The 144,179-nt window shown below is 39.9% G+C and overlaps 2 protein-coding genes across 6 annotated transcripts; one reads left to right on the forward strand and one right to left on the reverse strand.

Annotated features, from left to right (window-relative positions):
* The first annotated feature begins 30,703 nt into the window (after positions 1-30,703).
* OCIAD2 (OCIA domain containing 2) lies at positions 30,704-52,282 on the forward strand. 3 transcript variants are annotated; one of them, XM_082653789.1, is made up of 7 exons: positions 30,704-30,784; positions 39,426-39,554; positions 43,585-43,681; positions 45,262-45,315; positions 48,461-48,508; positions 49,657-49,774; positions 51,414-52,282. In XM_082653789.1, exons 2-7 carry the CDS (start codon positions 39,489-39,491, stop codon positions 51,493-51,495), a joined length of 465 nt encoding a protein of 154 aa, XP_082509915.1. In that variant the 5' UTR covers positions 30,704-30,784; positions 39,426-39,488; the 3' UTR covers positions 51,496-52,282. The 3 variants fall into 3 exon arrangements, with proteins under 3 accessions (XP_082509915.1, XP_082509917.1, XP_082509916.1); XM_082653791.1 differs by lacking the exon at positions 49,657-49,774; XM_082653790.1 differs by lacking the exon at positions 48,461-48,508.
* Positions 52,283-59,960: 7,678 nt separating this feature from the next.
* On the reverse strand, positions 59,961-83,597 carry OCIAD1 (OCIA domain containing 1). 3 transcript variants are annotated; one of them, XM_082652802.1, is made up of 9 exons: positions 83,475-83,597; positions 81,892-81,954; positions 81,391-81,471; positions 76,850-76,903; positions 70,286-70,333; positions 68,660-68,795; positions 67,588-67,763; positions 63,172-63,324; positions 59,961-60,473 (listed from the first exon to the last, which is right to left on the reverse strand). In XM_082652802.1, the coding sequence occupies exons 2-9, from the start codon at positions 81,947-81,949 to the stop codon at positions 60,436-60,438; spliced, it is 744 nt and encodes a 247-aa protein (XP_082508928.1). In that variant the 5' UTR covers positions 81,950-81,954; positions 83,475-83,597; the 3' UTR covers positions 59,961-60,435. The 3 variants fall into 3 exon arrangements, with proteins under 3 accessions (XP_082508928.1, XP_082508926.1, XP_082508927.1); XM_082652800.1 differs by lacking the exon at positions 83,475-83,597 and adding an exon at positions 83,300-83,468; XM_082652801.1 differs by lacking the exon at positions 83,475-83,597 and adding an exon at positions 83,138-83,182.
* Positions 83,598-144,179: the final 60,582 nt, after the last annotated feature.

A 144,179-nucleotide genomic window follows, 5' to 3' on the forward strand; every position in this document is an offset into this window, starting at 1 on the left:
ACCCCAGAGAATTATAACCACCCCTGATCCTTTGTTTGCTGTCTATTTCTTCCATTAGAATGTAAGCTTGAGGAGGGCAGGGTCTGTTTTTTTGTGGTTGTAATTGTTCACTACTATATCCCTGCCATAAAGCAGATATCAATAAATGCTTGTAAAATCAATTAATGGACGAAAGCACCGAACTCCCACTGATGCCAGAAGTCAGCACAAGATACCCACGTACGACAAATTAAGATTAGAAAATGGACTTTGTGCTTTTCTTTCCAGAATTAATGATATGAAGTCCACACTGTTGTTGTTTTTTTTTAATTTATTTATTTTTGGCTGCGTTGGGTCTTCCTTGCTGAGTGCGTGCTTTCTCTAGTTGCAGAGAGCGGGGGCTACTCTTTGTTGTGGTGCGCGGGCTTCTCATTGCGGTGGCTTCTCTTGTTGCGGAGCACAGGCTCTAGGCACGCGGGCTTCAGTAGTTGTGGCTCACGGGCTCAGCAGTTGTGGCTCGCGGGCTCTAGAGCACAGGCTCAGTAGTTGTGGCACACGGGTTTAGTTGCTCCGCGGCATGTGGGAACTTCCCGGATTAGGGCTTGAACCCTCGTCCCCTGCATTGGCAGGCGGATTCTTAACCACTGTGCCACCAGGGAAGCCCGACACAGTTGCTTTCATATAAAGATTTTCTTCTGGAAAATTTCTTTAAGCCTATGGGATTTTAGGTTACATTTGGAAAAAGTGAGAGAAAGGAAGAAAAGTTGACCTCTGAGTCACTTTGGATCCTAGAATCCAACTGTCATATCTTTTCCTTTATATAATAGCTGTATTCCAGAAAAATAAGTTATAATATTAATATCAGAAGAGTAAATCTTATTGTCTCAATGACTGACAAAATTCGTGGTATATTTCCTGGGTGCGGGGGGCGGGAATTATTTCTTGATAGATCCAAGAGAAAACTCTTTAGGAAACACACGAGCCTCCTTTGGCATAATTCTATAAGTTTTAACATAGGTACAGTAGTGGCTTTATTTAAAATGGAAGACATCTGTATAATGTAACTTGCCAAGTGAACCTGAGAAATGATAAACTCTCACATCATTTTTACAGATAGCTTCCTTTCTGAAAACATACTAATCTTAACTGCAGTAATTAGAGAAGAACGGGTCACACACTTATCACACACAATTCAGGAAAGGACAGTTTTGTGATACAAGTGCAACTTTGGAATGACTAATATTAAGGAAAAAAATGTCCTGTGGGTAATCAGAATGATTCACATGATTTATAAGTCATCATTTGCCAGCCTTGGCTTCCTCAGTAGGGAAAATTTTTGAGAATTTAAATATGTAAAAACTTATGCCAAAAAGTATAAGACATCACTGTCAACTTAAAAGCAAAATTTTGAGATGATGAAAAAAACAAAAGCCCATTCCTGGACCAGGGCAGACCTATCTCACATACAGAGAATGAAATCCTGCTCTGCAGTAGGAAGCTAAGAACTGCAAGCCCATCAAGAGTGTTACTGAGCAACCATTGTACACAGGCGTTACACCAAGTTACAAAGTCATCAATAACAGAAACACACATCTTGGTGTCACATGGACCTAGTTATTCCTGCCTAGGTGCCAACACTGGATTGAGAGCTCTTAAAATTTATTAGAACCAGTAGCCAAGGAAGAAATATAAAACATTTTCAGAGAACTGCCTATATAAATTGGCTTTAACCCCAAGCAGTCATACTGCCCATATTTTCACACTTCCAAAGAACAATGAATTCCAGGACAATACAGATTGCTCCAGAATATAAAAGAAGAACTACCCAATTTATTTTATGAAGCTAACATAATGGATAGCAAACCCTGACATGACCAGCTCAAAAAAAGGAAAAATATGAAAACAGCGTTTCTCCCTGAGAGCCTTTTGGTATAACTTAGCCAAATTAAGTATGTATGTACCCTCTGGCTCAGAAATTAACTTCTGAGAATATATCCTGGGGACTTTCCCACCCAGGACCATGAGGGGAATGTACTTGGCGGTCACTGCAGTATAGAGATGGCGTTGGAGGGTGGGTGTGCATTGCTGGGAGAGTGAACTGGTAAAACATGCAGATGTACCATGGAGTATTTTGCAGCAGGTAGACGCAATAATATAGAGTTGAACGTACTTATAGCAGCATGGGTTGATCATAAAAACATGGTGCCCGGTGAAAATTGCAGGAAACAGAATAATACAATATCATGGAAATGAAAAATACACTACACAAAGCAACAATATATATTTTCAAAAACATTCAAATAGAAATAAGTGTACACGTTAAAAGCATTGCTTGTTGGGGACAACAGGACTGGGTTATAAGATAAGGAGAATACATAAATACAGGGTCACGTTCTGATTTCCAGAGGCCCTTGGTCCTTTTGCATTCGTGGATCATTTCGAGACAAAATATATTAAAGGGAATTCCCTGGTGGTCACTGGTTAGGACGCAGGCTTTCACTGCCATAGGCCCAGGTTCAATCCCTGGTTGAGGAACTAAAATTCCACAAGCCCCGTGGCACAGCCAAATATATATATATTATAGTTGTGTATATATACACATATAATATATACTATATATAGTATATATTTAAAATCATATTTTACAACTGTTTTACAATAAAGGTGAATATATTAATATTATGTACCAAAAAATCTTCTTTGACCTGAAAGCACATGTTTACTTCTGATTTAAAAGAAATTATTTTGTGACCCCTAAAAGTATGGTGAGCCCTAAAGCACCATGCTTACCCCAATGATCATGGGCTCTGGATAAATGTAAGAGTGAACGAGAGCAGGGCCTGGCATGAACCAGGAACAATCACGTGCTACAGACCGAGTTATGATTCACTCCGTCCTCTGCAACTGAGGTCCAGAAACCCTTCCCCAAAAAGCAGTTCCTTAGGTGTGCTGGAGAACTCTGCTGCCCTGGGATATTAAGGCTTAAAGAGAAAAGGAAGGTTCCCAAAAGAATGCCCCATTTGGGAAATGCTGAGTCAAACAAAGTTCAGCAGATTTTCTTCTCATATGATCCATCAGAATCTTTACTATATACTGTAATGTAAATTGTGACTCTCCAAGGAGGTGGGCAGGAGAGTTGGTTTGTGGAATTTTCCAAAGCAATTTGACAATAGAATCCTTCTGTTCTGTTGCTGGAAGTGCTGAGAGCTGAGAACTTCCCAGTCAGCTGGGCTCACGTCTGTCCCTGTCCCTGGTCAGGCAGGTGGCTTTGCCCACAGCAGTCTGAGCCCAGACCCCAGTCTGCCCTGGCCTGTCTGTCGTGGCCGCACCAGCAGAGCTAGGCTGCCACTAGCAGGCAGGGGAGGGGTGTGGCTTCTTCAGCTTCCAGGTTGCAAGGACAATCCCTGGGGAGTGCTGTGGCCGGGTGTGGCACAAGGGCTAAGCTGTGACATAGCTTGATTTGTGACTTCTGAAGATTTGGACATATGGTACGCAGGCTTTTGTTTGTCTATTGCCTTGAGGCCCTCGAATATTAGAGGCAGTCCTGGCCTGATGGTTCTTTTAAAAGGGTGATGCTGGGCTCCCCTGGTGGCGCAGTGGTTGAGAGTCCGCCTGCCGATGCAGGGGACGCGGGTTCGTGCCCCGGTCCGGGAAGATCCCACATGCCGCGGAGCGGCTGGGCCCGTTGAGCCATGGCCGCTGAGCCTGCGCGTCCGGAGCCTGTGCTCCGCGGCGGGGGAGGCCACAGCAGTGAGAGGCCCGCGTACCGCAAAAAAAAAAAAAAAAGGGTGCTGCTACTATGCCATGTCAAAGCCCCACCTTGCCTAATCAAAATCACAGTCATTCAGATTCCCAAGACCGCTTTCCCGGGTGCCAGTTAGCCCCAAGATGCCTGGACAGGCCAGGGTTGGGTATCCACTGCCTCTCAGACTCAGAATCATCACAGTGTGAGTTCTGGGTCCTCCACCCCAGAAATTCCTTTCTTCTCTGTCCCAGCCCAAGACCCTGCTTTCAGGGAAACACACACACACACACACACACACACACACACACACACACACGACATACACACACAGATACACACAGACACATATAGACATACACACACAGACACAGACAAATACACACAAAGACATACATACACACAGAGAGACACATACACATACACACACAGATTCTGTACACACATACACACACAGGCACACACACAGACATGCACACACAGAGACACAGCCAGGTTAGAGTTTTGAACCCAATCTTCAGGAAAACCCTAGGTCTTGTTGAGTTATGACGTTCTAAAGTCTCCAGCAGGGAATCAGACTCTCCCTGAATACTCTAACCGCAGGCACTGTGCTGATTATTCTCCACGTGCCCCTCAGATCTGTCCTCTGCCCTTTTCTGCTGTGCCCTGTGTCCCAGCAGGCTGACTCCTAGAGCCTCCCCCACTGGGCTTCCCGGTCCAGCCAGTCCTGCAGCTTTAGGAGGGTTGCACACGAGGGACGTGAGGGCGCGCAAATATCAGCCCCGCTATGGAGGGCTCCCTGGGGTGTGGTTTTCACAGTAAGCACATTAATACCCACACTCAGAAAAGTACAGCATTAAGGAAAAAAAAAAGAAAAGTACTGCATTGAGGAATGTTTCTCTAACAACATGACTTCAGGGAAGACTGGACCCCTACACATGCCCATTTAGGAAGCGTTGATGAAGAGATGGAATTATCTAAATGGAGCTTGGAACAGCTCAACCTGGTTGGGTTCTTGATATTTCATACACGGTTTGGGGACTGAATAACCCAGATTCTGGGAAATGTACTAACATCAGGCCATGGTATGACTGTGCTGTTGGGGCATGAGAGCCACGCCGTTCTCTCCTGTATCATGGTTGCCCATGAGGGAAAGAGCATTTCTAATTCTCAATCTTTCGGCAATAGATTCATTGTCTAAGGCAAGTAGACCACAGACAGAAGTGAGGAAGAAACTCCCTTTTCTTTCTAGGGATGGGAGAGAGTTGGCACAAACCCTGAAGCATTTAGAACTTTCCAGTAGGAAGTGAGCTGTCCCAGCCTGGTAAAGGGAGACCTGGGGTTAAGTGGGGGCTTAGACTTTTTAGAGAAGCTGAGTGTTGATCTGGTCTTTCTCTGCAGGTATTGTACCTCCCTTTCATTACTATCAAATCTTCAGGAAACTATCCTTAAAACAGAGGTATAGGGAATGAAGAGACAGAAGTGTAGGCCGTGCCCCTCCAGCCATGCATAGTGGTGGGAAAAGCATCAGTTAGCAGTGGAAGACTGCCTCGGCCAACAGGGAAGAATCCCCTTAAGGTCAGCCACAGACGAGGCCACAGCAGCAGAAACAGATGGGAAGACATGAAGTACACCCTGGGAATGGCTCAGAAATCAGTAAGGCGTAGCCTGAGAGGTACTAATTTCCAGTAATAATAATTTGAGTTACAGGTAGGATAGATCAATTCAGATAACTGAAAGAGATACTAATTACACCTAATTTTGAGTTTCTCATTCACTTTTAGGACTTGAACTTCAAAAACATCACCATAAATCATATATGGTGGTCTTTCATCCAATGTTCGTATCATGCAGTTCTAAAATAGATGGGTGGGCACTTAAAACTTCTGCCCCTAAACTTGAAAAATGGGACCTTATACTCCCCAAAGCCAACTTGTCTTGAAGCTATAAAAAGGAAACAATCCTTTCCAAAGTTATCTACCTAAATCTCTCACGCTCCTGAGACACTAAAATAATCCAATGGGATTATACAGTATTTGATCGATGATGTTTGCTCGTAATGCTCCTCTCAAAGTGCATTCAGGCCTCCTGCTAATAACAGTCATGAATCATATCACCAGGCGGAAGACTGGGCAAGGGGTAATTATATCAGGTAATAAAAGTGAGAAACAGCCAGCCATTAGAACTGGGAAGCTTTTTTTTTGTTTTTTTTTTCAGTACGTGGGCCTCTCATTGTTGTGGCCTCTCCTGTTGCGGAGCACAGGCTCCGGACGCGCAGGCTCAGCGGCCATGGCTCACGGGCCTAGCTGCTCCGCGGCATGTGGGATCTTCCCGGACCTGGGCACGAACCTGCGTCCCCTGCATCGGCAGGCAGACTCTCAACCACTGCGCCACCAGAGAAGCCCTGGGAAGCTATTTTTGTACGAAATATGAAACATAGGATGTGTGTAACGTATTCAGGCTGCAGTCATCTATGTATTAGCAGCACAAGTAGGTAAATTTGATCCTAAAGTCAATGTCTCCACTACATGAAGCCAAGGAGAACTTAATGCTCAAAGTCAGCTCTGGTGTGGGACGGGGCCCAGGGGCAAAACACACCATGCACAGCAATTGTCTGGGTGTCCCCATGGGGCAAGTTACTTAGCCTCTCTGGGATTCAGTTCCAACTGCAATAGAAAGAACTGGAATAAATACTCTCTAAGTTCCTTTCTAGCTCCAAACTTCTCTTTAAAATGGATACAGAATTCATTCAGTTCTTGGGAGCCAAAGAAACAAACCCAGAAGTTGTTGCAGGCTCTGACGTAAGCAAAGCTTATGATTGGTGGTTCTGATAGTTGATGTTCATCAGAGCTTGCTGGACATAGATCTGGAAATTCAGATCCTGTGGTTCCAAAGTGGGCACCAGGGGGTGGAATATTTCACAAGTTTCTGGGATGATCCAAATATGCTCTGCAATTTGAGAACTACTTGTTCTGCTAAATCATCAGGCCTGATGACTAGTTATTGGAAGGAGCTGAAAAGAGAAACATTTATTGAAAACTTGTTCTATGCCAATACTGAGTATATGTTATCTCATTTAATCATCATAAGTCTTTGGTTCAGAAGAAAAAAGGGAAATTTTTCCTTAAGAGGAAAATCAATCCCAGTTGCAAGTAAGGCAATGAAGAATTCCAGATAATTCCTATAAATTAATATCCCTGTTGACTCTTGCCCAGTTAAATAACTAAGCTCATCGTATGCATTTCTTTGTATATTTGCTTTTTCCTTTTGAAGTAGGGCGATAAAAGGAGAAATAAATTTCATAAATTCAACATAATTACATAAATATAGTATATCAACTTTATTATGAAGTTAATTAAAACAGCAAAAAAAAATCAACAATAATTAAGACCCCCCTTGGGTAAATAAACTTGTCAAGCCACAATTTAATTGTACATTTCATTTCCTGTAATTCAGCCAAGACTCCAAAGATTTACTCAGCTGCAAGAGAAAATTAAGAGCTCTTATATCTCACACTTCATACATAAACTCTCTCTTTAATGATGTTTGTGTTTTTCCCCTTTCATGTGCCAACTGCAGGGGAAGACTAATAAAAAGTTTAAAATTCCAGGTTGCTAGGACACAAAATCCATTTATTCTGAAACACAGATCTCTATTCCTGCTCATGCTGGGAGAAATGATCATTATTAAGAAATCTTTAGAAATACAGTCAGTTCTCAAAGTGCTTTTCCCAGAATTTTTATCCAAAGAGCACCGCTCTAGAAAAGCGCCACATTCTTTATTCTTATTAACCTGGGATGGTGGTCCGACAGACAGTCCTACGAGTCAGCATTTGGTAAGGCATGTACAACCTATTGGCAGTTCAACCACTAGAGGAGATACATTTATAGATAATTTGAAACTCCAGAGTGAAAAATAGAATTTGACCCTTGCAGACAGACCTGTGTTTGTTAGTAGCGGAAGTAATTAGAATCACTGTCCTGGGACCACATTACTACGTTTCTTCTTCTAGTCCTGACACTTCTTGACTGTATTAGCTGGTACCCGACTGCTGGAAGGAGCTGGATCGTGAGGGCTTTCATCTCTGGCTGTGCAGGTTACCTTGGAGACACTACCCTGGACCAAACACCTCTACTCTGTGGAAGTGTAACTTCACTCCGATGACAGGGGTGGACCCAAAACACAGACTTGGCCAATCTTAGTATCCATTTCCCTGGACATAACGAGTGATCCAGGAGCGTGGGCAATGACCCAAGTAGGGCCAGAGACCTTTTCTGAGTCTGACATATAGATAACGGGAAAGAGAAGTTTTAAGTTGGGAAGATGTGACATTTAGGTTGCCAGTAGCCATCTTCTCTACCAGGACCCTGTGGAGAAAGCCTGTCTGCAAAATGAGGTCAGAGATGGAGAAATGGATGGAGAGAATCAGATGATTCCAGTGGTGCCCAGTCCTGGGAACAGGCACTGGTGCATGCAGCTCCTCCTCTGGTCCTATGAGATACCCCAGGAACAGTCCAGTTATATGACAGTTTATCCTCTTTTGCCTTTTTTTTCTCTTTTGCTTTTTAAGCCAGCTGGATTGCTTTTACATCCCCTAGAACTGACAGAGCTTCAATAAACACTCTTGGTTACCTTTCCCAAGAACTGAGAACTCCACTGGTTTTCAGCTATGTCTTCTTGCCCTGGTTTAGCTCACAACGTCCGCCAGTGAACTCCTTGAACTTGAACCACATTGTCAGGCATACATCCATCTCCTGTATCGTGCAAAAATAAATCACCTTGAAGAAACAATAGCACTGTATTTAGGGAAACGGATTAAATATACACAGGATAGCAATGCCATGCACACACCACACATAGTGATGATTTATTGTCTCTGGGCAGAGGTGGCTAAATCCCAGATATGGGATGACAAATGAGGGGCCTGTGTGGTGTCAGCTGCTTCTATTTCAGTTTGGAATCTGTCCTCATGGAATTTCAGCGTGATTATCTGGTTTCACTCTTAGGATGGCACATTTTGTATATGCTTTTATGGAATGTGTGCTGACTACTGACTTTCCATATGTATTTATACCAGGGTTTCTCAACGGCGGCTCTATAGACCTTTTGGACTGGATGATTCTCTGGGGGGGATGTTGGGAGCTGTTTGGGAGTTTAAGAGCTTTCCTCTGCAGTGTAGGTGGTTAGCTGGCCTCCACACACTAGATACCAGAAGCACCTGTCTTCATCTGTGGCAATCGAAACTGTGTTCAGGCATTGTCAAGTATTCTCTGGGGGACAAAATTGCCTCCAGCTGAGAACCACTGGTTTCGACAGCTCACCAGCTTTGGATGTTTGGTCTTTGCAAGATACTGTTGTCTTCCATCACTATCCTCAAAAAACACATGTTAGTTTACCATCTATATATCTTTATAGACTCCCAAATAATTGAGAACATTGCACTAGCAACTGCTGAATTTGGGCCATTATTTCAGGTAAGTTTCTGTAATTCATTTACACACACACACACACACACACACACACACACAGGCACTGGCATCTTTCTGAACCTTCACTCTCTTGGGTCCTCTGATTGGATTAATCCATATTTCATGATTGCCTCAGTCACAGCAACTGTTGCCTATAACAAAGACTTCAATCAAGGTCTGATTCCAGTGCCTGATTTTTTTCCAAAACTGATTCTGCCTGCTCCCGTATTTATTCCTGCAAAGCCCAGCACTGAAGCCAGCTCTCCATGTGAGCTCATTCTCTATTAAGGTTGCCAGATTGAGCAAATGAAAATGCAGGACACCTAGTTCAAATTGAATTAATAGAAGTATGTCCCAAATATTGCTACATATCCCACAATGCACAAGACAGCCCTGACCACAAAGAATTATACAGTCTATATATTGCATGCGATGTACCTACTCTGCCTTGAATCCTGTTATTTTCACTAGTTTTTCCTCACCTACTGCTTAGGACCACAAGGATATTCCCTTATCCAGAGTTGCCCGTGTGGGTAGGGTGCTTGTCAGATTCTGGGTTACTCAGTGTTTCAACCAGGGTCCAACCAGGAAACCAGAAACAAACTGGAATTTTAATGTAGGGAATTGGTTACACAGATGATGTAAGAGGCTTGGTTTAAAAAAATGATGTAACTCACAGATTAGCAAAAACATAAAGTTTATACCCATCCCTAGGCTGGAGGGACAAAAGGAGGAGGTAGAGTTACCAGAACCCATGGCTTAGGGTCATTGCAGAAGTTGGAACTTGAAAACGGGCTGATCCAGCAGAAGCAGTTAAGGAGAGATACAGTCCCTGTGTTCACCCAAGGAGAAAAGCAGAGGGAGAAACACCCTGGCTCCTCCCACCAACCAATTTCCTACCAGTGCTTCCCACTGGCCAAACCCAGCCAAAAACCAGCTACCGAGGGACCTGGGAACTCCAACTGGTCTGAAGCAGTTCAAGTCCACTGACACCAATCCTCAGAGACCCATCTTCTCTTGTCAAGGCTGGGCTGTCTCCCTCTCTCTCTTTTTTTTAATAACATTGCTTCCTTCCTTCCTTCCTTCCTTTATTTATTTATTTATTTATATTTTTGTCTTCGTTGCTGTGTGCAGGCTTTCTCTAATTGCGGTGAGCGGGGGCTACTCTGCTCTGCGGTGCACAGGCTTCTCATTGCAGTCGCTTCTCTTGTTGCAGAGCACAGGCTCTAGGGCACCCAGTCTTCCGCAGTTGTGGCACGTGGGCTCAGTAGTTGTGGCTCACAGGCTCTAGAGCACAGGCTCAGTAATTGTGGCGCACGGGCTTAGTTGCTCGGCGGCATGTGGGATCTTCCTGGACCAGGGATTGAACCCATGTCCCGTGCATTGGCAGGCGGATTCTTAACCGCTGTACCACCAGGGAAATCCCTGGGCCGTCTCTTGTAGCTACGTGGAACCCAGGAGAGGTTGAATGTTTCCATTGTTGGGATTCAGGTGAAGTCTTGGTAGCCACTGCCTCACTCACCAGTGCCTACTCCAAATCTATTACTGAGAAATTTTGAACTGTTGGTTTTTTTTTTAATCCTGATTGTGTGCATCAGTTTTCCTGGGATGAGTCACACTTTCACTGTCTTAAGTCCTATTCTCTCCCGTTCTGCTCTTCCTGTTTGTGCACACCCCACCTCCTTGGAGACGGTGTGACCACGTGACTTGAATTAGCCAATGAAATGTCAGCAGAAGCAATACGCGTTGCTTCTAGCTGAAGCTTTACGAGCAGGCACATAATTTACCACTTTTCTGTTTTCTGCTTTAGGGACCATGAAAGCCTTTGTCAAAATTGAATATTGGTCTGGGTATTAGGTTCCTGTTGCTTCTATAACAAATTACCACATATTAAGTGCCTTAAAACAAATTTATCATCTTATAATTATGGAGGTCAGTGTCCAAAATCAGTCTCACTGGGCTAAAGTTAGGGTGTCGACAGGGCTGGTTCGTTCTGGAGGCTTCAGGGGAGAATCGATTTCCTTGCCTTTTAAAAAATGTCTAAGACTGCCTGCACTCTTTGGCTTGTGACCCTCCCTCACATCACTCCAAGCTCCTCCTTCCCTGGTCACATCTCCTACTACTGCCTGCCTCCCTCTTAAAAGGACCCTTGTGATTACATTAGACCCGCCTGGATAATCCAAGATCATCTCCCCAGTCTCAAAATCCTTAACTTAATCACATCAGCAAAGCACCTTTTGCTATGTAAGGTAATATATTTACACAGTCTAGGTTTTAGGGCATGGACATCTTTGGGGGCCCTTGTTCTGTCTACCACAGTCCCTGAGACATTTCAGCGAGCAGAGCCCCACCTGCCAAGCTGCAGTAGACACGCAATAGGAGTGAAAAATAAACTTTTATGGCGTTGAGTCACTAAGATTCAGGGGGGTGTTACTGATGCACAATTTAGTCTGCATTTATACCCTGTTTCTTTTCTGTCACCTGTCTATATTTTGAAAAATTTTAAAATAACTTAAAGTATTAAATATTACTATTTTCTGCATAAAGTACACTTTAAAAATAGTGTACCATAAACAATCTATGAGCAACCGAGGGGGGGGTTTGGTTGTTCCTGAGCAAAAGTAACTTTAGATCCGTAAACCAGACCTAAAAATAAATATTGCATATATTCAACACCCTAACAAGATTCTTTCCTGAATCTGAAAAATCTTCACAGATTCCCTTTGCTCCCAAAAGCTAACAGGGTAGCGATGTTAATTTACTTAGATGTTGAACCAGGTGATAGTTAAGAGAGAAAATGAGCAACTCATTGACAGATTATTAAACCTAGTCCTGTTCTTCCTAGAAGTTAGGGGTGGGAAGGTGGGGTCCTGACAATTAAAATGAAAACATTCGTGTGAATACCTAAAGTATGATCCTTACTTTAACTCCTGTAATTATGTCATAGGTCATAAAAAGTAGAGTGGTAAGCATCTTACCATTCTGAAGAGCAGAATCAAGGCTGCCCCCCACCACGCCTCTTCTTTATAAGTCAGATGGACAGGTGGACATGTCAGTTTCAGTCCAAATCAGTGGTCTGCAGCTTTCCACTGTCACATCCCTCTAATCAGTAAAACATTTTTAGTATATGCTTCCAGTATGTATACCTGCCCAGGTGTTACGAGCATTATAACAAATGTACAAAAAAGAAAATAAAAAGATGATATCAAGATGAAATAACTATTTTTAAATGCCTTGCTAATCATATGGCATTCTACTACATTAGTTAATATTTCAAGACACTACAAGCCCTTACGTAGAGGTTCCTCATTAATGATAGTAGACATGAATCAATAGATTGTAAATTCAAATTTCAAACCATCTTCTTGATAATTTTGAATATTTTTGTTAGAGTTTTCTTCAGATCTGATTTGATCCTCATTTTTACCTTTTCATGTGACTAGGAAGGAGTTCGTTCTAGGAGTAAAAGTGTCTGCTTTGTCATTTTTGTTGTTTGTTTGCTCGTTGTTCATTTGTTCATGTTCTTGTTGACACTTCAGTCCATGGTTCCTTTGCAGGAAATCTTTTTAAGTCATGTGTCTATTTTATGAGAGTTAATTGAACTAAAACTAGTGAATATTATCTAAAAACAGTTGTGATAATACACCTGGGCATACATAAATATGTCATACGGTGCCGAAAGCAAATAAAAGAGTGAGAAAACCTCCACCAACTCCTCTGTGTTCTGGAAAGGCCACTCTTTCCTCAGGGTGGCTCCATGTGTGTGATCCCACCATGACACAAGACCATCTGACCTTGGGATCAAGTGAGGGCACCGTGTCAATTCGTGTAGTTATTATTATACCACTTCTGGGAGGCATGCTCCATACTTTGTGAACTCTAATATAAATAACGAAATGCAGGTTTCTAGAAAGACTTTTACAAGAGCCATGAATTTAGGTATGTAGCAGAAGGTCCATAATCCATTCAATTAGCTATTATAAAACACGTTACAAAGATACTGAAGCCCAGAGAGGCTGGATGCCTTTCCCCTAATTCCACAGAGGGTTCTTGGCAATTAGGACCAGAAACCAGATCCTCTGAGCCTCAGGCCGACTCGCTTCCCATTACACCATGAGATTATGAATGAGTAAATTTAGCAATTTCATGACTGAACTAAGTCGTTCTGGCCTCTCTTCAGCATCTTGCTGTGTGATGAAGGAGAAAGACTCAAGCCAAGAATGAGAAGAAGAAAGCAGGAGGTAACAGCCCTGGAGATGGGAGAAGATTTTCAGTTTTCTGCAAGATACAAGGGCAGATCATTTATTTTTCTGCTGTCTCTCTAGCCCCCAGTTTCTGTTTGTCTCACTGACAAAGATCTCTATATTGTTTAAGATTCTCCTGAAAAGAGTTCTTTCGTGCCTACCCTATCAGATATTTGAGGACATGATATACAGTGTCACATTGATTATACTGATATGCATTCATTATATTCAAGGACAGCCAGCCAGAAAGGTGTCTGGTGCGGCAATTTATAAGGAATGATACAATATCCCTGAAAATGTAATAAGATGAAGTTAATTATGTTTCCCTCCTGTACCAGTAAAGTTCAATCAGAGAAGTAAGATCACAATGAGTATTATGGGGTAGATTATTGATCATGGAGTTAGACCTTACACAATTTTGGGAGGATCTGAGGAAGAACGGGTCCAAAAAGTACCAGAGAAAAGTACCTGGTGCAGGTGGACAAGTTGGATGCTAAGTGGAAATCAATGGCGGGAGAGACTGGTAGAGAGGTCTCTGGAAGGCTGTCGGCCCTTTGTGGCTTCTACCTCTGTTAGGTCACAGCAAAACATTTCCTGGCAGGTCTGGGATCACTGCTGGTCAGTAGGGCCAGCATTTGGGAAGAAGAGCTGGACTTGGAGTGGGAAAACCAAGAGCAAAGCGGAACCCACCAGCACCTCAGTGACTGCCCCTAACCACCTCTACCAACCTTCAGATGGTTGCTGCTTCATTCCTGATTCTTAAATAGCACACTTCTCTTGTGGCTACCTTATGCTGCCTCTGAGGATGTGGGGCTGGCTCCCCACAAGGCTGTTGCTTTGTGTGTGGGACGTGCTGGTTTGGAGCCAGACCTGAATCACTGAGGATGTGGAGGTGAGGCAGCTAGGTGCCCCCTGCAGCTTTTCTTCTCAGCATTTGCCTAGAGCCTCCAGAAAGGAATGCAGCTCTGCTGACACCTTGATTTTAGCCTAGTGCTATGGTCTGAATATTTGTGTCCACCCCCTCCCCCCAAACTTCATATGCTGAGATCCTAACCCACAAGGCAACGGTGGGTCTTTTGAGAAGTGATTAGGTCAAAAGGTTGGAGCCCACATGAATGGGATTAGTGCCCTTATAAAAGAAACCCCACAGAGCTCCCTAGCCCCTTTCACCCCATGACAATACAAGGAGAAATCTACAACCCAGAAGAGGGCCCTCACCCCATCATGCTGGTATTTTCTTTTGTTTTGTTTTGTTTTGCGTTATGCGGGCCTCTTACTGTTGTGGCCTCTCCCGTTGCGGAGCACAGGCTCTGGATGCGCAGGCTCAGCGGCCATGGCTCACGGGCCCAGCTGCTCCGCGGCACGTGGGATCTTCCCGGACCGGGGCACAAACCCGTGTCCCCTGCATCGGCAGGCAGACTCTCAACCACTGTGCCACCAGGGAAGCCCCATACTGGTATTTTGATCTCAGACTTGCAGCCTCCACAACTGTGACAAATAAATTTTTGTTGTTTATAAGCTACACAGTCTGTGGTTCTTGTAATAGCAGCACGAAGGGACTGAGAACTATCTCCCCTGGCAGCCCACTGCCAATGACTCACTGATTTCGGGGTACAAAAGGCCGGCCCTCTGGTCTCAAGTGGGGGACACACTCTGAAGTGCATTTCATGCTCCAGAGCACCCCATGAGCCAGTCTGCACCAGCTGAGACCTCATCCTTGCTTAACTCCTTCATCTGCTCTCTTCTGGTTTTCTCTCTCCCTTTTTCCTGCGAGCACATCCTTGATAAACCATAGGCACCTGAATTCCTGTCTTAGGCTCTTTTTCTAAGGAGTCCCAATCCACGACCCCTCTCTATTGCATTCTCCTCTTCAGTTACATGGCCCTCTTGCAGTTCTTAGAACCCTGGGCATTGGTTCATGATAAACCTTCCAAAGTTTTATTAACCCCATTTTACAGATGAGGAAACTGAGGTACATAGAGGTTAAGGTCATATGGCTTATAAGTGATAGAGCCCTGACCCCAGGCTGTTTGACTCCAGACACTGTACCACTATACTGCATCTATTTACATTATTTAATTATTTCCTTTATTTGCTTGTTTACTTTGGTTATTGTGTCTCCTCCCACTAAAATAAAAGTTCCTTGAGGATATGAATTTTTGTGCATTCAGTCCACTGCTGTATCCCCTAGTACCTAAAGAAGTCCAGGCATTATACCAGGCCCTCAAATATTTATTAAACTACATAGTTTCTGTGACTTCAAGCTGTTCTTCTTTCTGGATTCAGGGGGGAAACAAATTGTAATAAGGGTAGATCAATTACTCAAATTTCAGCCAACAGCCACATCATGTAATAAATGCTTTGTCCTTCCCATCCTGGTTCAGCTCTGTAATAAGTTGGATGCAATATATTTAAGGCACATGGTGATTGTTTAAATATTTGGCTTCCATTTTAGAACCGTGGGTGCCATGCAGCTGTGTAATTGTTGGCTGAGATGATCTCTGGCATACCAAAGGCCAGAATCCGCAGTGATGATGTTGAGACCCTACCAGAGACATTCAAGGCTGGGAGAAGACCTGCATGCATCTAAGTGGAAAGTTCATGGCCAAAGTCATCTGTGATTACAATCTAGTGCTGCTCATTGAGACTTCAGGGAACCCCCAAAATAGCATGTCATCCCAGTTCCGAACTACTTTAGGAATAGACCCCAAAAATAAGACACAAGGAAATCAAAATATCGTGTTTGCTACTAAGAGAGCAGATATTGCAGAATGTGGCTTGGACTTAAGAACCAAATGTTTTCCTAACGCTAGACCCCAGAACTAGACAAATTTACCCACGGTGACTACAGAGCTCCCCAGGTAGGGCCTTGGTCCTATTAACTGATAGCATGAAGGAACAGAGCAGGACACACATTCTCTGCAGGGACACCAGCTCCCAAGGGGATTCCAGGGGAAGGGCTAGCGACCCTGTCCTGATTCTCCTTCTAAACTCACCTGCTGTATCTAGACAAATCACTGTATCTCCCCAAGAAGAGTGAGTGATAGTGCAGAGAGATGCCAGGAGTGTTGCATGATGGATACCCCTTCAATGAAAGGAAACATTAAAAGTGGGGAATAATATTATACTTGCCACGGTACTGCCCCATGAGCAACTGGATGACTCTTGAAGGAATTTCAATTATATTTTTGCTTTATCAATTTGGTGTTACAGAATATGTAATCATTAGCCTCTTACAGCTATCATTTTGCTTCATAGTTACCATAGCTAAAACCAGATTTAAATCATAGAATTTTGCAGCCAAAAGTAAAACTTCAAAGATCATCTGGTCTACTGCACTCCTTTTTACAGATAATGAAACTGAGGTCCAGAATGTGGGATATTTTGTCCTATTACAAAAATGTATGCAGGTCATTCAGAGCCAGAAGTCGGACCCCCTGTTCTCTTTCTTCTCAGTCCAAAGCCTTTATCCAATGGCCTGTGTTTCAGCTTGTCATCAAATTGTCCCTAGTGCCAAGAAGGAGAGGAAAGAGAAAACCTCCACCAATAATAGGACACAAAAACATAATATACAAGTCTATTTCACAGTCAAGATTATGAGGTGGCAGTAAGAAGATGAGCTGTTCAAGGAGAAGACAGCAATCAGTTTCACTAAATGATGTAAGGTGAGGGCCTCATCAGCTCTCACTGTTCCTTTCATGACACCCCACACTGAAATTTCCCATCTATCCCTGTCCATGGTGCTGTGTTTACCTAAGACTGTTCAGGAAGACTTCGCGTTTTACTTCCATAAAATTCAAGAGAACTAGGTAGTTTTTTAATATGAATATAAACTCCTGTATTCTAATGATGTCTGTTTTAAATTATTTATGCACAGCTCAAACCTCCTGGGCATTGTTGTTTAAAAGTCCAACATTACTATGAATCATATAAGCTTTTTCTCAACAAACGGTAAAAGAAATGAGTGCTATCTCAGAGACCTGGAGGAGAGGGAAGTGTTATTTCAAGATTCTTCCTTTAATATAATATGTATATTAATATATATTAAGGCTGTAAACAGGATTCAAATATAAAAATCATAAATCATAGTGTGTGAAAATAGAAATAAAGAATGTATTAATCATTATAAGTATATAGTATAGTAATAATGATGATTTTAAAATTTTATATATTCATGATTACTGCTGAAGGCATCCAATTATTCGTCTATCCCAATGCTTTTCCATATGAAAAGCTTGTGCTGTATTTTAAATTATAGAAAGTTTAGATGGGTACAGAAACTAGCTATGGGGAAATGTCACTGTTTTAAAATTTCTTATTGAGACTACTTGCCAGTGTAACATAACAAGCAGCAACCTTGAACCATGAGCTATGGGTTAGATGTGCATATGGGCCGTGATGTTCAGAGATCCAGGTGCTTCTCTATGCACTTTGGGCTCCGCAAGTAGGTCAGGCTACTGCAGAGGTTGTTATATTTTGCAGCACAGAGGCAATCTGGTTGCTAAGGGGGTAAAAGCCTTACCTGATGGACTACAGTCTCTCCCAGCAAATTCAGGTCACTGTATTATGGAAGTGCACTGTGGTGTCTTTTTTTGTTGGATCACATGAAAATTGTTGCAACCAGATATCTGTAACAGAGAAAAATAGTCCACTGGCCAGGCAATCATGCATTGTAAAGGGTATTTCCCCAGGCTCATAAAGTTTGTCCAGCATGGAGGATGATTTGCAAAGATGATATAGAGGAACTTGTGTGTGCATGTGTGTGTTGGTTAGTTGGTTTATATTTTAAGGAAGTAGCTACTTCAAGGAGACTTTTTTTATTTTGGTTTTTGTTTGTTTGTTTTTCTGGAAGAGTTTAGCTTTATTCCAGACTTCCACTCTTTGTAGACTTAAGGTGAGTTTTGGGACCTTTTTCCATCAGCAAAAACAAATTATCTTATAGGGCTAAACTTATAAAAACCAGGCTAGAATGCTACCTAACCTTGGAAGAAGTAGTTATCAATTCTAACTGCTAGACTCAACTGTGTTCCCAATTCTCACAGCAGGGATTTTGATGTTTTATTCGCCTCAGTATCCCCAGAAATGAAAACTGGGCGTGATGTAAGCACTCAATAAATATTGGTTGGATGAAGAATAAGTCATTGATTCTAAATTTCAATCCTGCCTTTATCACCGCTGCCAATGTGATCTTGGGCCAGTTTTTAACCTGTCAGCATATCAGTTACCTCAAGGGAGACAGAGGCATGAAAGAACCCTGAGTGTTGTGAGAAGTCTCTTTACGTGAGACTTCTCATGTAAAGTACCTTAACAAAGTATTTGTCATTCAATGTGAGGTCATTTAAAAATTATTTATATGTATATTTAAATAAAGTTTTGCTTTTATGAAATTATGATGTGGTAACATCATAACATTGTTCTCACTTCTGAGACTGTCAGTTTGATAGTGCAGACCTTACAAGATGAATGATTTCCCTAATTTTTCGTAACTGTAAACTTTAACCTAGCCATTTAGAATTTTCTCTGATACATGCTCATTTAATCTTGAGATTTCAGTTTACTCCAGAATCTAAGACAAATGTGCTGTTGTGACACATCGCAGTGTCTAAAGTTCAAAAGCTCTCTGTGTTTATATTAGAAGAAAGATACAGAAAAGAAGTTATTAAGCTATACTAAAGATCAAAATTGACATGAAACACTGAAAACTAAAGCCATTTAGAGTGTTTATTGAGGGACAGCATTTACCTAAACTGAAAACCTGAAACTATAGTTACCAAATTATAGTTACTGTCTTTCTATTCTGTTAATGACAAGGATCAACAGATCCTAGGATCCTAAATCATCATGTGTCAGATTTGCTTAAAGGGATATATTTATAAAGGCATCTTATATTGTGTGATAGTCAGGTATAGATACATATAGATAGATACACTGATAGATGATAGATAGATTAGATATGGTTGGTAGATAGATAGATAATCTCCTACTGGTTCTATTTCTCTGGAGAAATCTATGTATCTACCTTCCTATCTATCTATCTATCTATCTATCTATCTATCTATCTATCTATGTATCTAAAGAGATTATGAGGAATTGGCTCATGTGATTATCAAAGTAGAGAAGACCCAGGATCTGCCACATGCAGGCTGGAGACACAGGAAAGCTGGATCAAGGGCCTGAGAAGCAGAGGAGCTAATGGTGTAAATTTCAAGCCAAGGGCCAGAGAGAAAGATGAGTCCCAGCTCAGTCAGTGAGTCAGGGAAAAACAAAGCAAATTACTCCCTCCTCCCCCTTTTTGTTCTGTTCAGGCCCTCAACAGATTGGATGATGCCCACCCACACTGGGGAGGACAGTTTACTGAGTCCACTGATTCAAATGCTAATCTCATCCAGAAATGTCGTGGATCACACTCAGAAATGTTTAGTTTGGGCATCCAGGGCTAGTCAAGTTGACACATAAAATTAATCATCACATTTTGTTTTCACTAATTTCTTTTATGGAAAAGATGAATTCTAGTTCTAACATTCCTAATAAAGAAGTTAAATATTCCTATTAGAAGACTCCAGGTCTAGTAGTAGCTTCACTTACCTATTATTTAATTACACTTAAAACTTTGGATTTTTTTAATTAAAGAATCAGAACAATTTTTTTTATTGGAGTATATTTGCTTTACAATATTGTGTTAGCTTATACTGTACCGCAAAGTGAATCAGCTATATGTATACATATATCCCCTCTTTTTTGGATTTCCTTCTCTTTTAGGTCACCACGGAGCATGGAGTAGAGTTCCCTGTGCTATACAGTAGGTTCTCATTAGTTATCTATTTTACACATAGTAACAGTAGTGTATATATGTCAATCCTAATCTCCCAATTCATCCCACCCCACCCTTTCCCCCCTTGGTATCCATACGTTTGTTCTCTACATCTTTGTCTCTATTTCTGCTTTGTAAATAAGATCATCTATACCAATTTTTTCAGATTCCACATATATGTGTTAGCATACGGTATTTGTCTCTTTCTGACTTACTTCACTCTGTATGACAGTCTCCAGGTCCATCCATGTCTCTACAAATGACCCAATTTCATTCCTTTTTATGGCTGAGTAATATTCCATTGTATATATGTACCACATCTTCTTTATCCATTCCTCTGTTTATGGGCATTTAGGTTGCTTCCATGTCCTGGCTACTGTAAATAGGGCTGCAATGAACGTTGGGGTGAATGTGTCTTTTTGAATTATGGTTTTCTCTAGGTATATGCCCAGTAGTGAGATTGCGGGGTCATATGGTAATTCTATTTTTAGTTTTTTAAGGAACCTCCATACTGTTCTCCATAGTGGCTGTATCAATTTACCTTCCCACCAACAGTGTATGAGGGTTCCCTTTTCTCCACACCCTCTCCAGCCTTTATTGTTTGTAGATTTTTTGATGATGGCCATTCTGACTGGTGTGAGGTGATACCTCATTGTAGCTTTGATTTGCATTTCTCTAATGATTCGTGATGTTGAGCATTCTTTCATGTGTTTGCTGGCAATCTGTTTATCTTCTTTGGAGAAAAGTCTATTTAGGTCTTCTGCCCATTTTTGGATTGGGTTGTTTGTTTTTTTTGATATTGAGCTGCATGAGCTGTTTGTGTATTTTGGAGATTAATCCTTTGTCAGTTAATTCACTTGCAAATATTTTCTCCCATTCTGAGGGTTGTCTTTTTGTCTTGTTTATGGTTTCCTTTGCTGTGCAAAAAACCTTTGGAGTTTTAATAGGATACTAACCCGGAAGCCCCATTATAACCAACGAGAAAAAATGTTTTTAGGCCTCACCACTGTTCCCCAGCCCCTAAAACACTGGTTGGAACATTTCAATGTACTGTAAGGAAGAACTCAAAGATGGGTCCCTAGGAATATGGGACTCCCACGGCTACTAATAACATACCAGAAAATCCAAGAAGCTGTGCTGATTATATCAGTTTTTGCCAACCCAGCATCTTCTAGGATGATGCTCCTTAAAACTCCTTAAAACAAAAACAATAACAAGAATAATAAGGGCTAACACTTATTTAGCAATTACTTTGTGCCAGGAACTGTTTTAATGAGCTTATGTATATTAACTCATTTAACCTCATAATTACCCTATACAGTAGGTTCACTAATACTATACCTATATTACAGCTGGGGAAACAGGCACAGAGCGAAGCACCCAAGATTACACAGTTACTAAATGGCAAAACATACCCCAGATTCCATGCACTTTCCCTACCTAGGTACACATGTACCGTATCTGTACTCATGTAGTAAAGCAGACTTTCAAGTTAATTGGGTCAAGTAAGGAGGATCTAATGTGAGATATAATTCAGTTCTTCCAGATTTTATTCTTTTATACTCACATTATTCCTTTTTATGCTGGACTTCATGACATTTCACCCCTAAATTCTTCAGTATACAACTCACAAATATAAGGACATCCTATGTAACTAAAATAAATATTTATTATGCCCAACAAGCCACAATATTAATCATCTTAATGAGTTTTAATATCATTTATGACCCAAGCCATATTCCAATTTCCATAATTGTTCCCTCAATTGATTCCGTAGCTGTTCAAAACTGTTCAAACTAAAACAAACAAACAAACAAAAACTGTTCAAACTAAGACCTATTCTAGGACTACATGTTGCACTGGTGGTTGTGTCCTTTAAATTTCTTTTCCTCTATAACATCCTCTAGTTTTTTTTTTTTTTTTTAGTTGTGGCATGCCGGATCCAGTTTCCTGACCAGGGATCAAACCCAGGTCCCCTGCACTGGGAACGCAGAGTCTTAACCACTGGACCACCAGGGAAGTCCCCAGCCTCTGTTTTTATGGTGTTGATTTGCTGAGAGCCCAAGACAGTTGTCCACTGGAATGTCTCACCTTTCAAGATTTGCCTGAATGCTTTTTCGTAGTGTTTAGCCTGTTCCTACTTTTCCATTTATTTTCTGTCTTTTAGATACTCTTCTGATACTTAGAAGGGCAAGAAAATAAATCAAGTCTGTAGGCTGTTAGAGGAACCTAGAAAGGAAGTCTCTGAAGACTGAAGAGGGGAATGAGAAGGCACTAAGGACTGAAGGAACATGTTTTGGATTATCTCTAGACTTAATCCATTTGAGTAATTCCTGGATGAATGACTACAAGTAACCGAGAGTACAAGAGCCTAAACAACTTTCATTCTGAACAAAGACTAGAAATTGTAGGTACAAGGCAGCTTTGTGAAATGGAGGCCAATATACAAAATAGGATTTTTGTTTTTTGCCTAACAAGCTTTATCATATTAGGTGGGGCTTTGTGATACAAATTCTGACTCCAATCTTTCCTGGGTCAAAATGTAAAGCAGCCAGGTTAGTTTCCTGGGCAACCAACAATGTAAGACTGGTGAGTTGTAAACTCAACTTGTTGCTAACTTGCAGTCACGAAAGTCTTTTGAATCTTTGTTCAAAGACAACTCATTTGAATGTGCTTTAAATGCTCAGGAAATTGCCCTGGAAAACCTTTATTCAAGGTAGGTAAACAAAAAGGGCTGTTTCCATAGTATTATTAAAATAGACTGGATCCATTTCAAGATGCTTCCTGCATTGATCCACTCACCAAATATTCTCAGGCCTACTTTGGCCAGAACCATAGACACATTACAGGACACATTCATTCATTATAGTGAATTTTAGCTCATTTCACCAGGGTTCAAAAAGAGACATGTTCTTGTGTCTCCAAATAGATGCATTTGTTCAGAGTCTATCCACTCAGGAAAATTCAATCTCGTGAATTTGATGGGGGCAGAGTGGGGAGGTAACCGTTCTCCTAGAGTCAAGAGAGAGGTTCTGGGGCTCCGGCACAGTCCAGAGCATTTTAGAAGGCCCTCTGATCCCCTCTGGCCACTGTCGAGATGTTCAATGTCAAAATCCACATGGTCCCTTGAAAGTGGTGGTCCCAACCCAACACCAGAACTTTTGAAGGCAGGTAAACTAAATGTTTAGTGAACCTCATTTCTCAGGGCACATTGGAGCTCTTTTGAGGTCCTTCCACAGACCAGAGCTACGGGAGGGAGAGAAGTGCTGGTCTCTGCCACTCCAGGTCCTGCACACCCCTGTTCCCTCTCCAGTCTCTCAAAAAGCTCAAGATCTTCCCTCTAGGATCAGTCTACTTCTTCCTCCCCCAGCTGGGGCTTTTTTCCTGCAACAAAATTCTATGGAGGAGTGATGTTCCGGATCCCTGTTTCATGCTTTATTTATTTATTTATTTTTATTTTTATTGCGGTACGCAGGCCTCTCACTGTTGTGGCCTCTCCCGTTGCGGAGCACAGGCTCCGGACGCGCAGGCTCAGCGGCCATGGCTTACGGGCCCAGCCGCTCCGCGGCATGTGGGATCTTCTCGGACCGACCGGGGCACGAACCCGTGTCCCCTGCATCGGCAGGCGGACTCTCAACCACTGCACCACCAGGGAAGCCCTCGTGCTTTATTTATGATCTCCCCCTTTATACCTCTGATTCAAAAGACATCAACGATCCTGGAGGTAAGGCCACCCTCGAGGAGTTTCTCACAATGGGGCAGTCCTGCTATTTGTTCAGGCTGCTGAATGAGTATGAAACAGAAATTAATCTCTCGAGGTGGTTTTTTAGCCACAGACATGAAGGTGAGAAAGACAGTCCCTGCCTCCAGGTATCTCAAATAAAGAGGTCATTAAAATATAGCACACAGGAGAGATCCCTGTACCAGAGGCTAAGGAGGGTTTTTCTGGAGGATATCAACACTTAAACTGCATGCCCCACTTATGTACCAGGCACTGTTCCAAGCCATTATTTATATAACTATAGACTATAGACGTACAGTGGGGCTATCACTGGAACTCAGACAATCTGGCTCCGGAGTCCATGCCCTAAATTCCTAGGCTCTACAACACCAAGAGTGAACTGTAATGAACTCTGGGATGATAATGATGTGTCAACATGGGTTCATCAGTTATAGCCAATGCACCATTCTGCTGGGAGAGGTTGAGAACAGGGAAGCTGTGCATGAGCAGGGGCGGGGCGATATGGGAAATCTCTGTACCTTCCTCTCCATTTTGCTGTGAACCTAAAACTGCTCTAAAAAGGAAAGTCTATTTTTTTTTTTAAACAGAATTATGCCCTGCAAGGAGCAAAATCTATTCTTGTATTTACACCCTGTTGTGAGTATTTTTTCACCATAAAATCAAATTGCTTTTCTCCTACCCCGACTCTAGCCAGGTGGGGAGGCTCTTCTAGGGAGAGGCTTGGATCAGACACCAGTTCACAAAGATGACAACGCACCCTTGGAGTGAGGTCAAAATACTTGCCCCGAGATATTACTGGCCACTGCCTGCTCACATATTCTCTCTGCTACACCAGGAGCCTTCTGGGTTTTGCCTTCAAAGGGCTTTGCATGTTACAGGCTATGGGAAGCAGCTCCGGAATATGAAAGTACTAAATTAACTTTCAGGATGTCTCTCATGGGCATTCATGAGAGAAATAAAGGAGAGGCCTGTCTCAGGAACACTGGAGACACAACCAAATTGATGTACACTCATCTTCATATTTCAGATTTTCCCTATTTGGGCCAAAATTATGATCCTTGGGGCTGACTTTGCCTCTTGCTGAGTCTGGCAGTCTCAGCATCAAATCTAGACGCAGCCAAAGCAGCCAGGGCTCTTGGTCGATGGCCCAAAAGCTCAAGCTGAGAGCCTGGCAACACGCTTCTCCTGACAGCGGCGCCAGTTCCCAGAGGAAAGCAGGACCCAGGCTCAGTCTTTGCGTGACGCCTCCTGTAAACCCGACTGCTCGGCTTTTGCGAGACTTGACATTATTTATTCCTCAGAGAGGGAATGAGTGACTCACGAGATCTTGTGATTCATAGAACTAGGCGGCTGGCAAGTGGAGAGCTGGAGGGTGAGGGCTGCTCTGGCCACCCCGAGGTCACCCAAGATGCCCACACACACACCAGGTCAGAGCCCCTTTCACCCAGCAGGGAACAGGTGGCTGCGAGGGAGCCCAGAGCCCCTGTGGTGCTGATTGAGATTCCCACAGCGTTTTGTTTTTAATGCATCCCCTGCCCTGCTCTCCCTACTACGGCCTGCTCTTCAGCCAGCCACACTGCCGGCTGCTCCAAACTGTTTGTCTGGGTCCCTCTCCCTCCCTTGCTGCCTAAGCTTCTCTACCTGTCTCTTCTTTTGCATCCGTTTATGTGTCTTTTCCGCCCACTGAAGCTACTGGAGACATACATATTATAGAAGTTAAGAGCATGAGTCTGGAGCCAGGCCACTAAGGTCTGAATCCTGACTGTGCCTGTTCCCAGCTACGACCTTGGCCATGATACTTAACTTCTCTGGGCCTCATTTTTCTTACTTGTAAAGTTGGAATAATAATACCTATTTCCCAGGTTGTTTAAAAGGTCCTGCAATCATTTGGGGAAGGAAGGAGGGAAAAAAGGAGAAAAAGAGACTGTGAGTCTTGGACTTCCCTGGTGGCACAGTGGCTAAGCATCTGCCTGCCAATGCAGGGGGCATGGGTTTGAGCCCTGATCCAGGAAGATCCCACATGCTGCAGAGCAACTAAGCCGGTGCACCACAACTACTGAGCCTGCGCTCTAGAGCCCACGAGCCACAACTACTGAGCCCGTGTGCTACATCTACTGAAGCCTATGCGCCTAAAGCCTGTGCTCCGCAACAAAGATAAGCCACTGCAATGAGAAGCCCGCACATTACAACGAAGAGTAGCCCCCGCTCGCCGCGACTAGAGAAAGCCCACGTGCAGCAATGAAGACCCAACACAGCCAAAAATAAATAAACTTATAAAAAAAAAGAGAGTGACTGTGAGTCCCTTGAAATAAAGCACCAGGTATAATTCATTTTTTATTCTGTGCCTCGTTACATTCAATTATTCACTCTTGAGGTCATACAATGTTCTAGTTACTGGGCAAGATCAGTCCCTGTCCTCAAGGAGCTCACAGTCAAGACGGGTGACCATGAATGACATCAGTGCTTGTAACACAGCATGATGGCAGCTCAGGGACAGTTCTGAAACGCATGGCTCTAGAGCCTGGGTTCAAATTCTGGTCCTGTCACTTCCTAAGTTACTAGCATCTCCCTCATGGGACTGCTGTGGGGATGAAGTTAAAAGGTGAAGAGAGACCAGAAGAGTACCTGGCACATAGTGTTTAATACATGTTCGTTATAAATGTTAAGCTTTTATACATATATATGCATAACAGATACATACATACGCACACATACATATGCATAATAGGTATCCACTGCAAAGTGCCATGGGAGCCCAGGAGGTGGGAAAGCAAACTTGAGTCTGGCCAAGCTGCCGAGAGGAGGTGATCCCTAGGCCCAGTCTTTAAGAATGAGTAACACCCTCAACAAAGCAAAAAGACAACCTACTGAATGGGAGAAAATATTTGCAAATGATATGACTGATAAGGGGTTAATATGCAACATATATAAACAGGTCATACAACTCAACGTCAGAAAAACAAATAACCTGATTTAAAAATGGGCAGAAGGGCTTTCCTGGTGGTGCAGTGGTTGAGAGTCCGCCTGCCGATGCAGGGTACACGGGTTCATGCCCCGGTCCGGGAAGATCCCACATGCCGCGGAGCGGCTGGGCCCGTGAGCCATGGCCGCTGAGCCTGCGCGTCCGGAGCCTGTGCTCCGCAACGGGAGAGGCCACAACCGTGAGAGGCCCGCGTACCGCAAAAAAAAAAAAAAAAATGGGCAGAAGACCCGAATAGACATTTTTCCAAACAAGACATGCAGATGGGCAACAGGCACTTGAAAAGGTGCTCAGCATCGTTAATCATCAGAGAAATGCAAATTAAAAACCACAATGAGATATCACCTCACACCTGTCAGAATGGCTGTCATCAAAAAGAACACAAATAGCAAATGTTGGCGAGGATGTGGAGAAAAGGAAACCCTCATACACTGTTGGTGGGAATGTAAAGTGGTGCAGCCACTGTAAGAAACAGTATGGAGGTTTCTCAAAAAACTAAAAATAGAACTACCATAGGACCCAGCAATTCCACTCCTGGGGTTATATCCAAAAAAACCCAAAACACTAATTTGAAAAGATACACGTACCCCAATGTTCATAGCAGCACTGTTTACAATTGCCAAGATACGGAAGCAACTTAAGCAACCATCAATATGAATGGGTAAAGAAGATGTAGTACATATACAATGGAATACTACTCAGCCATAAAAAAGAATAAAATTCTGCCATTTGCAACATGGATGGACTTGGAGGACATTATGCTAAGTGAAATAAGTCAGACAGAGAGAGACAAATACTGTATGATATCACTTATTTGTGGAATCTAAAAAATACGACACACTAGTGAATGTAACCAAAAAAGAAACAGATTCACAGATATAGAGAACAAACTAGTTGCTACCAGTGGGGAGAGGGAAGGGGGGAGGGGATTAAGAGGTACAAACTATTATGTATAAAATAAGCTACAAGTATACATTGTACAACACAGGGAATATAGCCAATATTTTATAATAACTATCAATGGAGTATAAACTTTAAAAATTGTGAATCACTATTTTGTACACCTGTAAGATATAATATTGTACCTCAACTATACTTCCATCAAAAAAAAAAAAAAAGAATGAGTGAGAGAGGGGTGGAGAAGCTGAAGCTCTAGCACATGCAAAAGCATGAGAAGGGAAAACTTCAGTCACTCTGTAGGGCTAGAGGGCCAAAGATCGATGTGCTGAAGAGACAGGCAGGAGCTGAACCCTGCGGGGCCCTGCTGATGAATTGGGATCTTTCCTGAGGATAGTGTGGGGCTATGGAAATTTTTCAAGCTGCAGCCAGCCACGAACGTTTTGGCACTTTCTAAATCAGCCACATTTTTCATAGCATTAGCCAGCGACCATCAACTTTGTGATCACGATCCTGAGGCAGCTGAAGCACTGCCTAAGAAAGGCTCTGCTCGCGACATTGTAAATGAACTGTATTTCAATAAAAAATTTTTTAAAAAAATAAAATTAAACAATAAGAAAGGCTCTGTTCAGTGTTATCTACTTCTAGGGCCAAGGATATTTTATTTTATCCTCATTCTTTGGGAAGTGATCAATCCTTTGTTGGAGGGACCCCTGTCTTTTCTCTTTTGTCTCTGAAAGTGCCTAGAACAATACATGGGCACCTCAGATTTGTCCAACCAGTAGCAAGTGATGAACTCACATAATACACATTGCATATTGGTAACTTCTAGTTATTTAAGACCATTAACAAAAACATTCTGGTGGAAAGTAGAAATGACGGTAGGGACATAGACTTTATTGTATCAAGATGTTAAAAGGACAATCGCCCGTAGCATGTTTGTCAGAAGATAAACTTCGGTGTAACGGAGAGCTGTTCATTTTTATAACAAAACCAATCATAAAGCTCTTCTTTTTAGACCATGAAGTGGCAGAGGGTTATTTCTGACTTCCGGTAATACAAAGTAAAATTAGCAATGGAACTGTATCCCCTTTCATTTGGAGGGGCAAGTGGGAGTGAAAAGAAAGCGGTGAATCACATGGAGGAACGTGGTCTGGGGGATGTACTGGGGGGAACACAGATTCTGCCCAAAACAACAGTATCTCGACAGGCAGCCTTTGGACCCAGGCTCACTGATTCATTCGTTCTTTCAGCAGCTCTTTACTGGGCCCCTCCAAATATGAGATGCTAAGTATACAATGGTGGGCAAAACAGACACCGTCTTTTTCTGTACTTCATGAAAATGACATTGAGGCAGGCGGAACAGGTTTTAAAGGAATAAGCACACTAAGAGGTATATAACAACAACTCATGATAAGAGCTATGAACGAGGAGAAGGAAGACCCACTTTAGGCTGGGTTGGGGCTGGGGAAGGTCCTCCTGAGGAAGAGTCAGAGAAGGATAAGTAGGAAAAAGCCAGGACAAGACTGATGGGGAAAGGAGTCCAGACAGGGGGAGGCTCCATGCCAGGCCTCAGGTGGGAAGAGCTGGGTGAACTCAAGGAACAGAAGGAAGGCAAGGTGGATGGCAGAGGGGCCAGCAAGGGGGCTGAGGCCGGAGGAGTAGAGACCAAAATTAGGCCAGGAAGAAAAGATGAGAAATGATGAGGGCCTTCCAGTGATCCACACTTCTCTCTTCCAACTCAGCACACTCCAGGAGTCCCAGTGGCATGTCAGGGAGCAATCGCAGCTGAGGTTGGGGTGAGTGATACAGGTAGTAAAAGCACCCAGCAGCTCCCCCTATGTGTAGAGGTTGGGAGTGGCAGGAACGGGGAGGACATGGACAAGGAACAACGGAAAGAGAACGCTTGGGAGCCATGTTGACCACGCTTTGACTCCAAGCTCCCAGTGTGGTCTTGCACAACCCAGTTGCCTAGTCCATAAAATGCAGGTAACAGCACTCACCCTGAAGAGCTGTAGGAAGGATTGCATAAGGATGGGCAAAATGGGTGAAGGGGGTCAAAGGGCAAAATTCCAATTATAAAATAAGTTAAGTCACAGGGATGTAATGCACAGCACGGCAACTATAGTTACTAATACTATATTTCATATTTGAAAGTTGCTAAGAAAGTAGATTTTAAAAGTGCTCACCCTGGGCTTCCCTGATGGCACAGTGGTTGAGAGTCTGCCTGCCGATGCAGGGGACACGGGTTCGTGCCCCGGTCCGGGAAGATCCCACATGCCGCGGAGCGGCTGGGCCTGTGAGCCATGGCCGCTGAGCCTGCGCGTCCGGGGCCTGTGCTCCGCAACGGGAGAAGCCGCCAACAGTGAGAGGCCTGCATACCGGAAAAAAAAACTAGAAAGTCCTCATCCCAAGGCTGGGGGGCTGACTTTTTTTGATAACTACATATAGTGAAAGATGTGAACTAGACATATTGTGTGATCATTTTGCAATGTATACAAATAGCGAATTGTTATGTATACAAATATCGAATATAATGTTGTATGTCAATTACACCTCAAAAAAAGAAAAGACAGGCTGCAGGATGTAGCCTCCTGGCCCAGGGAGGGTGTTCAATAAATAGCTGGCGCTGTTTTTGTTGGGAAGAAAGGAGTTATTTGAAAGGCAAAAGAATCTACCAGGTGTCAGGACAAGACCTGGAGGTGAGGTGGGAGATTCTAGCAACAGCCGGGTTTCAGCTTGGGCACTTGGGCATAGGTGTGAGGCCACCATCAGAGACAGCAGGATGGGGGATGGGGTGCACTTGCTGAGTGACTCACGTGAGGAAGCGAGGGGCGGTGCGCCGCTGGGGCCGGAGCAAAAGGAAGAAAGAGGCAGAGGGAAGCTCACCGAGCACAGGCGAGGTCCTGGGAGCGAGCGCGGTAAGGGGACCACGGGCCCCGGCGTGGTCGCCAGGGACGGGCGCGGGCGCGGGCGCCGGGGAGGCGGGAGCATCCGGGCTACAGCGGCGGCCGCGCGGGGAGGCGAGCTCTGCTGGGCGGGCGCCTGAGACGCGGCCTCCGAGGCGATCCTCAGCCCCGCGTATGAGCCCGGCGGGGGGGGTGGGTGGCGGGGCGGTGACAGCGGAAGGGATGGCGAGAGGGGATGGCCTCCTCTGTCCGCATTACTTCTGGGGTCCTCAGGACGGAGGTACTTGGCCTAGCATCGCCCCTTCCAACCGCTCCTCGCTGGCCCGGGCTCCAGCCGCGACCCTGGGATGGCGGCGGATTCCTGCAGGCTGATCCCGGCCCCCCCCAACAAAAAAAACCCCGCCGGCGCTCCCCTACCAGAAAGTGCAGTGACCCCCCTGTGCCTGTGGGTCCGATCACACGCCCCCACCCCCATCCTGCTGAGCGCCTCCCTCCCATTGCCCACCTGTCAGCACTCCTGCCACCGCCAACAACGGAGGAAGCAGAGGGACCCCAAACCAGACCTGGGCATAGGGTGAGGGCTGCACCGGAAGGCGAGACCCTGAGAAGGCCTGCTTAGATGTGGACCAGTGACTAATTGGGTGTGAGGGGACTTGACCACCAAAGCTGTGTTGTGGTATCTTTGCTTCCAGATTTGAGGCAATGGCCTAACTAAGCAAAGATAATCTAATTTGGCCTTAGGTCAGCAAACACTTCCTGGAGGTCCTCAAAAAAATAGAGCGCCCAGGGCTCTGACAGCTGCCCTTTACTGCTCACACACTCACTGTGTGCTTGTGCTGAGCTAATGCTTATGGACCTCATCCCTCTTCTTTGCAACAGCCCATCAAGGTCCATCACCTGCACTTAGCAGGTGAGAAAGCTGAGGCACAGGCACTTTAAGTCACTTGCCCCAAAGCAAGGGCTAGCAAAGAGTAGAGTCAGGATCTGAAAGCAGGTCTTTCTACCCTAGGGCATCACGCTGCCTCTACAGTAACACTAGGTGCTGAAAGTGAAACTTGGTACAAGTACGGGTCCCCTTGGCTTGTATTTCTGGCAGCTTAGTAGGAAACAGAACCGTGTATGATGAGAGGTTCATTTTGCATGGAAATCAGTGGTTGTCATGGAGTGTGGATCTGCAGAGTGCATTGGCCATTGGCGGGGCAGGTGGTGCGGTAGCGCGTGGTCCACCTGGACTATGCCCATTGTTGCGAAATCACTTTTCTCAGCCATGTGACACCAATGATTCACAATCCTCCTTCAGAAACTCCCTCTCCTTTGTATCAGCTATTCTTTCTCAGTCATCTCCTTGGCTTGTTTTTTTTTTTTTTTTCCTCTTGTTGGTATTCCCTTGGCCTCAGTGTTCACATTCTCCAGTACTCGTTTTAGACAATTATACTGATGTTTCCTACTTTACCTATCATCTCAATGATGGCAACTCCCAAATTCATCTTTCTAGCCTACCCCTAATCTGTTAACTCCAGACCCAAATCCTCAAATATTCTAATCCCTACTGCCTAATTGCAGTGCATGCCCACAAGGCACCCAAATCCAATATTTCCAGATACAAATTTATCATCTCTAGCCTTCCCACAAGGGTCTTGGTTCAGGTCTCTTCACATCCTTGCCTGGGATACTATAGCACCTTCCAAATTGGTCTTCCTGCCCTCTTTTTTTTTTTTTTTTTTTTAGCATCTTTATTGGAGTATAATTGCTTTACAATGGTGTGTTAGTTTCCACGTTATAGCAAAGTGAATCAGCTATACATATACATATATCCCCATATCTCTTCCCTCCTGCATCTCCCTCCCTCCCACCCTCCCTATCCCACCCTTCTACCTGGTCACAAAGCACTGAGCTGACCTCCCTGTGCTATGTGGCTGCTTCCCACTAGCTATCTATTTTACATTTGGTAGTGTATATATGTCCATGCCACTCTCTCACTTCATCCCAGTTTACCCTTCCCCCTCCCTGTGTCCTCAAGTCCATTCTCTACCTCTGCATCTTTATTCCTGTCCTGACCCTAGGTTCTTCAGAACCTTTTTTTTTTTTAGAGTCCATATACATGTGTTAGCATACGGTATTTGTTTTTCTCTTTCTGACTTACTTCACTCTGTATGACAAACTATATCCATCCACCTCACTACAAATAACTCAATTTTGTTTCTTTTTATGGCTGAGTAATATTCCATTGTATATATGTGCCACATCTTCTTTATCCATTCATCTGTCGATGGACACTTAGGTTGCTTCCATGTCCTGGCTATCGTGAAGAGAGCTGCAATGAATATTGTGGTACGTGACTCTTTTTGAATTATGGTTTTCTCAGGGTATATGCCCAGTAGTGGGATTGCTGGGTCGTATGGTAGTTCTATTTTTAGTTTTTTAAGGAACCTTCTTACTGTTCTCCATAGTGGCTGTATCAATTTACATTCCCACCAACAGTGCAAGAGGGTTCACTTTTCTCCACATCCTCTCCACCATTTATTGTTTGTAGATGTTTTCATGATGGCCATTCTGACTGGTGTGAGGTGATACCTCATTGTACTTTTGATTTGCATTTCTCTAGTGATTAGTGATGTTGAGCATTCTTTCATGTGTTTGTTGGCAATCTGTATATCTTCTTTGGAGAAATGTCTATTTAGGTCTTCTGCCCATTTTTGGATTGGGTTGTTTTTTTTGATACCCAGCTGCATGAGCTGTTTGTATATTTTGAAGTTTAATCCTTTGTCAGTTGCTTCGCTTGCAAATATTTTCTCCCATTCTGTGGGTTGTCTTTTCGTCTTGTTTATGGTTTCCTTTGCTGTGAAAAAGCTTTTAAGTTCCATTAGGTCCCATTTGTTTATTTTTGTTTTTATTTCCATTTCTCTAGGAGGTGGGTCAAAAAGGATCTTGCTGTGACTTATGTCATGGAGTGTTCTGCCTATGTTTTCCTCTAAGTTTTATAGTGTCTGGCCTTACATTTAGGTCTTTAATCCATTCTGAGTTCACTTTTGTGTATGGTGTTAGGGAGTGTTCTAATTTCATTCTTTTGCATGTAGCTGTCCAGTTATCCCAGCACCACTTATTGAAGAGGCTGTCTTTTCTCCATTGTATACTCTTGCCTCCTTTATCAAAGATAAGGTGACCATATGTGCGTGGGTTTATCTCTGGGCTTTCTATCCTGTTCCATTGATCTATATTTCTGTTTTTGTGCTAGTACCATACTGTCTTGATTACTGTAGCTTTGTAGTATAGTCTGAAGTCCAGGAGGCTGATTCCTCCAGCTCCGTTTTTCTTTCTCAAGATTGCTTTGGCTATTCGGGGGTCTTTTGTGTTTCCGTACAAATTGTGAAATTTTTTGTTCTAGTTCTGTGAAAAATGCCAGTGGTAGTTTGATAGGGATTGCATTGAATCTGTAGATTGCTTTAGGTAGTATAGTCATTTTCACAATGTTGATTCTTCCAATCCAAGAACATGGTATATCTCTTCATCTGTTCATATCATATTTAATTTCTTTCATCAGTGTCTTATAGTTTTCTGCATACAGGTCTTTTGTCTCCTTAGGTAGGTTTATTCCTAGGTATTTTATTCTTTTTGTTGCAGTGGTAAATGGGAGTGTTTCCTTAATTTCTCTTTCAGATTTTTCATCATTAGCGTATAGGAATGCAAGAGATTTCTGTGCATTAATTTTGTATCCTGTACTTTACCAGATTCATTGATTAGCTCTAGAAGTTTTCTGGTAGCATCTTTAGGATTCTCTATGTATACTATCATGTCATTGGCAAACAGTGACAGCTTTACTTCTTCTTTTCCGATTAGGATTCCTTTTATTTCTTTTTCTTCTCTGATTGCTGTGGCTAAAACTTCCAAAACTGTGTTAAATAATAGTGGTGAGAGTGGGCAAACTTGTCTTGTTCCTGATCTTAGTGGAAATGATTTCAGTTTTTCACATTGAGAATGATGTTGGCTGTGGGTTTGTCATATATGGCCTTTATTATGTTGAGGTAATTTCCCTCCATGCCTGTTTTCTGGTTTGTTTTTTTTTAAATCATAAATGGGTGTTGAATTTTGTCAAAAGCTTTTTCTGCATCTGTTGAGATGATCATATGGTTTTTCTCCTTCAATTTGTTAATATGGTTTATCACGTTGATAGATTTGCGTATATTGAAGAATCCTTGCATTCCTGGAATCAACCCCACTTGATCATGGTGTATGATCCTTTTAATGTGCTGTTGGATTCTGTTTGCTAGTATTTTGTTGAGGATTTTCGCATCTACGTTCATCAGTGATATTGGCCTGTAGTTTTCTTTCTTTGTGACCTCTTTGTCTGGTTTTGGTATCAGGGTGATGGTGACCTCATAGAATGAGTTTAGGAGTGTTCCTCTCTCTGCTGTATTTTGGAAGAGTTTGAGAAGGATCAGTGTTAGCTCTTCTCTAAATGTTTGATAGAATTCACCTGTGAAGCCATCCGGTCCTGGGCTTTTGTTTGTTGGAAGATTTTTAATCAAAATCTCAATTTCAGTGCTTGTGATTGGTCTGTTTATATTTTCTATTTCTTCCTGGTTCAGTCTCGGAAGGTTGTGCTTTTCTAAGACTGTGTCCATTTCTTCTGGGTTGTCTATTTTATTGGCATAGAGTTGCTTGTAGTAATCTCTCATGATCCTTTGTATTTCTGCAGTGTCAGTTGTTACTTCTTTTTCATTTCTATATCTATTGATTTGAGTCTTCTCCCTTTTTTTCTTGATGAGTCTGGCTAATGGTTTATCAACTTTGTTTATCTTCTCAAAGAACCATCTTGTAGTTTTATTGATCTTTGCTCTTGTTTCCTTCATTTCTTTTTCATTTATTTCTGATCTGATCTTTATGATTTCTTTCCTTCTGTTAACTTTGGGGTTTTTTTGTTCTTCTTTCTCTAATTGCTTTAGGTGTAATGTTAGGTTGTTTATTTGAGATGTTTCTTGTTTCTTGAGGTAGGATTGTATTGCTATAAACTTCCCTCTTAGAACTGCTCTTGCTGCATCCCGTAGGTTTTGGATCATCATGTTTTCATTGTCATTTGTTTCTAGGTATTTTTTTATTTCCTTTTTGATTTCTTCAGTGATCTCTTGTTTATTAAGTAGTGTATTGTTCAGCCTCCATGTGTTTGTATTTTTTACAGATTTTTTCCTGTAATTGATATCTAGTCTCATAGCCTTGTGGTCGGAAAAGGTACTTCATATGATTTCAGTTTTCTTATATTTACCAAGGCTTGATTTGTGACCCAAGATATACTCTGTCCTGGAGAATGTTGCATGAGCACTTGAGAAGAAAGTGTATTCTGTTGTGTTTGAATGGAATGTCCTATAAATATCAATTAAGTCCATCTTGTTTAATGTATCATTTAAAGCTTGTGTTTCCTTATTTATTTTCATTTTGGATGATCTGTCCATTGGTGAGAGTGGGGTGTTAAAGTCCCCAACTATGATTGTGTTACTCTCAATTTCCCCTTTTATGGCTGTTAGCATTTGCCTTATATATTGAGGTGCTCCTATGTGGGGTGCATAAATATTTACAATTGTTATATCTTCTTCTTGGATTAATCCCTTGATCATTATGTAGTGTCCTTCTTTGTCTCTTGTAATAGTTTTTATTTTAAAGTCTATTTTGTCTGATATGAGGATTGCTACTCAGCTTTCTTTTGGTTTCCATTTGCATGGAATATCTTTTTCCATCCCCTCACTTTCAGTCTGTATGTGTCCCTAGGTCTGAAGTGGGTCTCTCGTAGACACCATAAACATGGCTCTTGTTTTTGTATCCATTCAACCAGTCTATGTCTTTTGGTTGGAGCATTTAATCCATTTACATTTAAGGTAGTTATCAATATGTATGTTCCTATTAGCATTTTCTTAATTGTTTTGGGTTTGTTACTGTAGGTCTTTTACTTGTCTTGTGTTTCCTGCCTAGAGAAGTTCCTTTAGCATTTGTTGTAGAGCTGGTTTGGTGGTGCTGAATTCTCTTAGCTTTTGCTTGTCTGTAAAGGTTTTAATTTCTCCATTGAATCTGAATGAGATCTTTGCTGGGTAGAGTAATCTTGGCTGTAGGTTTTTCCCTTTCATCACTTTAAATATGTCCTGCCACTCCCTTCTGGCTTGTAGAGTTTCTGCTGAAACACCAGCTGTTAACTTTATGGGGATTCCCTTGTATGTTATTTGTTGTTTTTCCCTTGCTGCTTTTAATATTTTTTCTTTGTATTTAATTTTTGATAGTTTGATTAATCTGTGTCTTGGTGTGTTTCTCCTTGGATGTATCCTGTATGGGACTCTCTGTGCTTCCTGGACTTGATTGACTATTTTGGGAAGTTTTCAACTATAACCTCTTCAAGAATTTCTCAGTCCCTTTCTTTTTCTCTTCTTTTTCTGGGACCCCTATAATGCGAATGTTGTTGCATTTAATGGTATCCCAGAGGTCTCTGAGACTGTCCTCAATTCATTTCATTCTTTTTTCGTTATTCTGCTCTGCAGTAGTTATTTCCACTATTTCATCTTCCAGCTCACTATCCGTTTCCTGCCTCAGTTATTCTGCTATTGATTCCTTCTAGAGAATTTTTAATTTCATTTATCGTGTTGTTCATCATTGTTTGGTTGCTCTTTAGTTCTTCTGGGTCCTTGTTAAATGTTTCTTATATTTTCTCCATTCTATTTCCAAGATTTTGGATCATCTTTACTATCACTACACTGAATTCTTTTTCAGGTAGAATGCCTATTTCCTCTTCATTTGTTTGTCCTCATGGGTTTTTACCTTGCTCCTTCATCTGCTGTGTGTTTCTCTGTCTTCTCATTTTGCTTAACTTACTGTGTTTGGGGTCTCTGTTTTGCAGGCTGCAGGTTCGTAGTTCCTGTTTTTTGTGTCTGCCCACAGTGGGTAAGTTTGGTTCAGTGCGTTGTGTAGGCTTGCTGGTGGAGGGGACTGGTGCCTGTGTTCTGGTGGATGAGGCTGGATCTTGTCTTTCTGGTGGGCCAGACCATGTCTGGTGGTGTGTTTTGGGGTGTCTGTGGCCTTATTATGATTTTAGGCAGCGACTCTTCTAATGGGTGGGGTTGTGTTCCTGTCTTGCTAGTTGTTTGGCATAGGGCGTCCAGCACTGTAGTTTGCTGGTTGTTGAGTGGAGCTGGGTCAGCTTTGAGATGGAGATCTCTCGGAGAGCTTTCACCGTTTGATATTATGTGCAGCCTGGAGGTCTCTGGTGGACCAATGTCCCGAACTCAGCTCTCCCACCTCAGAGGCACAGGCCTGACACCCAGCCAGAGCACCGGTCAGCCACATGGCTCAGAAGAAAAGGGAGAAAGAAAGAAAGATTGAAAGAGAGAAAGAAAGAAAGAAAGAATAAAATAATGTTATTAAAATAAAAAATAAAGAAAATTATTAAAAATTAAAAAGTAATTAAAAAGAAGAAAGAAGAGAGCAACCAAACCAAAGTGCAAATCCACCAACAATAACAAGCGTATACTATAAAAACAACAACAAACAAAAAACCAGACAGACAGAACCCTAGGACAAATGGTAAAAGCAAATCTATACAGACAAAATCACACAAAGAAGCATACACATACACACAAAAAGAGAAAAAGGAAAAAATATATATATTAAAAAAAAAGAGAGCAGCGAAATCAATAAACAAATCTTCCAGTGATAATGAACTCTAAATACTAAACTAAGATAAACATAAAATCAGAGACAAATTAGATGCAAAAAGCAAACCCCAAGTCTACAGTTGCCCCCAAAGTCCACCTCCTCAATTTAGGGTGATTCATTGTCTATTCAGGTATTCCAGAGACGCAGGGTACATCAGGTTGATTGTGGAGATTTAATCCACTGCTGCTGAGGCTGCTGGGAGAGATTTCCCTTTCTCTTCTTTGTTCGCAAAGCTCCTGGGGTTCAGCTTTGGATTTGGCCCCGCCTCTGCATGCAGGTCGCCTGAGGGCATCTGTTCTTGGCTCAGACAGGATGGGGTTAAAGTAGCAGCTGATTAGGGGGCTCTGGCTCACTCAGGCTGGGGGGGAGGGAGGGGTACGGAATGCAGGGTGAGCCTGTGGTAGCAGAGGCCGGCGTGCCGTTCCCGTAGCCCCACAGACCCTCTTGAAAGCTCAAGAATCTTGGTCTTTGGTGTCTTCAGACCTGACCAGAGAGAACAAGCCTTTCTTCCTTAGCACCGTGTGCATGCCTCTAGGGAAGCCCTTTGCATGTTGTATAACTGCTGACTTGTCTGTCTTCCCCTGTGCGTTCCTTTAGCACTGATTTTGTCTTATCCTTTGTATCCCTTGGCCTGGCACATAATAGACAGTAAATATTTGTGTAGCTAATGACCTTGTAATGAATTGAAATTTTTTGATGACAGTTTATAGTTCATAAAACATTTCACAGTGCCTCAGGTGACATCTCACTCCACTCTTCCTCTGATCTGTCACCATTAGTCAGTTAATGTGTGTGTGTTGGTAGAGGAGGAGCATTAGAAAGTGAGTTTGCAGGTGGCTGGAGATGAAGGTGAACGACAAAATGAAAATAAGGTCGCCAAATAGGGGAGTTGATCCTAAGGGTGTTTTTACGGTTGACATAAATGTTCAGTCACGGCATGGTGACTCTCTTCTACTTTCCTTAGACATCGGGTCAAATGAGGAAGCTGAGCCCACTCAACTAGAAGAGAAGCAAAGACAAAGTCATCATGGCTTCAGTGTCTACGCATGAACACCAAGATAAAGGTCCCCATTTGCCACCACCAAGCAAGCAGGTATATTTCTAATTTGAAAGTCTGCCATTTAAAGAGGAACATCATACAGGACTTCCCTTAAACCTCATCCTTGATCAGTCATCTTAGTTTTTTCTGTCTGGCGCTTTGTAGGATGGGTTCAGGGAAAATAGAACGGGGAAGGAAAGTGTATTTTTGGCTGCCTTGAAAAGGAGCCTTTTCAATTATTTACAAAATCCTTTCTTTACTCTTCCCTGTGTAGAATTCAGCTTAACTAACTCTTCCATAGGTTGTCAGTGACTGAAGAGGTTTCCTTTACCAGAACAAAACTCTTAATTGAATCTCACAGAATGCTACAGGATGCATGTTTTTTCATTTCTGTTATCAAGGCTAATCATACTAAGGCTATGCTGCTGACAGGTGTTCCTGTTTGGGATGGCAGAGTCCTTAACTACTAAATTAGGCATCAGATTGAGAACCCCAGTGTTAACAGGGACACAGTTTTTCAACTTCTTGAGAATGAATACTGTTTGTTTCGGGGACACATAAGTGAAGAAAAGAGAAAGTATTGTGATGGGATAGTAGAGTTCATGTTCTCTGGAGTCAACCTTTTCAAGCTAAAAATGCGTTATGGAGGAGATGATATTTAAGGAGCAAAGTTTAGGAGAGGCAAATAGACAAATGATATCACATCATAAGGAATTTAGACACCCAAGTTGCCTTTGTGAAATGGAGATCCATAAAACATTTATGGTTCTACCGAAAAGGATCACCAGAGCTCTCTGGGGACACTGCAGCAGCTTCAGTCTTGACTGCAGGACTCACAGCAGTTGTGATAGTTGGGGTCCCTGCCCATGGATGTGTGTATGTGTGTGTGTTTCGCGGGAGGAGAGGGAGGGAGGTGTTGCTTATTTCTGCCGCAGCCACAGGCAGAACCAAGAAGAAGTATTTGCACTGGGATGAGGAAGAGTGCTTGCTGAGCTAACGTAAGTGGTGACCAGATTCTTCCCTGGTCACTGTGACTCACCCTGACCACCACTAACGTGTGCTGTGCTATGGGGAGTTGTAGAGGAAGAAGAGGGAGGTTGCCTGCTTGGGCTGTTTGTAGAGCTCTGAAGGCACAGGTGCCACAGGATCCTTGCATGTCACCATCATGCACGTAAAATGCTTGGCACAGTGCCTGGCCTGTGTGCGAGTGCTCAGGGAATAGTGATCACCATTCACATTGACATCTACTACAAACAAAGAGTCAAAAAAGAACATTTGCAAAATCAGCAAGGTGAACTTCAAAAGCCATGGAACTGCACCTCAACAAGAAAAACACTAAAACTCCAAGAGATGAATGGCAGAGGACCTACATAAGTAATTCACAAACAAAGAAATAGCAGTGTGACTTAAGGAAAAAATTAAATAAAATTTGTTTCTAAGAAACAAATGAACCACCCACAGAATGGGAAAAATTATTTACAAATCATATATCTGAAAAGGGTCTAGTATCCAGAGTATATAAAAAGTTCTTACAACTCAATAACAAAAAGACAGCCCAATTGAAAAATGAGCAAAGGGCTTGAATAGGTGTTTCTCCGAAGAAGATATATAAATAGCCAATATTCAGATGAAAAGATGCTCAATGTCATTAGTCATTAAGGAAATACAAATCAAAACCACCATTTCACAATCACTAGCATGACCACAGTCAAAAACAGAAAGAATTCAGTTTATTTAGTTTAAATAAATTGAATAATTTATATTAAAAACATTTAAAGTGCTAATTTAAAAAAAAGAAACAAAACACGTGGGTTCAGTCCCTGGTCAGGGAACTAAGATCCTGTAAGCCGGATGGCGGAGCCAAAAAAAAGAAACAAAACAGAAAATAACAAATGTTGACAAGGATGTGGAAAAATTGGAAATCTCCTACATTGTTGGTGGGATTAGAAAATGGTGCAGCTCCTGTGCAAAACTCAAAAAGTTAAACGTAGAGTTGCAGTATGGCCCAGCAGAGCTGAAAACAAAAACTTGTGCAGGAATGTTCACAGCAGCATTATTCACAATAGCCAATGGTGGAAACAATCCAAATGTCCATCAGTGGATGAATGGAGAAACAAAATGTGTTATATTCATACAATGGAATATTATTGAGCCATAAAAAGAAATGAAATACAGATACATGTTACCACGTGGGTGAATCTTGAAAACATTATGCAAAGGAAAAGAAGCCAGCCACGAAAGGTCACATGCTGTATGATATTGTTTGTACCAAATACCCAGAATAGGCAAATCCAGAAGGCAGATTAGTGGTTGCTAGGCAGTTGGAGAGAGGAGGGAATGAGGACAGACTCCTTACTGGGTATGGAATTTCCTTTTGGGGTGATGAAAAAGCTCTGGAACTAGATAGCGGTGATGGCTGCACACATTGTAGATACACTGAATGCCGTGAACTGTATACTTTAAAATGGTTAAACGCAACATTGTAAAACAACTATGTTCCAATATAAAATGAAGAAAAAATAAAGTGTATGAGAGGATGAAAAAAATGTATAAAATGGTAACTATTATGTTATGTGTATTTTACCACAATAAAAAATTAATGAGTCACTGAACAAGAAAAGATTACAACAGAGGTCTAGTTGCAGGGATTGCCTCAACAGAGAAGGACAGTCTGGCTGAAGACTACATAGAGATGCTCAAACACATTAGTTATCAGACAATAAAATATTGCTTTATACCTATTAGACTGTTAAATTTTAGAAAACTGGATAATGCCAAGTGTTACAACATCCTTTCTTTACTCTAACCTGCTTGGAATCCAGCTTAACTAGCTCTCATGCGGTTCTTAGGCATATAGAGGAATGTTCACACGCTGCTGATGGGAGTGGATGCTGGTGTAGCCATTGGGGAGAGCACTCTCGCAAGACTTTGTTCAACTGGAATATGCATGCCCTGTATTTTACTTCTAGATACATATCTGAAAAGCGTTCTCATGTGGGTCTGTAAGGGGACACTTGGAGATGGGGACTCAGAAGCGTCCTGGAGAATCATGCCGCAGTTAGAAACAGTGGACTAGATAAATATAGCAACATGGATAGATCTTAAAAGTGTAGAACTGAGTTGAAAACATTTTTAGTAATAAAACTAAATGTATAAAACAATGCCATTTGCATTAAATACTGCAGGCACCCCAAACAATGAACATTTTGCAAGCATATATACAAACAAAAGATCCACATTAAACACCCAGAATGGCGGTGATGGGCAGAGAACGAGGATGGAGAATGTGGGTGAGAGTAAGTGAATAACCACATACATACCTACAAAAAGGGAGGATAATAAAAGATGGGAGTTAGTCCAGATCGTAGCACATCAACATGATAAAAAAAAGTACTGTAGAACTCATAAAAATAATGTCAACCATATCAATAGTTCCCCCAGATATTATGTGCAGACCATTTATAAATGTGTTTAAAAAAAACTGTTAAGATAAAAAGTAAAGTATGTAGAAAAATAAAAAGCAGTCTGCTGATGCTTTTTAGACTATAGTTTCTCACGGTCTAAAAATGCTTATAGAAGTATAAATAGGTAAATTGGAATACAGATCTATAAATAGATAACTTGTAATACTGCTCTGAGTGAGATCCCAGATGTGTAAATATTATGCTGTAGGGGAAGTCTCTCTCTTCACCCAGCAGGAGATCTTGAACTGGGTCTTAAGAAGACCAGGTAGGCAAAGGGAGTGAGTGTCATTGCAGGGACAGGGACTGCATAGACAGAGACTGGACGTAAGAAAGAAAATGTGACCTCAGCAGTAGTGCATTCTGACCAGGTATCTGCTTCATGCTCACTAGTCACTGAATCACTCTGCTTCTCCACCTGTGATTCTTTTCTTGGTGAAGTCCATCCATCGTTCACAGCTGGAAAGCACTGGCTGAAACTGGCCATTGCACAGTGCTGGCAGCGGGAAAGAACGCACGCTGTGTGACCAGAGTGAAAAGACCTCCTTGCCCTCCTCTAGGGAAGACAGAGCAGATGCTCTTCTGATGATTTCAGTCAAGTCATCACGTAACTTTCCTTGCAGAGTCTGTTGTTTTGTCCAAAATCAAAACTGCACATCCACAAATCAGAGATTTCAAAGATTATCCGGGAATGTCAAGAAGAAAGTTTCTGGAAGAGAGGTAATTGCATCCCTCTTAATCTTTGTTAATACTGTTTTTGCTGCAATAAACTGCCTAATATCGTATTAGAATTATGGTATTGATTTATTTTTGAGCAGGGACTTTGCATAATTCCCTGAAGACACTGATACCTGAGGCTGCTTGGAATTTAAGTCCATATTGAGACCCTTTTAAGGTCAGGGATAATATCTGATTTAGGAGCTGTTTACCCCCCTTAGCAAAAAGTGATGCACACCTAACACTTTCTTTCATGTGACCGAGAATGTGTACCAAGAGTGTTATTTAGAATTTCTTGAAAGAGTAGACTTTCCACAATTCCACTGAACTCTAACCTTCATCAAGTTCAGGTTCATTGCTCCCTCCCAGAGCCAAGCACACTGCTTCACATATAAAAAGTACCTATTAAATATTCGTGGAATGAATGAAGAGTGGCAGCATTCTGTTAATACTTCCCTTACAATGTCTTGAAGTAACCTTTTCTGCCAAGTCTCTTCCTCTTTCTGGGCCTGCTTTATATGAGACAAGGGTGTGAACTGAGGTTGTGCATTAAAGTCCCATTTAATTTTAAAAATTCGTGACTTGTCACTTGAAAATGTCATAATAGAGCCTATAGATATAGTCCCAATATTGCTGGCATAGGGATAATTTTACTTTGAAATACTCATTTTGATTTCTTAAATCATTCAAATCCAGTATCAGTTGTTTTTGGAAGTAACACTCCTTAGAAGTTGATGTTCACTGTTCATTACTTCTTATTGATTGTGCTGCTAGAAATTTTCTGACAACTTATGAGTGAGTAATTTATTTAAGCCCTAGTAGTTTAACATTTCAGTATGACCCATTTGCCTACCATCAGGTAGATAGCTCTGAGTGGAAAAATTCGTTGCTATTTGATTTGTCTTGGTTACTAGGAAGAGCTAGCAACCAAGACAAATCAAATAGCAACCGATTTTTTTTTATCACTTCTCTGTGCTTTGGGAAGAAGTCATTTGACACATTTTGACAGAACTAGAAACTTCCTTTTCTGGACTCACTTGCCTGTTTAGAGATAAAAATCATCTCTAAACATGGCCCATGTTTACCTCGAATGTAGTAATCTTCAGAAAATAAACGTATCCAAATTGTGTGACAAAATGTCATAAAAGACAAAAGCAGGGAACTATAGTAGATAGGGTGTGCAGTTTATCGTCCTCTTTTTTTAACTTTCATGCAGGAGTGAAAATTTCAAAATATATAGCGAATGGAAACTCCCAAATTCCCCAGCTCAGCGCACACACATGAAGATGCCTGTGTTGTATGTAGTGATCCGAATCCGGTGCATGGTGGGTGTCAGAGACGGAGTGGCAGGGGATCTAGGTTTTGTCACATTAATGCTGTGCATTAGGTTGAGTGCCTGGGGCAGACCCCAAGAAAATTCTCCATGCGGTGCTTAATATGTGTCAAATTAGTAAAATAAAAAATGACTAAAATCTCACTGCCAAAGCAGGAAGAGAAAACACTCAGAGTAATTCTCCCTCATTCTTCTAGGTGAGGGGCCAAGTTTTAAAATACCAATATTGAAGGGCGTTTCTGTTTTACAGCTCTGCCTTTTTCTCTTGTAAGCATGCTTGTCACCCAAGGACTGGTCCACCATGGTAAGATTCAGTATTTGGTACATAGTTTAACTTAAGAGAATCCAGTTTTCTGGGGTCCTCCTGGCGGGTTTTGGTACTTGGCATTTATTTTTTGGTGAAGAATTTATTTGTGCGGGCTTTTGCCTGTTTCTAGCCTACGTCCCCAGCTCTCCCTCCCATAGATGTCCTATTTCCCGGAATGAGTGACCATGACAAAGAGAAATTAAATTTGCAGTTGGAATTAAGGTCATTAATCCAGATGGGCCCAATATAATCAGAAGGGTCCTTGAAAGTGAGAGTGGATCAGAAGACAGAACCAGAGAGATGGCAGCATGAGAAAGACTCAGCTCAACATTCCTGAGTTTGAAGATGGAGGAAGGGGCCATGAGTCAAGCAATGAGTGGCCTCCAGAAGCTGGAAAGGAAGAAACCTTAGAGCCTTCAGAAGGGCTTGCAGCTCTGTTGATGCCTTGACGTAGCCCTGTACTATGGTCTGAATATTTGTATTCCCCCGCCCACCCCAAATTCACAGATTGGAATTCTAAAGCCCAAGGTGATGCTATTAGGAGGTGGGGCCTTTGCAGGTGATTAGGGCGTGAGGGTGGAGAGCTCATGAAGGCGGTTAGTGCTTTTACAAAAGAGACCCCACAGAGGGCCCTGGCCCCTTCCACCACGTGAGATTACAATGAGAAGTCGACCATGCCAGCACTCTGATCTTGGACTTCCAGCATCCGGAACAGTGAGAAATAAATGTCTGCTGTTTTATAAGCCACCCAATCTGTGGTATTTTGTTATAGCAGCTCGAATGGACTAAAACACCCAGTGAGACCCATTTTGAGCTGCTGACCTCCAGAACTGTAACGTATTGAATTTGTGTGGGTTTTTTGGGGGGTTTTTTTGGCCGCGCTACATGAGGTCTTAGTTCCCTGACCAGGGATCAAACCCGTGCCCCCTGTAGTGGAAGCGTAGAGTCTTAACTACTGGTCTGCCAGGGAAGTCCCAAATCTGTGTTGTTTTAAACCACTGAGTTTGTAGTAATTTGTTACGGCAGCCCCAGGAAACTATTGCAGCGCCTGTCTCTGTACCAGAGTTCCTGTGTCTCCTAGGGCCTTGGTATATGGTTAGACAGATACTTCCCTGCACAAGGGTGCTCCAGGGAAGAAGTAAATGGGGCTGAAATTCACCCAAGCTCTGAACACCAAGCCATTTGTCCTGGAGAGAGGCTGCATCTGCCTCAGGAGGGGCACCCGTGTACAGCAGATCATGAGGACTGACGGCCGCCCTGCGTCACCCACATAACCTCTCCGTGCCTCTTAGCACTGTCCATTGTTCCCCTCTATTCCTTGTTCCTTGCCCTCTTCTTTCTCCCCGACTCTATCCAGCCAGAGAACCTATAAACATTGCTTAGTCCCCAGACAGCAAGAAGGCACCTGACCCTGTGGAAGCCCATTATACTGAACACTGCTGATTACTAGGATTTTAGAGAGTACTTGTACCCAGCAAACATGAGGGAAGATGTTTAGCTCTTTTGGGGTCTGAAAGACCACATGTCATATATCTAGAAGAATCTCATTTCGGTCAGTATTATTGTTGTCTTTAAAGTTGATTTATTAAATATGATTTCATTTTTATAACTTGAAGATGGTCTTTTTGTGGAAATATATTAGTCAGTGATAAGCCTTTTTCAGAACATTTTTGACACAGAAAAACAAATATGGCCATGACATCTATGTATAGGGATTATGTTTTATGAATATTAAACTACTTGCTCAAAATCTACCATCTCTTACATCTGTACAAAAATATATATTTAAAATTATTTTATTTTCTCTTTTTAAAAAATATTTATTTATTTTTGGCTGCATTGGGTCTTGGTTGCTGCACGCGGGCTTTCTCTAGTTGCAGAGAGCAGGGGCTACTCTTCGCTGCTGTGCACGGGCTTCTCATTGTGGTGGCTTCTCTTGTTGCAGAGCACGGCCTCTAGGCACGCAGGCTCAGTAGTTGTGGCACACGGGCTCAGTAGTTGTGGTTCACGGGCTCTAGAGCGCAGGCTCAGTAACTGTGGTGCACAGTCCTAGTTGCTCCGCAGCATGTGGGATCTTCCTGGACCAGGGCTCGAACCCGTGTCCCCTGCATTGGCAGGCGGATTCTTAACCACTGCACCACCAGGGAAGCCCTGTACAAATATATTTTTCCAGGTTGTGTATTACTTTTCTACAAATTTCCACAAACACAGTGGCTGAAAACAATACAAATTTATTAGCTTGCAGTCTTGAAGGGCGGAAGTCCAAAATGGGTCTTTCTGAGCTGAAATCAAAGTGTCAGCAGGGCTGCATTCCTTTCTGGGGGCTCTAGGGCTTCCTTTCCCTTTCTAGCTTCTGGAACCCACCCACATTCCTTGGCACATGGTCCCTTCCTCTGTCTGCAGAGCCAGCAGCGTGGAGCCAAGTTCCCATACTGCCGTCTGTCTGGTTCTGTCTCTGAATCCTTTTTCCACATTCAGGGGTCATCGTGATTACATTGGGCCCAGCCAAATAATCCAGGATAATCTCTCTATTTTAAAGTCATCCGATTAGCCACCTTAATTCCATTTTCCACCCTAATTCCGTTTTGTTGTGTAAGATAATATATTCACAGTTTCTAGGGATTGGGATGGGAACATCTGTAGGAACATCCATTATTCTGCCCACCATAGGTGGAAATGCTTTCATTTTAAAATTGTGATTATAAGCAACTATACTCCAATAAAAATTAATTTAAAAAAATCTTAAAAACAACAAACAAAAATAAATAAATAAAATTGTGATTATATATACTCTGAATCTCTAAATTGAAACTCTGTGTTGAGTTACTTTAAAAGGGGAGGGGGCAACGACTAATTGCTTAGAACTAAGTTGTTATCTCCACCTTGCCTTGATATCTTTAAATACATCATGAATTGTCTGTTTCACGTTCTTTTTCTATACATTAAAGCCATTACTTGTTACTTGCCAAAAATGACTACTATTTGAGAGTTAAATTCAATCAAGATTTGAATTATCTCTTTTAAGATCATCTCTTTAGATTAAGAATCTGTGTATATCTTAAACCCTGAAGACTTCTTATACTTTATAAATTTAAATAAGTTATAAAATGAAATAATAATGCATTTATACATTACTTCTTAGGTTATTTAGCAGCTAATCCAAGATTTGGATCATTGCCTAAAGTTGCACGTAAGTCATAAAAGGAAAAAAAAAAGTTTCATTTTTTGAGCTTCCCTGGTGGCGCAGTGGTTGAGAGTCCGCCTGCCGATGCAGGGGACACGGGTTCGTGCACCGGTCCGGGAGGATCCCACATGGCGCCGAGCGGCTGGGCCCGTGAGCCATGGCCGCTGAGCCTGTGCCTCCGGAGCCTGTGCTCCGCAACGGGAGAGGCCAAAAAAATGTTTCATTTTTTAAAAAGAAGGTGTTTATAGCAACTGGAGATAGGAATGTCCAGGTTAACCAAATTGCCTGTATTGACTGTCTGAAAAAACCAGTCTCCATTTTTTGCCACCTTGCAGTTTTTAGTTCGTTTGATACTTTCTGATGGGAAGCTGAGCAGTAGGGACTTCACCTTAGTCCTCTAAAGCATGAACTAGGAGGGCCTGGCAGGATAACAAGAGGACATCAACAGCAGAGTCTGAATGATAGCTCCATGAGAGATTTTAATTTTCTTCTTTTGGCCAGTCTTTTCCAAATATTTTCTGTAACGGACATAACAAATGAATAGTTTTTTTAAATCAGGGCTTTCTAATAGTACATTTACCATAAACGTAGGGTTTCACCTTCTTATACTGGTTATCCATAGACCTTTTACGTACACAGAGGACGTATTCCGGTTTACGACCTGAAACCTCATTCCCAGCAAGAATAGCAGGTTGAAAATGTCTTCCATGGTTCTGCCTCGTGACCTTCCTCCCTGACATGCAAGATGGACTGCAGCTCCCCATACTCCGATCCATAAAGAAAATTAAGGGGCTCTCCTACCCCGTGATTTGGAGGCTACCTAGAGCCACAACCCAAGTCCCATCTCTCCCTCCCCATGGCTTCAGAGCTTTGTTTGCCAGTTGGGCCTCCCTCTGGCTGCCCCTGTCTGGGCATCACCCTTGCTTGCTCTATCCCAGCCCTTCTACCTCCAGTTCAAAACTGAGGAGATCAAAAGTCTCCAGTTCCCAATACTGCTCTTTAATAGGGAACTTCATTCCCAGAGATTTTGTTCATTGATTCATCAGGGTACTTTTGATATAAGAATTATTGCTGTTAATAAAGTTCGAGAAGACCATTAATGGAGGAGATTCCAAACCTTTAAATTATTTATCTTTCCTAACCTGCTCTTACAGTTGCTGGTATCTTGGGATTTGGCCTTGGAAAGGCATCATACATAAGAGTATGCCAGAGTAAATTCCATTCCTTTGAAGGTCAGCTGCGTGGGGCTGGTTTTGGTCCAGGGCATAACAGGTTTGTACTCTGCTTTTTTGGGGTTTTTTAAATAAATATATTTATTTATTTTGGGCTGCGTTGGGTCTTCGTTGCTGCGCGCAGGCTTTCTCTAGTTGCGGCGAGTGGGGGCTACTCTTCTTTGCAGTGTGCGGGCTTCTCATTGCGGTAGCTTCTCTTGTTGCGGAGCACGGGCTGTAGGCACACGAGCTCAGTAGTTGTGGCTCGTGGGCTCTAGAGCACAGGCTCAGTAGTTGTGGCACATGGGCTCAGTAGTCGTGGCGCACGGGCTTAGTTGCTCTGCGGCATGTGGGATCTTCCCGGACTAGGGCTTGAACCTGTGTCCCCTGCATTGGCAGGTGGATTCTCAACCACTGCACTGCCAGGGAAGCCCTGTACTCTGTTTGATTAAGGGATTATAATAAAGATAATTATTAAAAATTAAATGAAAGATCATTCACCATTTACAATATTAAAATAGTTTTTAACATTCATATGTTGAAAAAAACTCAAAGTTTGAGTTGTTGCTATTCAAATTCAATAATAATTATGATTTATCTGGGTTACCTATTTCATTTGCTCACCAAACATTTAGTAAGTACCTACTATGTTCAAAGCATTGTACAAGTCTCTAAAGAATGCCTTGATCAGCAGACACAGCTTCTACCGTCACGGGGTTACGCAAATTTAACCAGGGCTCTTGACTGCAGGACTTCTCAGAGCCTTTACTATATTAATATAAATCATGATTCTCATTAGGGGATACAAGCAGTAGGACTGTGGAGTAAGTGGCATTACCTCTGCTGTTAAGAGTCGCTGGGATCAAAGGGGGTTCTAACTGCTAACTTACTAAGCTGCGTGAGCTTGGACAAGTTTCTTAAACTCTCAAATCTTCAGTTTTCTCATTTGTATAATATGGTGATCAGAATTTTTTTCATGGGATGGTGTAAGGAATAGAAATGATTGTTCATGACACTCAGTGAGAGCTCAGTAAATAATAGCTATTTCTACCATGGTATTATAAGACTAGCGTTGGGGACACATTTCTCTAAAGAGCCCTTACTTGTCACAGTGGATTCTGTTTGAGATGCAGCACAACATGGTGAAAACAACATTGGACAGGAAAATCATTAATGGCCTTTTTGTGGAAGAAATTCGGGGAGTCTGAAACCAAGAAACAGCTCTGATAATTCCTGAAAAATATTAGGCTTGAGAACTTTAGCATAGAAAATACCTCTAAATAATCTAAAATATAATACAAATGAATTTATTTACAAAACAGAAACAGACTTACAGACATAGAAAACAAATTTATGGTAACCAAAGGGGAAAGGGGGCGGGGATAAATTGGGAGTTTGGGATTCACAGATACACACTACTATATATAAAATAGATAAACAACAAGGTGTTACTGTATAGCACAGGGAACTATATTCAATATCCTGTAATAAATCATAATGGAAAAGAATATGAAAAAGAATATATATAAACGTATGTATACATATAACTGAATCACTTTGCTGTACTCCAGAAACTAACACAACATTGTAAATTAGCTATACATCAATTAAAACTTTTTAAAAAATCTCTAAATAATATTGTGTTCAGACTAGAGCTTCCAGTGTCAAAGTACAAACCAACATTTTTGCTTCTATTTTAGGCACTGCCTGCTTACCTGTGAGGAATGCAAAACAAAGCATGGATTAAATAAGGAGGGAAGTTCACAGCCTTCGACTTCCTAAACTCTGTGGGTTTTCAAGTTTCCAAAAACATCTGAATTTGTACACCTTTAAAATGTCAAATGTACTTTAAAATAATTTACTTATAGTAGAACAGAAACATTGTGATTCTCTCACTCTATTGAAATGCTTTCGCCGGTTGATTCTCCATTGAATTGAGCATTCCATGTTTTTCTGTTGTTTAAGAACATGTTGGGAGCATTCATACACCAAAAGAAATTCTGTTGCACTCTTACTTGCTTACAGCTAAATAAAAGAATTTAGAGTCTTCTCTGATTCACCCCATCCATTCTTTCACTCTGCTTTTGTTCAGGGTTTTAAGATCCCTGATGGAGGATAGGAATGAATGTTGAGGAGATTGAGAATCATGCCCCAGTGTGTATGTGTGGAGGTAGAAAGAAATACAGGGCAAGAAAGACTGTGACTATGGGAAGTGCTTTCTAAAATGTAGGGGCCAAGATTTTTTAATGAAAAATGTTTCATTTTAAAGAGTCACAATATGAATCAACTGTTCTTTTTTTTTTTTTTTTTTTTTGGCTGTGTTGGGTCTTCATTTCTGTGCGAGGGCTTTCTCTAGTTGTGGCAAGCGGCGGCGGGGGGGCACTTTTCATCGCGGTGCGCGGGCCTCTCACTATCACGGCCTCTCTTTTCGTGGAGCACAGGCTCCAGACGCGCAGGCTCAGTAGTTGTGGCTCACGGGCCCAGCCGCTCTGCGGCATGTGGGATCTTCCCAGACCAGGGCTCGAACCCGTGTCCCCTGCATTAGCAGGCAGATTCTCAACCACTGCGCCGCCAGGGAAGCCCCCTCAACTGTCCTTTTGATGACCTCGGTGACTTTATGTCTCCTCGGTATGGTGAAGTTTTAGAAGAGCCCATTGTTTTAGGTTCCTTGCTTAGCTAATGGATATATGCTTATGGTCAGCTCTCAAGAACTGCGTTCTTTTATATTCTGCTGGTGGCCTAAAAGAATAAACACAACTTCCCAAAATGTCCCTCAGGAACAGTTTACGTAATTCTGGGAGGACTCACTGGAAGAATTAATTCAGAGAATGATAAACTTCAGGGCTTTAAGGGAGCTCAGAGGCTGCCAATCCAACCCCAAGAGTTGCATTCCTCTTCTCCTGCCAGGTTTTTTGCATGAAAACAAACTCTTCCACTGGGGACCTTTTGTCTTTATGACAGATTGTCTGAGCCCTACATGAAAACTTCTCTTGCATCTTTGCATTTTCTCAGGAAAATACTTTATATATGTGTCACCATTTATATACTGGGGGTGTGTGTGTACTCGTTTGCATTTTACTTACATCTTGAAACCTGTACCAAGGAGGTAAAAAGGGAAACCTCATTGAAAGTCAATGCTTGATATATATTTTATTTTCTGTATCAAAAATATTTGGAAGTTTTTATTTTTACATGAACATTATGTGTATGAAATGGAGTAATTTTGACCAAGTCTCTTTTTATGTTACATATCCTGGTGTTTTCCCGTCGATAAAGTTCTATTTCTGTAAATCAGAACGCAGAGCCAATATCCTAGCATCTTGGATGCAGTTTAACTTCTGGCTCCAACGACTAGCAATTGGTGACTCTGTGTTATCTCAGCTATTGCAGACATTCAGAATTGGGCACTTTTATTTCCTGCGTTCCAGAAGATGATTTCCCAGGGATCAGAACATTTTCACATTGATAAGCACAGCAAGTCAGTGTTAAAACCCTTCTTGGGGTAGTGGGGAAAGATGAATCTATTATTGTTAAAAGGGAACATTGTTTTTAACTGCTGACATCTTCATAGTCATTCTGACTCCAATTGGGTTTATGGTTTGGGCTCTCTGATTTTCCTAAGTGGATAAGCTTTTATTAAAGCAGTTTATCTCAGTGATCGTAGTGCGAAAGAAAATCAGTCAAGGAAAAAAACCTGGAAGGTCACCCAAGAAGTCTTGACTATTTTGCTGCATTGTCTGTTGTATATATTAGGAAGCAGGTATCTGAGGGAGAATGTCTGTTTTTCCAGGAAGACATGTTAAAGGAGCAGCATCTATTTGTCTGTTAGCATTTAGCAGTTACCAGCACCCATCCCCAAGGTGGTCATAAGTTTATAAAAGCAGTACTTCCACGATAAAAAAAAAAAAAAAAACCTTGGCAAAGAACAAGAAAAAATTGTAGATAAACTTGCATAAAAGAAAGAACTGATGAGACTACATGGTAAATGTTGGATGTCTAACCAACTTCACTGGCAAAACTCCTTATTCCTTGTTGGACTGATGTTCAAGAATGAAGAAAATGGAAAATATTCTATTATTTTACATTTGGTTAATGGAATTTAAAGTGTAACATTTGGCTACTTTATCCCTGGATGTACCTATAAGAAGAGACAAACTCGATATCTAAAATAAGCCTTGTCCTGCATTTGTACTTTACCTAGACAACATTGTAAAATGTTCTTAACAGTGAAGAATGGCACTAATAAGAGTAAGGATGAGCCTTATCCAACCAGAAAACAACATCGAAGTGGTTTATTTTAATTCCATGTGACACTCCAGTGATGCCAGAAGTGTGTTTCTGTCTTGGGTTCCTTATGAACGGATGACTAGAAAGGATTCTGTCAAGATATTTTAAATTCTGAGACATTGCTCAAACGTTCCCCCCACTGTTAGCTAAGGTGACCATTTGTTTCTAAATTTTGCGTCTCTGTGATCCTGGAGTTCAAAAGTTATTGCTGGAGTTACGCTATATTCTGCATGAAATACACAGTTCACAATTTAAAAAAATAGTAGCAAAGTCCTTTTATGTCTGATTCATTTACCAAAATAGATCAGAATTTCCAATATATGTTATATATTACCTATGTGTAACTATATATAATGATGTATATGATGCTAATATATATATATTTTTTTACATCTTTATTGGAGTATAATTGCTTTACGATGGTGTGTTAGTTTCTGCTTTATAACAAAATGAATCAGTTATACATATGTTCCCATATCTCTTCCCTCTTACTATGCTAATATATTTTTAAAATCGTCATTTAAGCAAAGACATTCTCTTCCCATACTGTCAGAATAATTTTTCTATTTTCTGTTAACATTATGACAGTAATAATATTTATATTGAATGACTTGATTAAGTAATGAAAATGTCATTGTAGGTAATTTTCTTGATATTCAAATAATGCAATTTGTTAATCAACAGAAAAATTTTCCACTGTGGAACTCTGCACCCAAATTTCAACTACAGAATTTGATTTCATAGACATTTAAAGTTGGTAGAGATTTCAGTGATTAACCCAGAGGCTACAAAGTCCAGGACCAGACGGTGTAACTGAGTGAAGCCGCACCAGTGGCATATTAAACACCAGTGTATTCCTCACTTCCACACACACCAATACGTGGGCCCACTGTTGTCAAATCTTCCAATTTTTCAAAACAAACAAGTGCAGGTTTTTGTGTGAAATGTCCTGGTTTAAATGTTCAACAATTGAGTGCCCACTCTGTGCCAGGCCCTGTCCTAGGTCCTGGGAATGTAACAGTGAACACAACCAACAAAATTCCATCTCCCTGGAGCTTATATTCTCATCACCAGGTTGTGGCATGAGAGCCAACCCAACCTCTGTGGAAATCGCCTAACTGTGGAAATCGCCTTTGTTGTCTGGGCAGGTGAGTTTCGGGACCTACATGTGTACTTCCAGGGGAAGGCCCCCTGCTGCTTCACGTGCAACCCACTACACTGCCCAGAAGCTAACCTCTTCAGAAAGGTCTGGGGGAGCCCAGGGTTCCCTCCCTCCCCATCTGGACTGGGAGCTCCTCCAAGACAGGAAGTATATCTTTTTTTTTTTTTAAATTTATCTCTCAATCTTCAGCCCCAGGAGCGTTCATGGCCAGATATAGGCACTTTGTAAATATCTGTCAACCTAAACCTGTAATTTCCTGTAACTACAAAACAGAATTTAGTCTTCTTTCACATAATAGCTTTTAAATATTGCAAGGCATGTTTCTTTCAGAATTCTGGCTAAAGAGCCCCAGTTTTTTCAACCACTGGAGTGAGTTTCCAGCCCTATCACATCCTGGTCTTGGGACACCCTTTGGTTTGTGTGTCCTCACACACAGCAACACCCCAGAAATGGATTGACCAGTTCAGAGAGCAGGATTAAACAGGCTTATTGTTTCAGGCAGCTAAACTGAAAACAAGAGTGGTTCTGTGTCCAGCCCTGTGCTCAAATTCAGGCTCCACTACTCACTTACTGGCCACCTGACATTCAGTCAGTTATTTATCTGCCCTGGGCCTCAATTTCCTCATCCATAAAATGGAAATAGACTTACCTGACAGGTTGTGCATGAGAAGTAAACGAGCTAATACCTATAAAGTGCTTAGAACAGTGCGTGGCTCAGAGTAACCGTTCAATGTGTAACCGAACAGGACTCTATGGGGCCTTCCCAGGAAAGACTTCTTCATGTCCTCCACCTGCCTCTTGTTTGTAGAAAAACTTTAGCCTCCTAGGCCTTCCCTGAGTTACAAAGAATACATTTAATCAGAGAAGTGAGAAAATGCAGAAACAAAGGAAAACGGTCAAGCAAGACAAAATAATAGTTGTACCATTAAAGTCAAGGACCTTTAGTTCCTCCTCAAGGGCTGTAGACAGTATTCTGAGCCACGTCCTTTGAGCTGTTTTGCAGATACTAAGACCCCACCAGGTGGAAGGAGTTAACTGCGTGCTGACCACAAGCACGTAGATCCCAGATGGGTTGGAAGCAGAAGGTTGATGATGTGGACTCCCGATTACCTCACCACCAATCAGGCTGAGTAAGATCTCCGCCTGTCCACGCCATGATGGTTCCAACTGCTTCTGACACAGATGCCAAAGGACCACACAGGGGTAGAAAAGAGGTGGCGCCCCAGTTCCAGGAAGACCCTGCCTATTTCCAGAAAAGCACTGAATATGCCTCCCCTCATTAACCTTGCCCTTAAAATCTTACCTCAATCGTCCCCTGGGTAAGAAGTTGATTTATGACATAAGTTCCCAAGTCTCTATTCTCTGGCCATTGAATAAAGCTTTGATCTCAGCTTTGACCTCATTTTTGGCTGCATGAACCCCAACAGAAAAAGAACCTTCCCCACTGAGGCAGGGGCCTGGGCTGGGCTAGGGCCCAAGTGCAGTCCATACAACCTAATTTGGTAACAAATGGATATTAGCTATGATGACTACTACTGCTGTAGTCCAAATGTCTGCAATTGTGTCACACTTTTGGCCCCTGCTAGGCTTTTTCACATGACCTACCTTAAGTCAGTTCCCCCTCTTTCATGCTTATGCATCTGGTTGTTCTGAACTTTAGTATAACTCATTATACACTTACCACCTTTCGATTTCTTGATGCTATTTTCAGGCCCAACTATCTGTACTTTTCAGTCCAAGATTTGTGATTCAACAGTTGAGTATTGTGTCACCTGCACTGAAAACTATTGTTTAGCCCTTTGGTTTCTTAATGTATAGTGTTCATGGTTAAGTGTGCAAACAATCTTTGTTGCCTGAAGGACTGTCTTGAAGAATTTATGACAAAATATAAACCTTAGTCGTTTGGTTTATTAGAGAGATTCTCTCATCTCTAGATGTGGGTGGGGCAAGAATGAGGGTGGAAATGGGAAGGTGACAAAAGAGGAGGGACCTGGGAGGTAGAAGTTAAGGATGGTGGGGAAACATATCAAAAAGGAAGCTCCCTGAACAAGGTTTTGAGAATCAGGGCTGTCACCAAAGACCTTATGATTTGGAAGCCCAGAAATGGCTTCATTCAATAATTCCACAAATATTTTTCAGGACCTACAATATGCAAGGCAACGTGTTAGAAGAAATAGGGATACATACATACATACATACATAAGGTAGTCCCTGCTTTCAAAGAGGTAAGTGCTGGAGGTAAGATATGTAAATAAATAGATACAATACAATGTAATGTAATGCAATGTCTGTGTGAGAAAGATACAAGCTAAATGCCTTTAGAATTTAGGGGCAGCATTTGTTACTTCTGTTGCCCTTGTAGATTGTATTACTGGCCCAATTCTTTACCTCTCCTTATATGCATGGTTTTTGTCGTGTAATTTTGCATTTCTTTCCTACTGTGAGTGGGGCACACTTACCTATCTCTTGGCCTTGGGCTTGTCCATACGACTTGCTTTAGGCAAAATGAGGCAGAAAAGGTGTGCCGGTTCCAAATTTAGGCCTAAAGAGACCTCTGTTTCCACTTAGGTCTTTATCATGACCATTACATGCCTGATACTAGTTGCAGAGGCAATAGCCTGCGGACTGATCCATCAGTTCCACAGTTGACTAAAATCTTCTCTCTATAATAAATCCCTTGCTCTTTATCATTCAGAGCAACTCTACTTTTCTATCAAACTCTAATACAGAAACTGGGTGGCTGGAAGTGGGGAGTTGCCCTAACAAAAACCTAAAACATGTGGCATTGGTTTGGGGAACAAGTGGCAGATGGATACTGGCAGGACCCTGAGAAGGTTGTTAGTGAAAACCTGAAAGGCCTGGATGAGGGTGTTAAAGAAGCCTGAAGAGCTTCCAAGGAGGCTGTCAAGGAGGGATTAGAGGAAAGAAAGGAAAACATCATTGGAAGCTAAGAGACCTTGATTGTGCAGTAGAGTTCAGCAAAACTGTCACCTGTGGTAAAATGGAAAATAAAAAATGTACCTTATAAACTTGATCCAGCTATGATTTCTGGGCAGTGCTGAGGGTACCACCTGGCTTTTTCTAGATGTCTAAAGTAAAATGAGAGAGGAGAAACATACCATAAGGAACAAATTACTCCATTCTCAAATGTGATTTGGAGAAAATATAAAGCCTCAGAAGTCTTTTAAGCCAGGAAAGGGTTCTCATATTCAGAAATGGCTTTCAGGCAAATATCAAATCCAGAGCCGGGCCCTAAGATTTGTTTCAGACCTGAGAAAGGTGACAGTGCCTCAGGACATTTCAGATGCAAATGGTCTTTACAAGTCTTGAAGGCCTGACTTTGAAGACCCTGCCCAAGGCTTTCAGGAATCTTAGGGATGTTGTTCATTAGCCTCACAGGGAGTCCAACATAGAAGAGACTGTTTCCAATAGATTTATGGAGGGCTTTTTTGTAATTGAATGGACGTAACAACTCCATAGGTTTAAAAACTTCTATCAGCTTGGATAGGGATAGTAGAAAGAGACCTTGGGATCTCTAATTCCTATGGGCAGGAGGCAGGCTGAGAACACTACTCAGTGGCAAACATGTGATTTGTGGGAAAGGATGACTCAGGACAGGACAAAGAGCCATGGAGAATAAACCCTGGGGGTTATGCCTAAATCCTAGTCAAAGCAACAAGTTAATAAACTTAACTGTTAATAGACAACTGACTGGTGTATGCCTCTCATTCTCCCCACCCTCCTTTTAAAATGGGAAAGTCTAGAGAAGCGATGTTATTCCTAATAGGAATTTGGGGCAAAGAGGGAAGATTATTTCTAAGTTCATAAGTCTTCAGACTGAGAGGAATGGTACGAAAGGATCTTTACCCAAGTACCTCATCTATACCTGGACCTGATTAGATGATGAGCTCCTAGACTTTCAGCTGTCATAATGGAGGACCTGGGAAAAGTATGAGTTTATTTTTCATGTGGGAATGGTATGAATTACTGTGGTCAAATGGGTGACTGAAATGATAGCTCAGCATCTTCCATCCCATGTGTTCTTTTAAAAATGTGACTAGGTGGGGAGTATACGCTCCCACCCTCTGGCAGGCTTATGAAAAAATGATACCACGTGACTTCTGAGGGAAGGTCATAAACAACAGGCAACAGCTTTTGACATGCTTGCTGGACTCACACTAGAGCCCTAAGTGGTCATGTAAACAGTCTAATGGCCCTGAGCACGGAGCCCATACTCACCCAAGGAGAGACACAACGAGGTCCTGAAACTAAAAGCCCTGGCCAGCCCCAGCCTAGCTCCCTGCTGTTTCCACTCCATCCAACATCTGACTGCAAACCTAAGAGACCCAGCGTGAAATCACTCAGCTGAATCCTTCCTTAATTCCTGATGCATAGAAAAACGGAGAAAATAAATGATTGTTGTTTTAGGCCACAAAGTTTGGGGATGATTTGCAGCAGTAACTAACTGAAACACTATGTTTCTGGTAGAAATGTAATACGAGTAAGTATAATTTAGATGAGACCACAATTTCATTTTCCATTCACCTGAACCAGAAATATTAGGTTAATAATGAAGAAAGTACACCAAATTTTTATTCCCCTGGAATTTGCAAATTTTTCAAACATTGCTTTTTTAAGGCATTGAGCTATTCACTGTATTCTGCTTTACCTGAGTCACATTCATCATATCATCATTAAATATTCAGATGACGATTTCCTATCCCTACAAAACACCATTTACTTATAATTGTACTTAAATAAGACTGCAAACAATAAAACCATAAAATCAATGAAGATGCATGTTCCTTTATATTTTATTTACCATAAAGAGAATACAGCAAACACTGGAGTAAGGCTTTTTAATAATTTCTGATGTAAAGTTTAACACTTAAAATTATGTTTGCTCGCCCCCCCCATTCAACATGCAGATTTCATTTATTTCCAGATACAGTGATTCTAGAGCATTACACTCTCTGGATAGTTTTATAACAGAGCATCCTTGCCCTGTTAATACAATTTCACAAACTGTGTACAATCATGGTATACTACCATCATTCAAAGAGTTCCCCCAAATGAATACATTCACACAATATGAACACTAAAATGTAAGTTTTTAAGACATCATCTTCATAAGCCAAACCACAAAAACCCAGGTTCTAGTTTTAAATGTGTTTATGAAGACTGCTGCTAAGCTCAAAGCATGCAGATGTTCATGACCACCTAGATGAAGCTGGATATTGAAACTCCTTCAGTAGGTCCAATGATGCAATTTTTCACTCATCCCAAGTATCTCCATATTTGTTTACTTTGACTAGGAAAAAAGCACAAATAATTGATGATTCCAAATAGTAATAAGTAAAAGGCACTATTTTATGTTTGCTATTATTATGATTTAAAGTTATGTTTCTCTCTGATTTGAAAAAATGCACATGAGAGTCAAACTGTAATTATAAAAGGGGGCTGGCTAGACTTTTGTGAACTGGAGGTTAGACATAAATTCTAATGCACTGTATCAAGACCTTTACATAAGTATTAGATCTGCATAACAACCTTATAAAGAAAACACAATCCCCATTCTAAGGAAAACAGATTAGTAACTTGCCCAAGGTACAAGCTTAATCAAACAGGTAGAACCGAAGTTTGGACACAGTTATGTTTAGGTCCAAAGCCTGGGTGCCTTTACAACTTTACCGCCTAAGTGAGTGTGGTATACATTATAGCACATACAAAAAAGTTACCAGCAAATGAAAAGTAACAACAATGATAAACATTTGAATGTTGTTCTTCACAAAAATATAGTAATAGAAATGGTCAGATTTGATTAATTTAATCTCTCCTAGGAGCTGAAATACCAGTACAAGAAGGAAATGCTCTCCAATATTCTTGTATTTTATAAGAAATTATATTTTCAAACATGTTTTTCTGTCTTTTCTACTCTTACTTTTAGCTTCTCTTCTACATAGCCTTCACCTGTGAATTATACCTCTTCAGAAGTATTCATAACAATGTGAAGAAGCAGTTATCAAAATATAACTAGGGACCCCTTCCCCAAGACTCTTTCAGTAAGTCTATGAAGTCAAAAGTATTTCGTTATTATACCAAGACGTTATATGAACTTTCCCCTCATATTCTGCCTTTTCCCCTTGCTTTCCTTCCCTCATGTGTATAAGGCAGAGCTTCTGGCAGAATTCTCATGAAGCTACATGATGTGTAGTGACATCACTGCTCTGACAGCTAATTGAAAATGTGCTTAGGTATTTAAAATTTCTGCCATAATTTCTAATTAGGTAAATACCAATAAATATAATCCACATAAACTGAAAACTTTTAAGTGACACTTTCTGACATAGTGAATCTACATTGTACTGTCAAATTTGTCTAGATTCTAAAACAGAACATCCTAGAAAAATCACAAAGTGTTTCATAACTGTTTTTTCTTTAAATTATATAAAGTGCCAAAAAAAATCAACTTTCTTTTTACAAAGAAAAAAATTCTTTCACTTTACTGTGTCACGTAACAGAACTTTAAGACTGTTCACAGCCAAAACCACAAATGTCCAAATTCAACGAATGCCACACATCTACAATATTCCCTTTTCTTAGTCTTGACATACAATAGAAATGGTTACAAAAATGAGAAAACTAACTGCCTGCCCTCATGGAGCTTACAGTCTAAATCCTCAAATTAATTAGCAGAACAGAGTACTGGTAAGTCTTTACATATTACAGAGTAATGACCACTGAATGCATAAGGTTTACATTAATTTTTTTTTTTTTCTTGCGGTACGCGGGCCTCTCACTGTTGGGGCCTCTCCCGCTGCGGAGCACAGGCTCTGGACGCGCAGGCCCAGCGGCCATGGCCCACGGGCCCAGCCGCTCCGCGGCATGTGGGATCTTCCCGGACTGGGGCACGAACCCGTGTCCCCTGCATCGGCAGGCGGACTCTCAACCACTGCGCCACCAGGGAAGCCCTACATTAAATTTTTTATGACAAACATTAACAAATATCATTGATTACAAATCTATTTTAAAGGTGTAAAAAACAACAATAACATGACAGAGGTGGATCACTGTTATAAAACAGATTTCTAAATGAAACAACTACTAACAATCAGAAATAAAACTGGCTCTAAAGGAACGATCGTAATAAAAAATACTAAGGATTTTTATTTATTTTTGCATCCTCTGTGGCATACTGTCTCAAGAAGGTACCAGGGACCTATTCCCTCCTTTGATTTTTAAAGTAGTAAATAGAAAACCTTTAAACAATGACACATCTTCTAAAATTCCTCAAGAAAGACATCATAAAATTCTATATTGAAACAGCTTCAAACCCCTATTCAAAAATGACCTCTTCTGTTAGCGGTACGTTTTTGGTATCAGAAAATTTACTTTGGGTAATGCACAGCTGTTCAAAAAGGACTTAAAAGAAACTGTCATTTAAAAAATCTGTATATATTAATTAATTATAGAGTAAAAGTACTGTTAAAAAAAGTCAAACTCATTTTTTGGAAATGCCCTAAAAGCTGGTTTGTAAGGCATATAACTCTATCTTGACTTCACAGATATGATATAAGAAAATCATTTCATTACTCAATCAGGACTCTGTGGTTCTGCCAGAGTGGCATTACAGCCACTAGGTCACCAGGTCTGGTTTTATGCAATAGATGCATCATTTGAAAAATGATATCAGTTCCCAGGGTGGCTTCTCATAAGGGAAAATAGTCAAATGTTTGTATAATTTCTACACTGTATTACAAAACTAGTCTTACCGTCTTAAGTTATACTACTATTTGGACTTCATTATTTTCTAACACAAAATGGCCTTTGGAACACTTGAAAAAAGGAAGACCTAATAACTGGTAAGTAGCTATTCTCTAAAAAAAAAAAATGTTATTTTGGTTAATTGCTTGAGGCATTAAATCACACGTTAGTATAATTAAAGTTTTTAACTAATGCTGCAGTTTCCAATCCTAAAGCGTAAAGTGATTCAGACTAGACTATCATACCTTCTTTTTTTGGCATTCTTTCCTGCATAGGCCTGACTGAGGGGTCAGTCTTATGTGTTAAAGTAACTTCATATGACTCTCTGTTCTTATTCCTTAATTCCTCATATGTTATATTTTTTCTTTTAGGACTTTCTTCAATGTTGGGATCAGGTCCTAAAACAACAAACAGTTAATAAATGGTGATAAAAGGATGGAATAAATCCAAAAGCAGCTAAATTTTACAAATATGCTCCTTACTTACAAAAAAAATAAAGTAAAACAAAGGATCAAATTATTACCAGCATTCCAAAGGTACTGTATTTTCCCCAAGGTAATTACAAAACTGAAATCTATTTCCTCTTATACTTTGAAGCCGTTATTTCTAAAATTTAAAATATAAAAAAAATTTAAAACTAACCATGGCCAGAAGAAGAATGGATATAATATAAACCAGCACAATTCACTCATTAAAATGCCAGTGTTCTAAACTGGGAAGTTATTCATACAGCTTATATAAGTAAAGAGAAATACTTTCTACTAGTGACAACTGAACAAAACTTGACATAGTATAGATTTTATTTAGTAATATTTCCATAGTTAAATGTTCCTGTATCCAGAGTCCATATATGCAAACAACTCCAGTTATTAAAAAGATATTTACCTTACCCTCTTTATATTTAAATAAAAACACTTGAAAATAGCTATTGAAAATATTACATAGCCTTTAATCAGAGTATACATCATTTTCATATTCAGGTCTAATGGATGCAATACTGAGGCAGAAAAAAGTGGCAACTTTTACCTGGAGAACCAGCATTTATTCTTTCTCTCTCCCAAAGAAAATCAAAGTATGATTATGTATTATCAAAGAGCCAAACACTGATATAAAAATAAGGAAATGGTTATTCTTAATACTGGTTGACAGGACCAAATATTGAACATAGTTTATAAAATAGTCAGCAAGGAAGGCCATATAAACATTTTTAAAGAAATTAACTAATGCTAACATAACATTCAGTGAACTACTTAACTTACAAAATCTAACAGACCACTCCAAAAGTAATATTTTTCAGAGGTTTTTAATGAGACAGAAATTGTGCCTATAATTTTAATAATATAACCATATGAATTTTTTGTAAGTGGTACTATTGTGCAACTCAATGGTAAGATCCCAGTGAATAATCACAATTTTCAAAGCAACATAACTATACACTGAATGCATTCAACTACAATCTTTTACTACAAAATACACTTGCACTGATACAAAGCAGAGAGGATTTAAATTTCTAATTAGTTCTAATATTATATAGCATGGTTGAAAACCATATTTTTCTTGCTAAAAAAGAAAAGTATTAAAACTGTATACCGGGTTTAAAAGCACTTTGCATTTCATTAGTAATAAGTAATTATTTAACTCATTTCCCTTCACCATAAATGATATTTTTTAAATTCTGAAGGGAACAGTATATACTAGATTAGTAGTGAGGAATTCTAGGTTCTCATTCCCACTCTGCCGACATTTAATGAATGTCCTTGGGCAAATCACTAAACTTCTTTGAGTCTTCATTTTCTCAATTGTGAAATATGGAAGTTTGAACTAGATGATCTATCACTAAAGTTCCTTCCAGGTCTAATACTTTTCCTTACCAAAAAGAAAAATATTTCATTGTTCTGAAATTCTGTGACAAATAATGAAAACATAAATTAGATAGAAGATTAGGGAGAATTTTTTCCACTTATAAAAGCCAAATGAAAATATCTTGCATTGTGTAGGGAGCATGATTTACTGTAAAGAGCTGGAAGGAACAGGAAAATGTAAAAAAGTGTTGATTTAAATCTAACTGTAACACACTACCTACAGTCTCATAGCAACTATGAAAGAATGCTTTCTGCTTTGAAAGATTAATAACTCTTTCAATTCCTGGTAAGAGAAAGCAGAGGACAAACAGGACAAACAAAAAATGAGGATGTCCTGGTTAAGGGAGGACTGCAGCTGGGGCAAAGCAAAGGAGGCCACTGTGGGCCCATGTGGGGAACTAAGAGCGGCAATCTTGAGTTAAACAAGGGGGGGTCAGAGTAGCAGAGCATGGATGGATGGATGGCTGCAGTGAAGGACTTAAAATATATTAGAATTTGGGCCTTGCTGTAGTCTGTGGGCAGATACCAAAGGCCTTTTTGTCTGTTTTCATTTGGCAAAGAAATTATGTAATGTGGAATGAAATTTTCTAATGGAAATGCAAGGAAGGATGCAAGACATAGCAAGGAAAGAGTTGGTGCCTGGCTAGAATAGAAGTAGAATGGATTTGAACTTGGGAGACTGGGGAAACGGGAGATGCAGTGAGGGACAAGGACAGCTGACTCTGGAGATAAAATAATGTCTTTAACCATTCTTCCTAAGCTGCCTACCTCCTTCCCTTTCTGACTAATCAGATGTCTTTGTTTCCAACCATTCAGGAAAAAAAAAAAGTTAGTTGAGGATTAAGAGACTATCAACAACTTTCATCCACTTAAGAATCTCTAATTTTCTTAACTTCCATTCTCTCCTGTCTCTTCAGTTAATACCCCCCTCACCAACCTGGACTCTTGCTCTAAAAGCAGCACTGTCCAATACAATTTTCTATAATGATGAGAATATTCTATATCTATATCTGCACAGTCCAACACAGTAGCCATTAGCACATACGGCTACTGAGCAATTGAAATGCTGCCAAAGCAACTGAGGAACTGATGAATTTTCAATTTGATTTGATTTTAATTAAACAGCCTCTTATAGCTAATGGCTACTTTATACCCTGACCTACCTAGAACACTTTCCACATCATTTGGAACCTTATTTGACCTATAACCAATGCCTCTCTTTCCACTATATCCCCTCCCTCCTTTTAACCTACATATAGAATCAAATCTCTCCTGTCTTCAACAAAAGAAACGAAGACCCAAATGTTCCTTTAACCTTGTTTATTCCCCATAGTTACTGGTTGATTGTACTTATTTCAAAGCACACGTTTTCAAATACTCTATGAGGTCGACAATCCCTTCTCCAAACCCTCAGGGTCAGAAATACTTCAAAATTCAGTGTTTCTCAGATTTTAGAAAAACATTACCATATATATCCCTTATTACTTAATGTCCATTGAAGTAGCAATGAATAAGCAAACACAGTATTTCTACAACAAAATCTAGAAAAAAATTGTACTAAGATAAATAAACATTATCAATAGAGTTATATCAGTTTACGTCAGGGCTTAAAATGAGTTCAGGTCAGATTTTTTTTTTTTTTTTTTTTTTAATTTTTATTTATTTATTTTTGCAGTACGCGGGCCTCTCACTGTTGTGGCCTCTCCCGTTGCGGAGCACAGGCTCCGGACGCGCAGGCCCAGCGGCCATGGCTCACGGGCCCAGCTGCTCCGCGGCATGTGGGATCCTCCCAGACCGGGGCACGAACCCGTGTCCCCCGCATCGGCAGGTGGACTCCCAACCACTGCGCCACCAGGGAAGCCCTCAGGTCAGATTTTTATCACTAATTTAATTATTTAAAAACCTGGTTTTTTAAAAAGCATTTTGGATTTTAGGTAAGGAACTGTAATCTTGTGTTTTCTGTTTTTAATTCATCTTTCACTGCAAATTAGACTGAAGAAAGCAAGGAAGGAAGGAAGCAAGAAAGCAAGCAAGCTAGCAAACATTTGTTGAGAGCCTACTACTTTCCAGGCATTACTTCTGATTTCTGTATTTCATCTCACTCCCAAAGTTCTTTAAGGGTATTATCATCTCCATTCAAGAGATTAAGAAACGGCAGGGATCACAAATTACAAGTTACTTGCCTAGAGTTACAATAGCTAGCAAATGTCAGTAATTCATATCCAGGCCTTAATCCAAAGGTTTCACTTAACATTATGTGATCTTCAAAACTAGTATTTACACAAACTTCACAAAGCACTTTCACATGGATTTTCTCACTTGACAACAGTTCTGTAAAGCAGGTAATTATTATTTTTCTCATATTACAAAGAAGCTAAAGTGGCCTTTAAGACCACACTACCAAGTGTAACATTTTTAAAGCCTCTCTGTGGCACAGTTTATCATTTCTTCTTTGCTATTTCACTAAACACGGTTAGTATTTTCAATTAATGGAACATATTAATAATTTATTCTTATATTTCTATATGTTCTAGCAGACAAAGAGTTTCTCAGGGCCAAGAACTAGGTCTTATTCATCTTTATTTCCATACCTAGCAGAGTGCCTGATACCTATTAGACCTCAAAAAATGTTGAGTGAAGGGAGAATGAATTCAAATGAACAACAGAGCAAACAAACATGCTGAGTTTAGGCTGATGGTGGAACATATAGGTGATATCCAGCAGAAAAGGTCGTCAAATAAAGTTTATACATACGTTGGACCATAAAATGCTGAAATTCATTTCAAGAGAAGTTTCTACCTTGGGCAATATGATCAGTAATACCAGTGGGAGTAGATTCATTCATAGAAGCACTGAATGGAATTGGCTCATAACGAGGAAGCACCTCTCTTTCTATGTTGTCTGCTTCTGGGGATGTCACAAAAGATGAATGACCACTCACGTTTGAGTCATATTTTGGCTTCTGAGAATAGTACCTGTAAAAGAAAATCATACTGTATAAAAAACACGGGTTATTGTCTATACCTTATTTAAAGAAGTGTGTTAAGGTATGAGAACTAGTCATTTTCTAAAGGAATCATATAATTTTAACATAGTTATTTAAAACAGTAAAATAAAGTCTGTTTCTGCCACAAAAACATTAAAAATATCTTCTGATCCACTTAAACAACTTAAAAATTGTCACTCTTACTATAGAGAAGAGAAGATATATATCCAATTTTCTAATTATTAGGCTTTAGACATCATTGTAATGTGTTTAAAGTTCTTGGAAAGAAAAAGTACTTCAGATCAAAAAATATGTCCATTTCCCACATTAATTGGGAAGTTACTTCCACAGGTAGCAGTCCATATAAACACTATTTTGCTGAAGTAGATGTAAGTAATACTAGCTTTCATGGGACTTATGCTGCTTGCCATTTATGATAGGACAATCTACCAAATCTACTTAACCACCTTATTATTTATTTACCTACCTATCAAGACAGACAGATTCATTTATCTATACTTACACAATTTCCCTACAATTGTAAACAACAGAAGGATTCCAAAGCTGAAATCTGTTAAGAGATGGGATTGATAATATTTGGGAATTCAAAAAAAAAGTCAAATATAGTAACCAAACGTGTTTGACAAATTAAAATCTCTCATTCTGGGACATGAACTCGCAGTATAATGCAACTCTATACTTAAAACAAAAGTAAACAAATCTTGTTCTACTTTTGAAAACAAAATTAGCTTTAGCTTGCAGCAAAATGACAAGTTTCAAATGTTCCTTCAGTTAGGCCATGTTTCATGCCCTCAATTACGGCAATATCTAGTTATAATTTTTTATCTAAAATGAAAAACCTTTAATAAGATCTGAATGGCCTACCCAGTTGGTGAAGATCGTCGTGTCTGTCCTGATCGTAAAGCCTCTCCAAGAGGGGAATTCTCAAGATTCTTGAACTTCTCTTGGCAAGTTTTCACATAGGAAAGTTTTCCAGCAAAGTATCCCATGATGCAAGCAACTTTTAGTAAAAATAAACAAAAAGTGTAACTCAATATGCCTCTTTAGACAAAAACCTTTTCTAAAAGAACATTTTAAAAAATGTGGTTCTTGGGCTTCCCTAGTGGTGCAGTGGTTGACAATCTGCCTGCCAATGCAGGGGCCACGGGTTCGAGCCCTGGTCTGGGAGGATCCCACATGCCATAGAGCAACTAGGCCCGTGCACCACACTACTGAGCCTGCGCGTCTGGAGCCCATGCGCCACAACTACTGAGCCTGCGTGTCTGGAGCCTGTGCTCTGCAACAAGAGAGGCCATGATAGTAAGAGGCCCGTGCACCACGATGAAGAGTGGCCCCCACTTGCCGCAACTAGAGAAAGCCCTCGCACAGAAACGAAGACCCAACACAGCCAAAAATAAATAAATAAATAAATAAATAAATAAATTTTAAAAATATATGGTTCTAAATATGTCTTTGGTGTGGAAAAACTGGGATTTCCTGAAATAATGGAAAAAGTACCATATTAAATCACATTCAGAGTTCACAAAAAGATTCGGTAGATATAATTCACTTTCACAAAATAAAATAAGTTAAAATAAAGCTGCTGTAAGATAAATTCTACTTTACTAATTACTTTATTAATACAGATAGGAAAAATGTGGTAACAGTATAATGGAATGAAGAATCAAAACAATACAGTTCTAGCCTGGTCACAAGGATTTAGGCCATTTCATTCCTTATAAAATGGGAATCACACCATTTGCCCAGCTAATTTCATAAGATTATTTTTTAAATCAGGTGCAACAAATGCCTTAAAATAATATATTATGAAGTGTACCTAAATATGGCTATTGTTGCATCTTTATTTAATAGAGACTACCCTGGAAAGATTCACAGAAAGTCTCAGGTACTCTTTTTCAGGGCAATTTAGTATCTCTTCTATCAACCATATTATAAAATGTAAAGAAGCTATGCTTATAAATGTAAGTTATGTTTATTTACTGATTGTAAATTAAAGAGGTTTTTAAAAATTATGCTTTATTTTAAAATACACTTTATTTTGATTAATCAGAATAGCTGGACAACTTTCCTTCCTCACAGACCAAGAGAACTTACTTTCAAATTTTATATCTTTAATTACATAATTTAAATTATTATATCTTTAATATAATAAAGATATAATTATTTAACAAAATAATTTAAAATAGTTCTATTGCATTATAAAAAGAGAAAAAAAGCCTCTTTCAAGTAGCTCATGATTTTTAATTCTAACAATAAAATGCCCAAGTAGTCCATTTGATGAAAAGCTTAAACAAAATGATTTGTTATACTCCAATAAAGATGTAAAAAAAAAAAATACATTACAAATAAAAGAATACTTGATATCAAAAAAAAATGATTTGTCAAAACAAATAACCAAATAACTGTTATTAGTAACACAAAACATTTGATAAAAGCTAGTTATTTTACTTAGGTAGAAAAGCTAAGAGAACTAGTATTGTTCATACTTACATATAAGTTTAGGGATGGAACCATATTTGGGATGACTTGAAAGGATTCCTAAAGATAAAACAGTAAATATTTCTGAGTAACACTGTTCCATTTACATAATTAAGATGTTTTATCTTTTACTGAGGTAAAAGAAAAGCTTTATGCCAAGTTTATGCTAAGAGTATATAAGAGAATGGCACAGAAATTATGGTTAAAAAATACAAAGAAACTACTTCTGCTAGTCATTATCTGGTCTTTCATAATGTGAGACAAAAGTAGCAATAAGTTTAGCAGTGCAGTATAAAGTAAGATGTATCTATTTCTCAGCAGCTTTGAGCGACCCACAAAGATACAAGGAAAGATCAGTGCAGATGATCTTTAAACATCTGATAACATTAGCTCTTTCCATAACACCAAAGAAGTCTGAAGCTATTTAAAAGAGAATTCAACATCAAGAGAAATATGAAGAAATCAAAAGACTAATCTATTAGAATAGGTGAATTTAGCAAGATCACTTGATACAAGGTTAATATACAAAATAAAATAAAAACAAAAATGAAAAAATCCGCTATATACCGGGAACAAACAAAACCCCCAATATTTTAAAAACTACAATTTATTATAGCACCAAAAAACATCAAAGCCCCAGGAAAAAATCTAATGAAAAACATGAAAGATCTTGAAAACTACAAAATTTACTGAGAGAAATGAAAGCCAAGTAAATGGAGAAACACACCATGTTCATGAACTGAAAGATTAAATATTGTAAAGATGGTAATTCTCCACAAACTCACCTATAAATTCAATACAATCCCAATTAAAATCAAAGAAAGTGTTTCCCCAAATTGAAAAGCTTATTATAAAATTCATGTGGAAACACAAAGGGTCAAGAAAAACCAAGGCAATATTGAAGAACATAACGGAGAACTGAGTACCACCAGATACCAATATCTATGATAAAACTATAGTAATTAAGGCAGTGTGTTATAAGTACAAGAACAGATAAACTAATCAAAATCAGAAGAGTCTAGAAACAGACCCACACACACACAGTCACTTGATTTATGACAGAGGTAACACTGCACTGCAGTGAACAAAAATTAGTCTTCAAAATATAGTGCTGGGTCAACCACATATCTGTATGAGGGAAATATGTATCAAAACTAGAAACTACACTATCGATCAACATACAAAAGGATGGATAAACTGCTATGACATATTCACACAGCAGAAAACTGTATGCAATGAGAATATATAATTTACAACTACATGCAACAATGTGGATGAATCCAGTGATGTGCTGGTAAACCAGCTCTCCAAATAAAAGGCCCTGATTTGTAATGTTAGTCGATTTCTGTGATGATATACCTGCCCCATGACCAATTTCAAGCTAGCAATGGTTTAAAAATTCGCTTGCCAAGTTCCTGAAATTTTAATAATCAGCTCTCTGGAGCTGGTACAAGCCAGTTTTAGCATACTACTGGATGAATCTCACCATGTTGAAAGAAGGTACACAAAAGATTGTCATCATGTATATATAATTTTATGATTTAATTTTATATAAAAATAGACAACAGATTTATGCTGTTAGCCTCAGTTCCTTCATTGTATAAATGAACGGAGATGATGAGAAGAAAAGGGAGGATGGTAACAATATCTACATTTATACAAAAAAGTCGTTCCTTTATTCTGTCACCAAATAGCTACAGACCACTTACAACACACAGGCACTACACCCTAGGAAGCAGGAATATAACAGTAAACAAGACACTCTCTTTACCCTCAGAGTTTACAGTCTAGAGAGTGAATGAAGACAAAAAGAATATGGTGTGATGGTTGCTATTCATCCACTCAAATACAGACATAAGTCGAAGATATTGCAGGTTGAGTCCCAGAACCACTGCAATAAAGCAAATATTACAATACAGCAATCACATAAATTTTTGGGTTTCCCAGTGCATATAAAATTTATGTTTACACTGTACTATTTAATGTGCAATAGCACTGTCTCTAAAACAATGTACATACCTTAATTAAAAAATACTTTGTGTTTATAAACGCTAACCATCATCTAAGCCTTCAACAAGCTGTAATCTTTTTGCAATAGTAACATCAAAGGTCACTGATTACAGATCACCATGACAAATATAATGAAAAAGTTTGAAATGTTGCAAGATATACCAAAATGTGACACAGAGACACAGAAGTGAAGAGATGCTCTTGGAAAAATGGTGTCGATAAGACTTGCTCAATGAAAGTTGTCACAAACCTTCAATTTGTAAAAAAATACAGTATCTGTGAAGCTCAATAAAATGAGGTATTCCTGTATGTGAGTGTCTACTAGGTGCACTATGCCCTGTCAGGTGCCAGAGACAGCCCATATTCTAAAGGGAAGTAGCAAGGATGGAGGCAAATACATTTATTGAAACTAATGTAATACTCTTGGCAACAAATGGTTGCATTAACTACAACGGGAGTGCAGATGGAGACAGTTTACAGAAATATTTAAGAGCTATACTAGAGAATGGACATTCGTTGGACAAAGCAGGTAAAGGATAGAAATGAAAAATAATGTCTCAGTTTCCTGGATGGAGAGTATTGCCATTCAGACATAGGGAAAATGGAGGAATTAATTTATGGAGAAGTGAATTCAGTTTGGGATTGAACTTGAGTTCAATCTGAGGAGCCTGTAGGAGGGCCATCCATGTGGAGATATGCAGAATATGATTCTGGAGCAGATTATCTAGGTTAGAGATAATGATGGGGATTTAGAGCAATAAATGGTCACCGAAGCCCATATTATTGCTGGATACTAAATAGACTAAAAACTCAAAGGCAAAGTAAAACTCTGAAGAACAACACAAGTGAAGGAAGAAAACCCAGACTACAATGTAAGTACCAAGAGGTCGTGGGTTTTTGTCTTTTAGTGCTATATACCAAAAACAGTGTATAGTGCTTATCAGACACTCAAAAAACATATGAAAAAAATGGAGAAGTTGCCTGAGACAGGAGAAAAACCAGAAGAATGTGCTGTAATGGAAGCCATGGGAAGAGAACATTTTAAGGATTGGTTAAAATTGTATAATGGTCAAGAACAAAAACTATCCATTGAATTTAAGCAACAAAGAGGTTGTACTGGTAAGAGTTTTAGTACATGTCAGACTACATGCACAATCTATGACACAGACTGCAGTGGGCTGAAGGAAATAAAAAGTGAAGTGCTCAGGACTTCCCTGGTGGCACAGTGGTTAAGAATCTGCCTGCCAATGCAGGGGACGTGGGTTCAATCCCTAGTCCGGGAAGATCCCACATGCCTCGGAGCAACTAAGGCCATGTGTCACACTGAGCCTGCGCTCTAGAGCCCGCAAGCCCTAGAGCCCGTGCTCCGCAACGAGAAGCCACTGCAATGAGAAGCCCGTGCACCGCAATGAAGAGTAGCCCCGCAACTAGAGAAAGCCCGCACGCAGCAACGAAGACCCAACACAGCCAAAAATAAATAAATAAAATAAATAAAATTTTTTTAAAAAGTGAAGTGCTCATTCATGAAGTCTGGCTTCAAATGCAGGAGCAACTGTAAAGGGATATAAAAGAAAATTTTTCTTTTTTATGTTCTCAAGTTAGAAATGACCTGAGCATGTTTAAATGTTTTGACAGAAAAGGAATGAGTAGAGTGGGAATAGCTAAGACTATGTAGAGTATGACCCTGTGGATAAAATCATACACAAAATGTTAGGCGTTTTGATTAAATGCAAATTGTTTTGGTGGATTCTGAACTCCTTTTCTAAAGTCTCTCTCAATTTTATTTTTTTTTTGAGATTGACTTCTTAATTAAAACACCTCACCCCCCAAAACACAAGAACCCAGTACAGTTTCAACAATACTGAAAGCCCTTAATTCTGGGAGATAGTTACATGAGTGACATATGACTCAATATTCTTTTCTGTGTTTTTACTCAAAGTATCAACACCCCAACAACAAAACAACCCTAATAAAAATATAAAGGTAACATGTGACACGCTGTATAGAAAATGTTATTCCACACATCAGGTTAAGTCATTTTCAACAGTTTATCCCTCCCAAAAAATGGATTATAAATTCCACTGAAAGGCTCCAGGCTCAGCCACTATGAACAATTACAGAGAAAGATGTTTATCACTGTTGTTGTTCATGGCATGACTTTTGCAAATGAAATCAGAGGCAGAGATCACCATTGATGTCAAGTCAAATAATCACCAGATGGTGACTAGGAGTCCAAGAGGATTTTGGCTGTTGACAGAATAATCTGTCACCTCAGTACTAGGTCCTGATATTTTCAGGAGGATTCATGTGAAGCAGTTATACTCCAATAAAGATGTACTCAAAAAAAAAAAAAAAAGATGTGTGTGTAACTAGAAAAAGGGAATTTCTCTGGATTGGTTATGTGTATAACTAGCTACATGTAGGAGCAAGGCATTCCCAAACTAGGGAAAAAACCCAGCAATGGTATGATTTTATTGTTGAAGATATAAGATCTAAGTGAGTAGGTACAATCTGACCCTTCCAATTTTTACTGCTTCTGCCTTACCTTCAAGCTGTCCAAAGTCTCCTACTCTATGTAATCCCCAAAGTTCCAAAATTTTCTCTTCTTTGTAACCTTTTCAAAATTACCATTTCTCCTGGTTCTACCTTAGCTATACGTTTTCATTCCTCCCTGCGTGACTCTGCCACTCTAGCCATGTCAGTCTCCTGACTGCCCACCCAAATAGTCATGCTTATTCTTCTGATAACCAGGTCCCTCCTTCCTGAGATATTTTTCCATCTCTTTTAATCTAAATCCTGCCCATCTTCAAAACCCACTTCTTTCAAGAAATTTTCCTTCATTACAGTACCTCTGCAGAGATCTTCTTTGAAAACCTACAGCTCTTGGAGTCTCTACCGCAAAACTTAGAAGCTTATTAAATATTTAAATTATATTCTCCATTTGCTTCAACATTGCATTCACATTGTTTCCTCACATGAATCACTAGCAGCTCTTAATTTCTTTTGTATAATCCACCCCCGCCCCCAGGTCTAGCTCCAATCATTAATGACTGACAAGACTAAGATAAATAAAATGGGCAGTACAATAACAGACACTATAATTTCTCCAGTCCTAAGTTTTTCCTTAAAAGTAATGTGACTAGGGACTCCCCTGGTGGCACAGTGGTTAAGAATCCGCCTGCCAATGCAGGGGACACAGGTTCGAGCCCTGGTCCGGGAAGATCCCACATGCTGTAGAGCAACTAAGCCCGTGTGCCACAACTACTGAACCCGCGCTCTAGAGCCCGTGAGCCACACTACTGAAGTCCACGTGCCACAACTACTGAGCCCGCACGTCTAGAGCCCATGTTCTGCAACAAAAGAAGCCACAGCAACGAGAGGCCTGTGCACCACAACGAAGAGTAGCCCCCGCTCGCCGCAGCTAGAGAAAGCCGCATGCAGCAACGAAGACCCGACGCAGTCAAAAAAATTTTAAAAAAAAAAAGTAATCTTTTTTTAAAAGAAAAGAACTTTTTTTAAACAAAAGTAATAAAATGTCTGTTTCACACTATAGAAACAATTCTAGTCTATAAAACAAGCTAGTCCTAAAAGACAAGTAAGAGTACATTACAAATAAGAGTATATATCTTGATTTGTTTGCCTTTTTAAAATTCCTGTCATGGTAGCACATTGTAATGAGGTTCTTTGGGAATTCTCCAAACAAAAACAAAATTTTACCTCAAAAAATCCTTCTATTTCCCTCCAAAACTACTTTTTCTCAACTAGTTGTGTCAATACTACTCTCTAAGTACTTCATACTGCTAATATGAAAAGGCTAAAACTTCCTATCTTAGTAACATTTTAGGAGGAGCTAGTTAATTTAAAGAACAGTTTTCTAGAATATATAAAGGCCATCCTAAGGTAACCATCCTTTTCTGGAATACCTTCTAATTCCCATAAATTTGTAACTTATTTATTACAAAATAAATGTAATGAATATTTCTACTGCTTAGACTACTAAATTTAAAGATGTAGAGACTGATACATTTAATACCCAAACTCAACTTCACTATTTAAACCAATAGAATTTTGGACAAGGACGGACCCTCACTCCCCCCATTATTATAAGACAAAGCTGGTTGAGGGAGCTACGGAACTCCTAGTCTTTAAACTGGTACACAAGAATCAGCTGGAGCTCTAACTCAAAGACTCTGATTCAATAGGTCGGAGATGGGGCCCATGAATCTGCATTTCTTATAAGCTCCTAGGTGATAAGTTGTATGGATGGTCTACCTAGACCAGGTTTGTCTCTCTGCCTTCCTGTAAACTACCACTGGCTTTTAGTTACTTTCTTGCTTATAGTGTTAATGTTGCTACAGTGCTACAGTTAATGGACATCAAATCCTCAAATTTGATATGTAGTCTGGGTTCATGGAGACAACTCTTCTGATGTTGTAGTAATTTTTTAGTGATAATTTTTAATATGATACATTACCATATGTCCTTTATCTAAAGATCAGGAAAATAACACATAAAAACACGATGGTATCCAAAGTGCTAAACAAAATCAAAGTTTAAAATATTTACCTTTACTAATCAATCCTTGAGTAATCAACATACTTGTTGCAGCCAAAGGTACAGCTATAAGGGGAAAAAAAGTTTGTCAACACCAACAAAAGGAAAAGATTTTGTCTGAGTTCATTAGGATAGATAAATGTATATCAGTAAAACCAGTTACGAAGTTATGTTGCAAAATTAAGATCTTTAAGAGATTTCTCCACTTTTCAAAGCTGTACTGTATATACTCAGGGAAATATAAAACATATTTTAAATTTAAGAAAATATGACAAATTATTAAACAGTATAATTTAAGAGCCACCCAGATTTAGGATCTAAAAAAGCCATTCACTAATACCATCAATTAAAACAACATAGAAATAGTGACCAAAAGTTACTTCCAGAGTTAACAGGGGAAAGCATTAATGATGAGGGAAGCAAGAGGCATATTACAAACTGCTCAATTCCATGTACCATGCTAAGTGCTTTTGGTACATTATCATTAATTTTTACCACATCTCTATAAAATGGGTATTATTATTATTATTATTACTATTATTACAGATAAGGAAACTGAAGCTTAGAGATGTTAAGTAATTTGCTCAAGGCCACACAGCCACTTCAATGACAGATTCCAGATTCCAAAGAATTATGTCTGATACTAGATCTCAAGTTTTATTACACTGAGTGAACCGATACACAAGACATATTATTTGCCCAAAATCATATGGTGATTGGGGCAAGAATTAGAAAGCATATATTTTAAATACTAATGCTCTTTCTCCTAAACCAGTGAAATCTGTGAAACTAAATGAAAATATGACATATATATGCATATTAACCCAGAGTGAAAAATCCAAAGCTCTCATCATAATCTCAAAGGGGCTCATAATTTAAGAAATCAGTCTTCTACACCCACAGTGCCCAACAGAATTTTCTTTGACGATGAGTGCAGTCTATATCTGTGTTTTCCAGTCAGGTAGTGTGCAGGAAAGATTTAACGTAACAGCTCTAAAACTGCTTTCCTTACAAAGGCCTGCTTTCAAGGTTGGTCCTTAGCTTATATTTGGGAGCTTAACTGGTAAACTGATATAAATCTTTACCTGAATGATAAGTGGCTCACTCTGTTCAAACTGCTTGTACAAGTACAGTTCATACTGAACACTTCCTTTCCTTCTGGAAGTCTGGAATTTTGTTACCTGCTAGGCCGAGGGTGCCCATGTGGCGAGACCCCGATAAAAACCGTGGGTGCCAAGTCTCTAATGAGAATCCTTGGTAGGTAACACTTCACATGTGTTACTACAACATGCAACTGGAGAAATTTAGCACGTTCTTTCTGTATGACACCACTGGGAGAGGACTCTTAGAAGCTTGTGCCTGGTCTCCTCTGGATTTCACCCACACTCCTTTCCCTTTGCTGATTTTCCTTTGTATCCCTTCTGTTGTAAATTGTATTAAACTGAAATAGCTACATGTGGCTGCCACACTGGAGAGTGCAGTTTCAGACTAGGGGTTGGGAAATGCTCTGTAAAGAGCCACGTGGTAAATATTTTAGGTTTTGTCGGCCACACAGTCTTTGTCCCAACTACTCATTTTAAAGCAAAAGCACTGAGACAATCCATAAACAAATGAACACAGCTGTGTTCCAATAAAACTTTACTTATGGATGCAAAAATAGGAATTTCACATGTAATGAAATCTTCTTTTGATTTTTTTCAATATTTAAAAATGTAAAAACCATTCTTAGCTCATAGCCATATACAAACAGATTTGGCCCTTGGGCCATAGTTTGCTCATCCCTGGTCTAGACTGTACGTGGGCAATTTAAGAACCAAAATCATTAAGCATTTGAATTATTAATATTCACGATTAAAATCCATAACTCGAGAACAGGGCATTAGCTTTGCCATCAGACACAATTCGCAGAAACCCTAAGGTTTAAATCCCTGCTCTATTACATACTAACAGATTTTACCTTTGCTAGAAGAATGATCTAATGTAAGTTGGTTAAAATGCCTTCATATACCATTAATTAAGGTTTTTCAAAGGATAATCTTTTAAAATTATAGCATCAGTACAATTTGCAATCATTTTTCTCCTTCAGCCTGGTTCAAGGACTGCAACATGAAGAACTGAAGAATCATATAAAGGTAAAAGGCAATGAGTTCGTTGGCCATCTCTACAATGGACAATATTTTCCCCATTTCACTTCTTAGGTCAAGATGGCACAACGCAAAGAGTAATAGTCTGGTTAAGGAGATTCAAGTACTAGTTCTGCCATTCACCACTATGTCTTTGCATAAATCTCTTAACTTCATGTTATAAAGGGTAATGGATTAGAACTAAGGTCTCTTTCCAACTCATATATTCTGTCACAGAAAAAGAGAATGGCAAAATTCAAAGAGACTTCAGAGATTATCTAGTCTTCATCCTAATCAGAGTAAACTGATATCCAGAAAAAACAAGTCACTTGCTCAAAGCAACACAGATGGTTAGTTTGTGGTAGAGCTTAGATCAAAATCCAAGTCTTCTAACTCCCAAGTCAGTGGCCTTTTCCACTGTACAATGACTCCCATTCCAGAGTCTATTAAATAATGTTTCTTTAGGCAAATCAATAACACTGCTGACCAAATGCTACTTTATATTATGACCATGGCTCCACTCATATCCAACACAAGGACCCCTAAAATTCCTTTAACTCTTCTCTTACACTAGCAAAATGCTTCTCTAAACTCATAATTGTTTTCAATTGAAACTTTTACTCCATTGATCACAAAAGCACTAACATCCATTTAATAGCTTAACACTTAAAATAAGTTAAATTGAATTAATTAATCCCATGAGATAGGTTAATATTATCCCCATTTAACAGATAAGGAAACTGAGGCATACAGACATCAAGAACTTCTCCAAAATCTCACAGCTAATATGTGATGGAGCTATAATTTGAATCCAGAGAGTCAGGCCTCAGAGTCTATGCCCTTATAAGTCACTACACTGTCTCATTCGGAAACCAGTAGCACACATGTATGAAATATTCACAAAATAAAAGATGCATGAAACAAATATGAATTCATACACCTTCTCAGCAATTCCAGAGGTGGAGAACTACTGTTACATACAATACACATTAAACTAAGCCTTTTATGTAGATTCTTTCATTATCTTTATGTTTGGGCAGATACAACTAGTTGTACTCCTTTTCATCCTTCTAACCCATTCTGCACACTGCTAACTAATGTTCCTTTAAAAATTTACATATCATCTCCTTGGCCTAAGAACCTACAATATATAATGAATCAAACTTTTAACTCCTTGCTATTATGTTTATTTTCTACCCCCGACAAAAGAGCTCTGCTCCAATCCGTTCAGCCTCAAGGCTCTAGTAGAGATCAAGTTATTGTAGACTCTGCCTTTGCTAACTATCCCTTTCATCTAAATGCTCCTCCACCATTCTTCATTTGCCTGAAGTCCTATTAGTTGTTAAGTCTCATTTGTTTAACAAAGGCTTTTTTTTAGCTAAATCGATTCCAATTAATTGATCTCTTTTTAAAATTCCTATTGCTGTATGCACTTAATCTTTCTTAGTGTTTCATGAGTTAGCTTTGTCTCAACTACATCATAAAACTACTTTAGGACGAAGACTTCCAAGCACAGTACCTTACACACTGTATGCATAAATACCAGGCTGACACACTGTATGCATAAATACCAGTACCTTACACACTATATGCATAAATACTAGTACCTTACACACTATATGCATAAATACCAGGTGACTGATCCTTGTCACCCCCTACATCCTGCTTTTTTGTTAGAATTACCTTCTTTCCTGAAAGGACTGCAGTGACCTCATGAAGCAACAACAGGGTTCTATTCAAAAGGAAAATTATGTTTTGTGTTGCTTTCAACATCTTTGTATTTAAAAAATAAAATCCTCATGTATATGGTCTCTAGTTAGAAATCAAAAGCTGGTAGTGTAATACCATTTCACAACGATAAAACAGAAACTAACCAGTTTTTATCGTATAATGGTTAAAAGTTTAAGAGTTAAAATAATAAGCCTGTTTCAGACAGACCTGGCTTCAAGTCCAGACACCACTGCTTACCAGCTGTGGAACACTAGATAACTCCTTTAACATCTCTAAACCTCAATTTCTTCATCTGTAAAGTAAGGGTAATAGTAATAAACCTTATTGGGTTATTTTTATATAACCCATGTACACTCAGTAAATGCTATTACTATTACCAACAAAAATACTTCAGGGTCTTGGAAACAGTTCTAGAAATTATTACTTTAAGATGCACACAATTCTGATCATTTCATGATATATGCAAATGTCAAACCACTACATAGTACACTTGAAACTAACATATTATCATGTATCAACTACAATTCAATTTAAAAATTTTAAACAAAAGAAATAAAACGAGTTCAACTCTATTTCCTTAATCAAACCTTTTACCAATAATCACACTAATGCCAAAAGTCTGCCCATTTTTTCTATGTGAAATCATTATAATTTCAGGTACTAAAGGTCAAATTTTGTTGATTAGAAAATTTAACTTACATCTGAACCAGAAGCTTTCATCACTGCATTCTGCAAAGACTCTTCTTTCTTCCTCTGTTGGAATGTAATCAGCCCCTATGTCTTTTCACCAAGGAAAATTGGCAAACATTAGAACACCCATGGAAAAACTAAGTCTAAAAATACCATAGTCTAAACATTAACAAAGTATACCATTTTTTTTACTGAAGAAATGGAATAAGTGGCTTGTAAACTTTTAACAAATTTTGACTTCAAACATAAAATTAGTGCTACTGTTCTACTGGCTATGTAGTCCGGACTGCCTACAAAATGAGCTGGGTCCAGTGCAAAATCAAAATTTGGGACCCTCTGTTCAAATTATTAAGAATTTAAAGATGCCACAGTAGATCATTAATGGGTCCCTGTATAACTGCACAGGTCACACACCCTTGAAGCCAGCCCCGTGGCTACTGTTATTCAAGGCAGTGAAAATTTCTCTACACGAAAAGTGCTTCTAATTGTAAATACTTAATTGATAGTTACGGGGAATTGGTCTTGGAACTTCGGCATTCGGCTCTCCAAAATCAGCCCTTCCATTCATCTTTCCTGCATGGAAAACATTTCTTGTTAAGTATTAGAAACGACTGAGATTGGCCAAAGTAAATCAAGGTATAGCATCGTAAAATTACTAGTCTACGTGACAACCAATCAACAAATATTTACTAAGTACTTCTACATCTGAAGTACCTAAAAAGCTGCCTAAATAAAAAAGTCACAAACCTATTAACTATTTTAGAACTAGTCACTAGGTCCTGTAACTGAAAAAGAAAAGATGTCTTGTAAGTATTTATCAACTGATTATATCAAGTTAAGATAAAAGGTTATCAATTTTTTAAAAAGACATATATTTCTTCTGGAGGCTGGTTTATTTCACATTATCCTATATTTGGATTCTCTCAGAAATATACGCCCAATGATTAGGATAATTCTCCAAAAAGAGGAAGAAAAATCCCAAGTCTTTTCTGGGCTTCCATTTTTAGAAATGCAATTATCATCAGGAAACCCCCTCTACAAAGCAGTACTACAAAAAAATGAAATAACAAAGACGTCATATCGTTCTCCCTGCGGTGGGAAGCTAACAGCACATTCTGTAGCCTCTAAACTTTCCTCCCTCCCCAAACAGACACCTATAAAAATATACAAGATATAAAAAATGCATAGCATTTCAAGAACATACACTTTATTTATCATTATTTTTAACCCATGCGTCCGACCTTAAGAGACCAATAGATTAGATAGCTACGCATTTTACAGAATGTTCACACAGGATCGTGTTTACTCCCATCTTAAAAACAATGTAAATGAAAACAGGAAACGTCATACGCGATGAGAATAGCAACTGCGGCCCCTCCACAATTCACTTACTCAATAACTCATCACTGAGGGCCTACATGCCAATCCCTTCGCTAAGAAACAAGATCAGAAAGGGCAAATGAATTCATGGATGGATGGAGACTGCTTAATAAACTACTTATACCCTAGAACAAACGTAAAAGAAAACAATGGAAACCTCTTACTTCTCCCAACAGAGAGACTGCTAGGGTTGACAAGACCCCTTCACACAACATCATTTTAATCTCCTAATCCCAAAGAAAAAAACCGCATTAAGAGACCGTCGATTCCTGCACCCCATCCCCCGCCCACCGCGTCTCCCACCTGCAACACCTACGCACATCCGTCACCATGAATTTCTCCCATCCACACCCCCTAGACACGCTCCCTCACCAACCCTGGTCACAGGCACCCAGGAGCCCGAGACCCAAAGGATCGCGATCGGCCCACCCTAGCAGGAGGGAAAATGGCGGAAGGTGCAGGGGAGCGGCTGCCCGCGCAGAGGTGGTGAGTGGGTAGGTGGGGGGCGGAACGGGGCTTTCTGCGTCACCTCACCCACCTCCCGACGACAGCGGCGGGCCACAGCGCGGCGAGCCCGGACGACCAGGGGCCGAAGGCCCAGAGGAGACCCGAGAGGGGTCGGTAGGGGGAGGGAAGGGGGTGCAGGAAACGCGCAGGACCGCAGCGGAGTTGGGGGTGGGGAGCGGTCAACAACGCGACCGCCTAGAACTCACCCAGATACGGGCTCAAAATGACCGCGACCCGGAAGCACTGGCGACCTACGGAAGGAAATGACGTCAAGACCTCCTTGCGGAGTCTAAAGGCGAACAGCTTCGGAATATCTGCGTAGAGCTGCGTTAATCTTCGCCGTCCTCTTCGGTTTGTTCCTCCACCCTCCCCCCCTCCCGGCGGCGCTCACGAGCTGCACTGCGGCTACGCGTTCGCCCACTGCGGACCCGAACCCCCCGCCCCCGTCCCCCATACCCTTCCTGCACCGGGGAGGCTTGGCTTTAGGCAGTTGGGACGGGCTGCCTTGATCTTCCAGTGACCGGCTGGCAGCCCCCTTTAACCGCTTGTTGAGAGCGACGTTTCTTAGCTTTCTCTGCTTTTAGGCTTTACGTAGTTCATTTATTTGAGTCTCTAGGCTAAGTAGTAGCGAGTAATTATTAAACATGCGCACTTGGCTGGCTGGCTGACTTTTGAGTCTAGCTTCTTCCTAGTTCTAGAAACCTCAGGCATGGTACGTTATCGCTCTCTCTGAGCCTCAGGTTTTTCTCATCTGGAAAATGGAAATACGACCTACCTCATAGGTTTGTTAGGATTAAAGCAACACACCTAAACTAGGCTTTAGCGCTCAATGTTCTCTATTAATGGAAGTGTTTGTATTTGAGTGCGGGGCTGCGGGCTTCTGTTGGTCAGACCGTGCTGTCGCACTCAGCCACCATTCATTCATTCTACAAATATTTGTTGAGTGCCTGCTGTGAGCCAGATACTCAAAGTTATTGGTCATTCAACAGTGACCAGTCGGCCCTATCCATTTGTTTGATTAACTACGAAAAACCTCTCCGATATCTTTACCTCTTACTGAGCCCCACTGTCACCAGCCTCATTGCATCTTTTTCACTGCCTCAAATTTATTCTCCCACAGACATATTTCAGAGAGACAGCCTATGGTGATGGATCTGAAACACAAATCCAATCCTGTGGTTGCTTCCTTAGCGCCTTTTGATAGCTCCCATCATGCACAGAATATCAGGCCCTTTCATGGCTTGGCCTCTGTCCTCTTGAGCCTCACTTTCTTCTATTTTAGTGTTCACTGTAGAAACGCAGCCTGCAGCCCTTTGTACTCACAGTTCCCTGTGTGCTGTTGCTCCTGGCATAACCATCCTTCCTGCCTTGTCAATGCTATTGATATTTCGAATCCTGTTTTTCCATTACCTCCTTTGTGAAGCCTTCCCTGAAACACACCCTAAGAATTAATTACTCCTTCTTCTTACTACCTCTTTACTTTGTACATACTTCTATCAAGGCAGTGTTGTTCTGCCACTGTATTGCGATCTTTGTGCTTACTTCTGTCTCTATCACAGAGCTCCTTTCAGACGGAGACCTTGGCTTATAAATCGTTATAATCCCAAATAAGATCATCAATATTAATAATTAATATTCATTTTTCTCCTGGGACATATAAGCTGGTTCTGGGCTCAGGGCCTTCGCAATGGCTGTTCCTGCTTCTGTAACACTGTTCCTCCAAATGGTCACATGATTTCTTGTCTGTCGTTGCACCAGGTGTCACCACATCTGAGGCCTTCCCTGATCACCCAATTAAAATAGCTCCCCAGTCACTCTCCATGTTACTCCATTTATTATTTTCATAGAATTTATGCTCTAAAACAATTATTTGTCTAATCTCTCTCTCTCTCTCTCTCTCTCTCTCTTTTTCTCTTTCTCCCCACTCACTAAAATGAAAGATCCATAACAGTAGGAGCCTGTCTGGCATCAAAATGATTGGCACACAGTATGAAATCAATAAATGTTTCTTAAATGAATTTGAGTACATTTTTTATAAAAGAAGAAACAAAAATAGGAAAATTAGAAGACATAGTGAGCTTTATGCTGAAGCAAAATATCCTCTTTGCTTTCTGACTAGATTGTAAGGGTACAGAATCCAATTTTGTCATATTCTTTATACTTACTAAGCCAGGCCTAACACTTGGCACATGGTAGAAATTGATGAGTATATTTTCTGTTGCCCACATATTTCTCAGCAATCAAGTTAACTGAAAAATTGGATTTCATTTGAAGAAAGTGTATGGTTCTGTGGGGAAAAAATAAGATTCTAAACATTTCAAGGTAAACTGGAATTTTCTGGCAGTTAGAGATTATTGAGTCCATTGGTAATTTGGGCAATGCGGCAATCAAAGAATTCAAACATAAATTGGGTAAGATCCAAAGCCTTACTGGAAGTTGGTTCACCTTTGACTTTTTTTTTAAATTGAAGTATAGTTGATTTATAATATTGCATCAGTTTCAGGTGTACAGCAAAGTGATTCACATATTCATATAGATGATATATGTATTTTCAGATTATTTTCCATTATGGCGTTGACTGAAAAACATGCACAACCTCAGAGTTGAGAATTATATTTTATTCAGCAGAGTTCCTGAGGACATCAAGCCCAGGAGGCAGCCTCTCAGGTAACTCTGAGGGACTGCTCCAAAGGGGTAAGGGAGGAGCCAGCATATATAGGAGTTTTTGCAACAAAAACCAGGTAGTTGGAACACCAAAAGTTACTGTTAATTAAAGAACACCAGACATCTCAGGTTAATGAATTTAGTGCTTTTCTATGTATGGGAAGATGCAAGAGTCATTGAAATCTTTCCTTTGATATGCACCTTAGTTATCTAGGGTCAGTATCCTATTCTTTCCCATCCTGTGTCCTGTCAGTGTTCACTGTTGGGGGCGGCTGGCATTGGGCAGCCCTTTTGTCTCCATCCTGAGTTCCTTCAGGCTCATGGTGGTGGGCTGTGGTAGTGGCTGATGGCTTGATGGCCGCAGCATCCTTTGTTTGTTGATATGGCAGGCAACATTTTTTATCCACAATAGGTTATTACAAGATACTGAATATAGTGCCCTGTGCTATACAATGAATCCTTGTTTATCTATTTTATGTATAGTAGTTTGTATCTGTTAATCCCATACTCCTAATTTATCCCTCCCCCTTCTGTTTAGCCTTTGGTAACCATAAGCTTGTTTTCTATGTCTGTGAGTTTGTTTAGTATACAGATTTATTTGTAGTATTTTTTAGATTCCACATATAAGTGATACTATATAATATTTGTCTTTCTCTCTCTGACTTACTTCACTAAGTCTAATATTCTCTAGGTCCATACATGTTGCTGCAAATGACACTATTTTATTTTTTATGTCTGGGTAATATTCCATTGTACGTATATATACCACATTTTCTTAAGCCAGTCGTCTGTTAATGGGCACTTGGGTTGTTTCCATGTCTTGGTTATTGTAAATAGTGTTGCCATGAACGTCAGGGTGCATGTAGCTTTTTGAATTAGAGTTTTCATCTTTTCTGGATATGTACCCAATGGCAGGATTGCTGGATCATATAGTAGATCTATTTTTAGTTTTTTAAGGAATCTCCACACTGTTCTCCATAGTAGCTGCACCAATTTAAATTCCCACCAATAGTGTAGGAGGGTTCCCTTTTCTCCATACCCTCTCCAGCATTTGCTATTTGTAGACTTTTTGATGATACCCATTCTGACTGGTATGATACCTCATTGTGGTTTTGATTTGCATTTCTCTAATAATTAGCAATGTTGAGCATCTTTTTATGTGCCTGTTGGCCATCTGTGTGTCTTTGGAGAGATGTCTATTTAGGCCTTCTGCCCATTTTTTGATTGGGTTATTTGTTTTTTTGATACTGAGTTGTATGGGCTGTTTGTATATTTTGGATGTTAATCCCTTGTCAGTCGCATTGTTTGCAAATATTTTCTCCCAGTCCGTAATTTGTGTTTTCATTTTGTTGATGATTTTCTTTACTGTGCAAAAGCTTATAAGTTTGATTAGGTCCCATTTGTTTATTTTTGCTTTTATTTCTTTTGCCTTAGGAGACTAAGAAAATATTGCTATAATTTATGTCCGAGAACGTTTTGCCTATGTTCTCTTCTAGGACTTACATGGTTTCATGTCTTATATTTAGGTCTTTAAACCATTTTGAGTTTATTTTGTTTGTTTGTTTGTTTATTTATTTATTCACTTATTTATTTTTTTATTTTGGCTGCATTGGATCTTCGTTGCTGTGCAAGGGCTTTCTCTAGTTGTGGCGAGCGGGGGCTACTCTTCATTGCGGTGCATGGGCTTCTCGTTGAGGTGGCTTCTCTTGTTGTAGAGCACGGGCTCTAGGCACGTGGGCTTCAGTAGTTGTGGCTCACGGGCTGTACAGCATAGGCTCAGTAGTTGTGGCACATAGGCTTAGTTGCTCTGCGGCACGTGGGATCTTTCCAGACCAGGGCTTGAACCCGTGTCCCCTGCGTTGGCAGGCGGATTCTTAACCACTGCACCATGACGGAAACCCTCAGGTTTATTTTTGTGTATGGTATGAGAAAGTGTTCTAATTTGATTGATTTTCATGTAGTTGTCCAGCTTTCCCAGCACCACTTGTTGAAGAGACTGTCTTTTCTCTATTGTATAGTCTTTCCTCCTTTGTTGTAGATTAATTGGTGTGTGGGTTTATTTCTGAGTTCTCTATCCTTTTCCATTGATCTATATGTCTGTTTTTGTGCCAATACCATGCTGTCTTGATTACTCTAACTTTGTAGTATAGTCTGAAGTCTGGACAGGTTATACCTCCAGCTTTGTTCTTTTTCCTTAGGATTGTTTTGGCAATTCTGAATCTTTTGTGGTTCCATATGAATTTTAAGATTATTTGTTCTAGTTCTGTGAAAAATGTCATGGATATTTTGATAGGGATTGCATGAAATCTGTAGATTAGTTTGGGTAATATGGCCATTTTGACAATATTAATTCTTCCAATACAAGTGCATTGGATATCTTTCAATTTTGTTTTGAATCATCTTTAAGTTTCTTTATCAGTGTTTTATATCTTTCAGTGTATAGGTCTTTCACCTCCTTGGTTAAGTTTATTCCTAGGTATTTTATTATTTTTTAAATACAATTTAAATGGGATTTTTAAAAACTTTCTGATATTTCATTGTTAGTATAAAGAAATGCAACAGATTTATGTATGTTAATCTTGTATCCTGCTACCTTGCTGAATTTATTTATTAGTTCTAGTAGTTTTTCTGTGGAACCTTAGGGTTCTTCATATAGAGTATCATGTTATCTGCAAATAATGCCAGTTTTACCTCTTCTTTTCCAATTTGGATACCTTTTATTTCTTTTTCTTGTCTGACTGCTGTGGCTAGGATTTCCAATACTATGTTGAATAGAAGTGGTGAGAGAGGGCATCCTTGTCTTGTTTCTGAATTTAGCAGGAAGGCTTTTAGCTTTTCACCAGTGAGTATTATGTTGCCTGTGGGATTGTTGTAAATGGCTTTTATTATGTTGTCCCTTTATACCCAGTTTGGTGAGAGTTTGTATCATGAGTGGATGTTAAATGCTGTCAAATGCCTTTTCTGTATGTACTGAGATGATCATGTGGTTTTTGTCTTTCCTTTTGTTAATGTGGTATATCACATTGATTGATTTACGTATGTTGAATCATCCTTGTGATCCTGGGATGAATCAGACTGGATCTTGGTGTACGGTCCTTTTTATGTATTGTTGGATTCAGTTTGCTGATATTTTGTTGAGGAGTTTTACATCTATTCATCAGAGATATTGGCTATAATTTCCTTTTTTTTGTAGTGTCTTTGTCTGGTTTTTGTATCTGGGTGATGGTGGGTTCATAGAATGAATTTGGGAGTGTTCCCTCCTTTTCAATTTTTTGGAATAGTTTGAGAAGGATAGGTATAAGTTGTTCTTTGTATGTTTGGTAGAATTACCCAATGAAGCCATCCAGTCCTGGACTTTTGTTTGCAGGGAGTTTTTTGTTTGTTTGTTTCTCTTTCTTTTTGTTTTTGTTTTATTACAGATTCTATTTCACTTCTAGTGATTGGTCTGTTCAAATTATTTGTTTCCTATTTACTCAGTTTTGGCAGACTGTATGTTTTCAGAAACATATCCATTTCTTCTAAGTTCTCCAATTTTCTGACATATAACTGTTCACAGTATTTTTTTTTCTTTTTTCTTTTTTCTTATTTATTTATTTATTTAGGTATTTCTGTGTTATCAGTTGTTATTTCTCCTCTTTCATCTCTTATTTTGTTTATTTGGGTCCTCTCTCTTTCCTTCCTGGTGAGCCTGGCTAGAGGTTTGTTGATTTTGTTTATCTTTTCAAGGAACCAGCTCTTGGTTTTATTGAGCTTTCCTATTATTATTATTTTTATTTTTGATCTTCCATTATTTTTTTCCCCTCTGATCTTTATTATTCCCTTCCTTCTGCTGACTTTCAGCTTTGTTTGTTCTTTTTCTAATTCTTTTAGGTTGTGGGTTAGGTTTTTTATTTGAGATTTTTCTTGTTTCCAAGGAAGGCCTGTATCGCTATGAACTTTCCTCTTAGACTTGCATTTGCTGCATCCCATAGATTTTGTAAGGTTGTGTTTTCATTTTTGTTTGTCTCAAGGTATTCTCTGACTTTTTTCTTTGATTTCATCATTGAGCTCTTGGTTTTTTAGTAGCATGTTGTTTAGTCTCCACGTGTTTGTTATTTTCCCATTTTTCTTTCTATGGTTCATTTCTAGTTTCATACAGTTATGGTCAGAAAAGATGCTTGAAATAATTTCTATCCTCTTAAATTTTTTTTTAACATCTTAATTGGAGTATACTTGCTTTACAATGTTGTGTTGGTTTCTCCTGTATAACAAAGTGAATCAGCTATACGTATACATATATTCCCATATCCCTCCCTCTTGCATCTCCCTCCCACCCTTCCTATCCCACCCCTCTAGGTGGTCACAACACACCGAGCTGATCTCCCTGTGCTATGTGGCTGCTTCCCACCAGCTATCTATTTTATGTTTGGTAGTGTATATATGTCCATGCAACTCCCTCACTTCGTCCCATCTTACACTTCACCCTCCCCGTGTCCTCAAGTCCATTCTCTACATCTGTGTCTTTATTCCTGTCCTGCCCCTATGTTCATCAGAACCATTTTAATTTTTTTTTAGATTCCATATATATGTGTTAGCATATGGTATTTGTTTTTCTCTTTCTGACTTACTTCACTCTGTATGACAGACTCTAGGTCCATCCACCTCACTACAAATAACTCATTTTCGTTTCTTTTTATGGCTGAGTAGTATTCCATTGTATATATGTGTCATATCTTCTTTATCCATTCATCTGCCTATGGACACTTAGGTTGCTTCCATGTCCTGGCTATTGTAAATAGTGCTGCAGTAAACATTGTGGTACATGACTCTTTTTTTTTTTTTTGTAGTACATGGGCCTCTCCCTGCTGTGGCCTCTCCCGCTGCGGAGCACAGGCTCTGGACGTACAGGCTTAGCGGCCATGGCTCACAGGCCTAGCCGCTCCGCGGCATAGGGGATCTTCCCGGACCGGGGCACAAACCCGTGTCCCCTGCATCGGCAGGCGGACTCTCAACCACTGCGCCACCAGGGAAGCCCATGACTCTTTTTGAATTATGGTTTTCTCAGGGTATGTGCCCAGTAGTGGGATTGCTGGGTCATATGGTAGTTCTATTTTTAGTTTTTTAAGGAATCTCCATACTGTTCTCCATAGTGGCTGTATCAATTTACATTCCCACCAACAGTGCAAGAGGTTCCCTCCTTTTTTCCACACCCTCTCTAGCATTTATTGTTTGTAGATTTTTTGATGATGGCCATTCTGACTGGTGTGAGGTAGCACTTGAGAAGAAAGTGTATTCTGTTTTTGGATGGAATGTCCTATAAATATCAATTAAGTCCATCTTGTTTAATGTGTCATTTAAAGCTTGTGTTTCCTTATTTATTTTTATTTTGGTTGATCTGTCCATTGGTGAAAGTGGGGTGTTGAAGTCCCCTACTATTATTGTGTTACTGTTAATTTCCCCTTTTATGGCTGTTAGCATTTGCCTTATGTATTGAGGTGCTCCTATGTTGGGTGCATAAATATTAACAATTGTTATATCTTCTTCTTGGATTGATCCCTTGATCATTATGTAGTGTCCTTCTTTGTCTCTTGTAATAGTCTTTATTTTAAAGTCTATTTTGTCTGATATAAGAATTGCTGCTCCAGCTTTCTTTTGATTTCCGTTTGCATGGAATATCTTTTTCCATTCCCTTACTTTCAGTCTGTATGTGTCCCTAGGTCTGAAGTGGGTCTCTTGTATACAGCATATATATGGGTCTTGTTTTTGTATCCATTCAGCCAGTCTGTATCTTTTGGTTGGAGCATTTAATCCATTTTCATTTAAGGTAATTATCGATATGTATGTTCCTATTAGCATTTTCTTAATTGCTTCGGGTTTGTTATTGTAAGTCTTTTCCTTCTCTTGTGTTTCCTGCCTAGAGAAGTTCCTTTAGCATTTGTTGTAATGCTGGTTTGGTGGTGCTGAACTCTCTCAGCTTTTGCTTGTCTGTAAAGGTTTTAATTTCTCCATCAAATCTGAATGAGATCCTTGATGGATAGAGTAATCTTGGTTGTAGGTTTCTCTCCATCATCACTTTAAATATGTCCTGCCACTCCCTTCTGGCTTGTAGAGTTTCTGCTGAAAGATCATCTGTTAACCTTATGGGGATTCCCTTGTGTGTTATTTGTTGTTTTTCCCTTGCTGCTTTTAATATTTTTTCTTCTATTTAATTTTTGATAGTTTGATTAATCTGTGTCTTGGCATGTTTCTCCTTGGATTTATCCTGTATGGGGCTCTCTGTGCTTCTGGGACTTGATTGACTACTTCCTTTCCCATATTAGGGAAGTTTTCAACTATAATCTCTTCAAATATTTTCTCAGTCCCTTTCTTTTTCTCTTCTTCTTCTTCTGGAACCCCTATAATTCGAATGTTGTTTCATTTAATGTTGTCCCAGAGGTCTCTGAGACTGTCCTCAATTCTTTTTTCTTTATTCTGTTCTGTGGTAGTTATTTCCACTATTTCATCTTCCAGGTCACTTATCAGTTCTTCTGCCTCAGTTATTCTGCTATTGATATCTTCTAGAGAATTTTTAATTTCATTTATTGTGCTGTTCATCATGTTTGTTTGCTCTTTAGTTCTTCTAGTTCCTTGTTAAACATTTCTTGTATTTTCTCCATTCTATTTCCAGGATTTTGGATCATCTTTACTATCATTACTCTGAATTCTTTTTCAGGTGGAATGCCTATTTCCTTTTCATTTGTTTGGTCTGGTGGGTTTTTACCTTGCTCCTTCATCTGCTGCGTACTTCTCTGTCTTCTCATTTTGCTTAACTTACTGTGTTTGTTGTCTCTGTTTCGCAGGCTGCAGGTTCGTAGTTCCCATTGTTTTTGGTGTCTGCACCCAGTGGGTAAGGTTGGTTCAGGGGCTTGTGTGGGCTTCCTGGTAGAGGGGACTGGTGCCCGTATTCTGGTGGGTGGGGCTGAATCTTGTCTTTCTGGTGGGCAGGGCCGTATTCGGTGTTGCGTTTTGGGGTGTCTGTGAACTTAGTATGATTTTAGGCAGCCTCTCTGCTAATGGGTGAGGTTGTGTTCCTGTCTTGCTAGTTGTTTGGCATGGAGTGTCCAGCACTGTAGCTTGCTGGTCGTTGAGTGGAGCTGGGTCTTAGCATTGAGACAGAGATCTCTGGGAGAGCTCTTGCTGATTGATAGATATTACATGGGGCCGGGAGGTCTCTGGTAGTCTAATGTCCTGAACGTGGGTCTCCCATCTCAGAGACTCAGGCCTGACACCAGGCCAGAGCTCTAAGACCGTGTCAGCCACACAGTTTTGTCTGATATCTTCAGCAGAAAGGGTATAGCCCAACAAAGGAAACTTTTTGCTTCCTTTGTAGGAACTTAGGTGACATGGGAAAACCCTATGCCTGTTCAAAAGTGTGGGGCTCCCTCTCCTCATCTCTGAGATGAGCTGCTGGCTGGGCTTTTTCAGCAAAGAAATGCCAGTGAACCTCATCCAGTCCGCCCCACTAAAGATAAGGGAGGATCCTCTTAAATTTTTTGAGGCTTGTTTTGTGACCTAGTATGTTTTCTATCCTAGAGAATGTTCCATGTGCTCTTGAAAAGAATGTGTATTTGGATGTAGTGTCCTATAGATATCAATTTCAACTGATCTATTGTGTCATTTAGGACCTCTGTTGCCTTATTGGTTTTCTGTCTGCATGATCTGTCCATTGATGTCAGTGGGGTGTTAAAGTCTCCTACTATTATTGTATTCTTGTCAACTTCTCTCTTTATATCTGTTAGTATTTGATTTATATATTTAAGTGTTCCTATATTGGGTGCTTATATGTTAATGAGTATAATACCCTCATCTTGTATTGATCCCTTTATCATTATATAATATCCTTCTTTGTCTTTCTTTATGGCCTTTGTTTTAAAGTCTATTTTGTCTGATATGAGTACTGCTACCCTCGCTTTCTTTTCATTTCCATTTGCATGAAATATCTTTTTCCATCCTCTCACTTTCAATATGTTTGTGTCTTTCACCCTGAAGTGATCTCTTATAGGCAGTATATTGTAGATTGTTTTTTTCTTTTATCCAATCTGCCACTCTTTTTTTTTAATCAGAGCATATATTTCATTGACACTTAAAGTAATTATTGATAGGTATGTACTCATTGCCATTTAAACCTTGCTTTCCAGTTGTTTTTGTAGTTATTTGTTCATCTCTTCTTTTTGTATTTCCTTTTGTGGTTTGATGATTTTCTTTTGTAGTATGCTTGAGATTCTTTGTTTTTTGTGAATCTGTTGTATGTTTTTGATTTGTGATTACCATGGAGTTCAAGTATACTGATGCATTACTATATCTACTTGCTTTAAACTGATAGTCATACAAGTTCAAACACATTCTAAAAGATCTAAATTTTTATACTCCCCTCCCCCATCTTGTGATTTTGCTTACCTATTTTATATCTTCATGCTTATCCTTTTGCTGTTAATTTTAGTTATAATCGCCTTTACAAATATTTTTTTTGGTTTTTAGTCTAGGTACTGGCTAATTTAAGTGATCTTCAATCCTTTTTTATATTTGCCTTTCCTATTGTGGTTTTCCCTTTCTAATGGATTCTTACTTATTTTCCATTTAGAGAAGACCCTTCAATACTTCTTTTAGGGTAGGGTTAGTACTGCTGAATTATTTTAGTTTTTGCTTGTCTGAGAAATCCTTTATCTCTCCTTTTATTCTCAGTGATAATCTTTCTGGGTAAAACATCTTAGGTTGCAGGTTTTCCCCTTTTAGGACTTTAAATGTATCATGCCACTCCCTCTGGCCTGTGAAGTTTCTGCAGAGGAATCAGCCAATATCCTTATGGGGGTTACCTTGTAACTAACTCTTTGTTTTTCTCTTGCTGACTCTAGAGTCCTCTTTTTTTTTTTTAAGAGTCCTCTCTTTAACTTTTGTCATTTAATTATGGTATGTCTTGGTGTGGGTCTGTTTGGGTTCATCTTATTTGGGACCCTCTATGCATCCTGTAACTGGATATCTGTTTCCTTCTTTAGGTTTGGGAAATTTTCATCCGTAATTTCTTCAAATACATTTTTGCTCCCTTTTTCTCTCTCTTCTTTTTCTGGAACCCCTATTATGTATAGGTCGGCACACTTTATATTATACCATAGATCTCACATGTTGCTTTCTTTTTTTTTTAATTTGTCTTTTTGTATGCTGTACTGATTGGGTGGTTTCCATTATTCTGTCTTCCAGATCACTTATTCATATTTCTGTGTCACTTAGTCAGCTATTCATTGTTTCTAGAATTGTTTGAGAATGGAAACAGGTACTTGGGAGGTTGTTGTCTCTATGGTCAAAACCCAGTTTACTTCCTGAGCCTCAGGAGTAAAGTCTAAATTTATCCACATATAGGGTCCACTATAGTTTTCAGACTCTAATCAAGCACTTCTTGAAGACTCTCCAAAAAGCAGCCTTCCAGGGGGATGTGAATTCACTGGCAGATTTGGCAGCTTGCTCCAAATAAGCATAGTTTTAGGCAAATGAAGTTTCAAGACTTATCCCCAGTTCTTCCTTGCAAACACATCACCATTCCTCAGTCTCTTCTATGTAGAACTCTTGCATCTGCTACTGTATACATTTCTTCAGGGGCTGGGTGGAAGGCAGAAATCTTGGAATCCTACCATGCATATGAACTTAGGCTTGGCCATATTTTCCTGGGGCATATTTTGTGTTTGGTTGCCCTCTAACAGCAGAAGAGATGAAGAGAAGCATCAATGAAATCAGGGGCCAATGTTTCTGTATTAACATGAACCTAAGAAGAAAGAGTCAGTTAATATTGCTGAGATCCTAAATCATATAAAATTGTAAGAAAGCCCCTAGTACAGGGCCCAACATTTAGTTTACATGCAATGAATATGAATTTCTTTTTGCTTTCCTTGAAGAGTTGAAGTACTGGAAAGGAACTTAAAAAAAAAAAAGAGACAGAGAGGGCTAAGTATATACGTGATGTATTAATTTCTGACTAACAGTCACAAATAATTGTCCAAATTTCTAATTAAAATAAGTTTATTATTTTTTAATTTATTTATTTTTTGCTGCGTTGGGTCTTCATTGTTGTGTGCAGGCTTTCTCTAGTTGTGGCGAGTGGGGGCTACTCTTCGTTGCGGTGCTCAGGCTTCTCATTGCGATGGCTTCTCTTGTTGTGGAGCACAGGCTCTAGGTGCGTGGGCTTCAGTAGTTGCAGCACGTGGGCTCAGTAGTTGTGTCTCATGGGCTCTAGAGCGCAGGCTCAGTAGTTGTGGCGCACGGGCTTGGTTGCCCTGCAGCATGTGGGATCTTCCCGGACCAGGGCTCAAACCTGTGTCCCCTGAATTGGCAGGGGGAATTCTTAACCACTGCGCCACCAGGGAAGCCCAAGAAGTTTATTTTTAAGGGCAATATGGGGCTTCCAATGGTGAAGTAGTCTAGTGCTAACCAATGCTGTTTGGTAGCTTATAAATTCCTATTATATCATTTCTTTATTCTTTCATCTTTACCTCCAGTATCATGAGTGTTGTGTTCAAATATGTATCTACCTTTTGTGTTTTTTTTTGGTTGCGTTGGGTCTTCGTTGCTGTGCATGGGCCTTCTCTAGTTGCGGCGGGTGGGGGCTACTCTTCGTCGTGGTGTATGGGCTTCTCATTGCGGTGGCTTCTCTTGTTGCAGAGCACGGGCTCTAGGCACACGGGCTTCAGTAGTTGTGGCACACAGGCTCAGTAGTTGTGGCTCACGGGCTCTAGAGCGCAGGCTCAGTAGTTGTGGCGCACGGGCTTAGTTGCTCCACGGCATGTGGGATCTTCCTGGACCAGGGCTTGAACCCATGTCCCCTGCACTGGCAGGCAGATTCTTAACCACTGCGCCACCAGGGAAGTCCTGAATCTACTTTGTTGTAACTATGCAGAGTCAACTCTTTGTGAAAGGTTAGAGAAGAAGAATTTTTTCCACATCTAGGTGATTCTTTCTTTTACTGAGAATCTTTTCATTACAATGAATATTTATAAACAAAGACTTTCTGAATAGTCATCCCTGCTTTTCTTTTTGTTATGACCCTTTCATTTGTAGGCAGAAGCAGGGGAGGGGGTTGGGAGGGGCAGTCCTCCACAGGGGGTGACCCTTGCTGTAGTGCTCCTCATGCTATCAATCAACTAGAGAATCATCTGTCCTACTTTAGACTTCAGAAGCCATCTTGCACATCTGCTGTGACTTTTCTAATGTCACTTATAGAACCCACTCAAAGCTGTTAGATGAATTAGGGGAACCAGAGTGCAGCTGCATGTAGCTGACTTTGAATTTTTGCAGCTGGCTTCTATATGGCAATCTCAGTTTTGAAGTTATTTTTTTATGAAATTAGAACCACAAAGTGAATAATTCATTTTATAATAATAACTCCTAAGAGAGTGAACCTTAAACTTCTTTTAAAGTTGAAAAAATATATATTTTAACAACTCCCACAAAATGTTTAATATTCAAGCCAACTGTAAATATTTAAATAATGGTTCATGAGTTTCTTTTAAGAAAAAGTATTACTTGAAAAAAAAATGCTTTTAAAACTTTGACTCAAGAGTCAAGGTGTTTCTGATATGGAAGCAAGTTTGAGGTCTAGAAATCTAAAGTATTACCAGCTTCAGGACAGTTTCCCTATTTCAACTTTAAATAGACCAAAAATGTAAGTATTTACTTATTCATCTATGCAGGAAATGAGAACTTTCACATTCTTATGATGTTAAAACACAGAATTTTGCAAGTTTACTGGCCCAGAATATTAAACCATAGGAAATTAGTCATGGCTGCATGCTTATATACTCTGAAAATTTTGTTCAATGATTTTCTCAGTCTTAGTTCCTGTAGCATTTTCAAATTCCTTTTTGATAACACTTACACCACCACAATTATTTGTTTACCTGTTTGACTCAAAAGACTAATTCTTGCAAGAAAAGGGACTTTACCCCTCCATGTTTGTATCAGCAGTATCATTCATACTAGGCTCTTTTTTATTATTTATTTATTTTTTAGGCTCTTTTTAAAATTGTTAAATGAAAAGTCATTTATGTATGTAATAGAATATGTGTTCTGGTATTTCTTGAAAGGAACTTTAAGAGATGCAATGAGAAGCCAGAGGCTCCCATCACAACATCTGCCAGCCTACCTGCATCTGTGCCCATATAGTTTGTCTTTCCTCCTGTTACTGTGGATCTTCTGCCTGTGTTCCTATCCAAGACCCGCCCTACACTTGTAAGGTAGATCCCATCCTCTCCAATCTACTCAAGGTCATCCCTTCAGCAGTTCTATTCACTCTCTCCCACATCACTGATTTCCTTTCACTGTTGGAAAATTCCCATCAGCTAATACACAATCTATAATTCTCACACCTTTAACAACACCCCCCCCCAAATTTCTCTTGAGCTCACTTCCTATTCTTTTCTTTTGCTCTTTTATGGAAAAACTCCTTGAAAGAATTTTCTATACTTCCCCTCTCCATTTCCTCTTCTCCCAGTCCTCTTGGACCTACTTCAAGCATGTTTTTTCCCTTACTCTTCCACTGTAAATGCCCTTGTAAAAGTCCCCATGACCTCCATGTTACTAAACTGATTTTTCAATTCTCAATTCTTGTATTACTTGACCTATTCTGAGAGAAGCATTTGACACAGTTGATCACTCCTTATTTAAACATTTTCTTCACTTGATTCCAAATGTCCCACTTTTCCATTCTTTTTTTAAATCTTACTGGTCATTCTTTCTCAGTATCTTTTGCTAGTTCCTCCTCATCTCTCTGACTTCTAAATTTTGGGTACACTTAGATTCAGACTTTGGACATCTCTGTGGTCACTTTCTTGGTAATCTCATACATTTTGAGGTTTAAATAACATCTGTTCTCTGATAACTCCCAAATTTAAGTTTTCCAGTACAGACCCCTCTCTCTGGAACTCCAGACTCATATATCTGTCTATACATATATGTTTAATAGACATCTCAAACTTTGCATATCCCAGACCAAATTTCTGATTTCCAGCTCCACAACAGAAAAAAATTAACCTCTTATTTAATTTTCTCCATCTCACTTAAAGGCAATTCCTCTTTCTAATTTATTGGGCTAAAATCCTCGGAGGCATCCTGTCCTTGACTCCCTTTTTGTCTCACACCCTACATACACTCACTTGGTAAATCCTATTGGCTCTATCTTCAAGTCACATCTCCATAATCTGAATCCTTCTCACTAGACCCACGACCACTACCCTGGTCCACATCATCATCATCTCTTGCCCAAATAATTGCTCAAGTCCACTAACTGCTCTCTCTACCTTGCCTCAGTTTACTCTTAACATATAAATCACACTGATCTTGTTAAAATCCAGGTCAGATATTCACTCCTCTTCTTAGAACCCTCCAATTGCTTCCTGGCTTTCTCCAGGAAATGACAAAATCCTTATGATGGCTCACAAGACCCTGCAATCTTTCTCTGCCTCCTTTCTGACCTCATTTTCTTTTTTTTTTGGCCACACCATGTGGCTTGTGGGATCTCAATTCCCTGAACAGGGACTGAACTCGGGCCATGGCAGTGACAGCCCAGAATCCTAACCACTAGGCAATCAGGGAACTCCCACTGACCTCATGTTCTACTGCTCTTCCCCTTCTAACTACAATACAGCAACACTGCTCTTGCATTTTCTCAAACAGGCCAAGCAGGCACCCATCTTGTTCCCTTCTCTGGGTGGGGTATCTGACTGCCCTAGGATATCAACCTCTCATCTACTTCAGATCTTTGCTGAGCTGTCATCTTCTCAATGAGCCTTTCTTGATCATCCTGTTTAAAAATTGCAGCACTTTTTCTTCTCTCCCATCCTCAACCCTTGCCCGTCACTAGCATTTCCCATTCCCTGTCCTACTCCCTGACTTTTTTTCCCCTCTCATGGCACTTACTGCCACCTGACCTATGTTTTACTTATGCCTTTTCTGTTTCTAGGTAAGCACTATGTGGGCAAGATTTTAATTTTTTCACTGATATATCCCTCATGCCTAGAAAAGGGCCTGTTACTTATTTAGGTGCTCAACTAATATTTGTTAAAAGACAGAATGAATAAAAGATTTATAGTCATTAATGAGTATATACGATATGCCAGGGACTGGATAAAGAGCACAAACGTTAAAAAAAACAAGATCAAACACAAACATATCCTCTGCTGCTAAAAAGCTAAGTTCATCAGTGGCGATAATAATAATGGTTGATATTTGTCAAGCACTTACTTTGTGCCAGGCACTGTTCTAAGAATTTTCCATGTCACATCATTTAAATCTCAAAACAAAGTAAGAGATGACTACTATTAAAATAATAGTTTTACAAATGAGGGGACTGAAGCACAGAAATTAAGTAGGTCAGTGTCATAGAGCTGTAACCAGTGATACCAGGATTCAGATCTTTACACTCTGACTCTGGAATCCATATGCTTAACTACTTAAGTGTGCAGTTTATAATGCAATAAAATTACTACTGTAATTAAGGGGATCCTAGGGCATCATAGGGAAACATAGTAGGGCAAGGTTTTTGGAAGAGGTAATTTTGAGAGACAAATGAGTTAGCTGAAGGAAGGAAAAGGGAATGGGTGCTCAAGGAGGAGAGTGCAGCATATACACCAACAGGTGAGAGAGTGGGGTGCTTTGGGCATCCAAAAAATAATGATATTAGTTATAGCTAGAGAAGAAGTAGTAGAGAGAAAGTGCTAAGAAGAGTAATAGACAGAGACCATACCATGCAGGGCCTCATATGTCATAGAAAGGATTTTCCATTTTTTCTTGAAGGCAATAGGGAAGGCATAGATGGATTTGATACATGGGAATGAAAATAACATCAGATTTGAATTTCAGAAAAATCACTATCAGCTGTGTAGGTAACATTAAATTAAAGGCAAGGAGAGCAGCTACATTAATTAAAGCTGTTCGTTTGTTTTTTTTATGTTGGGGGTAGGAGTTTATTTATTTATTTATTTTTGCTGTGTTGGGTCTTCGTTTCTGTGCGAGGGCTTTCTCTAGTTGTGGCAAGCGGGGGCCACTCTTCATTGCGGTGCGCGGGCCTCTCACTATCACGGCCTCTCTTGTTGCAGAGCACAGGCTCCAGACGCGCAGGCTCAGTAGTTGTGGCTCATGGGCCTAGTTGCTCCGCGGCATGTGGGATCTTCCCAGACCAGGGCTCGAACCCATGTCCTCAGCATTAGCAGGCAGATTCTCAACCACTGCGCCACCAGGGAAGCCCAATTAAAGCTGTTTTAATCGAAAAAAGAAAAGATGAAAGCCTGAACTAATAAGGTTGAAGTGCTAACAAAACAGGAGAACAGAATTCAGGAATAATAAGAATGTATGATCAAAAGGACATTGTTACGAAGGAAGTAGGACAGTTAAAGAGGAAGAGGACAAGAGTGACTCCCAGGTTTCTGGCTTTGGGCACAGTGTTGGATGCTGGAGCCACTGACTGACATAGAGGAGAATAGTACTGGAGGGAGAAATTTTGATGGAGGGATGAGTTTTGGAAATACTGATTTTACAATGTCTACAGGATACCCAAGTGGAAGGTTGTAGTGGGCAGTTAGATATATCGGTCTGGAGCTCAGAAAAAAATCTGGGCTAGAGTCATCAGGTCATCAGTGGGGTTGATGTTATAGCAGTGGATGAGTGAGATGAATGCTGGGCAACACCAGCATGTAAAGTAATGATTCCCAGTCTCAGGACTTTGAACATCAGATCACCTCGGGAGGATTTAAAAATACAGATTTTCTGGAGCCCCTCCCCAAAACTACCAAATCAGAATCTTCAGAGATGAGACAGGGGGATCTATAGATTTTTTAAAGCTCCCAGTTGATTCTGCTGGGGCTAGCCTGCAGCATGCCAAAGAAGCAACTAGGAGCCAGTGATTTAAATGATGGATAAAAGAGTCCAAGAAGTAGTAATATTACTTGAAAGAAGAGGCAAGAATAGGTAATTACTACTAATAATAGCTAACATTTTTTGTGCACTTACTATGAGTCAGGCACTGTTCTAAACACGCTAGTGCAATATCATATGAAATCCTCAAAACAACCCTGTAGGTTGTAGGTACTATTATTATCCTTGCTTTACAGTGAGGGATTTGAGGCACAGGGAAGTTGAATAAGTTATTCAAGATCACATAACTAGTAAATGATAGAGGCAGGATTTGAATCTAGCCAATGCTGTAAATCAGTGCCTCTCAAATTTTAAAGTGCTTACGAACCCACAGAATGGTAGAAAATATTTGCAAATGAAGCGACCTACAAGGGATTAATCTATAAAATATACAAACAGCTCATGCAGCTCAATATCAAAAAAACAAACAACTCAGTCAAAAAAATGGGCAGAAGATCTAAATAGACATTTCTCCAAAGAAGACATACAGATGGCCAAGAGGCACATGAAAAGATGCTCAACATTACTAATTATTAGAGAAATGCAAATCAAAACTACAATGAGTTATCATCTCACACTGGTTAAAATAGCCATCATTAACAAATCTACAAACAATAAATGCTGGAGAGGGTGTGGAGAAAAGGGAACCCTCCTACATTGTTGGTGGGAATGTAAATTGGTACAGCCGCTATGGAGAACAGTGAGGAGAGTCCTTAAAAAACTAAAAATAGATCTACCATATGATCCAGCAATCCCACTGCTGGGCATATATCCAGAGAAAACCATAATTCAAAAGGGTACATGCACCCCAATGTTCCTTGCAGCACTATTTACAGTAGGCAGGACGTGGAAGCAACCTAAAGGTCCATCGACTGAGGAATGGATAAATAAGACATGGTATACACACACACACACACACACACACACACACACACACACACACTGGAATATTACTCAGCCATAAAAAAGAATGAAATAATGTCATTTGTAGCAACAGGGATGGACCTAGAGATTGTCATACTGAGTGAAGTAAGTCAGACAGAGAAAGACAAATATATGATATCACATATATGTGGAATTTAAAGAGATGGTACAAATGAACCTATTTACAAAACAGAAGTTTAGTCACAGATGTAGAAAACAAACTTGTGGTTATGGGAGGGGTGGGGTGGGATAAATTGGGTATTGGGATTGACATATACACACTACTATATATATAATAGATAATTAATAAGAACCTACTGACTAGCACAGGGAACTCTATTCGATACTCTGTAATGACCTATATGGGAATAGAATCTTTAAAAAAGTGGATATATTTGTATGCATACCTGACTTTGCTGTACAGCAGAAACTAACACAACATTGTAAATCAACTATACTCCAATTAAAAAAAATTTTTTAAGTGCTTACAAATCACCTGGAGATTTATTTAAAAAGCAGATTCTGACTGAATTGAGTCTGAGGTGGGAACTGAGATTCTGCATGTGTAACAAACTCTCAGGTGAAGCCAACACTGCTGATCTTAAGATTGCCTTTGAATATAAGGGTCCACCACACCACTGGTTCTCAACTTGGTTGCATATTAGAATCATCTAGTCAGATTTGTAAAAGTAATGAGGCCCAGGTCCCACATACAAAGATTTAAATCTTTGGGTGTGGGATCTGGGCATGGAAGAAACTGGGGGTGGGGATGGAACATTAAAAGTGACTGAAATTAATTTTAAAAATGGGGGTGGGGTGGGGTGGAGTGGAGGGAGTGATGATGATACTGGGCCATCTACCAAAGAGTGAAATTAGTCAAATCGATCTAATTCTGTGTATCTGTGGTATAATAAAAAAAAAGCCATAATTTGAAATGATTTTTTAAAACATACTCTAAATCTAATGAAAAAGTAGAGTCTTTCTAAGTAAAGATAAAGAAAATTATAAAGGCAGTTTAGGGAAAGGTTGAAATCCAACAAAGTAAAAAAGTCCATTCCCCAAGTTGACAAAGAAAATGTTCTAAATGAAAGCAATAAAAATTGATTACTTTCTTTCAAATGTTTTCCCAAATTTAAAATGACAAATGCTAAAGCCAAACATGAAACTGTGAATGAATAAAATGTGCATGGTTCTAATTTTAGAGGACAGGGACATTGTCTTTTCTAGAGATCATTAATTTATAAAACCAGCATAAAATGCATATATCCACATACCCATGTAATAAAAAAATTGCTCACCACTTAAATTTAAATGATATAATTTCTTCTAAATAACTGCAAACTAAACATGCATGGATATACAGACAAATTTGAATAAGAGAGAAAGGGAGATTTCTGATAACTCTTATATGTCTTTTTTCAGATCTATCTGAAATAAGTCAGAGTATTAGCCATAAAAGGATTCAAATTGTTCCTGTCTGTATAGTGCATGTATTAGCTAACCATTATTGTGTAACAAATTATTCTTAAGTTTAGCAGCTTAAAACAATATACATTTATTGTCTCAACTTTTGTGGTTCAGGAATTTGGGGGTGGGTTTGCTGTGTGGTTCTGGCCCAGGGTCTCTCATAAGGCTTTGGTCAAGATGTAGTCTGGGTTTACAGTCATCTGAAGGCTTCACTTGGGGCTGGGTCTCCATTTCCAAGAGAGCTCACTCTCAGGGTTGCTGGCAAGGACCTCAGTTCCTCTCCGTAGGGCTAGTTGAGTGTCCTGGTGATCAGGCAGTTCATCCTGCAGAGCAAGTGTTCCAAGAAAGAGGAGGAAGCTGCAATGCCTTTCATGATCTAGTATACGAAGTCATCACCACTACTTCCTCCATATGTATTTGTTAGAAGCAAATAAGTCTAGTAAAGAAGCACTAAGTCTAGTCTACACCCAAGGCGAGAGGAAACTGAACTCTACCTTTTTAAGGGAGGAGTATCCAAGGTTTTATGAACAAATTTTAAATCCACCAAGTCCCTGTTGTGTAAAATTATAGTTTGATATCAGGGTTGTCTTGCAAGTGGATGATTATGTGTATTCCTGGAAAAAGCTGTCTACCTTCCACATTTCCAGTGTCTTGCTTCCCATTCTACTCCTCAAACTACTTCCTCAAACTACTGTCTTTTACCCCCCAATTTCCCCTTTACTGGGTTGAGGTCAACCCTAATGACCTCATGTTAACTTGATTACCTCTGTAAAGACACTATTTCCAAATAAGGTCACATTCTGAGGTACTGGGGCTTAGAACTTCCACATATTTTGGAGGGTGCAGAAATCAATCCATAACACATGGTGTGTTTATTTCCATGTGAAGTATTGCCAAATTAATAAGAAGGCTGTGATGTATTGTGTAACAAATATGAAATCAGTTGAGTGCTAAAGACACTTAAAACTTTTTTAAAAAATCAGACAATGTAAGTGTAAAATATTTGATGAGAATAGCTGAACTGCTCATCAATAGATTAGTTATGGAACAAATTGTGATCCAATTGCCAAGTTGAAAAATAAACCATCACCCACTGTGAGACAGATCTATATATACTATAGCAAGCACCTGCCCAGCCTCCTCTGTTCCTCCTTTTGGTAGCAGGCCCCTGATTTTCTCTGTGAAACCAAGTGTTGCTCATTTTCAGTTAGTGTGGTGAAGCTGAGGTTGATTCTACCCCTCAATTCTAGCTATGGACCCATGACACAAACTGTGCTGATGATTGTCCATTCTGGGAAAGTATTGGGAAAGAGACACACTCCTTCAACCAGTCTTGCTAAGCTGCTGGTGCCTGCCTGGGAAGGAACCATTGCAGAGGAAGGCAGAGACCAGAGTGGAAGAGAGAGGTTTCTTGTTGCTGTCTTTAGAGGACTTAGACCCAACTGCACATGAGGTATAGATCTACCTCTGGACTTTGCAAATACATATGCAAAAAAGAAATCCCTTTTTAATCTAGTTTGGTTTGAATTGGTGTCTAATTCTTGCTGCAGAAAGAGTCCTGATAAATACATGGACCGACATGGAAAGATGTCCATGAAATTCTTCAAAGACAAAAAAGCGAGGGGCAGGGCTTCCCTGGTGGCGCAGTGGTTGAGAGTCCGCCTGCTGATGCAGGGGACGCGGGTTCGTGCCCTGGTTAGGGAGGATTCCACATGCCGTGGAGCGGCTGGGCCCGTGAGCCATGGCTTCTGGGCCTGCGCGTCCGGAGCCTGTGCTCCGCAACGGGAGGGGCCGCAGCGGTGAGAGGCCCGCGTACGGCAAAAAAAAAAAAAAAAAAAAAGCAAGGGGCAAAACACATATAGGATGATTCCAATTTTTTCTTTGTTTTTTGGTCAAAAAGTTAAATAAAATTAAAATAAGAAAAACAATCCTGCAAAAATATATACAAAACTGTTAGGAGCAATTATCACAAAAAGGAAAAAAAGAGAGGTAGAGGTAGAATTTCTCTTTGGAGAAGAGTGCACAGAGGACTTTTACTTTCTTTTTTAAAAATATTTTATTTATTTATTTATTTGGCTGCATCGGGTCTTAGTTGCAGCAAGTGGAATGTTTTAGTTGCGGCATGCGAACTGTTAGTTGCAGCATGTGGGATCTTGTTCCCTGACCAGGGATCGAACCCAGGCCCCCTGCATTGGGAGCGTGGAGTCTTAGCCACTGGACAACAGGGAAGTCCTGATTTTCTTTATGATATATTTCCTTATTTTAAAAAAGTTTTAGATATTAAGCTTACATGTGAATATCATTTAAAAAAAGAGAATGTTTTGTGAGAAATTGGAAATAAGTATCCCACGATAGGGGACTAATTAAATAAATCATGGCTCATTCAAACAACAAAGATTATTAAAAATCATGTTTCTAATTAGTCTATAATAATACAGTAAAATGGCCACTATTTTACAAGTGAAGAAAGTGGCACGCACCGTAGGATTGCAGAGTTGTAAAAAATAATGGAGTGCTTCACAATAGAGACTTCAGCATCAGGCAGCCACCTATTTATGTAACTTTCAGCAAGTTAATCTCTCTGAACTGATTTTTCCTCTGTGAAAGGTAGAAGAGGCTCATAGTACCTGCCTCACAAAGTTGTTGTGAAGAATAAATTAGACAATTCATATAAAGCCTCTGGCATACACACACACTCCATAAGGTTATACATATGCATTAGGAAAAGATTAAAAAAAATCAAAATTTTAATAGTTGTTTTTGAGTGGTGAGGTTACTGATAAATTTTATATTCTTTTATATACTTTTTTTAAAATTAATTAATTTATTTTTGGCTGCTTTGGCTCTTTGTTGCTGCACACAGACTTCCTCTAGTTGCTGCGAGTGGGGGCCACTCTTTGCGGTGTGTGAGCTTCTCAGGGCGGTGGCTTCTCTTGTTGAGGAGCATGGGCTCTAGGGCACGTGGGTTTCAGTAGTTGTGGCACTCGGGCTCAGTAGTTGTGGCTCGTGGGCTCTAGAGTGCAGGCTCAGTAGTTTTGGCGCAAGGGCTTAACTGCTCCACAGCATGTGAGATCTTCCTGGACCAGGGATGGAACCCGTGTCCCCTGTACTGGCAGGCGGATTTTTAACCACTGTGCCACTAAGGAAGTCCCTCTTTTATATACTTTCTATATTTTAAAAATTATAATAATAAAAAATGACATTAGTGTCTCTCGTTTCCTGTAAAATCCAATAATGATAGAAGAAATTATTGACGACAATATTCAACATCTCTGAAAGATTTAGCATGGTTTCCCATTTAGGAGGTAAGTTTATAACTACACTACCAGATTTGTCTCCAGATAAAAATGTATGGGAAAGGGGAAATCCTGGGAAAGTTCTCCGTCAAAAGGGAACATTTGAAGGAAGTAGTAATAATACCTTGTATTTGTGTAGTACTTTTTACTTTATAAAGAACTTTTACAAATAGTATTGAATCCTCAGAAAAGCTCATATAGGTATTGTTATTTCCACTTTACAAACAAGAAATTGAGGCTCAAAGAGATTAAATGACAAAAATAACAAAATTTGCAAATAACAGAGCTGGGACTTGAATTCAGCTCTTTTAGGTTAAAAAAAAAATAAGGACGACGAAGAAAAAAGGACATAGCATTGGTGCTGTTTCAGAATCTGGAGAATCTTTTCCTAGAAGTTGCCCATGATAAAAATATTAGATATTTTTTCCTGTGATTCATTCTGAAACATCTTTTTGCCTCTTAGGGAAATTCCGCAAAATTATTTTCATCTGTTAAGAGTATTTTGTTTTTGCTGTTGTTTAGTTTTTATTGGACAAAACTTTTCAGTGTGGATGATTTCTTGTGTAGTTCTTACAAAAATAATTGAATTTCCGGAGAAATTTGAATAAGGCAAGTAGCTCTAGAGATTTTTAGTGTGTATGTATTTGTGTTGGAGTAGAGGTGAAGGGGAAGGTTGAGGTAAAATGAGGAACTCTTATTGAGCAAAACTGAATAAAATATTTACAATCTAAACATTAATGAACATAAGTTGAGACACTGAAAGGTAATCTATATGGTGTTTCTATATGGAGAAGAAAATGACACATGTATTTGTAAAAATAGGTAGGAGCTTTAAATTAATCTGGGCAGAAATAGGGTGTTTGTCCTAAGGGCAGGGAAAGAAGCCTGCCACTCATACAAAGACCAGCAAAGGCCATTAAAGGGAATTTTAGGAAGGGAGTAACATTGTCAGAATGGCAACAGAGGAAGTTGATTTTGGCAGCAGCTTTGGGAAAGGACTTGAGGGGGAAAAAATCTGGAGAAGAAGCATTTCTCAAGGGAAGTAGTGACTGTACAATATATACAGGTGAAGTCGTAAAAATGGAAATGTTTAGGCATACAAGAGTTATCTGTTTTAAACTTTTATGGAAACTTTCCAGTTCAGGTCCTTTTAATCACATCTTGTTTTTCATCTCTCTCCCCCCTATACTTTTAAATTTAGCTTTCATTAAGACCTACTCGAAATCATTGTAACAACAGTGTATTTTAAATTTGACTTTCTGCTCTGACCATCTGCACCTTGTGTTGCGTCCCAACAAGATTCACGCATGTTGAATCAGTTGTCAAGCCCAACCATCTGGGCATTCCAGACTCCAGTAGTAAGCATTAACACCTTGGACTTGAAATTTTAAAACAAAACACCTATTGTTTCAAACATCATTCTGTGTCATGAATTTATGTTAAGAGGTGTAGGGGTATGGGTGTTTAGGTTATTACTCAGGCTCTTTTAATAGCGTTTAGCTTGTTGAGATATGAGTTTCAATTCTTTGAACTCAAATCCTCCTACTATTCATCCAGAATAGTTCATTGTTGTATAAACACCTGTAGGTTTTGTTTTCTCTTTTATTTTATTTTTCCAAAAGTGTTGCTAATTTCTGTAGCACTAAGCTGCTTTGTATTTTTAAACTATATCCAGACAAAAGGTGAATGTTAATAAGTTTGAAGTATACTGGGAAGTAAGATTATAACTGTCAAAAAGAAAATTACATACTTTAAACAGTTATTCATTTCATATATGCTAATTTTTTAATCATGGAATTTAAGGAGTTTAATGAACGTCAGTTATGAACCTTTCTAAAAATTTTATTTATTTATTTATTTTTGGCTGCGTTGGTCTTCATTGCTGCGAGTAGGCTTTCTCTAGTTGCGGCGAGCGGGGGCTACTCTTCCTTGTGGTGCGTGGACTTCTCATTGCAGTGGCTTCTCTTGTTGCAGAGCACAGGCTGTAGGTGCACAGGCTTCAGTAGTTGCAGCACACGCGGGCTAGGTAGTTGTGGCTTGCGGGCTCTAGAGCACAGGCTCAGTAGTTTAGTTGTGGCACACGGGCTTAGTTGCTCCGTGGCATGTGGGATCTTTCCGGACCAGGGCTTGAACCCGTGTCTTCTGCATTGGCAGGCAAATTCTTAACCACTGCACCACCAGGGAAGTCCCGACACTTTTTTTCTTAGTGACTTGATTTAAGTCCTTTGGGACAGAGCCATTCCGTCTCATCAATTTTCATTGGTGTAATCTAGGAAAGGCCAATGCCATTCCTAGATGGATGCTTTTTCATCTCATTACTGGAGAATTCATAGACAAGCAGGCTACAGTAGAGCTGATTAAGCCATTGATTGATGTGCCTGGGAGCCAAACCATATGCCTTTGGGCACTGAAGGAAGGAATTTTCTAAGGGAATGTGTTCTTGGTGGCTTTATAGAATATATCTTTTGAAAGACTCAGAGGATTCAAGCAAGGCCATGAGAATTCATTTGACCTTGGCAAAATCAGTCCTCTCCCTACTGTCATACTACCTTCAGCAGGATTGAAGGGAAGGCCACACATCCTGCAAGGCTGCCACTTCGCAATTATCATGATACCACCAGTCTCTCTCCTACAAACTGCCAAGAAATCAGGCCCAAAGCACAGGCTACAGTGAAGATTGATACCCACCTTCTCTTAAGTCACCATCAGAATTAAGCTCAAATGCCTTATATATTTCAGCAGGCCAAACAGAATTTTAAGCTCCTGGGTCATTCCTTATCATTCATAGAGTTTAATACATCCCCTGATCTGAATCAGTCACTCTCTCCTGCCCAACCAGACCTACCCTTCCACTGTGTGCCTTGGAATTTATAATACCTCTTTCTTTAACTGAAACTTGGCTTTGAAGACATTATATCCACTTCAGCTCTCTCAAGTGGTAGCTGAGTTTTCTCCTACACCCCACTTACAGAGGAGCTAGAGGTGATGTCCTTGATTCTCAATGCTACTTTTAGGTATTTTTATTGTTCTTTCTCCTTAAACAACAACAAACTCAGTTTCTTTGAAGTACAAGCTATCAGACCACTATCTCTCTTTATTGAGCTGTCTACCAGCCTCTTGCTAACTTTTCCTTATTCAGTAAAGATTTTAGATTCTGGTCTTCAGTCTTCTCTCCACCACTACTCTACACTCCTCTGCTGGGTAACTTTGGCATTCACAAAAATTATCCATGTAAACACCCTAGCCTCTGAGTTCCTTAATCTTCTCACTTCCAATATTATTTTCCTTCACTACATTTCAGCAAAACACTATCATGGTCACATGCCTTGGAGAACTTCTTACCGCATCACTGTATTACTTCTCAAAATCTTGATTTCCAGCGTTCCATACTCTTCTGATCAATCATCTCTTAACTTTCTATCTCTACCATCACAACTATCCTCAATCAACCCTTTTGGAGCAGCCAGCTACTGACCTACCACTTCTTCACTGTCTATTTTTCCTCTTGTGTAACTGTCTTTTCCTTTTTTGTGGCTTACTGTAACAAATCACTCCATTGCGTACACCACAACTGCCACGCCCCTCTCACCTTCCATCTTACTCACTAGAAAAACCCAACCCTATATTAAACAGAATTCTTTATCTACTTCACATCAGCACTGAGCAGTTAAACATGGGGCTCGAGAAGAATGTGCAACCATGTTGACTGCTCTTACTTCAAAAAAATTTTTAAAGTTTAAATTTCAAGTCAGCCTTACCCTTCTCAACAGTCTTGCTACATTTCCCTGGTCATTTCCACTCTCCTAGGTAATTATTTCACAGCTTTCCCTCTACCTTCAAACATCAAACATCACCCCACCCCACCTCTCAGTCTTAGATAATGACCACTCTTCTGATTTGACTGAGAAAATAGAAGAAATTGGGAGAAAACCACCTCAGTTTTTTCTTCACTAAATCTGTCAGCCTGCGAGCATCTATACCTAAGTACTTTGCCTTCCCTTCTGTTATCCTGCATAACCATCAGTGCTCCAATTTGAAGCCAGCATTTCCACATATACACCTACACCTAATCCTGTGCTTCTGACCCATCAACAATTTCAATCCAGCAATAACCCCTCCCTCTCTTGCATCCACAATTTTTCCTTCTCTTCTTGATCATTCCCATCAACATACAAGCAGGATATAAATTCTCCCTAGTGTCTTTGTCCCTCTCAACTAATATCATATTTTCCTACTCCCTTTTATTGAAATAGTCCATTATGAACGGATTATTATTAATGTCTCCACATTGTCACCTCATATTGTCAACTCAACTCACTCCATTTCTGGCATTTACACTTGTCAAGATCAAATAATAACCTCCATCTTGCCAAATCCAGGAGTCATGTCTCAGTTGCCATCTTGCTTGGCCTCTTAGTGGCATTTGAATTGGTGATCATTCCATCCTTAAACATGTCTTCACTTGGCTTCCACATCAGATCTCTTTCCTGCCTCTCCTGCTTCATTGACCACTGCTTCCAAGACTGTTAAATGTTGGAGCACATCAGGGCTCAGTCATTGGCCTTTATTTATTTATGCTTATTGATGCTCATTTTCTAGATGCTTTAGTCCCATGGCTTTAAATACCATCTATACACTGAAGCCTCCCAATTTATCTCTCCAGTCCTAACCCTGAGCCCAGACTCATGTCCCAGCTTCTACTTGATAACTCCCCTTGTATGACTTGGACGGCTACTTGGTATCTCCAACTCCAACTCTTATTTCTTTCCCCAAACCTGTTCCTTTCCCTGTGTTCCCCTTCTGAGTAAGTATCTGGCACTCACCCATCATGCCATTGATCTGAGGGTCATCCTGGACTCCTTTCTAAATTCCCTCATATTTGGAGTGGCTTCAAGATGGCAGAAGAGTAAGACATGGACATGACCTTCTTCCCCACAAATACATCAGAAATACATCTACATGTGGAACAACTCCTGTAGAACACCTACTGAAGGCTGGCAGAAGACCTCAGACTTCTCAAAAGCCATGTGGCTGACAGGGTCTTGGTGCTCCGGCCAGGTGTCAGGCATGAGCCTCTGAGGTGGGAGAACCGAGTTAGGGACATTGGACTACCAGACACCTCCTGGCCCCATGTAATATCAAATGGCAAAAGCTCTCCCAGAGATCTCCATCTCAATGCTAAGACCCAGCTCCACTCAACGACCAGCATGCTACAGTGCTGGACACCCTATGCGAAACAATTAGCAAGACAGGAACACAACCCCACCCATTAGCAGAGAGGCTGCTTAAAATCATAATAAGTTCACAGACACCCCAAAACACACCACCAGACGCGGTCCTGCCCACAAGAAAGACAAGATCCAGCCTCATCCACCAGAACACAGGCACCAGTCCCCTCCACCAGGAAGCCTACACAATGCACAGAACCAGCTGTACCCACTGGGAACAGACACCAAAAGCAACGGGAACTATGAACATGCAGCCTGCGAAACGGAGACCCCAAACACAGTAAGTTAAGCAAGACAGAGAAATACACAGCAGATGAAGGAGCAAGGTAAAAACCCACCAGACCAAACAAATGAAGAGGAAATAGGCATTCTACCTGAAAAAGAATTCAGTGTAATGATAGTAAAGATGATCCAAAATCCTGGAAATAGAATGGAGAAAATACAAGAAACATTTAACAAGGACCTAGAAGAACTAAAGAGCAAACAAACAATGATGAACAGCACAATAAATAAATTAAAAATTCTCTAGAAGGAATCAATAGCAGAATAACTGAGGCAGAAGAATGGATAAGTGACCTGGAAGATAAAATAGTGGAAATAATTACCACAGAGCAGAATAAAGAAAAAAGAATGAAAAGAATTGAGGACAGTCTCAGAGACCTCTGGGACAACATTAAACGCACCAACATTTGAATTATAGGGGCCTCAGAAGAAGAAGAGGGAAAAAAAGGGACTGAGAAAATATTTGAAGAGATTATTTTTGAAAACTTCCCTGATATGGGTAAGGAAATAGTCAATCAAGTCCAGGAATTGCAGAGAGTCCCATAAAGGATAAATCCAAGGAGAAACATGCCAAGACACATATTAATCAAACTATCAAAACTTAAATACAAAGAAAAAGTATTAAAAGCAGCAAGGGAAAAGCAACAATTAACACACAAGGGCATCCCCATAAAGTTAACAGCTGGTGTTTCAGCAGAAACTCTACAAGCCAGAAGGGAGTGGCAGGACATATTTAAAGTGATGAAAGGGAAAAACCTACAACCAAGATTACTCTACCCAGCAAAGATCTCATTCAGATTCAATGGAGAAATTAAACCTTTACAAACAAGCAAAAGCTAAGAGAATTCAGCACCACCAAACCAGCTCTACAACAAATGCTAAAGGAACTTCTCTAGGCAGGAAACACAAGAGAAGGAAAAGACTTAAAATAACAAACCCAAAACAATTAAGAAAATAGTAAGAGGAACATACACATCGATAACTACCTTAAATGTAAATGGATTAAATGCTCCAACCAAAAGACACAGACTGGCTGAATGGATACAAAAACAAGACCCATATATATGCTGTATACAAGAGACCCACTTCACACCTAGGGAAACATACAGATTGAAAGTGAGGGAATGGAAAAAGATATTCCATGCAAATGGAAATCAAAAGAAAGCTGGAGTAGCAATTCTTATGTCAGACAAAATAGACTTTAAAATAAAGACTATTACAAGAGACAAAGAAGGACACTACATAATGATCAAGGGATCAATCCAAGAAGAAGATATAACAATTGTTAATATTTATGCACCCAACATAGGAGCACCTCAATACATAAGGCAAATGCTAACAGCCATAAAAGGGGAAATCGACAGTAACACAATCATGGGGAGTTTAACACCCCACTTTCACCAATGGACAGATCAACCAAAATAAAAATAAATAAGGAAACACAAGCATTAAATGATACATTAAACAAGATGGACTTAATATTTATAGGACATTCCATCCAAAAACAACAGAATACACTTTCTTCTCAAGTGCTCATGCAACATTCTCCAGGATAGATCATATCTTGGGTTACAAATCAAGCCTTGGTATATTTAAGAAAATTGAAATTATATGAAGTAACTTTTCCAACCACAATGCTATGAGACTAGGTATCAATTACAAGAAAAAAAATCTGTAAAAAATACAAACACATGGAAGCTAAACAATACACTACTAAATAACCAAGAGATCACTGAAGAAATCAAACAGGAAATCAAAAAATACCTAGAAACAAATGACAATGAAAACACAACAAACCAAAACCTATGGGATGCAGCAAGAGCAGTTCTAAGAGGGAAGTTTATAGCAATACAATCCTACCTCAAGGAACAAGAAACGTCTCAAATAAACAGCCTAACCTTACACCTAAAGCAATTAGAGAAAGAAAAAGAAGAAAACTCCAAAGTTAGCAGAGGAAAGAAATCATAAAGATCTGATCAGAAATAAATGAAAAAGAAATGAAGGAAACAAGAGCAAAGATCAATAAAACTACAAGCTGCTTCTTTGAGAAGATAAACAAAATTGATAAACCATTAGCTAGACTCATCAAGAAAAAAAGGGAGAAGACTCAAATCAATAGATTTAGAAATGCAAAAGGAGAAGTAACAACTGACACTGCAGAAATACAAAGGATCGTGAGAGATTACTACAAGCAACTATATGGCAATAAAATGGACAACCTGGAAGAAATGGACAAATTCTTAGAAAAGCACAACCTTCCGAGACTGAACCAGGAAGAAATAGAAAATATAAACAGACCAATCACAGACACTGAAATTGAAACTGTGATTAAAAATATTCCAACAAAAAAAGCCCAGGACCAGATGGCTTCACAGGTGAATTCTATTGAACATTTAGAGAAGAGCTAACACCTATTCTTCTCAAACTTTTCCAAAATATAGCAGAGAGAGGACCACTCCCAAACTCATTGTACGAGGCCACCATCACCCTGTTACCAAAACCAGGCAACAATGCCACAAAAAAAGAAAACTACAGGCCATTATCACTGATGAACATAGATGCAAAAATCCTCAAAGAAATACTAGCAAACAGAATCCAACTGCACATTAAAAGGATCATACACCATGATCAAGTGGGGTTTATTCCAGGAATGCGGCCATTCTTCAATATATGAAAATCAATCAACGTGATACACCATATTAACAAATTGAAGGAGAAAAACCATATGATCATCTCAATAGATGCAGAAAAAGCTTTTAACAAAATTCAACACCGATTTATGATAAAAACCCTCCAGAAAGTAGGCATAGAGGGAACTTACCTCAACATAATAAAGGCCATATATGACAAACCCACAGCCAACATCGTTCTCAATGGTGAAAAACTGAAACCATTTCCACTAAGATCAGGAGCAAGACAAGGTTGCCCACTCTCACCACTATTATTCAACATAGTTTTGGAAGTTTTAGCCACAGCAATCAGAGAAGAAGAAGAAATAAAAGGAATCCAAATTGGAAAAGAAGAATTAAAGCTGTCACTGTTTGCAGATGACTTGATACTATACATAGAGAATCCTAAAGATGCTACCAGAAAACTACTAGAGCTAATCAATGAAGTTGGTAAAGTTGCAGGATACAAAATTAATGCACAGAAATCTCTTGCATTCCTATACACTAATGATGAAAAATCTGAAAGAGAAGTTGAGGAAACACTCCCATTTACCACTGCAACAAAAAGAATAAAATACCTAGTAATAAACCTACCTACAGAGATAAAAAACCTGTGTGCAGAAAACTATAAGACACTGATGAAAGAAATTAAATATGATACGAACAGATGAAGAGATATACCATGTTCTTGTATTGGAAGAATCAACATTGTGAAAATGACTCTACTACCCAAAGTAATCTACAGATTCATTGCAATCCCTATCAAACTACCAATGGCATTTTCCACAGAACTAGAACAAAAAATTTCACAATTTTTATGGAAACACAAAAGACCCTTAATAGCCAAAGGAAACTTGAGAAAGAAAAACTGAGCTGGAAGAATCAGGCTCCCTGACTTCAGACTATACTACAAAGCTACAGTAATCAAGACAGTATTATACTGGTACAAAAACAGAAATATAGATCAATGGAACAGAATAGAAAGCCCAGAGGTAAACCCACGCACATATGGTCACCTTATCTTTGATAAAGGAGGCAAGAATATACAATGGAAAAAAGACAGCCTCTTCAGTAAGTGGTACTGGGAAAACTGGACAGCTACATGTAAAAGAATGAAATTAGAACACTCCCTAACACCATACACAAAAGTGAACTCAGAATGGATTAAAGACCTAAATGTAAGGCCAGACACTATAAAACTTAGAGGAAAACATAGGCAGAACACTCCATGACATAAATCACAGCAAGATCCTTTTTGACCCACCTCCTAGAGAAATGGAAATTAAAACAAAAATAAACAATTGGGACCTAATGAAACTTAAAAGCTTTTGCACAGCAAAGGAAACCATGCACAAGATGAAAAGACAACCCTCAGAATGGGAGAAATATTTGCTAGCGAAGCAACTGACAAAGGATCAATCTCCAAAATACACAAGCAGTTCATGCAACTCAATATCAAAAACACAAACAGCCCAATCGAAAAATGGGCAGAAGACCTAAATAGACATTTCTCCAGTGAAGATATATAGATTGCCAACAAACACATTAAAGGATGCTTAACATCACTAATCATTAGAGAAATGCAAATCAAAACCACAATGAGGTATCACCTCACACCAGTCAGAATGGCCATCATCAAAAAATCTACAAACAATAAATGCTGGAGAGGGTGTGGAGGAAAGAGAACCCTCTTGCTCTGTTGGTGGGAATGTAAATTGATACAGCCACTATGGAGAACAGTATGGAGGTTCCTCAAAAAACTAAAAATAGAACTACCATATGACCCAGCAATCCCACTACTGGGTATATACCCTGGGAAAACCATAATTCAAAAAGAGTCATGTACCATAATATTCATTGCAGCTCTATTTACAATAGCCAGGATATGGAAGCGACTTGAGTGTCCATCAACAGATGAATGGATAAAGAAGATGTGGCACATATATACAATGGAATATTACTTAGCCATAAAAAGAAACGAAATTGAGTTATTTGTAGTGAGGTGGATGGACCTAGAGACTGTCATACAGAGTGAAGTAAGTCAGAAAGAGAAAAACAAATACTGTATGGTAACACATACATATGGAATTAAAAAAAAAAAAGGTTCTGAAGAACCTAAGGGCAGGACAGGAATATAATACACAGACATAGAGAATGGACACGGGGAAGGGGAAGGGTAATCTGGGACGAAGTGAGAGAGTGACATGGACACATACACACTACCAAATGTAAAATAGATAGCTAGTGGGAAGCAGCCGCATAGCAAAGGGAGATCAGCTAGGTGCTTTGTGTCCACCTAGAGGGGTGGGATAGAGAGTGTGGGAGGGAGACACAAGAGCGACAGGATATGGGGATATATGTATATGTATAGCTGATTCATTTTGTTATACAGCAGAAACTAACACACCATTGTAAAGAAATTATACTCCAATAAAGATGTTAAAAAAATGTTTCATGTGGTAAGAAAAGGATTGTCTAATGAGAACCTACTGTATAGCTTGGGTAACTCAGTGCTCTGTGGTGACCTAAATAGGAAGGAAAATTCAAAAAAGAGTGACTATATGTATACGTATAGCTGATTTACTTTGCTGTACAGTAGAAACTAACACAACATTGTAAAGCAGCTATACTCCAATAAAAATTAATTAAAATAAAAAAGGATTGTCATGACAGAAAGACCAGCATTGGTTCCTTAAGAAATTTCCTAGGAGCCTGAATTACCTAAATGGTGGGATTTACAACCATCACGGCCATGATAGTTGGGGGCTCAGCCTTAGCCTTACAGGCTCTAAAAACTAATGTTGTTAACATTCAAAGAATCCACCCATTTCTTAGGACTGGGCTTACATTACCTAAACTCATAGTAATGATGTAAGAACCATAAAAGCAATTTATTAGTTTACAATGAGAACTATAATCATCATAAGAATTGGAATATATGGGACTTCCCTGGTGGCACAGTGGTTAAGAATCCTCCTGCCAATGCAGTGGACACTGGTTCGAGCCCTGGTCCAGGAAGATCCCAGATGCCGCGGAGCAACTAAGCCCGTGTGCTACAGCTACTGAGCCTGCGCTCTAGAGCCCACGAGCCACAACTACTGAGCCCACATGCCACGACTACTGAAGTCTGCGTGCCTAGAGCCCATGCTCCACGACAAGAGAAGCCACCACGATGAGAAGCCCGCACACCGCAAGGAAGAGTAGTTGCTTGCCGCAACTAGAGAAAGCCCACAGGAAGTAACGAAGACCCAATGCAGCCAAAAATAAAATAAATTTATTTTAAGAAAAAGAGAAAAAAAAGAATTGGAACATAAGAAGTCTGTATAATCATACATCCCTGCAGGTAGACCCTCATAAGAAGCTATGTCAATAAGAAGGTTACTTGCTGAACAGGGATTGGAGACACATTACAACATAATGATTAAGACTCAGACAGACTTGACTTCAGATCCTGAGTCTTCCAGTGACAAGCTCTGTGACCTTGCGCAAGTTACTTAAGCTCTGAATGCCTTAATTTCCTCATTTTAAAAATGGGGATAATAATGGTTCATACCTGCAGAAGATGTCTTTTGTGATATCTTCACAGGTCACACTGGCTCACCTCCTCTAAGAATAACCACCTTCCCTCCCTCCCTCCTTCCATAAATGTGGGCCTCTCATGTTTATGTTTTACAGTATGATCTTGTACCACTGTCCATAGGGAAATGAATGAGGGGGACTCCTCATTTAGGTGTGGCTAATCCAATTCTTTCTCTCAGGAACTTGCAGTTTAGACCCAGAGATTCTATCCAGTCTGGTCTATTTTCTTGAATGAGGTAATGTAAACTTGGGACCAGAGGCTACCTATCCATGTGCTGCCAGAGCTAGTTGAGGCTGGCCTGCAGAGAAAGGGAGAAGGGAATAAAGCAGACTTGCCAAGAAAAGAAGAAACTAGGGCCATAGACAGCAGAGAAAGAGCCTGGGGCAGTGCCTTCCGGCTCCCTGTTCCCAGTCCTTCAGAGGTTCAGTGGCTTTACCTTTTATGGAGACATCCCTGTGTTCTGTCATAAAGCTCCTCTTCTTGCTTAAGCTAGTTAGGGTTGTTTCTGCCATTTGCAACAAAAGGGCCTTGACCAGTAAAGCACTATGTTGTATTTTTAAGATGTCAGTAGGTTAAGACATGTAGAGGCTTCCCTGGTGTTCCAGTGGTTAATACTCCGCACTTCTAATGGTTGTGGGGAGGGGGCTGTCCCTGGTTGAGGAAGTTCTGCATGCCACACGGCACGGACAAAAAAAAAAAAAACCACGTAGAACACCCATAATAATAGTGTTCCTGCCACTGGGATTGACAAATTGATTCCTTCAGTCATGGCGTCCACCCTCCATAAGGGCTTGGATGAAGGTGGCCTTAGTTTTCTGTGACTCTCCTATTTCTCTGCCTTTATGGATAACCATCCCCATTCTGATGGACTCTTGTCTTTTTTAGGTATGATGGCATATTTTATCCTTTTCAGACAAGTCTGGTAGGGTTGGGAGCCATTCTCTTTACGGTGACTTTGGATTTCTCCTCTCTGATTCATGATGTGTTGGTTTTCCAATGAATTTCAAGAGGACCTTTAGACTCCCCTCATCTCCAGATTCCTTAAGGACACTTCAGTGCCGTCTCCAAACACTGACAATAGTTTGTGGCCCACTTGACTTGTCTGTTCATGGGTATTGAATAAGCTGAGAGGTCCTAATCACTCTGTTGGCTGTCTCATTTTCACCCTATTCAGATTCATTTGCAGGTTTCTTAGGGCAGTTCACAGGGGCTGCAGCCAGGCTTCTCTAGCTCAGTTGTTCTCAATGCCTTCATGATTAAATACTCCTCTCTTGATTTCTCTGTTAACCTTCTTGGACCCTGCTTTTCTGAGACCTTTCTCTGTGATGTACGCAAGGGCAAGGAAGGATTCTGGGGAATCGCATATAAACCAATTTGATCAAAGATTAGAGAATAGTGGGAGATGGTGCTAGACAAATACATTGGGGTCTCTAATGGGATTGCCATTAGAAACAACAGCCTGGATTCTCTGACGTTGGCAGAATCTCCATGTCAGGAAAGGAATGAACTTGAAGGCCAGGTGCTTTCTCTCTGGCCTTCACTCAACAATGACTGCTGACTCCATTATGCCGACGGGGGGAAGAGCTCTCCCATTAGCACTGCCACTTCAGACTTGCTATTGCCACCATTTTTACTGCTTTTGCTGAAAATTCTTCAGTCACAATTTCTCCAGTGTGAAGGACACTTTTGATGTCAGTACCATTTGGAGTCCAGAACAAACTGTTTTCTTACTTGCATGAAAATTACCAGGCTGACATCGTACAGACTAAAAATGTTCACATAACAGGACTTCTATAAATAGATTCAAAATACTAAATTGGGGCTTCCCTGGTGGCGCAGTGGTTGAGAGTCCGCCTGCCGATGCAGGGGACACGGGTTCGTGCCCCGGTCCAGGAGGATCCCGCATGCCGAGGAGCGGCTGGGCCCATGAGCCATGGCCACTGAGCCTGCGCGTCAGAGCCTGTGCTCCGCAACGGGAGAGGCCATAACAGTGAGAGGCCCGCGTACCGAAAAAACAAAACAAAACAAAACAAAACTCAAAATACTAAATTGTGTGGAGTGAGATTTCACAACAGCCATCAGATATCTACATATGGTTTGTAAAACTTGTCTTATGGAAAATGTGACCTGCTAAAGTGCTGGCCCATGGAAAGTTGAGGATTTTCTTGAAGGGAAAATACCCACACATATAAGATTTACATTGCTTCATTGAGTGAAACATCATAATTCCCTAAAGGTAAGATGTCTCTTTGAAGGACAATTTAGAATATTGTTTGGTTATTATGGACTTTTTCTGTGTTAAAAGAGTAATTTACTGAAATAAGATTTTATTTTTTTTCAGTAGATTTGTAAAAATATTTGCTATGTTAGTACTCTTATTATATGTAGAAGATAAGCACTTTCTGTTGTGGTAAACATCCTGAAAAAATGACAAATCAATTACATATTGTTTTGCTGCTTGAATTTGAGCCTCTGCTTCTCTGTTATCATATTACCAGTGTGGCTACTATATTACTAATCTGCTTGTCCTTTACATAATTAATAATTAATATATTCTATGTCAGTTGTTAATACACTAACATTCAGGCCAAATTAATACTTACAGAAAAGTAGTAAAACATGAATACTTTTATTTGGATACTTCAAACAAAAAAACAGACACTAGTCAATAGATGACTAAATATGAAGATAATTGTGGCAAAGCTATTTTTAAATGTATCAGCATGATTGACCAAATTCCCTGTTTCATTTTGCTATAGACCTCATAGGAATATGTATTCATCAACCTTTGTACTTTTATCATTATTTCAATTGGTTAGCAGGATTACTATATCTGTGTATCTTTATGTGGTTTTTGCAGTATCTAGGAACCAACTGGAAAATAGGGAAGTAAAGTTAAATTTAGAAGATAAACCTTTGAAAAGATAATGGAATAGGGCCTGAACCAAGGCTATGGTTCCACAGAACCCACATTTTTCATATCTTTCTGCCTCCTCTTTTCCCCTTACTCTTTCCTGAGAGTTTACCTGATAGTACATTTCATTCTTTTTTCTTTTTTTAAACCAGGCAATGCTTCCAACTATAGCAAATTGTGGTATGTGTACCAAAACCTTCTCTCTTTACCTTGGAAAAAGCAATCAGCTTTAATTTTGAATCAGATTTAAAGGCAGAACAGAGGGGGGAAAAAAAAGCTTTTTTCTGGAATCCGTTATGGAATCCAAAGTGCTGTCCATTAGGTTTTTCCTGAACTTTTGATGTACTAAATTACAAGAGTGAAAAGCAGTTGAACTTTCCCAAGAAAACGATGATGTAATTGGTAAAAGTGGGCCCCACTGGATGCAACCAAAATAAATATCCTTCCTTTTCCTGAATGCTGGCAAAAAATGATATTGCAAAAACTTAAGAAAAAGTGATTATTGTCTTAAATGCTGGCAAGAGAATTCTTCTTAGGGAGAATTTCAAACTGTCTTTGTTTTGGAAGAATGCCTCAGTAAGTGAGATCCTGCGGTCTTGGTCATCAGCTGGTGACAAAAGCTTTAGAGTGGAGTCAAAACTGCTTTGTTTGGGAATTTGCTCCATAGGAGGAGAGAAATTCTTGGCTACTGAGAGAATGTCGAGAAGATAGGGGAGGGAAAACGCTGGTTAAGAGGGTGAATATGACCCAGGGATCATGGCAGAGGGCTATGAAAAACCACTGGTGGTAGGTGGCTGAAAGGAGCCTAAACAAGCGAGTATAATAAAACACTACTTTGAACTGTTTGCAAGGCTGTGCCTGATGGGACTGCTCCCTTCAACTCCCAGCTGTCCTGTGAAATCTACCACTCCCACAATGTTTCCATACTCCCTTGGTTTTCTTGATAGTGGAAGAGCTCAAAAGTGAGTCTTCCAGGTGGAAGAATGAGCCTGGAGGCAAAAGTGGTAACAAAATCCTCCATCCCTTACCCCTGCCCTGGTAATTCACAGTGTCCTTGGGAAGGCTTTTGGATGAAGAAAAGGTATTCAGGCTGATTTTCTAAGTCTTTAGGAGCCAGATGTCTCCAGCTGACATCTTGGTTTTATGGGAGGGAATGTATTTGTTTCCTTAGTATAGGTTTGGGAGATAAAATACAGGATGCCCAGTTAGATTTGAATTTTAGATAAACAGGGAGGGTTTTTTTAGTGTAAGTATGTACCAAACATTGCATTGGATATATTTCTGTAGCAATGAGTACTCTCACAAGGTACCCAAGGCAGTCACCTTGCTGAATTTGGGGCTCATTCCCAGTACAACACAGTACTACCTCTTGGGAAAGAGGCTAGGGTCTGAGCCAAGGCTATGGTCCCGTAGAACACACTTATTCATTTCTTTCTGCCCCTCTTTCCTCCTCACTCTTACATCTCTCCTACAGTTCCTTCCCACGAGTTGTAAACTCAACTGGGCTGCAGCAAGGGAAGAAATTGATAGGCAGCCCATAGTTAAGTCTCCTTTTCCATAAAGGGAAGATAATAGTGCCTACTTATGGGGTTGTTACGAAATTCAATCTTTTAATACAGTAAGTCCCCTACATACAAACGAGTTCCGTTCTGAGGGTGACTTTGTAAGCCCAATTTTTTCATAAGTCCAACACAGTTAGCCTAGGTACCCAACTAACACAACTGGCTATATAGTACTGTACTGTAATAGGTTTATAATATTTTTCATACAAATAATACATAAAGAATAAACAAACACAAAAAATAAAGAGAACAGGGGACTTCCCTGGCAGTCCAGTGGTTAAGAACCCACCCTTCCAATTCAGGGGGAGTGGGTTCGATCCCTGTTTGAGGAACGAGATCCCAAATGCCAGGCAGTGCGACAAAAAATTTTTTAAAAAATGAAGAAAACATTTTAAATCTTACAGTACAGTACCTTGAAAAGTACAGTAGTACAGTACAATACTTGGCATACAGGGGCTGGCATCGAGTGAACAGGCAAGAAGAGTTACTGACTGGAGGAGGGAGAGGAGGTGGGAGATGGTACAGCTGAAGGATCGTCAGCAATAGGTGATGGAGGACGAGCTGCAATTTCACTCACGCCTGACGTTGATGGCACAGGTGACGGTCCCTTGCTGGATTCATTCTATCTACCCTCTTGAAAAAACAATCCCGCGATGTCTGGGTAGTAGCTCTTTTTTTCTCGTCATAGATGACACGGTAGCACTGGATTGCATTCTGAACAGCTGCTGCAACCTTCGTGTACCGTTCTATGTTCGGGTCCTGTGCCTCAAAAACTAACAGTGCCTCCTCAAATAAAGAAAATCCCCTTGCCATTTCCTGCGTCGTGAATCTCTGTGTTGCTTCAGTTACTTCTTCCTCTTGTCTCCGTCCTTTCTCTGGGCCTCCACTTCCATCAAGTCTTCATTAGTAAGCCCCTCGTGTTGCACAGCAAGGAGTTCAATGAAGTCGTCCTCTTGCAGATCTAGTTTGAAATAAAGATATGCTACAGGATGCATGCACATGACAACGTACGCCAGACACGTGAACTAACTTATGTGATTGGACATGTGGACACACGTTCGCATCTTTGAAAGTTCGCAACTTAAAGGTTCGTATGTAGGGGACCTATGTACATTAAAATATTAAGAACATACTGTAGCTAGTGGGAAGCAGCCACATAACACTGGGAGATCAGCTCGGTGCTTTGTGACCACCTGGGGGGTGGGGTAGGGAGAGCAGGGCAGAGAGGCGGGAGGGAGGAGATATGGGGATGTATGTGTGTGTGTGGCTGATTCACTTTGTTGTACAGCAGAGGCTGGCACACCGTTGAAGAGCAATTGTATTCCAATAAAGATGTTAAAAAAATAAAATAAAGCTTATGGACTTACAATATGAAAATAAATAAATAAATAAATAAATAAATGTTAGCTGAACTGTCAAAAAAAAAAAGTACATACTGGCTATTACTATTTTACTAGGTAAAATAGTCGTGTTTGACTCTAGGGCCTAGAGTCTAGGGTCTAGAAGCCTTTGACTATTGTAGTCACCATGGCTTTCCCTCATTAATTATTCTCCACACTATAAAGAGTGATCTTTCAAAACTGCAAATCTGACCATGTCATGGTTTTGATGTAAAGCCTTCAAGGTTTTCTAGGACTTTGAATAAAGACCTACTAGGCCCTGAATGCTTTTTCTTTTCTTTTTTTTTTTTTTTAAATGTTGAGCCTTCTAATTTATTTATTTTTATTTTGGCTGTGTTGGGTCTTCGTTTCTGTGCAAGGGCTTTCTCTAGTTGTGGCAAGCAGGGGCCACTCTTCATCACGGTGCGCGGGCCTCTCACTATCGTGGCCTCTCTTGTTGCGGAGCACAGGCTGCAGATGCGCAGGCTCAGTAGTTGTGGCTCACGGGCCTAGTTGCTCCGCGGCATGTGGGATCTTCCCAGGCCAGGGCTCGAACCCGTGTCCCCTGCATTAGCAGGCAGATTCTCAACCACTGCGCAACCAGGGAAGCCCTGCTTTTTCTTTTAAAAACTATTTCGTCAATTTAGCTCCCTGCCTCTCTTCCTTTCACTTTGTATTTTCTAGGCACACAGATTTTTGAGTGCCATTAAGGTGGCCTACATGGTGTGCCTTCTGCCTGAAATATTTCCCTTCTCCCCACTCCCACTTCACCATGTCAATTCATACTCATTTCCCAGTCCTTGTCAAAAGTGAACCTCCTCTGACCTCCTAGTCTAGATTACAGGTCATAGTTTAGAGCACCCTGTACCCTTCCTTCATAGCCACTAATTACAGTTTCTAACTATATATTTGTATGGTTATTATATCATAAGCTCCATGAGGACAGGGACATTGTCCATCTTGTTAGCCATTATAGTCCCCAGGTCCAGCATAGTACTGAACACATATTAGGTACTCAACCAAAAAATGTATTTTTTAATGAATTAAGGTTATATTAGACCAGCAGTCAGCACTATTGCCCATAAACAGATCTGGCCCACTACCTCTTTTTTTTTTTTTTTTTAATAAATTTGTTTATTTATTTTTGGCTGCGTTAGGTCTTCGTTGCTGTGCACAGGCTTTCTGTAGTTGCAGTGAGCAGGGGCTACTGTTCGGTGCTGTGTGCAGGCGTCTCATTGCGGTGGCTTCTCTTGTTGCGGAGCACAGGCTCTAGGCACGTGGGCTTCAGTAGTTGTGGCACATGGGCTTAGTTGCTCCGCAGCATGTGGGATCTTCCCGGACCAGGGCTTGAACCCATGTTCCCTGCATTGGTAGGTGGATTCCTAACGACTGTGCCACGAGGGAAGTCCCCCTTTACCTCTTTTTACATGGATTGCAAGCCAAGAATGGTTTTTATTCTTCTAAATAATTAGGACAAAATAAAAAGAAGAATGATATATCTTGACACATGAAAATTAAATTCCACTTCAGTGTCCATAAATAAAGTTTTATTGAAACATAGCTCTGCATACTTGTTTATGCATTCTCTATGGCCACTTTTGCGCTACAGTAAGAGTTGAGTAGTTGTGACAGAGCCCATAGGGCTGCAAAGCCAAAAATATTTATTATCTGGCCCTTTACGGAAAAACTTAGCTGACCCTTTTAAACAATAGTAATTCTGGGCTCTGGGGCACTTTGTGTTCAAAAGCACCTGCAGGTGGCTTTTTTCAATTGTTAACAGTTTGCTTCTGTCGCTGAAACAAGTGATCTATTTATTTTGCTTAGTTGGAAGGATTAATTAAGGAGACTTTCCTTTGTCCTTTGTTTTTCTGCTTTTCTATCAACAGACAGAAGCCCCCAAAGGCGGTCAGTCATATGGTAAACTCCTTTGCCAGTGGTATGATGGCATAACTATTTCCCCCCCCAATCAGATTTCCCGGTTTTTCAGATAATTCATGAATTCCTTTCCCAAATGAGATAATGAGTTGATGGGTGGTAACGAGTTTAAATAGAGTGCCTACATTTTCCCTTCAACTTTCCTTCAACTCATAAACAGGGAATGGATTAAAAAATGTTTTCTGTTTTCTTATAAATGGACTATATCCCTTTCTAGTTACAAATTCATACTTACCAGAGCAACACTTCAAAATACACATTAAAATCTAACAAGGTTTTAAGATAGTTTCGAAGTGATTTCACCATAGTACTGGATAACCGTCCCAACAGGGACAGATGAACTGTTCATTCCTTTAAATAATTTAATTTAAAAATCTAATCTGAAAAGTAACCACTGTTTATGCTCTTGGCTGCTGAATTTAAAGATATTTTTAGTGAGTAGACAATATTGTAGAGTAGACAAAGATATTTTAGAGTAGACAAAGAGGATTGTAGTGAATAAATAAATAAATAAATAAAATAGTGTGGGTTTTTTTGCCGCACCAGGCAGCTTTTGGGATCTCAGTTCCCTGACCAGGGATGGAACCTGGGCCCTGGAAGTGAAAGCAAGGAGTCCTAACCATTGGACCGCCAGGGAATTCCTAGGTGTCTTTCTTTATATCATGCCTTTTACTTCTGAGAAGTTTTTTGTGAGTGGAAATAGATCTCATTTGAATAATATTCTAAAAATTCTCTCAGAGTAATTCACTTATAAAGTCAGTATTTAATCCTCGATTTATCTCTTCTTTAAATTCATATTTTCACACAATGAATCTATTTAGAATGGAAGTCCCCTTGTAATGATAAAAGGAAAGAAAATGACAGAATACTAACATACCAGCAGTAAAATATTTTGGATAAAGTTAAAATCTTATTGATAAAAATGTCACAATTATGAAGCTCTTAAATGATCTAAAATAGGTATAGAATTTGAATGCAAAATAAATATAATATTTTATAAATGGAAGATGATCTAATATACATTATCATATATTCCGTGAAACAACAAATCAATTATTTGACCCAGTTTAGAAGATGGTATTTCTAGATCTTTACCGTGGCATCAGATTTCTTCTACAAGTTGCTTAGCCATTATGAGCCATCCCATCATAAAGAATTTATATCTGATTGGGTTGCACGATTTAAAAAAGCACTTTTATATATAAATAAATAAATATATTTAAATATATATTTGAATTACCCTAACACAAACATTTCTCCATGTGCTGCAGTAGGCTCATATTAGCATTACAATAACTGTGACGCAGGATAGATACTATGATATTCATTGATGGTTATTGGGCACTTAACCTAAATTTTTGGGAGCTCAGAAAATATATGGGTAAAAAAATTTTTAAAAGAGCACTTGAATTTTTATTGTTTGACTCGTTGACAAACAAGGGGGAACTTTCTAAGGACTAAACAATGGTTCTTAAAGAGTGGTAAGTTTCCCAAAAGGAAAGGAGGGAAACTCTGTAAGATATGGTAGATGCAAAAAGGAATTCAGGAAGCATTTTGCAAGGGCCTCCAGTAACAATGAGAGTTTCTCTACAAATATCCTGGCAGGAAGCTACCAAGTCAATTAGTGATGATGCTCTAACATTTACTCATGGGTAGAGTGAAAATTAACAAAAAGTCACATAGTTTCTCCTCCCCTCCATAAACATTATAGAGGGAAAAATATCTTAGGAATATTTTCATTTCTAAGCCATCTTTTAAAATAGATGAAAAAGAGCATCAGATCAAGTACTGTGAAATGCAGTGAGTATTCTGGACCCAACTGGAGGTTTGTACAAATTCTTTATTTATTTGGTTGCATCGGGTCTTAGTTGCGGCACTTGGGCTCCTTAGTTGTGGCATGGGAACTGTTAGTTGTGACATGCATGTGGGATCTAGTTCCCTGACCAGGGATCGAACCTGGGCCCCCTGCATTGGGAGTCTTATCCACTGCGCCACCAGGGAAGTCCCCTGTATAAGTTCTTTATAATGTCAAATTTATTCAGAGGACTTTCATTCTGAAGTTATAACCATCCCAACCGATTTTTGGTTTTCAGATATTCTTGTTTTATGAAACAACCTTCCCAATTTTGGTGTTTGTTTTTTTTTTTTTGCAGTACGCGGGCCTCTCACTGTTGTGGCCTCTCCCGTTGCGGAGCACAGGCTCCGGACGCAGGCTCAGCGGCCATGGCTCACGGGCCCAGCCGCTCCACAGCATGTGGGATCTTCCCGGACCGGGGCACGAACCCGTGTCCCCTGCATCGGCAGGCGGACTCTCAACCACTGCGCCACCAGGGAAACCCCCAATTTTGGGTTTTAAAATATTCTTATTTTATGAAATAATGGGGAGAATAGATAGCGATTTATTTATATTTATTTTTATACCTTTGCTTCGCAAAATAAAAGTTGTTAAACCTATATCAGTTCCCAAAAATTCCTTGCAAATTTTACTGGTCCGTGAAATAAAAAAGCCTGGGAACCAGTAATCTAGACTAATTGATGAGATAGATTTACAGTAAAATATTAAATAATTAGAATATTCCTAGAATAGTGTTCTGGTTAATTAGATTTTCACATTGTAGGTTAACCTTTTTGTCTCATCCTTGCTCAGTCAATTTGACATGCATTTACTGAAAGCTTTCAGTTATGTCAGGCATCATCCTAATCAGAATTATATATATATATAGTAGAAAAATAATTAAATCAGGGAAGGGGGTGCAATCAGAGAAAGCTTCACAAAAAAAGTAAAGCTTCTTTTGGGTTTGTATGGACAGATGGAAGCGTCCTCCAGGTGAGCATGGAGGGGAAAGCTATTCTACACAAAGGGACCCACGTGCCCCAAAGCACTGAGGCTTGAAAGAGCAGAATCATTGATATCTAAAGAGCAGCCATTTCAAGTGTCAAATGAAGGAGTAGCCAGAGAATAAATCTGAGAGGTAGCCTGGAGTCAGATTATAAAGTGATTTGTATGTTTGGCTTAGGTGCTTGGACTATATTCAATATGTGCTTGGAGAATCTTCGAAGGGTTTTAAGTAGGAGAGAATTGGAAATCTTTTAAAAAATATATTAGTATCTTTTTTTTTCCTGCCTAAGTAGAATATACTGAACATAATTGAACCTTTTACTGATAACTGAAGATCTTTCAGTGATCTTCTCAATGAATATCAGTTCTCATTTTATAAAGGAACACATTGAAATATAGAAGGTGTAGGACTTCCTCCTCTTGAGAGACCCAGGAGATATTTTTTGAAGTTTTCTTTATAAAACAAATTACTGTGAATGTATTTTGTCTTAATTTGTCTCATTCTTGTTAATGCTAATAAAGGTCTGGGGAAAGATTTTGGTTGACAGTTTTTACTGACTGGATTTTTTCTTAATTTTACTATGGAAAATCACTGATTAATAGATGGTATCCACCTACATGCTGAGTGAGGGGTAAAATTGTGTCAGTTATGGGTAGAATTTGGAGAGTCATATTCATCAATTTCCCCCCTATTGTTTACTCAACACATAATAGTTACTATATAAACCTATGGTGAACTGAAAAGAATTTGTAATATACATGGTAACATTTTTTTTTCTTAGGAAAACTGAATTACTGGCTTAACTGGTAGTTCTTTGATATGGTTTACCTTTATATATAAACAAAGGGAGAATAAGTGATCATAACGTGTGAAATTTCACCTTTAAAAGAGTTTAACAAAGATCTATATACAAGGATGTTGAAAAGCTTTAGTCAAACTGGCACATTGGGGGAATATTTCTTTTTAAAGAATGGGGATCTGGCTTAGAGATGGAAAACAAAGGTAGGAGACATAAAGTCCTTCTGAAGGGAAAAGTGCAAATTGTCAATTTCTCCAGGGTTAGAACTGCAGCTGTGTTCAATAATACTGAACATTCTTAAGAATGACCTGCATATCCATGCTTGCAGATTTCCTAAATTCTTCTTCAGTGTGAAATACCAATAGCAGTATTAGTACCAGGAGTCTGGGTGTATGGGCTAAAAAGTAATAGGTAATCCTATTGTGGGCAAGTATGAAATAGAGAAAAAAATAATATAAATTATATTTGTAAGGTGATGATCTCAACGTGGTTGGTTAGGTGTGACAAAGAGAATCTAGAGGTTACTGTAGACAGCCTTCTGGAGTTATGAGCCCAATGTGCTAGTGTAACAAAATAATCTTGGCCTCATAAAGGAAGTGATTTACAAAGAACTTGAAAACATTGCCTAGATCTTGATTTTAAAAAAATACCTTGAAGGCCATATAAATATAATCCAGATATTTCCTTATCTCCTACTAGAAACACCTAAACCACCTACAACGTTTCCCTTTTCTCACTCTTCCATATTTATGGGTATCCCCAGGAGATTTTTCCCCTGAACTCACGGAAAAGTCCTATCGACTATCGATGTTTATTCCCCCTTTTCTGGTATAAATCCCTTCCAGGGTACCGCTGAGCCCTGTCACTATCTTGGCATCATTGGTTTCCACTGGGCTCTCACTGCAAATGCACTAAACATCCTGAGGTCCAAAGTCTCTTGAAGTTCAATGGCAAAGAGGGGCAGAACATTTAACCATTTACCCCTAACATTCACAGATGGGTACCAAAGGACTTGAGTACTCAATTTTAGTAGGTACGACACTTTTGGTTCTTGCAGTTCCCATGGGAAACTGGGGAACTCCTAACACAGACCACACCAGGCTGCAGCAGAATTCCTCCTCTTTCAGGCGTGAGGTTTCGCGGCAGGGTTAAGCTTCCGGTGCCAGACTGCCCCATTCTCTCAAGAAATAGACTTCTGGTGCCCGCTTGGGCTCAACCTGGGCTCCCCCTGGCACAATTCTAGCAAGGGGGATGGACTTCAACTTTGCAGGCTGGCATGGTGGGTGGGCATCTATTCAATCTTTTCAGAAAAGTAATTTAGCTCTCGTGACAAACCCCGAGATAACAACAGAGGACGTAAATTAAACGGAACTTTTAATGGAAGCGATTTAAAGGGTTTTTTAAATGAATGCGGGACAAACAAGGACACCTCTAGGTTTACAGATACTTTTATTAAAGCTCTCTGGAGTAGCGAAATGCCAGTGGGATCGACAGTAGGAGTAGAGTGGACGGTGAGTGAAAATTTGTTGAGTACATCTCAGAAGTTAGTACTAGAATTTCAGGTATTCTCATTCTAACCACTCCATTCAGTAGACCGAAGGATGAGATTCCGCAGTATCCCAGCTCCAGTTCCCGATATATTACTCATCTGGAGAAGATTTTGAAATTTCCTCTTCTCCCTTCCCGTCTTTCTCCAACACAGGCTGTGAGTTTGTCCACCACCCCTACCAATATTTAAAGGGAAAGGCGCTTAGAACAAGGCAAAATAGGGGGGAGGACTTTGCGGCCGTTTCTCAAACCCGTAAAGAGAGAGAGCGATAATGGGTAAGGGGCGTGCAGACTAACTCCTTCCTTGCCCAATCAGGTGCACAGGAAGATGTCCTTTTACCAATAAAAATAAAGTTCGCTTTCCGGAGGCGGGAGGGTGAGCCTTGACTGCCAGTTCTCCAAAGCAACGATAGAGTAGAAGACGGAGAATGATTAGAAGTAGGACCAACCCAGGAAAGGGGGCGGGGTGAAGGTGGGGGTAACTCTGAGCGGCGGCTGGACTGGCGAGTGCGATGCGACAACTGCTGTTCCTGTAGTAGTGTTTCTCGCCAATCAGGAAAGCTAGGGAGTGGGCGGGGCGGGGAAGAGGTGGGAAGAGCTCGCAGCACCGCCGGGCGGCCGTCGGGCTCTGGGGGGAGAGAGAGAAATCCGGTTAAAATCAGAGTCGGAGGGAGGTTTAACCACAGATCGGTTCCGATCGGATTATTCCTTAAAGGGGACGCGCCATTGTCAAGAGAACGGAGCCTGGGGCCCGAGGGCGGGGACCGGCGGCGCCTGAGGAGTGAGGCAGCTGCACTTGGACTGGGGACGGGTAGGTGTTGCCTGGGGAAAGGCGCTTCATTTCACTTTCTCTTCCACCCCAGGGGTAGGCGCCGGGATGCCCGCCGACTGGCGGCCACAGCCCTGGCGGGAGACGAGGTCGCCGGCCCTCGCTCGCTGCCTTTCTGATGGGAGTCGAGGGGGAGGCGGGCCAGAATGGCTGGCAAGCTGCGCCGCCCGGGCCAAGACTCATAACGGACACTTAGCCGCGGCGCAGCCCCCGCCTCAACCGAAAACCCGCCGGAGCGGCAGCGGGTCCTCGGGGAGCGCCGCGCGCCCGGCTCCCCGCGCGCGCGCTGCTTCCTCGCGCGCCCCCTCTCCCTCGCGCGCCCCATTCCGCTCGCGCGCGCCGCGTCCTCGTGGACTCGCGGGAGCCGCCCCGCGGGGAGGAAGGCGGCGGCGGCCGCGGCGAGACGGAGGGAGGTCGGCGGTCACTGCTTCACTGCCCCGGCTAGGAAGGCAGGGCTGAGGAGCAAACTTAGTTCGGCAGCTGGCGGCCCCAGGCGAGGAGGACGCTGGGGACCCGCTGAGCGCGCGGAGTCGCCAGCCCGGCCCAGCATTGTCCTGCTTTTCCTTTGCTCTCGTCTCTCCGCCCACTGCTCGCGGTAGTGGGGAGGGGTGCGGACGCGGGCGCCGTGCCCGCGCCGCTCCGCGCCTTCCGCGCACCCCCAGACGCCGAGCCTACCCGAGCCGGAATCGGCCCCACCGACACCGCAGCCAGCGCTTGCGGGCTGTGGGGGCCAGTGAGTGTCCTTGCAGGTCTCAGTCTCCGCACCGGCGCAGACTCCCTGGGCGCTGAGCTCTTACTTGTAACTTTTCTTTGCCAATTGCTGGAAGTTGTGGCTTCCGGGCGGCAGGTTCTTTGGACAAAACCTTAGTTTCTTGCGTTCTGGAGAGGCTTATTTCTACGGCGAAATGGTTCTTGATCGCTGTCGGTGTTTTCCTCTCATCCCAGTTTCATTTCTCGGCACCTAAAATCGCTTATCTCGTGGATTTGCATTGTAAGGGAGCATTAACCTCTCTCAGGTCAAGATAATTTGGAAAAAAAAAAAAAAAGGGAGCGGTGCTGATGACGAGCTAGAGCTCTATGTAGAGCCGAATGCGCCTTAACCTTTGAACTGTGGAAAGTATTACCTCGACTTTACTGGCGGAGCTTCTTTTGGAAGGAAAAAAAATTGCAAAACGAAACAGAACAAAAAACTCCAGGTTGCTAGGGTCTATAGGATTAGGAAAAAATAAACTTTTGATAAAAGTAAAGTTAGTTTTGTAACTGTTCTGCCCAGCCGATATCTCAGTAAATTTCTGCTACTGAACCCATAGGCATTATAATTAGTAACAGTAACTTGTACTATTGATGAAACAAATGTAAGAAGTTTTTTTCCATCTTGAGCACTGCTGCTATTCTATACCTGTCAATACTTGCTAAAGAAATTATATTTAGAAACAGTACCTCCTTGTTAGAGACCTTATTTAGAAAAGGAATGTTCTCATGAACATTCATTTTTGACAGTTTCTTCTTGTGCAGTACTTTGTAGAGTACTTGCATGTGCAAGTTACAACCCTATAAACAAAGCTGCGGTGTGTGTGTTATTCTGTAGTCTTTTTTTGGCTACTCATTATCAAAGATAGCATTCCATCCTGTCTTTTCTTACATTCTGAGTTATTTTGTAAAATTACTTCTCTAGAAAAGTGAATTTTATTGGAACCTCTGGCCCAGCGGGTTTTTTTTTTTTTAAGCAATACTAACAACTTTCCAAAGTGTTCATTGATTATATGAGTGGTGTGCAGCATTATAACATAAGTTCACAGGCTCAGCAGTAACAACAGAGAAGCTGTACTTGGGAATCTAAAAGCCAATTTCAGGTAATAATATTTGAGAGATACTTGGCTCTTCCTATAGAATTTAGGAAGTGTAGACACACAAACACATGATCTTTCGTAGTAATCTTGATGGTATCTGGCGTTGTTACACCTAATATCCTCCTTCCTCCTCTTCTCTTTGATCCTCTTCTTTGATAAGTATGTCAGGCCGGCCTGCTGGCATAATCGTCTTTTCCATCTCATAATAGAAAGTAGAAGATTAAAACAAGCTTTCAAATTTCTATTTTTGTTTACTTACCAGCTTATTTAAACAATAGAGGAGAGAATTCCTGAACTTTTAAAAGATTGCATATAAAGAAAACACTCAGAAAGAATTATCTTTGAACTATCTAGGCTATGTTTCCTGGAAAACATACTTTTCCTGTGTGCTTTTCACATTGTTTTAAACACATTGTCCTAAATATACACATTGCCAGGGAATTTCTTGAATTGTGAACTGTCCATTGAGATCCCTGGGAACTAGGACTGTCCTCTATTTCTGTGCAGATTCACTGTGTCACCTAGTACTTTTCTAGTGCCCAATTAATGTGTTGACTTAGGTCTTTGTGACAGAAAACGATAATGTTCTATAGAGGCTGCTTGAGAGGCTTATATATTTATTTTTTAAAATAAACACCTTTCTGAGCAAGTTACACCAAAGAATAGCAATTGGTTTAGTGTTTGAGGGAAGATATATTAATCTAGGTGCTTTTTGTTCTGTGTACAAAACTGTGATTTGTTTATAATATCTGTTCCACGGACATCTTTTGTGATGGTGATTGTTTCTTGTCCCAATTATTAGAATTAGGTTTAATCTGTCAGCATCTGTTGAGTACCCATTTATTTGAGGAGTTTTATGGAAAGGTAAAGCAGAAATGGATGACAGTCATTGCTCTCAAAGGTATGGAGTTTAATGGGAAGATGCAAAATTATCATCCATAGGGAAAAGATAATGTGTATCCCATTGCAGTAACAGGTGCAAACTAACAGTGACACAGGATTCATGCCAAAATGGTAAAGGAATAGTGGAATGATAGAAGAAACTTAGGTGATGTGGGAAAGTTTTCATTGCTGTATGTAGCAAATTTTATAATATATTTTTTAAAAATTAAAAAAATAAAGTATGTTTGGGGTGTATGTTCACTACTTGAACTATTTTTAATCTATAAAATATTGGGGGGGGCAGAGCATGTACTCTGAATTTCACCTATTGTTACCTCATCAGAGGGATCATCTATATAACCCAGCTCGAATGTCACCTTGTCTGCAAGCTCTCCTGTTCTCCTGATCCGAAGTGATGGCTCTTTTCTCTTGCTCCTGTAAAGTCCTTTTACAGCACAAGCCATGCTCTGACTTACAGTATAGTTATGTGTGTATTTATTCATTAGCTTGTGGATTTTGGTAAAAACCATTAACAAAAGTTGGAGCCTTCCCGCCACCCCCCCCCCCGTCCCTTTTACTGTTGCCTAAAGTACTTGAGCAGGTTTGTTGTTATTACCCCAGTAGAGTCTGTAAAACCACAAGCAATAAAAAAGTTCATATTGTTTTGTTTGGGGAAAGAGTATATGAGTGTTTAAAGGAAAAACCAATTTTTTCCTTATCACCAGTTTCACATGCTCATTGTAAAATATTGTTATGAAGGAAATGTATAATTTAGAAACTAAATATCCCCTCTAACATTGCCCCTATCACATTATAACTATTGGTAATGGTTTGACTTTTAATTCCAGGTTTTTTTCCCCCCCTTTTTTTTTTATTACCTTCAGATAGGAGTGCCTTAAACTATCATACTTGAGTAAGTTATGTTTACTGGGAATGGAGAAAGGTAATCAATTTTTATACACTTATTTATTTTTTATTTTATATAATAAAATAAATAATTATTAATTTCTCCAGGCTCAGTTATTATGGTTATTTCACCTGTTCTTGAGAAACAAGGCTCCCACCAGTATTTTTGTGTTCAAAACATAGTCTATGATTTATAGACTATTAGAATCATAATCATTTCAAAAATGGTCAAAACCTGTGTCCCTGAACACTTTAAGTACCTTTAGGCTAAAATGTTTTTGGAGTACATACCGTAAGCCTAATCTCTTCTCATTTCTTGATTCTTCTCGTCTCTAGAGAGCATTAAAAATTGCTCCGAGACTGCCAACTGGCACTGCTCACAGTAGCCCCTGGAGGAATGTAGGAAGATATTTGTTTCTCATCAGTTCACACGCAGAGGTTTTACTCTACCCTTATGTTGCTATTATAAAAAGAGAGCTACAATTTAGGCTGATGAAGGAGGTGATAAGATTCTGTTGTTCTGGGTGCTTCTTTAAGCCAGCCCAGGTGGGAAAAAGTTTTCCAAAGGTTCCTAAATAGAAAACCCAGCTGCAAGCAGCCAGGGCTAATCAGGTGAGAAATCTCCGTTTATTCAGCAAGTTTTTATTGAAAACTACACCTAATTTGTGCACCATGTAGGCACTGAGAATAGGATGATGAAGTCTGTCTGGACCCCAACCTATGAGCTCCTCTGAGTAGGATCCTTAAATAGACAGAGCGGTACATGTGGATGAAAGGTAGCGTACATGATGTGTACTTCTAGGTGATTTATTATTCACCCTTGTTTGTTGTTCTGTATAGCTTCTTTCAAAGTATCCTAACAAACAAACCTGGTATTCCATAGGAGGTGGGTTGGGGTCCTGTTAAAGTAAATCTGTGAGCTGTAAAATTTTTTTTTTTTAATTTCAAGCACTGCTATTCCTGTGAGGCAGAATATTTCAGAAATTCTGCAGATGTTGATGTGTCTTTCCTTATACCCTACAAGGATCGTCCATTTCATAGACCACCATTATGACACTGTATCTGTATCCTAGTAGGTAATTCACAGTTTACTGATAGAGTAGTAACACATTCTTTTAAACTCAAAATGCTATAATAAATAGATAGCTTTATCAGGATTTTTTTATGTTATGAAAATAATTGTTTTGAAAAATCACTTGTATTAAAATATAGTGTGAAGTATTTCTAACTTTTACAAAATGGACTACCTCCTTTCCCTGCAAGCCTGTTCTGTTGCTCGATCTTTGTATTGGTGGGGAAAGAATCAGGCTGTTGAGAAAGGGGCCTTGTAGAATTGTCAGTGATGGGAGTGAACCAGGCTAGGAAGAATATCTGACCAAGGATACATCCTATGGAGTTTGACCATAATGCAGCAAGTGTGATTTGTCGAGTTTTGAGAAGAGTTAAAAGTTTTAAATGACAGCTTAATTGAGATATAATTTACATGCCATACAATTCACCTATTTAAAGTGTACAAGTCAATGTTTTTTAGTATATTCCGGAGTTGTACACCTCTCACAACCAGTTTTAGAACTTTTTCATCACCCCATCACCTTCCTTACCTCCCTCCTCAGCCCTAGGCAACTGCTAATCTACATTCCATCTCTATACATTTGCTATTTTGGACATTTCATATAAATGAAAGATAACATTTTAATAAATGTGCATTCCTGTGTAAATCCGTCCCTCTAATGCGCATAAATCCTAGGAGTAGAGAGGGTCTTTTCATGACCCTCGAAGTTTAGAAAGATTTTCTTTAAGAGGGAATTAATCTAAATCCTTATTCTACCTAAGCCTGGAGAGAAATGGGAAAAGAGATTTTTTTCCCCCTATAAAAATCATGACTCATTTTGAAAGAAAAAGAAAAAGACTCATTTTGGTGACACTTTTATGTTTATTTAATCATTTGGTGACTCTCTACAAGTAATTAATTTGTCTCAAGTTCTGTATACTGGACTTAAATAAAGGATGGTACTTCGAAAGAAGTTGAAAGTACTTGGTAAGTTCTAATCATTGCTGAATGTAACTTGATGTTTACCTTATTGGTTCAGAATATATTGCGCAACTTGTCATTTATTTGATCAGAGATAGTGCTGCGTAAGTTGATTGTGATGAACTTGTATTGCCTCTGCACAGTGCTGAGACCATATAGGCACTTAATAAGTGTATATTGGTTGCCTGACCACTATGATCATATTTTCATCAGCTCTCTAGTCCTTATTTTCTGTCTCATAGTAATACTAGCAGCTACAATTATTGAGTGCTTACTAAGTAATAAGTTCTTTATATGTACTATCTTTTAAAGTAAAAGGATGCAATTTAGTTTTGAGAATTTTCTGTATCTCCATTGATTGTAGTTTTACAGGCTTCTGATCTTTTTTTGTTTAAGATTATTTTGAATGACCATTTTTGATCAAACCTAAGACACTTTGATGCCACTGCATTCTTGAACTTTTAGGAAATGTCAACATAAAGTTTTTAGCAACTGAATGTTGCTGTTGGGTGACAGCAGTTGTGAGATACATTTCTATTTTAGAACAACCATACTTCAGAGAGGTTGAAGTGGTGGTGGTAGTGTTTTTTAAAGGGCATCTGGGAATTGAAGAAGGGGATATTAGTTTGTTCATTTACTGCAGTGCAGCTTCATTTTTTTAGGCTGTAAAACATTCACAGATACGCCTTGTTGCCTGAATGAATTTCAACATATTTCAACTTCTCAGGACTCCTTGTTTTGTTTTGTCCTCTTTTGTGTGTGGTTTTTTTTTTTCTTTTTTTTGGGTGTGTCTATATTTCATGGTAATATTCAGATGTGATGTAATTTAGTTCAATACTAAAGAATGCTGGAAAGATAATTTAAATGTGATTTTCAGTTTTCTTCTCCATTAAAAAAATTTAAGATGGATAGTGCTGTCTATAAATACTAGTAAAAGAAATATTACTTTGGTGGTTCCATTCATGTGTCTTGGGTGTCAGTGAACTCATCACAGTGTATTTGCAGAATCTCCATCCATTAGTCTCCTCAGTCAGCAATATACATACCACCATATTTTGTTCATTTGTTGGTGAAACCATTCCTTTCTAAAGCATGTTTGGTTTTGGGGAGTAGATTTGCTTATTACTTTATTGTTAACTGTATCTCTTTGTGCTCTCATTACACTCACCTGTAGTTTACTCACCTTTCTGATTTGGTATTTTCTGTGTGATATGAGACTAGAACCCATAACCACTTGTTGAATGGTGGATAAAAATGATAGAAGGTTCTGGGTGAGAAACTGAAGAACTTCCTGTGCATGGAGCTTTAGTGCTAGGACCTTGTTGTGTTGGTTTTTACTGCTTAGAAGTAAAAGGTGGTATAACAGGGTGGTATATTTAACTTCCCCTGAATAATGGATCTCTTAAAATTCTGTCTTATTAAGTCTAACTCAAGTGAATGGAGAATAATTAAGTGGATGGAAAATAATTCTTTTCTGGATGTCTTGGTAGTCTACTTCGTGTGAGAACCCAACCCACAGCTTGAATGCCAGGATACCTGTATGCATTGGTATATTGTTTGCTGCAATTCAGAACCTAATACAATACCATGAGCAGAAATTAGAGGCTTTAAAGAACTGTGAGGTTGCATATAAAATAGCCACATGTGCCTGTTATCTTGATATTTATATTTAAACAGGATCTTTTGCTAATCTATTTTCTTTGAGGTAAAATTGTCTTTGTAGATGCACTTTTCTGTGTTTATGTTGATGGTAACTTAGGCTGTGTATTGTATTTAATATTCCTGGCAATACTGAATCCATAGTATAGTTTCAGTGAATACTGGTTAGAGTTTTAGTCATACATTTCTTTATGGTTATTTCACTTTTTCCTGTTGTAGAACTCATGGAGTCATAATATTTAAGAGCTGGACTGTTCTTGGGAATGATCTAATATGACTCCTCCATTTTGTAGACGAGGATGAGATTGTGACTTGTTTAAACTATGGATAAAAATTGAGTTCTTTTTGATTCTCAATTCCATGTTTTTCCTGTTCTGGCATATGCTTGCCCAAGTAAAAAATGTAGAAGATAGAGTCTTAGATTATTGTAGCCTCTGTAACAGAGGTCTGCAAAAGTTTTATGTCACACTCCAGCAGCATAAAAAAATGTATCTGCATTCCCGATATGTGTATGTTTGTTGTAAACTATGTACTATAATATTATGCACATAAAAAGACATTAACAAAAATAATGAGATAAAGATGAAAAATATTTTAGAACAATTTAAAATGTATTATTTCCATGTTTTTGATTCCACCTAAAATCTTAGTAATTTTAAAAATAAGTATGATTGAATGTCTTCACTTAAAAAACCTTTTTATTTTGAAATAATTATAAATTCATGGCAAGTTGCAAAAATAGTACAAGGAGTCCTGTGTAACCTTCATTCAGTGTCCCTCAGTTGTAATATCTTATATAACACAACATATTTATAACAACATTAAACCAGGGAACTAACATTGGTACAGTACTGTTAAGTAGCCATATTCAGATTTCATGTTTTTTAATGCATTCATTCATGTGTATGTGTGTGTATAGTTCTATGCAATTTGATAACATTTCATGTCTGGATTCATTTAACCACCACCACAATCAAGATACAGTACTGTTCCATCACTGCCAAGAACTCCCTCACGCAGCTCAAGGTCTCCTCCTTCCCCACCCTCCCCACCCTCCTCACCCCTATTTACTGGCAACCTGTAATTTGTTCCCCATCTCTATAATTGTGTCATTTTGAGAATGTTACATAAATGGAATCATACTGTATGTAACCTTTTGAGATGGACTTTGTTCACCCAACCCAATGCCCTAGAGAACCATCCGAGCTGTTGTATGTATCAGTAGTTCATTTCTTTTTAGTGCTGAGTAGGGTTCAGTGTATGGATGTACAACAGTACACAGTATGCTAACTCTTCACCTGTTGAAGAGCATAGGAGTTGTTTCCAGCTTTTGGCTGTTACAGGTAAAGCTACTATGCACATTTGTATATAGGTTTTTGTGTGAACATAAGTTTTCATTTCTCTGGTATAAGTGCCCAAGAGTGTAATTGCTGGGTTGTATTGTAAGTGTATGTTTAGTTTTACAAGAAATGGCCAGACTATCTTCCAGACTGGCTATATATTCCCAACAGCAATGTATGAAAGAGCCAGCTTCTCTACATGCTTGGCAGAATTTGGTTTTGTTCACTGTTTTTAAAAAATTTTAGTCATTTTAATAGTTGTGTAGTGATAGCTCATTGTAGTTTCAATTTGCCTTTCCCTAGTGGGCAAATTGTTTCCCTAATGAGCAAATTGGGTTTTCATTGTTGCGTTTTGAGAGTTCTTTATATATTCTAGATATAAGTCTTTTGTTAGATATGTGATTGGCACAAATTTTCTTCCCATCCACAGCTTGTCTTTTCATCCTCTTAACAGGGATTTTTTACAGAGGCAAGAAAGTTTTAAATTTTCATGTAGTGCATTTAATCATTGTTTTTTCTTTTATGATTGTTCTTTTGGTGTCATGTCTATGGACTGTTCACCTAGTCCTAGGTCTCAAAGACTTTTTTTCCCTGTGTTTTCTTCTAAAAAGTTTTATAGATTATGTTTTACAAGATAATCACATTTTTACCTTACAGCTTTTGGTAAAGCACTGGTATTGGTAACAGGCAGTTGTCAGCTCTCCCATTTTCTTGTTGCTTGCTTGTATTTTGCTTATTAGTATTATGTTTAATCTGACTTTCTTTGCAAAAATCTTAAAAATCCATCCATGAGTGATATCATAATTCTCCTGAGATCTGCAGATCTACTTACTTGGGCCCATGCGGGCTGCAGCATGTTGTGATCTGCTGAAAGTGAACAGGTGAGGACATCACAAACAACCCCTCCAGGGTGTGAAACTGCTACCTCTCCCTTAGGAGACTTCTATCTACTGCAGTACTGTGGGTGTAGTCAGCGTCACAAACAGAAACCCTTGAGTATCTTAAGCTAGAAGAGATTTCATACAAGGTATTAGGTGCTTACAGAATTGTCAGAAGGGCCTAACAGCAGGTTTTAGGGAGTCAATCCAGAGGTAACTCACCAGGGCAGCTCAGAGGCCACCTTGGGAGCCGTGCTGGAATCCAGACCTCGTGCCACCTCTGCCACTGCTGCATTTGCCTCTAGATACTCTGAAAACTGCAGGACAGACCCCAACTTGCAACCTTGGATTAGGAAGTCAGATCAAGACACCTCTGCTGCTGGTGTTCCTGCCGCCCCACTTCTCGTCACCCAAGAAGCTGGGGGATGGACTCTGGAATTATGCTGTAGAGAAATCTCATATTTCCACAGCTGTGCTTGCCCCCCAGATAACTAAAAAGGCTCCTTTCTAATTGCTTATCCGGTAGGCGCGAGGTCAAGTGCGCCAATCTGTGGTGTCCAGCATAGTTCACGTAAATGCCATAAGATGGAAGCAGCCTGATGCAGGACCAAGAGCAGGTGCTGGTGTCAGTCTGAGACATTGAATGTTAGTAAACCTCAAATTTCAAATTTAAGATAACACATATGTACTACCTTCTAGTATTTTCTTTTTACCTTATTGGCTTGAGAACCCTTCTTTTGAGGCTTGCATTTACTCTACTTTGAACTTAATACATTTTGCATGACTAAGTAGTAGGAACATAGCAGGTCTGGTATGATATTTTTCCCAAATATTTAAATTTTATTCTTAATGTCTCACAATTTTTGAAACCATATTTTACCTTTTTTTAAATAAATATATACAAGTATAAAATGTTACTGTTTTGGGGAACACTCATTAAATTCAGTCAACATTATTCTCTTACTGTCTGGACCTGAGCTTTCTCTCTTACACCTGTGCTTTCCCCAGCTCTCCCTGGAGAATTCTGTGAAAGAAGTAGATTTTCTCCTAGAACTGTGCTTTGGTATCAGAGGCACTCCAGCCAGCAGCCAGCAGTACTTTGGTTTCTATTTGTTGAAAATAATTAAAGTTTGGTTTGTTTTATTGCATACTTTGAATTTTATTCCTGGGTGTAACAAATTTTGGCATAAAACCAAAAATTGAGACATACAGATATCTTTGCAAAGACTGGTTTTATATGGTCTGTAATGGCAGTCAATTTAAAATACAATAAAATAAGTTATATTAAAAATTTTGAGTGTGTGTTCAAGTGCGTTTTTCTAGTGAGAAGTCTGTAGGTTCATCAGATTCTCAAAACAGAGGCCACGACCCAGGAAAGATTAAAAACGGCTGCTCTAAAGGTATAAGTTCAGTCGAGACATTTGCCAAACATTTAACACCAAGGTTTCTGCCGTCAGTCACAGATCCCTTCCCTGATCTCCATCCTGTATCTGTAGACTTTTTTCAGGACATAAAAAGAAAATTATTGTTACCCAAGTG

Source organism: Grampus griseus (genome assembly GCF_964374135.1).
Source record: "Grampus griseus genome assembly, chromosome: 4".
NCBI classification, from domain to species: Eukaryota; Metazoa; Chordata; class Mammalia; order Artiodactyla; family Delphinidae; genus Grampus; species Grampus griseus.

Coding starts and splice junctions, on each gene's coding strand:
- OCIAD2 (XM_082653789.1), top strand. CDS start 39,489: ATGGCTTCAGTGTCTACGCATGAACACCAAGATAAAGGTCCCCATTTG. Junction 43,682..45,261: donor AGAAAGTTTCTGGAAGAGAG/GTAATTGCATCC, acceptor TCTGTTTTACAG/CTCTGCCTTTTTCTCTTGTA. Junction 45,316..48,460: donor CCAAGGACTGGTCCACCATG/GTAAGATTCAGT, acceptor ATTACTTCTTAG/GTTATTTAGCAGCTAATCCA.
- OCIAD1 (XM_082652802.1), bottom strand. CDS start 81,949: ATGAATGGAAGGGCTGATTTTGGAGAGCCGAATGCCGAAGTTCCAAGA. Junction 68,796..70,285: donor TTCCATCCCTAAACTTATAT/GTAAGTATGAAC, acceptor TTTTACTAAAAG/TTGCTTGCATCATGGGATAC. Junction 63,325..67,587: donor TACTGATCATATTGCCCAAG/GTAGAAACTTCT, acceptor TTGTTGTTTTAG/GACCTGATCCCAACATTGAA.